Below are 144179 nucleotides of genomic sequence, written 5' to 3' on the forward strand. Positions count from 1 at the left end.
GAACACCACAGGTAACACTAAAGGGCTCAGATGTCATTTCACCATAATTAACACAGTATGTCCTATCTGAGAACCATAAGTGGACGGTTCCTGAGAGACCAATCCATTTTTCCAACCGTTCTAGTTAGATATTATGGTCCAATGGCAGCACTAAGGTCCAGCAGCAGGAAGAGTGATGAAGCGCCGGAGTCCATTGCCAGTAGAAGATCAAGTCGTCGCACAACTTGGTCGTTTCGCCTCTAGACCTCTCGGCAATGTGCGCGAGACATCGGAGAGACACGAGATCATCCTAGATCTTAAACCTTTATGTTCCTTGTTAAAATACATTTGGATTTTTTATAGAATTGGTAGCAAAATGTGCTCGTAGGTCCTCTGTCTCTTCATCATGTGTACGAGGCACCGGAGGGACCAGGTTATTAGTCGCTCGTAACCGCTCTCTAATATTCGATCGGCCGACTTGTTCGAAAGATGGGCAGCCTTTACGTTCCTCTTGAAAATATATTTTGAATTTCTATAGGAATTGCAGCACAACTTGGTCATGTCTTCTCTCTACCTTTTTGAAATGTGTGCGAGGCACCGGAGAGACGTGCTCGGATTTTCAATCGGCTCATAATAGAGCTCGGGGATATTTCTTTTTCTCTCGGCATATTAAACGCTGAAGTCAAGAAGAATCAAAGTTTGATCGGTTATTGGTATCTCTAAGGAAACAAAGCTAGAGTCGTATAGATGATATGTGAAAAGGCATTTGATTTTGTTTTAGTCACTGTACCAGAGAGAAAGGTTAGAGAATGGAGAAAACTGTCGTTCTGGAGGATATTAACGAGCGCAAAATTCTAAAAGTATATCCGATGATTTCTTTCTCTGCAGACCGCAGATACTTCCGCACCACCGAGCAAAGGAGCGTCCAGAAGAACTCGTTTGCATGCAGACAGGAAACGGCTTTTCAAATGAAAACGCCGCGTCGGCATTTCGTCTGGCCACGGGCAGGAAGTCGCACTTCAGCAAAAGGTGAGCCCATTAAAGTGATTAAGTTCATGCGACGCCTCCATATTACTTTGTCTTCCTACTTTATTGTTTACACGGAAATAAGCATTTTGAAACGCTCTTTGATGAATATATATTGAATTATTTGGACTTAACGACGCCCCCCCTTGCCCCCATTGCAGTATAACTTTAAAAATTCCTCAACTACAAATGAGCAGACTTCATTAGGCAATACTTATTCATGTGAATCAGGGGTGGACAAAGATTTGGAGTGGTGGGTCACATTGGGTTTCAAAATGTGTCCCGGGGACCGAGACTGGAGAGACGCACACATTTTTTTTCTCGTTTGCATTTATGAATAAATCGACTGTACGTGCAGACCTGTTCTATTTCTTTTTATATTCCTTTCTCCATGGATGACTTTCATCTCATTTGCTCTTGAAACACGCAAAGTCATAAGCACTTTCATTTTCTAGTTTTTCTCTAGTATTTTTCACATTATTACTGTAGTAGTATTTTTGTACTATTTCTGTAGTAGTAGTTTTGTAGTATGTATGTAGTTTTATTTTTGTAGTATTGTTGTAGCAGCATTTCTGTAGTAGTATTTTGAAGTATTTATTTTTATTTTCCCAATGAAACCAAAATAATATATTTAAAATAAAATTTTGCATTTCTATCGTATTTTTTACTATTGCTGTAGTTGTATTTTTGTCGTAGTGTTTTTGTGGTTTTACTGCAGCCTTATTTCTAAAGTCGTATTTCGTATTGTTTTTCTTTTCAGAATGAAAGCATGATAAAAAATGTCCCTGTTTCAAGCGCTCATTTTGCAATTCAGTTTTATCTTCAAATAATGATTTATGTAGTACTTCCATAGTAGTTTGTATTGTAGTAGACACATACATGAACATTGGGGACACGGCTGTCACCAAAAAAAGCTACATGATTCAAATGATTTATCTTTCAGGAACACCTTAGGTTTGTCCATGAATAAAAATAGTGTGCTCATGAGATCAAATCGGATGCCTTTTTGAATGTCATCTATATCACCGGTGGTCTGGTGCAGTGTTTTTCAACCCTTTTTGGATGCATCGGTGAAAATCCTGCGGCGACGCCGTTGCATTTCCGATGAAAGGAAATTCCAAATGACAGATAGCGTCGCCAGACCGCACGGGCACACAAATTGGATGGTTCCTGACGGCACTGTACGATGATGAATTACTGTTGTTGAAAAACACTCGACTATATCCAGCGGTTAGGATTCGCCACTCTCAACGGAGTACAGGGTTCGATTCCCGTCGCGTCCGTTGTTTTGCGATTGCGGTCAACAATATTTTCATGTAAAACCTCCTGTATAATGCGCACCCGAGTTCTTTTTTTAGGTGAGATAAATGTGAGCGTTACAAACCAAAAAATACGCTAATTAGGAAACTATGAATTTGGCGTCCTATACCTGATTCATCAATGTCTCTTTTGCTGACGTGCGGTTTCGAACGAAAGGCATTTTTGAAAGAAAAATGCAATTCCTTTGGAAATCCTGAAATGGCCTTTGGCTAAAACCTGCAGAGTCACTCATCAGCCTCCTTCTTAGCATCCCTCCCCCCTGCCTCCCCCCCGCCTCTCTCTCCTCTTGTTTCACACTTGAAATATTTGCGAGTTCCTATCGGGACTCGGGGAGTGCGGTTTGCTGCTTTGCACTATCATCGCGTTGAATTATGTATGGCTCCCTTTTTCTCATCAGATAGCGCGCGGGAGCTTAGTCATGACTGATATCAATGGAAGGAAATCCAACCCTGCCAATAACCGCAATTCTCCAGCCTATATATATGACCTTGCCTACTCAGCAAAAATTCAAGCAGCCCCGCAGCCATGTTGACCTCGGTATAAAAACAAATACACCATTTGACCTGATGATATCCCTGGGCTTTCTGCGAGAATTTGAACCCACCCCATCTCTGACAAAAAAGGACAGTCGACTGTGAGGGCCGCCGCTTCCGGGACAAGTGGAAATTGATAGATAGATAGATAGATAGATACTTTATTCATCCCCTAAGGGAAATTCACATTTCCAGCAGCATCCCTGAGCTGAGAACAGTACAATAATAAAGCCAAAAGAATACAATATACAAATACCCAGTGTGACGTGCAAATGCCCACTGTAGCGTGTTATATAGAGTAACTAAATAGTGCTACACAGAATACATATTGCAGTAAGATTCGGTAATATCCAATGTAGGTGGTGTGGTTTAATGTGGGCCTTTACTCTGCCGGGTGGAGTTAAAAAGCCTCATGGCATGAGGAAGAAAAGATCTCTTCAGTCTGTCCGTAGTACAAGACAGTGACAGCAGTCTGTCGCTGAAACTGCTCTTCTGTCTGGAGATAATGCTGTGTAGTGGATGCGATGGATTGTCCATGATTGACCTCAGCTTTTTCAGTGCTCGTCTCTCAGCTACTGTTGTTAGGCTGTCCAGCTCTTTGCCCACAACAGAGCTCGCTTTCCTAGCCAGTTTATTGAGACGAGAGGCATCCTTCTTCTTGACGCTGCCTCCCCGACACGCTGCCGCATAGAAGAGGGCGCTTGCCACTACTGTCTCATAGAATATTTTCAGGAGCTTTTTGCAGATGTTGAAGGAGGCCAGCCTTCTGAGGAAGTAAAGTCGGCTTTGCCCTTTCCTACATAGAGCTTCTGTGTTGGCAGTCCAGTCCAGTTTGTTGTCCAGCTGCACACCCAGGTATTTGTAGGTCTGGACAAATTCTACACATTCTCCCTTGATGGTTACAGGAACCGGGTGAGTTCTGGTTCTCCTGAAGTCCACCACCATCTCTCTGGTCTTGGTGGTGTTTAGGTGCAGGTGGTTTGCGTCGCTCCATCGGACAAAGTCCTGAATAAATTTCCTGTACTCCTCCTCCTGCCCGTTTCTGATACATCCCACGATCGCAGTGTCGTCAGCAAACTTTTGCACATGGCAGGACTCAGAGTTGTACTTAAAGTCCGATGTATATAGAGTGAATAGGAACGGAGAGAGAACGGTCCCCTGCGGAGATCCTGTGCTGCTAACCACAGTGTCCGATTTACAGCCCCCCTGTTTCACATACTGGGGTCTGCCTGTCAGGTAGTCAGTAATCCATTCTACAAGGTGTGAGCTAACTCCCATCTCTGTCAGTTTCCTACTCAGTAGCAGACTGGAATATTTATTATATAATATATTATAATTATATTATATTATAATTATAATATATTGGAATATTTTGTCGTCGAAATCCAAAACAACTTCGTCCGCCTCATTTGCCGAAAAGGCTGCGGCGGTTTACAAACAATATCTTATCGAGCGGCACCGCCGGATGAAACATGCAGACTACAATAAGCTCATCAGAAAGGATCGCTGTGAAAAGGTGAAGCCGTCGGAAGCTGTTTTAAGGGCACGGCGGCTCTTTTTCACCAGTCAAATGAAAACGCTACAGTGGCGAGCTTGGGTGTCGGATGGCCGAGCACTGTAAACATCTTACGGAGTGCGAACGGTCGGCCCTCACCCTTTTTCAGCAGTGGCTCAGGAGGTAGAGCGCTCGTCTCGGGATCAAGAGATGGCAGTTGGAATCCCGGCTCCTCCGTGTTACATGTCGAAGTGTCCTTGGGTAAGACACTGAACCCCTACTGCCCCCAATAAGCAGGTTAGCGCCTTACATGGCTGCACGGCCGCTATTGGGAAATGTGAAGCACACCGTAAAGCGCTTTGGGAAGTCTTGACTTGAAAAGCGCTTTAGAAATGCAAATCATTTCATTTCATTTCATACCAAATCTGGCCCTGGGCTTATGTCGTAGACGACTGCTAAAAATGTCACCTTCTACGAAATCACGCATCGTAATATAATACAAATTTCCAAATCTACAATTCCCTGTCATTCACATCTCGTGTGATACAGCCAAGATGAAGGCATTTTGCAATCAGAAATCACTCCGATGCAGACATAATTCCATTTAATTCAGCAATCTTGATTACGTATGTTTTTTTTCCTCGTCAAACCTGAAATTTGATTTTTCGGTGCCTTTTGTTTGCGCGATAATCTGAGGGACAGCGGTCGAGAAAGCCTTGAGATTCTAGGCAGCGGATCGCAACAAAAAGGCCTTTACTATTAAAGCCGGTTGTTGGTTATGAAGACTTGCCTACGAGGCTAGACTGGAAAAAGTCATTGAAGTCTTGACCCTATCAGACCTCCTACATGGAAAGGATTCCCATTTGAAAGACGAGGCACCGCTGTACATGATTTTTTTTTTTGTGTGTGTTATTTAAATGGTGTATTTTGACACCGCTAGGAGTCTCTATTTAGTACAGTAATCATTTTGGCTCTAGCGCCTCAGCACTCGTCATAACGCAATTCCCGCTTATTTGGCCGAGCCGCCTTTTTGTGCAAGGAAGCAAAGCTTGCTCGAAGGCGGCCGAGCAATTAGCTTGCTTAGCAGATGCGCTTTGGGCCAATGTGTCTCGTCATTCCTTTTTCCGCCCGACCCGCGGAGGGGGCCGGCCTGCCCGGACGCCCGCCGTCCCCGAGAGGAACGGCGCTACATTATGCATGGAAATGCTTTCCGCTCCGTCATCACTCTTAGGCTAGCCGGCTAGCTAGCTCACTCGCTTGAGAAAAACAAGCGGATACGACGCGAAGGATTGAGAAGGAGTCGAGTGATTTGACTTGGTTCTCCGTCATCCTTTTGTACTTTGTAGAAGCAGACGCCGCGGTCCCCATCTCGAGTTAGAGATTTCTACTCGTCCGTTCTTTTGGCTCGTCCTCTGGGCGGAGTCATCTTCGCGCGCTGACTTTTTGAACAAACTTTATTTTCGAGACTGCATTTTTCTTATTCGCCCGGAATAACTTGAGAAAAAATGTCGACGCTCCCCCAAAGAAGAATATGACGCGGCTACGACCGTATCGCTTTATTTTGCTTGTTATTTTTTGTTTTCGTGCTTCCAGGTAAAGCCATTCCACCTGACAAATGCCAGTATCCAGGGATTCTCTGTCTCAATCTACCTCTCTTTCTTGGTCTCTCAATCTATCATCTCTTTCTCTGTATTAGCCTATCTCTAGCCACTCTACTACTGTCTGCCTCCCTCCCTCTGTCTTCTACTCTATCCACCTGTTTCTCTCACCCTCTCTATTTTTCACTGAACGCTCTCATGTTTTCATCTATCTACCTTTCTCTGTCTACCTCTTTAGTTGTGTCTCTTTTCTCTCTTATTCTCTTTTTATTTTTACCTCTATCACTCTATCACTCTACCCCTCTCCTTCTCTCTCTCTCTCTCTTTCTCTCTCTTTCTCTCTCTTTCTCTCTCTTTCTCTCTCTTTCCCTCTCTTTCTCTCTCTTTCTCTCTCTCTCTCTCCCTCTTTCTCTCTTTCTCTTTCTCTTTCTCTTTCTCTTTCTCTATCCATCTCTCCATTTCTCACTACCTTTCTCTCTCCCTCTTTTACCCCCTCTAATACTCACTATCTACCTATCTTTCTCTCTCAACCTCTCCCCCTAGCACCCTCTCTTTTTAGATATCAACCTCTCTTACTTTTTCCTCAGCCTACCCCTTTCGTTATTTTTATTTCCTCTCTTCTATTCATCTTGACCCCCATCACTTTCCCTCTCTTTCTCTCTCACTCTCTCTACCCCGTTTTTATTTCTCACTACCTTTCTCTCTCCCTGTATTATCCTCTTATCTCTCACTATCTACCTTTCTCTTTTTTATTTATCTACCTCTCTCTCTCTGTCCGCACTTCTATAGTTAAGGTTAGGGTGACCAGTCTGTCTATTTATATCTACATCTGTCACTCTACCCCCTTTTCTCCATTTTCTCACTACTTTTCTCTCTCCTTCTGCCACCCTCTATTTCTCACGATGTACCTCACTTTCTCAATCTACCAATCTTTCTCTATCTACCTATCTCTTCTTCTCTATTTCTCATGATGTACCTCTTTTTTTAATCTACCTAACTCTCTCTCGCTGTCTTCCAGTCTCTCTATAGATCTCCAACCTCTAGCTCTCTCTCTACCCTTTTCTCCATTTCTCACTGTCTTTCATTCTGCCAAGTTCTATTTCTCACTTCCTACCTCTTTTTCTCTTCTTTGCAATCTCTCTCGGCGTACCTCTCTTTTTCTTCTCTGTATTTCTGACTGTCTACCGCTCCCTCTATTTATCTATCAATCTCCCTCTCTGTAACTCTCTCGCCCCCTCTGTCTACCAGTCCCTCTGTTCATCTCTGCCACTGTCACTTTTGCCCTCTCTCCACCCCTTCTCTAAATTTCCCACTATCCACCACTCTCTTCCTCTCTCTCTAACTCTAACTCTCTTTCTGCCGCTCTCTGTGCACCTCTCTCTATTACTCTTTACCTCTTTTTTTATCCCCGTACTTCTCTCTCTTCCTAGCACTCTCTCTCTTCTGAAAATGATCTCATGTAAGCTACCTTTAGGTGTTTTTACAACGTAAGTAATAGCGTGCAGTCAAGGAAAGATGTACTTAGTATTCGGATGGAGCCGTCCGGTCGCCGCCCGTTTATAAACGGTGCTGTAGGACGGCCGGGGCGTCCGTCTTACAGCCGAGTAAGCTGCCTCATCGATTTCGTCATCGCACAAAAACACACACGAGTACACTAAATCGCGGACGAGTATGCAAGTTTGTGCGAGCGTGAGTGGCAGACGGCAACGTTTGCTTCTGCATTTTTCATGAAGCTGCGGAAAACTGCGCTAAAGTAGTTAAGTGCGAGCGGGAAGCGCAAATGTTGATTGCGCCGTCTTCTTCCTGGTGTTAAAAAACCTATTTGGGAATTAATTAGCGGGCCGCGCACTCGTTATCTGATATCGACTTGTATCGAACCGTAGTTGAGCCGGGAAAGCCTTAAATACAGTCAAAATCTCCTTTGAAATGATGGATCCACGATAACTGTACCGTGCCAATACCAGTCTTATTTAGGTAACGCTACTTGCCCGAATTCTCGGCCTTGTCAGGCCGTTTTATAGCCAAGAACCTGAAAAATGAAGGATCGCAATTAAAGAAATGAATTGATTCAAAAAATGAAATCAATATGATATTAAGCCACACCTATTTATCTTTAATGTTACAGTGCTTAGTGAAAGTATCGAGGAACTTTTTGTCATTTCACGCAACATCCGAGGCAACGTATGAGACACAATAGTAAAGTGAAACGAAATGATTTCAACACTTATGGAAACGAATGGAAAAGTTCATACCATCAATGGTTAACGAGAAGATTTTGCAACATTTACATATCTCCCGGAGCATTTTGTGAGCAATGATATGGAAATGGAGAAAGCATAAAATCAACCAAGACCTGGCTCTCTACATTTTCGCCCCAAAGAAGGAGAAAATTAATCAGAGAAGCAACCAAGAGGTCCATGATCTCATTGGATGACCTGCACGCACACACCAGCTGAGGCGGGACAACTTATGCCTTCGACAAATATTAAATCTGCCCTTGATAGAAGAGTGGCAAAAAGCAAGCCATTTCTGAAAGTATACCATTAAAAGGTGTTTTTGGTTTTAGGCGATACAAATGACACGTGGAACAAGGTGCTCTGGTCAGATGAGACCAACGTGGAACTTTTTGCCCTGAATGCAAAGCCCACGAAAACACTATCCCCACTGTCAAACACGGTGGTGGGATTATCCTGCTTCGGGCTTGTTTTCCTACAGTAGGGACTGGGAAGATTGTTCGAGTTGATAGGAAGATAAATGGAGCTTAATTTGGGGCCATTCTGGTGGAAAACCTGTCGGAGTCTGCAAGAGACACTCAGAATATGGCACATGATCATTTTCCAACCGGACAACGACCATAAACTTAAAGTCTACCACGGAATGCTTTAAAACTGACAATAGAAAAGTGTTGGAATGGTGGAGCCGAATATCACACCTCATTCCTATAGAGAATTTTTGGAAAGATGTGAAAATGCTGTGCACAAACCATCCAACCTCGAGCTGTTTTGTAAGAAAGAATGGGAAAACGTTTCTCTTTCCAGACTTTGTCGAGACATCCCCAAAAAAGACTTGCGTCTGTGATTGCAGCAAAAGGACCTTGTACAAAGTATTCACTCAAACGGGGCCGTTATAATTTTGCAACAGGTCGTTTGACTTTTCTTGTATTCGCACGAGGTAAAGTGTCGGATCAATTGTGTCTCACGCGTTGTTGATTCCCAATGAATATTATCGGTATTTTTTTCTCTACGTTTGAAGCCAAAGTGAGAAAAAGTTCTTGGGGGCGGGGTCAATACTTTTGCTAGGCACGGTGTTAGGAGCGCCTACCGTAACTTGAAATTTCATTTGGGGGACACTTTACAGTTCGACACTATTCCCTGAATGAAAAGGACGGTGATGCTGAGACGGGAGGAAGGAGGGTGGGGGCCATTTTGACTTGCTGCAAAAGGAAGCGCCAGCGAACTGCACTGCAGCAATTGGGCGTTGGCTCGACACAGACACGGAGAGAGAGAGCGAGAGAGGGCAACCGCAAAATGCCGGATGCACAGAAATAAAAACGGGCGCGAGGAAAAAAGTTGACCTCCGCGCTCTCGTGCAAAGCGGGGCGATTTGAATCGGAAAAGGTGCGCTCTCCGACCAATGGCAGTTAAACGCAGCGGCCTACTCCAAACGAGCTTTTCTTTGCTTTTAATTCAATCGGGAGCGTCTAAGTGCAAGTCGTCTTTGCTTTTAACCTGATCCAAAACTGAAGTGACGGCGAAGCGAAAGGATCAAAAATAGCCACGCAGTGCTATCAAGTTCACTGGAAAAAGAACCGAATCATTTGAAAACATATTTTTGGGCCCGAAATAGTTTTTGGTGATATCGTTTTCATATCAAAGGCACGTGGTATTGAAATACAGTAGGCTTGCGTAAAAAAATGTGTCCATTTCAATTCAAAAAATGGAATTCATAGATGAACACGATGACACGGGCGGCAGTGGCTCAGGAGGTAGAGTGCTCTTCTCGGGATCAAGAGGTCACAGTTGGAATCCCGGCTCCTCCGTGTTACATGTGGAAGTGTCCTTGGGTAAGACACTGAACCCCTAATGCCCCCAATAAGCAGGTTAGCGCCTTACATGGCTGCAAGGCCGCTATTGGGAAATGTGGAGCACATTGTAAAGCGCTTTGGGAAGTCTTCATTGACTTGAAAAGCGCTATAGAAATGCAGACCATTTCATTTCACATCTGGTTTCATTACTGAAAATGTATTGTTAGCAACAAACATGTGAACCACAAGAGGGCACTAGGTTTTTCTCAAAGGAAGGACAGTTACTGTACGCAGTATTATTCCATTGTAACCACGCGTTTCCAATTTGATTCACTGCATTTTCTGGTATGTAAGGTACATCGAATGATAAGGCGCACTTTCAAATTTCTGGCCAATTCAGGGGCTTTAGATGCACCTTTTAGTTCAGAAAATATGGTCATTTGTTAATGATTCATTTCAGTTCTGCGTCCCCCCCCCTTTTAGCAACAAACAATTAACATGTTACCCAAAAGAGGTCGCTTTAAGAACACGACATGTTTCTCAAATGCAGAACAGTGACTAAATGAGTGAGTTCAAAAAATTATACAGATTTGCTCTCTCTCCAACTTGATTCAACATCTTCTAGGAGAGGATCATGTCCGAGGCTCTGGAGCAACATGAAGGTTCAGTCAGTATGAGGAGACACAACATCACTCATCTCCATCTTGCTGACGATATTGCAGAATTGGCGAGAGACAGACCGGAAATCTGATATCCGGTCAAAGGCCTGGACAAAGCATCAAGCCGGTATCGGAGAGAAATTGGAACAGAAAAAAAACAAAAGTCGTGATCGACGATCCCCGAGGTATCGCCACAAATATCACCATCGACCACAGAGAGCTAGAACCCGTCAGCAAATGGAAATATATCGGAGCGGTCATCCGAGAAGAGGGCTCGGAACCGTCAAACCGCAGCCGCGCTTGCCAGACTTTAAACCCTTGTGGAGGGACGAGAGCATAGAAAAGAAATCGAAGAGCAAGCGCCGATGACTTCGCTCTTCATCTCCGCTTGCGAGACATGGACTTTGACAGCAAAACTGGAAAGGAAAATCTAGGCCTCGGAGATGCCGTGCTAAAAGGAATCGGCGACTTAGCCCATGCCACAAACCAAACCACCGGAGGGCACGTTGGACGCCAGGTTACTCATCATCGTCTCCAGGTCTGAGTCCAAAGGGGCAGAAGAGGAACTGGGCCCACAACATCGAGGAATGGACTGATGCCAACTTTGCGGGTCAGAGACCGGCAACGGTGGAGAAAACTGTCCAGAGTTGCCCTAACCCTAACCCTCAACTGTCAACCGTGATACTCGATTGAAAAAAGCCTCAAATACTTGGCAAAGCCCTGTATGTTTGACAGGCCCGGTTTAGGGATATTTGAGAAGAGTGAAACGTTTGTCGTGGAAAACTCACTTGATCCCCGACCTAGCCCGGACCCTGGCTCTGGTGGCCCTCGAGTCAATCGAGTCGGAGACCCCTTTTACACGCTGCGGATTAAAGCTATTTGAGAGAACGGAAAGCCAATGAGGGACGATCGTCCTCGAGCGCACCCCTGTCCGGTTTTGCGAGCTTAGCAATTTTCTGAGTGGCACAAAAAGTAGCCATCATTTTGCAAAATGAAGTAGTACGACTGATGGATGTGAACGTTGACGCTCCCTCCACGGGTTTTTTTTTTCCTCGACGTCAAAAATTCCTCTCGGCCGAGCTCGGCTCGACGCCGAGACGACTTTGGGATTTTGGCCAATCCGCACTCTGGCCTCCATCGTCTTAATCAATCCAAACTTCCAAAACTGTTTTGTGGCTATAAAACCTTTTACTGCAGCTCCTGTAAAAAAAAGCATCCATCGTGACCTTATAAAACCGCAGTATTATTTATTAGGAATATGGCCGCAGTTTACTCCCCAGAAATCCTTTGTATATGCACACAAAATCAGTTCTCCTTTCTTTACTTATGAGTGGACAAGTCTTGATGTCAATCTGTTTTTCTCAGCAATCAGAGAAAGACGTCCCGCATGTTTCTCTTTGTCTTTTGCTTCTAGCGCTTTCATCAGGTCCCCGAAATGAAGGTTTCCGCTCGTCAGAGTTGTCCGACCTTTCAGCTTTTTTTGAAAAGTTTTTCTCAAACGGCGTGACGGTCGATCTGCGATCAAATCCTTTTCCGATCATCTTTGATCAAATATTTGCTCGCCCGCCTCATCTTCAAATAAAACCGCGGTCGCCGCGATCACTTTGGTGCGTTACCGCCCCCTAGCCTATCGGAGTCATAAACGACGCTGACGTTTCACTGACTTGGCACACAGGAAATCGGATCGGCTTCTCAAAGAGCGGGGCGGCGCCCCCTGGGGGAACGCGAGGATCTGTCAAGGGGGTACGTCTGACCTCGGAAGTTTCTTTATTTTTTGTCCTAGAAGAAAGTGCAATTACACCTCCACGACACAAGGGGGCTGTGGCATTCTCACTTGGGGGGGTCGCAAGAGGTTTTCATCTCTGTAGGGCGGGTACGACAGAAAACGGAAAAATAACCCGACGATGACGTTATGCCTCAGGGCCTGCGTCGTTCATGGTGAAGGCCTCCGGCTAGATTTCTGAGCATGGCAACGAGTCGTGGCTGAAACGATATCGATGAAATGCTTGAAGATGAAAACAAACCTCTGGAGGAGAGCAATGAAAGGAAGTTGACGGATCATTTGGAACCATTTGATAAGTATCGATGGATACGTTTTGACTAACATGGCAGGATTCGGGCGTGATTAGGCCAGCAGAGAAGGCCTTGCGGGTCGACGGGTTTTTGATACCTGAGCCCGTCGACCTTGAACTGACCTCGGAAGTTGCCAACCTCATTCGCCAGGGTGCCACGAGGACTTCTGTTGCCCCTGAAAGGGAAACCTCAAGAGGTCTCACCTTGACTCCACACACAGTCATAAAAATACTGTATATCCATCTTTTTTTTGTTTTTTTGAAGCGCCGCCTAGTGGTAGAAATCTTAATTCTTTTGGGAAAACAAACAATTTGACTAAAATGCAAAATAACACGAATTATCACAAAAAATACTCGCGTATCAAGAAATATGTATTGATTTGACATAACGCGGGGTTGACTTAGAGGGATCTGACCAAGGGTACCCGAACACACCAAAAACCTTGTGAAATGCTTGGCGAAAAAGAAACAATTCCTTGTGCTTTGTAGCACTCATTTTCAGTCACCTTACACTATACAGTGAGCAAATACTACACTGTGTTTAATGTTTTAATTAAATATAAAATGCATCCCTATGCTCATTTCTTTATATTTGCTTTTATTTTTGTTACAACATTTTTATTGATTAAAAGCAAAAAGGGTTCATTTCCCTTATTTACAATTTTCAAATTGAATATTGTAATGTTTTCAATCGTATTTATTTTGTAACCTCAAGGAATATTTGCATCTCTTTACATTTGCTTTTATTGTTTTGAATATATTTTGCAATTCTTATTTGAAGATCTCGTTTGTTGTTTCATAAAAAAAAAAAACTTTTTTTTAAATGAATTACAGTGGAACCTGGGTTCTCGACCATAATCCGTTCCAGAACCCTGTTCGAAAACCGATTTGGTCGATCACCGAAAATCGTTTTTGCCATTAAAAGTCATGTCAAATCATTTGAATCCACTCCAACACCCTGAACGCTTACCATGCACGTAAACATGAAGCTAGCCCAGGCTAATCGTACGTTCGCGTTAGCGTCATCTTCCGTGCGAAAGATGACGCTAACGTGAACGTGTACGACTAAAAAAATCAGGTCGTTTACACGTCATTTAGCACCCGGGTCTCCACAAAAAGTGGTGAGCGGTTAAAGGATAAAGAAAAGAATCATGAATAGGATTTCTTACCTTTGTGGTGGTCTGCAGAAGCCATGCTCTATTCCCTCGAAAGAAGGGAAACTCGCACACCTTCTTCATCTCATCTCATTAGCCGTACCGCTTATCCTCATTAGGGTCGCGGGGGGGGCTGGAGCCCATCCCAGCCATCTCCGGGCAGTGGGCAGGGGACACCCTGAACTGGTTGCCAGCCAATCGCAGGGCACACAGGGACAGACAACTCACTCGCTCATTCACACCTAGGGACAATTTGGACCGGCCAAATTACCTGAAATGTATGTTTTTGGAACGTGGGAGGAAACCGGAGTGCCTGGAGGAAACCCACGCAAGCACGGGGAGAACATACAAACTCCGCACAGGAAGTCTGGAGCTGGATTTGAACCCACGACAGGTTCCCATGACATGAACTGTGCCGCACAAGCGCTAACCACTGCGCCGTTGTGCTGCTCACATTCTTCATATTTTGCTATTATTTCTTTCTTAAATGCAATAGTTGTACGCACTACTCTTCTTTTTTCACCTCTAGCAACTTTGCTGCTTGCACCGACCTTCTTCCGGGGCATAATTAGGGTTTAAAACACTCCGTTCACCGATATTAAAAACGAAAGCAAAAAGAAGTGCGCGATCACGTGGGGTGGTGGCCATCTACACCCGTACGCCGCTCAGCATCGCCCCCTAGCCTATCGGCGTTCGAACTCCGATTTTTTTGAACAAAAAGCGAAGCAAGAATTTCTCAATTTTTGGTCGAGAACCGATTTGTTCGAACTGAGAGGTGTTGGAAAACCCAGGTTCCACTGTACTTTTTAAAACACTCTCACCTTTTCACGTTTGCCTTTATTCATATGTATTGCAATTTTGGAATTTTGAACAACATTCTTGATGAGTTAAACGTTTTTTTAATACGTTTGATTTCAATTTGATTGACTTCCATCTATTTAATTCATTTGTGTGTAATTTTATTTGACAATATTTCCATCTCTTGTTGTTTGCCTTCATTAAAATGCGTTACGATTTGTAATTCTAACACAATGCTTATTTGTTAGATGAACAACATTTTGCTTTTTTCATTTTTATCTATCGCTACTTGGGTTGGATTCATTTACTTCAACATATTTTCATCTCTACGTTTAGTCTTTGATTCATTTACCAGATACACGCATTGTGATTTTGATTTGTTTTGCTCGGCTAATTTCTTGTCGTTAGCTTTTATTGTCGTGCAATATGTTTTGTATTATTTTGAAAGCCTTTATTTCTGAAATGGTGTCAAAATGAATCGGCTTTGAGTGCGTCATGTATTCCTGCAGGGATGACTGGCTCCTCCCCTTTTGGGGTATTTTATTTTGCAGGGCACCGGAACTTGACTGACATCTGCTGGTGGAGACTCGCAAGTGCGGCACCGGCGGAAATCAGCAGTAAGAAGGTTTTGCGTTTTAGATGGCATTCAAAAATAAGTCATGACCCTCTTCTTGTTGTGTAATGACTATGGCACTATTTTGTTAGCCGCAGTTTAACAGATTTTGGAAGTTGACTTCGAATCGGCTCATTCAACTGATAACACGTCTGCTTCGTCCAAAAAAGGCCAAAATGGCGCGGATGAGCATTAAAAGTCTATTTTCAATTCAGTCGATCACGTACATTAAGAAACGTACCATGTCAACGGATTGTCAGGCAGTTAGAAATCCAATGTCCTAAAACAGGGACGTCAAAGGTGGGGCCAGCGGGCCAGATCAGGCCCGCCATTCATTTTGAATCCAGCCTGCCAGACAACGCAGAGAAGCACAAGAGAAAAATAAACGGCAGTTTTAGATACTTCTTTTAGATGTTGCTAAAGTTAGGCATCACTCACAAAGCAACTGGAGCTGTATTTATCCTCTCTCGCTATTTCTACTTCCTTTCTCTCGTTTCCCTTTCTCTATTCTTTTTTCTTTCTCTCCTTGTCTATTTCTATCATTGGTTTCTCTATTTTCCCTTTGTTTTTTTCCCTTTCCCTCCTCTATTTTGCCCTTTCTCTTTAATCCTCTCTTTTTCTTGGTCTCTTTATCTCTCTCTGTCCCTCTTTTGTCTGTGTCTTGCTCTCTCGCTTCCCCCCCCTTTCTTTTCCTCTCTCTCTTTCCTCCTTCTCTTTCGTTCTCTCATAGTTTGTAGTTTGCAATCATCTGTGTTATGTGCAGCCTTTTGAGACTCCTTGTGATAATGGGCTATACAAATAAGCAAGACTTGGCTCCATCTTTTTTCTCTTTTTCCTTCCCTCTTTTTTACTCTTTAATCTACCAGTCCGGCCCCCGTAAGAATGCTGTTTCTACCATGTGGCCCCCAAGCTCAAATAAGTTTGACACCCAGGCCCTAGGAAATCACAATGACCCATGCCTGGTAAGCTATTTCCAAAACGAGATACTAATAACGGGGTGTAATGCCCAGCCTTTTACACCTTTACTACACAAACTTGTGCCACAATTGTTCATTCAAAGCTCGTGTTGTCCTCATTTGAAGGACCTTTTGTACCATTTTTTTTTTAAGTTTACATGGAAATGTGAATCAAAACATTTCATTTTTTTCTACTGTCGAGAGCAATCTAGAAAGAGTCGTAACATTTCAAATTCAATAAATTTTGATTCAGGGATTTTCTTTTTGACTAGGTTTCAACAACTGCGGCAGGTCAATTTGACCCGAGGAGACGAGGTCGAAATGCAAAATTCTTCAAGTCCCGTTGGTTTGTTTGGCCCTTCGTCACCAGGAGTCCCAAAAGGCTGCACAGATTATTGCCAACCACGGACTATTATGACATCATCCCCTGATCTAAAACCTACACGAGGGAAAACTCAAAGACCTCAACTTGAGGAAAATGAAGAAACCTTGAGAAGGGAATGCACGGGAGCTCATCCCTTTTCCAGGAAGACCAGGCCAAAATTGATGTTGCCATACACAGATATTGCCAACATTATATTATAGGTCATTCATAATCTATAGATTAGAAGTGTGTTTGAAGCTTAGATTGAAACATTTCCACTGAGATTGCAGCTCCAATCTCAAGGGGAAGAGCGTTCCACAGCCCCGGGGCCCGGATGGAGAACGCTCTCCGACCTGCAGATCTCGTCTTGGCTCTTGGGATCACTTGTAGACCACCGTTTTCAGAGCGAAGGCTCCGGACCAGAACACGGGGGAAAATTCAATCTGAAAGATATGAGGGAGCAAGTCCATGCATGATTTGGTATATTAGCAATAGAACCTTCAAATCACATCTTAAGCGAACAGGGAGCCAATGCAGGTTAGCTTAAATCGGGGTCATGTGATCCAACTTTGTCTTAGTGAAAAGCCTGGCTGCGGCATTTTGTACCAGCTGAAGGCTCTTGATTTTGGACTTGGGGAGACCGGAGAGTAGTGCATAACAGTCATCGAGACGGGAGGCAACAAACGCGTGAATTATAATCTCCGCCTCCGACTGAGACAGCGTAGGGCGAATTTTAGCAATGTTGCCAAGATGGAAAAACTGTTCTAGTAATATTCTTCACGTGTGTTTGAAAGGACAGTGTATTTAAGATTTCAAGCCCAAGTGACTCTCGAATGAGTGTCTTAAAATAACATTGAACCCAAAAATAGAAGCTCAACTCTTTTTGCAGTGCATTAAGACTTGCACGGAATGGAAACGGTCGTTTTATGATGACAGGATTGGTGCACGTCGTTGAAAGAAAACGATCGTTTTTAAGGATTCAGAGAAAAGCGGGAATTTTCGTATCTGTGCATCGGCTTTTTAAAAAAATACAGTCATTCATAAATGCCTCTAGAGGGTGCCATCACAACGTTTATCGTAGGGATCAAACCCAACTTTATTTGTCAAGGACTTATTCGCTCAGGAATTGCTATAGTGCTTGATAACAAAACAATCGGTGTAGAATATTGATGGAAGCTAAATAAAAGAAAGTTCATTCTTGAGGAAAATACAAATGTTTTCTTCTTGAGTGCACTCCTCTTTTAGAATAGAATAGAATATACCTTTATTGTCATTGTTACAAAATGGGCTTAACATATTGTGACAACGAAATTGGGCGTGGCACTCCAGTGTCACATTTAACAGTGAGGATAAAAAAAAACAGAGAAAATAAAGGAACAAAAAAGATACGGTTATAATTTACACAATATAAAGGAATAAAGAAGATACTCTTCTTGAGTCAAGATTGATTTTGTGTTTCGGTTAGTAGGATAATAAGTTCAATCGGGCATTTCAGTGGGCAGCCGCCACAAAACCAGATGAAGAGCTCCGCGACATAAAAGACGACGAAACGACGAGATGTCAAGTAGAGTTTTACAATTTAAGCACGAAACTCGATTTGCAAATTTGCCGCGGTTGCAGAAAAACAAAGTCTTGTCAACGTCCTTGAGAATCCTCCAGAGACGGTTCAAGAGTCCCGGAAGCTGACGGGAAATAATCAAGGCGCCTCCGTGTTCATCTTAAACGAATTTGGAAAAAAAAAAGATAAGAGGATGCAAAAACAAGTGTCAGAAGCCCAGACGCAACCCTTGGGCCAAGTAAAGACATTTCCCGGGACTGCCATCATGCTCTAGTGTAGCTATCATACTTTGGACTTATTTTTCCCAATGACGGGCTGCTTATCACCCTTTAGTTTCATGATTTAGTGGAGTTTTGTCACTGCTACTATGAGGGTTTTGTAAAAAGTTGAATATTTTCCCTAATAAGTATGCGTTAATGACGCCAAACTGAGTTCAAAGAGCCCTTATGCTTTATTTTCCATTGGGCCTATCTGCTTTAATCGTATTCTCATTCGGCGTGTTCTGGGCGGAACGAAACCCCCCAAAATAAGAGAAAAGAAGAGTTTCTTGTCTAAGAAATGCATGTGCCAGCCAGTCGCAGGGCACACAGAACCAGACAACTCACTCACTCATTCGCACCTCGGGACGATGAGCGAGGGAGTCCATTCCAATAAAAACTATAAACGTCAATAGAAATGAATAAATCAATGCCAACAACGACTATAGCCGTCAATAACTGATCATTTATACAGTTCACAAACAGAGAAAAGACATCCTATTGGCTATGTGTCCTCTGTAGTTATCGTTAGCTTTCTTTTATTGGTCTTCCCCTCGCATGAGGGCGTGTCGGCCGGGCTCCGCAATTTTCGCATACCAGCGGCGCCCCGACGTCGGCCCTTCTACGTCCGGCCTTCTCCGTCAGCACTCACAGGAATTCTGTTATCAGAAATACGTCTGATGCCTAACCTTCTAATGTACCTCCAATAGAAACAGTCAGTGAATATCTTTATTGAACCGAATACATGTACTTTGTAGTTCATCGTATAAAATCCTTTATAGTCAAATGTATAATATCCTTTGACAGCATCGAATAAGTCATTCCCTATTTTAGTCAATGAAATAAACATGGACCAAAAACCAGTGCTGAATTCCAACCCAAAAGCCATATGCTCTCTGCTGCTTTTCCATTTCCTGCTGCACCACGTTATGCAAACCAAAAACCATCCCGCAACAGAAAGCGGACAGCGAAAAAGAAAGAAAACCGATGTATCTTAGAAGAAGCGACCGAACGGTCGAAACCCATTCGATCGAATCCCCCCCAAAAATTTGTGTTTCGATGACATGTTTAAACCGTTTCCCCGGCATCTCTGACTATTCTTATCCTCCGTCTGTTTCCAGGAGGGCGGGGAGGAGGCTCCCATCAAGCCACTGGCAGGAGGGCTGGGTGGAGGCATTCTGCAGCATACCTGCAACCAGACAAAAGGTGCCATGAAAGGGGGAAACTCCAATCGGGGACGCTCCATCCCTTCCGGACCGCGTTCGAGGCAGGATCCCCGCACTTGACGTGCAGGGAGAAACTGCTGGGCGAGGAAAAGGGGGGGAGGGGATGTGCCATCCTAGCGCATCGCCACCGCTAGCCTCGGCCTTTTCTCGAAATAAGGAGAACGGAGCGCGCGTGCGGCGCATGCGGCAGAGGTGAGCAGGGGGGGAGCTCATCGAGGAGGGGGCTTCGGGGAGGGTGGTCGAGCGGTTCGGAGGCGGGGGACCCACCGGTAGCGGCATCGGCACCCCTAATCACTCTGCGCTTGGAAGGAGGGAGCGAGCGTGCGATGGAGGAGAGCTGAAGGGAGTCGCGATCTAAGAGGGAGGTTCGGGGGTGGGGGACGCGGCCGGTAGCGGCGTCATCGTCATCGACGGCAGCGTAGCATCGGCGGCGGCAGCATGGCGCAAGCCGCCAAGCAGCTCCGCAAAACCAAGGACCTCGCCGAGGCCGCCGCCCAGGAGCAGCGGGAAAAGGAAGAAGAGAAGATCAAAAAGAGGAACCGCTCCAGGGACCGACGCCGCAAGGTAAGCTCCCCCGGGAGGAAGCGCCGGGTATCGGGAGTCGGCCGTCCGGCCTCCATCGCGTCTCCGTTTCTTGAATCCGCACCTTGGCTACGAAGGCTCGCGGTGAGACGCCACGGGACGGTATTTCTCGCCGAGCTTCGAGATGTACTCGACCTCGCTCGTTACCCCGACTGTTCGTCGTGGTTCCTGTCGAAAAAGCGGGGCTCTTACGGCTGCTTGAAATCCTTCCAAATGTCTCAACCATTTAAAAGGGCTTGCAAACGCTTCAAATTGTTGCCGTCATTCTCAAAAAGTCCCTTCTACACAAGGCCCTCTGGTGGCTCTGCTGCCATGAGTTATGAAGCGGCATCATCGCCCTCTACGGGACAGGTGCGTGCTGCGCCTGAACCGGCCACTTTCTAACGCGTATTAGTGCAGGCGTTCCATTTTAATTATCGACACGGGCCGTGCAAAAAACTCCTGTAGCGGTTCCCACTGGTAAATTGTAATGGAAAGAACGTCCAGACAGTCGGGATGGGCTCCAGCTCCCCCGCGACCCTACTGAGGATAAGTGGTTCGGATGACGGATGGAATACCCGACATCTATACGGAGAGCAATTTGTATATGAAATGGACTCAGGATCTAAAATTAATATGTCTCGGTAAACGCACCCAAGATTAAAAATGTAAATGGCCGATCTATTTGTGGCTCTGCTAAATACATGATTCACGCCGACTTTTGCTGGTACTGAAGAAATTGGAAAACTGACTTTAAAAGTGATTAAAAAGTGCTTAGATATGGCCATACAGTAGACCCCCGGGGTAAAACATGAATCTGTTCTACGCAAAGTGAAAATACCGTATAGAATGGGATAGAAGTCTATGGCCAAACACCCGGTATTACGGTAACAAAACCATCTTTTCCAGACCATAAGGCGAACCCAAAACCCCCTCATTGGCCAGGATATATCCTAAAATACAGCGGATGCACTTGGAAATGCATCGTTACAATGAAATGATACTGCATACAGTAACTGTTCTGCCATTGTGAAACAGAAAGTGGTCTCGGACCGCCCTCTTGCGGTTGACATGTTAATTCAGGGATGTCAACGTCGGTTTGGCCGTGGGGCCCCATCCAAACTGTCTGTTCTCAGCCTCGAATGACCGTTTCTCGAAGCCTCCTTGTCCCGGTCTATGGTCTCTTATCGCATACAGCCGAGTCCCAAATGCGACTGCCGGCCGCTAACTCGTGCAGCTATACCCCCCTTGCACTGTTTCCTTCTCTAGTCAATCAACTCTGCTGCGGGCTACGACTCAGTGTCATTGTTAGCTGTTTTTAATGGCTGAAGTGTTTATTGTGCTTGTTTAGCATTTCCTCAGGGCAAGAGAGCAACGGTGTCGAACGTAGCATTTCATTCTCTGTAGTAAGTAACTGGTTTCGTGTAGCTCGTAAAGATACCGGGCGATTTCCCGTCCGATTCAAAAATGTCTTAGCAACGTTTTTTCAAGTATTGGAATTTATGCCAAAGAAAATCTTGGTTACAAAACCAGTAGACACCAAAACCCAATCCTTAAAATGTCAGAATTAAACCAAAAAAAAATTGGCATCTCTTGTCCCGGGACGGCATTAGCTCAGGAGGTAGAGCGATCGTTTTAGGATTAAGGGATCCCAGTTCGAATCCCGGCTTGTCCGTGTTACATGTCGAAGTGTCCTTGGGTAAGACACTGAACCCCTAATACCCCCAATAAGCAGGTTAGCGCCTTACATGGCTGCACAGATCACAGCCGCAATTGGGAAATGTGAAGCACATTGTAAAGCGCTTTGGGAAGTCATTGACTTGAAAAGCGCTATAGAAATGCAGATCATTTCATTTCAGATCATTTTCCCTCTTATTTTGAAATATCCACCCCCGCAAAGGTCGCTCTGTGCCGTTTGAAGAGAAACGTCCTCGTCACGCCGGACGGACCGTACGCCGACTTATTTTAAGAGCTGGAAAAGTGCTGAGGCGGTTTGGTCCTTGCTGGAAAATTATATTTAGAACAGAGGTAGATGTACTTTGTCGTTTCATTCATTGATGTCCTTTTTTTTTTCCTTGATCACTTTCCGGCCGTTCAATCCGCAACCCTAAATATTCACCGTCAAGAACAAACTCGTGTTTAAGATAAAAATGATGAATCGCCCCCAAAAGCTCATTTTGCTCTAAGTTGCTTTTTTAGCCATCATCTAATACGGGCAGAAAAGCAATATCGGCGCAAACGACTGCTACGCCTCGATAAATGTACGCACGAGATTTGAAATGGCAGATATGTTTGTGGATCTGCAAGATCCATGATTCACACCGGATTTTTTTTTGAAGGCTACTGGAGAAATTGTACCAATCCTGTGAAGCTTTATCCGGGTCCAGTCCAAAAACCTAACCTGGGTAAATGGAAGGCATCGACTCCTACGTCCGGATGATAAAATCTACTCCGCTCATCGGTGGGATGTTTGGCTACTCCGCTAGCTTCTCGGGTCACGCACTTAACGCGATGCAGTTTGAGTGCGGCAAATGGATAGCGTGTGTTCTTCTCCGAAGCCGGAGGCACGCCGACCTTCTTCCGCTTTTATGCAACCTGACCGAAGTCGTGGAGCGACGTGACGCTTCTGTCTTCCGCTTCTTTAAGACCCCAAAAATGCGCCCGAAACTAGGGGTTTTTAAAAAAAAAAAAAAAGGGTTTTGACCTGAAAAAAATGGTATTGAACTGTCGCTAGTGTTTCCAACCGGGGGTTTGAAAGTAGGGTTTAGGCCCAAAACTAGGGTTTAAAAGCTCAGCTAGGGTTTGGAAGAAGGGCTTTAATGGTATTAAAGTGCAGCTAATGTTTGGAACTAGCGTTTGACGGAACGGCTTTTGGCCAGAAAGAATGGTTTTAAAACGCCGCTAAGATTTCCAGCTAGGGATGGAAAGTTGGGTTTTGGCCTGAAACTAGGGTTTAAAAGCGCTGCCATGGTTTCCTACTCGAGTTTGAAAGAAGGGGCTTTCGCCTGAAACTGATGTTTTCAAACGCTTCTATGGTTTTACAAATAGGGTTTCAAAGAAGGGTTTTGACTGGAAACGAGGAGAAGGGAAAACACAATTTGAATTTGGAATGAACACGATACCTGAAATCAATTGTGGTTATCATTATCTGCGTAACAAATTCCAATTCTGTCGTCTCAGCATTTCTTATCTAGAATACGGAAACTGTAACCAACTGATTTCATGTGAACCCTCATATGGGAGCCAACATAGGGCGGCATTAGCTCAGGAGGTGGAGCGCTCGTCTTGGGATCAAGAGGTCGCAGGTTCGATTCCTCCGTGTTATATGACGAGGTGTCCTTGGGCAAGACACTGAAGCCCTAATGCCCCCGATGGCAGGTAGTTGCCTTGCATGGCTGACGCTTCTCTCGCTTAGTTAGTGTGTAGTCAAGTCGTGTTTATTTGTTTGGCCCTTGATAAAGAGTCTCAAAGGGCTCCACAGATCAAAGACTATTATTACAGAGAATTATGACAGCATCCCCTGATCTAAAACCTACAGGAGGGCAAATAATGCACAGATATTGTCAACATAAAATCTAGGTGATTCATATGCTATAGAATAGAAGTGTGTTTTAAGCTTGGATGTAAAAGGGAAAAGTGTGAAACACATTGTAAAGTGCTGGGAGCTCTTGAAAAGCACTAAATAAATGCAGAGCATTTACATTTCAACATCTGAGGTTTGGATTTAGATACCATTTAGTTTTTAACATTTTTATTGTGACAGGTTAGCCCCATTTTCTAACACAAAGAAACGATGATCCCCGTATTCGTGCGACCTTCAGTAAGGCCGCGATAGCCTCACAAATATCGATTCCGCTTCTCGCCATTTTTTGTGAAGATAAAGTTTTGAGAGAAGGGGGGAGGGCAGGACCACGCCAAGGTCGAAGCGACGGGACCCGAGCGGCACCCGCTGTGACAAAAAACTGCAAGGCTTGGTATTTGCCTGCCGGCCTTGCATTTCGCTCGGCACGCGATGTCCGCGCAATGTCTGTTTTACTCCATCTGGTGATGAGTCCCCGGATCCGATTCCCGGAATGTAGTCCGAGCCTTACTATATTTTAAAATTCCACATTTTGGCTGCAAGTTTGGACTAAAATCTGATTCTCGGTTCTATGAAAGCAAGCGTGCCTTTGGTCATCGCGTCAACATGGTGGCAAGAAAAGGAATTCGACTTTGATTTTCTGCATTCCATCTCTTATCTTTCTGACATCGCACCGTTGATTTGCTCCAGAGTATTGCCGATTTTAAAAGTAGGGTTTTGACCTAAAACTAAGGTTTTAAAGCGCAACTCGGGTTGGAAAGTAGGGTTTTGATCCCAAAGCACTGCTATAGTGTCCGACTCGGGTTTGATCTAAAACTAGGGTTTTAGAGCACAACGACAGTTTCCAAGTCGGGTTTGAAGGCTTTTGATTTGATCTTCAAGGCACAGCTAGACTTAGAAAGTAGGGATTTGACCTGAAACGAGCGACAAAATGCTCTATTCGGTGTTTTCAAAGGGACATGTAACTATTTTATGACAATGCTATGTTTCGTCCAAAAATGTCTTCGTAATGAATGCCCCGCGCCTGTTCGTTGGGGTTCATACTGAATTTTTTTCCAGACGTGCTGTCAAATACAGATTTTTTTTTAAGCACCAGTTTGTTTTATACAATGACTCATACTGGTGTACAAATATTTCATTCTATTGAAATAAAACACTCTTGTTTCAAATAATGAGGGAAAACCCCCCTACAATTTCAGAACCATGATTTCAGGCACTTTTAGCAGCCACTTATCGCACACAGCTGAGCCCCAAATGCCCGAATGTGCCCGAGTCCCAAGATTTTTCGGAGGTTTTCCATCCACTCTTCTCTTCCCTAGCCGTTCACTTTAACCATTTGGCTCAAGGTTATGGCCGGTTATTGTTCTTGTTGGCTGCTCCTGCTTCCTCCTTCAGTGTCACTTGCCTGGTTATGTATGCGTTGCTGAGTCCCATGATTCAGGCATCTTCTGCTTATTTCTCCACTGTTTCCCTCTTTGGCCACTCATGTTGGCTGCAGGCTATGGTTTACCGCCAGCCATGATTGTTAATGTAAGCTACTCCTGCTTTGTCCTTTAGTGTCACTTGTGATTCACCATCTTTGGCTCATTTTTGACAATTTCACTTTCTAGCCACACACGTCAGCCACTCGGCCGCAGGGTATAGCTCGCCGTGATTGTGACATTTAGCCTCTCCCGTTTCCTCCTTCAGTTCACTGGCTTTCCACAAGCAGGAGAACATCGCAGGCATCCATGATTCAGGCATCTTCTACCGTTATTTTTCCACTTTTTTATTCTCTAGCCACTCATGTATACCGCTTGGCAAGGCTATTACATGCGTCCTTATATTGTACCAGGTTTAGCTCGTTGCCCGGGCTATCTACTACAAGTTTGGGGTATCATATCTGTGAAGAAAATTTGGTGAAAACACATCTCCAACTGACATCGTGGACCTACATTCAGGATATCGCTAGCGCTAACGATTCATCACATCTCATTAGCAAAGTCCGGATGAGCGAACGGCGTTCGTTACTAAGAAGCATTAAAGGAGAGGAAAAGTGATACGGGTTGGCGCACGGCCACAAAAACGGCTCAAGGCAGCGATCGGAACGATGTAACCTCATTAGCCGTGCGCTTCAAAGCCGACCTGATAACGCAATCATCGAAGATGGCATGAGTTTTTGTTTTTCAACCTCTGCTCGGCATCTACTGAAGTCGCCGCAGCAAACGAGTTTGTCCGAATGAAAATCGCGTCACAAAAATCTTAGATCTGTTCATTGGTTACAGCTTTTTGGGGGATTAAGGAGCACAGTAACCGTTTATGAAGGAAATGGTGGATTTTAGTGGTGAAACCAGTTTGTAATGTCGCATGAAATCAATGATTTTCATTGAAAAGTATTTATCCGTTATGAAAGCGTAGCCCTCACTGTCGTTTGAATTCCATGCGCCTCATAAACCAGTACCTCTTGTCAAAAGACAAAAGTGTATTTTTGATGGTGCGCCTAATATTGCCTAAATGACCTCTTTTGCAACGTTTGCTCAAATAAAAACTGTGGGCTTATAGCATGGATTATGGCTCTGAAAAGAAAATTGGAAAACATGGAAATGAAAGCACAAAACCAGCCTAGTTGACACACTTGAGCAGAATTTACGTTTCTTGCCTTGCACTTTAAATACTCGGTTATTATGCAAGAGCTCCATAATCCAGTCATTGACGTGGCCGGAGTCATTTTCGCCCCGATCGGATCAATAAATGGAGACATCGAGAGTGCTTCGGCAGCCTCATTTCAACACACATTTTCTTTATTGTTCAGGTGAGTTTGTAGTTTCGACACTAACAATTTAGGCCTTAAGTATTGGCGTGAATATGGACAGATTTCTGACTCTTCGAACGTTGAGAACGGGCGCTTTATTTTGAGTTTGGAGAGCTTTTAAAGACCCGCCATTTTATAGCGCAAACGTCGTCTGTTTCACGAGCGTGATGTAGAACAGCCTAATGCCCAATGTTTATCCCTGACAATTACACTTGATGGGGATGGATCAGGATGTCAAACTTATTTTAGCTCTGGGGGCCACGTGCTAAAATAAACACTGGCGGGCCTGAATAGTCGATGGGGAAGGCGGGGTGGAACGAGGAAAGGAAGGAAGGAAGGTATGAATGAGGAAAGGAGGGAAGGAAGGTAGGTTGGTATGAATCAGGACTGGAAACAAGGTATGAAGGAGGAGGTTAGAAAATGGAAGGAAATGATTTTCTTGAAAAAAAATCTCTGCTATGTCATCGTCACTCCACGCCATTCTCAAAAGGACGGAGATCGCCGCATCACTTATACGGTATCGGAGTTGACCGGTAGAGAGGCCCCGCCCGGGAGGTCATCTCTTTCCGGGACATTTGCTTTCACTTCAACTCAGATGTCCCTCAAGGTCTCTTCCTTTTGTCCTTCCCGTCGTTCCCTTTCTTCTTCCCTGTCCGTCACTCCTCATGCTGAACGCTCACTTCCGTCATATTAGCGCTTAACTTTAGCGCTGCGCGCACGAGCCTCGCTTAGTCCGCGTCCGTGCGTTGTCAAAATATCTGATCCATCCCGTAAGATTGAATGGATATTTGAAATAACATTCACGGTTGCCCCTGAATGTCGGCACCAGAGTGATGACGTGACTGGAAGAAGCTCTGAGCTATTTTGCTACCCGGCATGCCTCGCGGCCAGCATTTCTGCAGCGCTCATGAATATTGAAAGGTTAGGAGGAAGGCGGGAGACCCCGCTAGGAACAAAAACATCATATACTGTGTGCTGGACCCGCCACCTCCCGTATTACCGCTGGGATCCAAAAAGAAGCCCGGGAAAATAGAAAAGCCCCCGAAATAATTTAACATTCAAAACGAAATTGTGCTTAAGAAATTGAAAAGGGAGTGTCATGAATTATGCAATCGAGTGAAGCGTGTAACATCATAACTCACCACTCCCAAACTTCAGTTTTTTATCACGTGGAATCATCTCGATCACTCTCTTTCATTTTTCTGAATTCATCTCTCAAAATTGACGATTTCGGACCTGGAACGAGAAGACCGTATTTTCTGCCGTGTGCCTAAAAAACCCAAATTGGCCAGAAATTCCAAAGTGCGCCTGATAATACTCTGAGGATAGACTGTAAGTGGTAGCTCTACCTACGGCATGAACCGATTATTAAAACGCTGGTAAATCGAAGGATCTTAATTCATCGATTTCAAGGTCATCGAACGCAACCAAACCCCCGTTAAAATCAACTGTAACTTCACTGGACGTCTAATAGTATTCAACTCATGTTCATAAATATAGTATAAAAGAAACAATACGTAAGGCTAAAGAAATGCAGTACAGTACAAAGCTTTATATATGTGTGTGTAATATATATTTATACATATATATAGATAGATACGTTATTCATCCCCGCAGGGAAATTCACACTTCCAGCAGTATCCTTTTGTTGTTTATGAACAGATGAACAGGATGGCCTCGGGGTGCAGTGTTTGTAGTTAAGCAACAGCGGAGCGGATGACGTCCCAATCCATCCTCCGAACTTATCATACATTCACTGCTTTAATAGCTTTGTTGTGGAACTTTAGCCTGCTAACTGCGTGTTTGGAATTTAGTGGCTTCCTTGTATTTTCAGTGTTGTTGCTTTAACGTGCTTAAGATTAAAACAAATACGTTTTCTCGTTAAACAACTCATCGGTCGGACGTGAAGCGAACTTTGTCAAAAAAAATGCCGCAAAAAGAGTGAGAGAGTGTCAGTGCGTCATGCCTCTGCTCCCACAGGCGTTAATCGAGCTCGAGCGTCCGTCTTCTTGGTTGTGGATTTAAACGAGGCCCGAGAAGAACGCGTTTAGCAAAGTGCTATCCTTCGGTCTTCCGTAGCGCTTCTGCTCGGAATGCACAAGCGTAAGCTACATTTACGCACTGTCACTTGAAAATGTATTTGATACATGATAAAGTAGCTCCCGATTGTTCCGGCTCGCTGGCAAAGCGGCGGCCCGACACGGCCTATCAATATTTCAGACGCTCGGCTCAGGCGACAGAGAGACAACGCGAAGGTCCCGCTTTTGATCCGTCTCCCCGTCCTTTTCCTTTTGCTCATTCGGAAGCCGTTCCGGACTGGGAACGGATCCACGGTACTGTCAAAAAGTCTTTCTCCCCTTCCCGGATTCTGTGTTTTTAACCCGTAGTTATCGCTCGCCGAGGTTTCGGATCATCGACTCCATTATATCGGGCGGAGACGACCCGAGCGAATACAATTGATTGCCCCCCAAAAAATCAAAAGCTATCTGGGCCTAAATGAAAAAGTCGTCTAAAACCCAATTTTCGTTCTTTGGCTTTTGACTTAACTTGAGACTTTGTTCTTGATTTTTCTATTTTTTTGGTATACTTTTTAAGTGTTTTCATGACCTTGGGTCTTAATTAAGGTTTTTTTTTGCTAACTCCCGTGTGGAAACATAGGAGAGGGACGGGCGCCACCAGGCTGTACTTTTCCAAGACACCAAAGGAAATGCTGCCCCTACCACCCGTCCAGAACCTTCCTTTTGGGTCAATTTGACCATTCAGAGGTGGACTCGCCAGTGTTTGAGATTGTTGGCCTGTTGCATGAGCCAAGCGCGCTTGAGTTGGAGGGCACCAAGTGATGGCTGGAGGTTCTCCTTCAGGATCTTCTATGTAAAGACCAAAATTCACGATTCCGTCAACCGCGGCAAGTTGTCCTGGTCCTGAGGCAGCAAAGCACCCCCAGATCATCACAATGCCACCACTATGCTCTTCCTGTTTGCGTCGTGTTCTTTTTATCAAATGCTGTGCCATTTTAAAGCCAGATGTAACAGGCTGTACTCCTTCCAACATTTCTCCAAAAGTCTCGAGGATAATCGAGATGCGTTTTGGCAAATGTGAGACGACCGTGTTTTGAGTGACGGAAGTGATTTTCGCCTGAGAAGTCTTACGGATGCCATTTTGGTCAGTTGTTTTTTATAGTGGAGTCCTGAACACTGACCTTCTCTGAGGCCAGCGAAGCTTGCAGTTCTTTGGAGGTTGTTTCGTCTTGTCCCGGATGAGCCGTCTTAGCGGTCATCTTAGTCGGGTGACCACTCCTGGGAAGGTTTGCCACTGTTCCCAGTCTTCTCCGGTGGTTCGCTACAGTCCTACAGCCTTGGAAATGGACTCGTGATCTTTTTCCAATTTCTTCTGGAATTGATCTGGATCAAGGCATGTTAGTTTTGTTCTTTAGATTTTCTATGCCACTTTATTTTGTCTAACAGATTCATTTGAATTCATTTCTTGATTCTACTCCGGTAGTAGCAGCAATCCATTTTGGCTGTGGCCTGTGGGATTGTAGGATCAGCTTTCCCAAAACTGTGCATGGTCACAGTTACTTTTAAATCAACAAGGTGGATGGCCAAAACTTTTTCCCGTTTGGCCAGATAGGTTTGCATTTGTTTTGGTGCCTTAATAAATGGAATCAACATTTCAAAAAATGCATTTTGCATTTCCTTGGGTTTTCTAACCCTAACCTTTGGGAGGGAAAAATATGCGAAAAACACAGAATTCAGTAAGGGAGCAAATACTTTTTCACAGTATTGTATATTCCAATGGTTTTTGTATTCAAAAGAAACGGAAGATTTTAAACGATCATTCCATGCCTCTGTGACCTATTTATTTATGAGTTAAGGGAAGACAATTTATTTTAATGAAAAATATGTAACCGTGTGTTTAGCTTGATCAGTGACTTTGCTGTTACTGAACACATTTCAAGGGAAATAAAAGGCCTATGGAGCAATCGTGTTCGCTTTCAAGAGAAATTCTGTGCTTGTGCTTGGTTTCCAGTTGCTTTGTTGTTCCCGAATACTGATTTAAAGTAATAATGTCCGATTGCGGTCGCGACCCCCTTTGCTGAAGCTTTGAAATTTCAGCCCGTTGTCATAAAACATTGTCGTCAAAATGTCCGCGTGACACCCGATACAACACGCAAAGGCTTTTTTTCCTTCTGCGCGGTAGGAAGCCGTCTTGCGCGTTCAAAGTTGAGCATCTGCCGCTCCGTGGAGCCCGACTATCGATTCCTCATTCCCGGGACGCTGACTTCATCTCCACATCGATCCCTTCCACTTTCCTGGATGGATTTGTGAACGGATCTGACCAAAGTTACACTCTAACCTACGGAATTGCGAGCTCAGAGTATGCGCTCGTCGTTAGCGCAATATTCGGATCGTGTCGCGATTCACCTACTTTTCAAAGATTCGTTAGGTACGTTTCCTCATTTTTGACTGTGATCCTTCGTTTATTGCTTGAGAGCCCCTCCTCTCTGAAATAGATGTCCGGGGATAATGGATCTCAGCCTCAACCGTGCATTTTATTTTCGGTGAGCCAAAATTTTACACCTCCTGACAAAAGAATCTTCTGCCGGTCCAAGCTCGCAGTAATATGGGATTAGGGATAATGGATCGTGGTCACCCTTGAGTGAAAGTTAACATAGCCATCAAAGCGAGTGAGCAGAGATTTTCAATGGTCTTTTCCAAGCCTGTGACCCAAGGACCAAAAACGGCAGTTCTGTTTCTTTCCTTGCGGGTACGAAAACTTTGAGAGGGATCCGGCAGGCGGGCTCTCGCACCTTTTTTTCTTCGGGCTAGGTTTTAGCACACTTTAGCGCTCGGCACGAGCGTGACTCTCGGGAGTTCTGAGCCCAGGTAAGAGAGCCAGCCTCCGCTTAAAATGCCTCGTGACGTCATCGACCGCGGGAACGTGCTACGAGAGTTCCTCCTAAGGCGCCGGAGCTTTAACAAAATGAAGTTCTCCAGACGCCAAACGGGCTCGATTTCACCAAACAGGCCATGAAATCATGACTCGGCACAAAAAGGCAAATTGTCCATCTTTTGATTACAAGCTAAGACGTTGGTGATTTGAATCTTTATGATATATCTGTGAAGGCTGTTCCTCTCCTGATTTAATGTTTAATAAAGTATCTGATGAATAAATAAATGTTTTTATTTTGCGGGTTTTGACAATCGTGGCAATCGATGGATTACGGTATAGCTTTGAAACGATTTTGTTTTGCAGGCGGACACGGCGACCAGCTTTCTCCGAGCCGCTCGATCGGGCAACCTGGACAAAGCTCTCGACCACATCAAAAATGGAATCGACATCAATATAGCCAATCAAGTGAGTTGTTTCCCAAAAGTGCCGTGTCATTAGCAGATTTGCCCGATAGTCTTTTAGTTCCGGATGTAAGAGCCAATCGGCAATCGTCTCTTTGGCCTGCAAAGGTACACTTGAATTAGTCCTTAAAACCCAAAAGAAGCCGAATAAACTCGTACCAACGAACGCTACACGGGGTTCATACGGGTGCTTGAAATCCATGAAAATGCTTGAATTTTAGTCTGTTTTCAAAGATTTAAAAGCTGATGAAATTTGGATGAAATACAAGAATATAGCCGTGAAATTAAGAATCAGACTCACGCAAGCGCCGGTTACTTTCCTCTTTCTCTCTGCTTGCGAGACATGGACCCTCAGAGCAAAACTGGCAAAGAAAGTCCAGGCCTTGGAGACCCCCTGCTACAGGAATCGGCGACTTAGCCCATGTGACACACCAAACCACCGGAGGACCCTAGGAATACTGCAGCGGTCATGTCACAAGATCAACAGGACTGGCCAAGATCAGTCTCCAGGTCACAGTCCAAAGGGGCAGAAGAAGAACTGGGCCCACAACATCAAGGAATGGACTGGTGCCAAATTTGCCACGCGCCAAGAACAGGCCAGCGACGGTCAACAGTGGAGAAGACTGTCCAGAGTCGCGTCCTCGGCGGTGTCCCGTCGATCCAGCCGCTTAAAGGATCTGTGAACCGTGGACTTGTAAACGCTTGAAATTGTTGCCGCCGCAAGTCTGCTTTCAAATGCTTCACTTTGCCATTGGATTTATTCTTCCCTCGCGATAAACGGCAGTCGGCATGAGTTAAGACAGCATTGTCCTATGAAGCGGCGGCGTCGTCGCCCCCTACGTGACGGGTGCATACCACACCTTAACAGGCCACTACCAAATGTCTATTAGTTCAAGGATAACGTATCAACTTTGGACATTTATTATGGGCCAGATAGCGAAGATTAAAAATGGCAGATATATCTGTGATTCTGCAGAATCCACGATTCACACTTCTTTTAAATGGTATTTAAAGATTTGGAAAATTGGCTTTGAATGTCCTCAAAAGTGCTTGAATTGAGTTCTGAAAAAAGGTGCATGAACCTTACATAACGGTCGCTCATTTACTCCACTTGACACCTTTAGTCGTCAGTGGCAGTGAACTACTTTTATTCCAAATAAAAATGCATACGTTTAGTACATTACTTTATCTATTGTTCAATACTGTATTCATTCAATTTATGAAGTATTCATTCAATTCATTGAATGAATTGATTTGTTTTATTCATTTCTAAAATAAAATAGAAATTAGATTAATTAATGAATACCATTTAAAACAGAACATGGAAAATAATTTTGGAAAAATTAAGAATATATCATTATAAATGGAAATTAAAAATTGCAACTCGTTCTATAGATATACAAGACGAGCAGCGTGAAATTGGGACTACAAGGAGCACCTGATTATAAGCCGCACCCAGTGCATTTTTAGAAGAAAAACAGTTTTGTACATACATAAGTCGCATGTGCCCACATTGAAACATGACATATATACAAAGAAGGACGGTACACGGAAAGAGTTATCACTTCTGGTACCTTAATGTACTTTGGATAAACGATACGTGTCAGCAGTCTGGGTCACGTCACATATTATTGGAAAATGCAAACTCTTCGATGACCGTTTCAAAATGGACTCATATTAGAAACATCACCGTCGGTTTAAACAAGATACCCGAAAATGATAAAGCCGAGGTAACTCACCGAGACGTCCCCTGACCGTCTTCAAATGACTTGAATGCTGGCAAAAATGGCTGCCTTACCTCAAGGACGAGCCAGAGAATCCGAGCGTGTCAAATATCGACTCCAAAAGACGCCATAATACCTACGGATAAATGGACATTTCTGCTCGCTTGAACGTGGCTTCTTGTAATCCACCGGTCCGGCCGGACGATTCCCGTTTACGATGATTAAAATGATTCCGAGTACGGTTGTTAGCCTTCCCTTTTCCACGAGGGTCTGTTCATTGTGAGTTTCATTCACGCAAGAGCCAAGTTACATTCTTCCTCGACAGTGGTTAGCACATTGGCCTAACGTGCAATAGGTCCCCGGTTCGAAGCCGGGTGGAAACATTTCTTGGCCCGGAGAGGGATGGCGCCACCAGGCTGTACTTGTCCAAGACACAACCTACCACCTGTGTGCTTAAGGGATACAACCGACCGACCAACCTTCCTGGACACGTATATTCCATCTGTCTCACTCTTACCTTTAGCGCTCTGGCGCCCTCTGGCGGCCGTTAGAAAAAAATCCATGCATTGGCCGCATGCTCGCGTTAGCAGGGTTTAAGCTTGGGACAAAAGTTGCGGCTTACAGTCTCAATTTTACAGTATTCCTTTTTGGGGGGAATTTCTACTGTGCGAGACTCTCGACAGGACTCATGAGAAAGAAAGAAAAGGGAATGAAAAATTCAAGATGCTTCACCTTTGTGTAAAGCGGCGTCCATGAATGATTCATGATTTCACATTAACGTCTTCGGTCTCTTTCACCTCGTCGCCGTACAAATTCCTCGCGAGAGACGAACGACTTCATTAATCAGCGGATTCCGTTAATCCGGATGAATAATCGCATTATTACAGTGTGATTGCGCCCGTTTGTCAAGACTCCGGAGACGATGCTATTTTTCTTGTTGAAGAACGGTCTGAACGGCCTCCATCTGGCCTCCAAAGAAGGTCACGTCAAAATGGTGCTGGAACTTCTCCACTCGGGCATCGAACCGGAAGCCACCACCAAGGTACGCTCCCTTTTTTTTCCAACGCCGGCTTCATAATAACAGCGCGGACGTCTCGCGTCTCCAGAAAGGCAACACGGCTCTCCACATCGCAGCATTGGCGGGACAGGAGAAAGTGGTGGCCGAGCTGGTCCGTTACGGAGCCGACGTCAACGCCCAATCGCACGTGAGTCGCTCCCGAGGTCGCGTGTCACAAACCGCATCGTAACCGACCACGTCGTACTGGGATCGCCCTCGAATGTCATGTCATAAACAGCATCGTAACTGACACTATCATACTCGAATGACATTACGCGAGAGGCGCGGTGACAGAAATGACATTTGGTAAGCGGCGTAGGAATCCACAACGTCATACTCAAATGACGTGACGTAGGCTGCATTGTAACCGACTATTATCTTTATCATAATCAAATGAACTTTTACGAGCAGCTCGATAACCAGGAATACTCTCTTCAAATGATCTTTAAGCTGCATTGTAATTGACAATGTTATCTTTCTAGACGGTTCAAAGCGGCACGGTCACCTACTACATATTCCTCTGTTGACGTCTCATAAGCAGCATAGCAAGCGACCATATCATCCAAAACTGACATTTCACAATTGTCACCGGAACCGACCATATCACCCTCAAGTGTCATGGTAACCGATAGCATTGTCTTGAAGTGGCGTTTGGTAAGCTGTGCGGGGACCCCCCCCCCCGTCCTCGAACGGCAGGTCCCACGCTGCGTAGCGTAACTGACAATATCTTCTTTGTAGACGGTTGGAAGCAGCACGGTAGGCGACAACAAATTCCTCCGTTGAGGTCTGGTAAGCAGCATAGTCACTGACAATGTCACCCTAAACCGACATTTCACAATTATCGCCGGAAACCACAAAAATCCTCCTGGAGGGACGTTTTATGGTCACTAACGGTAGCAGGTTATGGCTGTGACAGGAGCGAATGTGAATGTGTGTTCCCCTCTAGAAAGGTTTCAGTCCTCTTTACATGGCCGCCCAAGAAAATCACCTGGAAGTGGTCAAGTTCCTGCTGGAAAACGGAGCCAATCAGAGTCTTCCCACTGAGGTACCGCCCACCTATTTTCTTTACTCATGGCACTTAAACCTTGTCTGAAACCTTTTCAAATTGTTTACGTCGCATAGCCATTTTTGGACGGGGAAAAAAGGTTTGGCTGTTGACACCAATTAGCTCTTTGTTGTAGCATTACTGCGTACACCTGCGACACAACCCGAGTACAGTTGTTCAAAATGTCACCGATAATCACATCTGAATGCTACAGTACATAAGTCATGCACCTGGATCGCTTACTTTCCGACGACCCGATACCAAATAGGCTGATAAAAGACAAAAACAATATCGATAGAATGACTCAATTGTGTTTAAGATAAATGAAGAATGTCATATGCAAAAGTGGGGGTGGGGTTTATTGTGGGCTTATTGTGGGTGGAGTTAAAGAGCCTCATGGCATGAGGAAGAAATGATCTCCTCAGTCTGTTTGTGGAACAAGACTGTGAAGCTGTTCTTCCGTTTGGAACAAGGTGCTAGGAATCTTTTGCAGGTATATAGCATTCATTTCTTTTTTATGATAGGATATACTGTTGTTTAGGCGCGAATCAAAACCTTCTCTTTCCGGTTGTACCAACTTGCTCTACTCGATGCGAGTCGCACTTTTTGAAAGGAGAGCAAAAACCCTCCCGACGCTCCGAGAAGAGCATTCCGTCTGGACTATTAAGGGGATTCACGGATAAGGGGGGAATCGGTCCTTCTATCGTCCGAATCGGGACGCAAAGCGTAAAGAAGGATAAAGACGGGGACGCTTTTGTTTTCCAGGACGGCTTCACGCCGCTGGCGGTGGCGCTGCAGCAGGGCCACGAGAACGTGGTGGCGCTCCTCATCAATTACGGCAGCAAAGGCAAAGTTCGCCTTCCCGCTCTGCACATCGCCGCCCGCAACGACGACACCAGGACCGCCGCCGTCCTCCTGCAGAACGACCCCAATCCCGACGTTCTCAGCAAGGTCCGGCGCTCTTTCATGTTTTTCCCCTTCCCGAAAAAGAGGACGGGATTCTTTCCGCGGCCTTCCGACGGCTGAATCCTTTCTTAGCTCCGAACCGCGACAGAAATCGTTGACGTTGATAAGAAAAAAAACGGTGGATTGGGCCGCGGTACCCGATCGGTCTGCCGGAGGGCGCTAGACTTGACGAAAGCCAACCACACATAAACAGATATTTACGGATGTTGTCCTGAAACCAAACCTAGCGAAAGCCTAAAGTACTACTGTGTAAATGGAATGAAAATCGGTTGAGTCGTTTCACGTACCCACACGCGCAAATGGGGCTCTATGAAGTCGTTGTGATGATGCATTTATTGCATTCAGTGATCTTCTATTTTGGTCGAATATAAAAGAAATATGTTTTTGTGTAAGACAAGGTGACCCCATTTACTTTGTCAATATTCCAGAAAGGCCAAACCTCGCTAAATGTCAACATTTTCTTTTTCCAGGTCGTAACGACACCTACTTCATACGCGATGTACCGTGTTATATTCCAAAGCCCTCGGACGCGACATTTTCAATCTCGAGAAATCCTTTATTTCCTATTTTCGCCTATTGTGAGCTCGATCCTCTCGCAAAATAAGAAGACAAGTTTTATAAAAGGCAAAATGATCCAATATAGCATTTTGATCGATCGGAAGAAACATTTTTGACCGAGATCGCGAAGGACAATCTCATATTTAGCCATTTTGTATCCGTCTGATTTGTTTTTCATACTGGTTGTGGAAAGAGAAAAAGAAATCATCCGGCGATGCCGCGGTGCGCTTCGCTCCTCCAGTACCTGGACGACTTGTTATAAAAGGCGCCTTCCTGACTTTTTGAGTATTTCCATGTTTTTTTTTTTTTTTTGCAGACGGGTTTCACGCCCCTCCACATCGCGGCCCACTACGAGAACATGAGCGTGGCCCAGTTGCTGCTCAACCGAGGAGCCAACGTCAACTTCACCCCCAAGGTCGAGAGGCTTTTTTCTCGCCCCGGACTTCTCGTGGGTTCGGAGGCGACGTGGAGGGCCGTTTGGATCGGTCGCTCACGACCGGCTTGTGACTCTTCTTTTGCTCAGAACGGCATCACGCCGCTTCACATCGCCGCCAGGAGGGGAAATCTCATGATGCTTCGACTCCTGCTGGACAGAGGAGCCCACATCCAGGCCAAAACGAAGGTACGCTCCATCCTTTTCCTTCCTTTCTTCCTCACCTCCTTGCTCTCTTTACTTCTTTCCCCTCTTATTTTTCATCCTTTTTTTTTCTCTCGGCCTACCTTGCTTGTTTCCGTGCTTCTTTCCTTCTTTGCTCTCAACCTTTCTTATTTCCTGCATTCTGTATTTCTTTTTTTGTTTCTCTCCTTCCAGCTTCCTTGCTTGTTTGCTCCTTCCTTTGATTTTTCAATGTATTGGTTTCTTTCTTTTATTTCTTCATTGCATCATTCTATACTCTCTACCGTTATTTCATTCCGCTTTTCCTACTTTTTTTCTTACTTTTTTTCTTACTCTTTTCCTTTCTTATTTCCTTCAAGGTTTGTGTTTTTACTTCTTCCGCCGTTTTTTTTTTGGTGTCCTGTTTCTGATTTTTTACTTCTCTCTTCCATTCTTAATTCCTTCAAACCTTCTGTTTTTTCTCTCTTCCCCTTGTCCTTTATTGTGTCTTTCTTTTTCTTGATTCTTATTTTTCATTTTCCCTCTTTCTTTCTTTCTTTCTTTCTTTCTCCTTCCCTTTTCCTTCCATCTTTATTTTTAACTTCAAGGTTTTTCTTATTTTTACTGCCTCGCTTTTTTTACCTATCCCTCTCTTTTCTTTCTTTTTGCTTCTACATTTTTCTTTTCCCCGTATTCACTTTCTTTCTTGAATTCTATTGAGTCGATAATTGATTTGGCGTCAGAGGCCAGCCTTTTTTCCCCACCGACGCCGGCGTGACACACTTTCCGAGCATTTTCTTCTTTCGGTGTGTCCCCCAGACCCCACCATCACCACCTGCGGCCTCCCCCGCTGAATTTATTTTTCTAGCGTCCGGCTTTGTTGCTCAGGTCTCGATTTTGTGCGTTTGGGTCCGCAGGACGAACTGACTCCGCTTCACTGCGCGGCTCGAAACGGCCACGTCCGCGTCATCGAGATCCTGCTGGAACACGGCGCTCCCCTCGGAGCCAAAACCAAGGTGCCCTTTCCACCGCCCTCCACGAGAAGACGCAGGCAAAATCCCAAATGGGGCAGAAATTTCAAAAGCCACCTTTGAGGACACCATAGAAACATTTGCAAACGCATACTCTCAAATGATCCAGGCATGAAGCCAAAGATGGGTGGCCTACAATTCAAATAGTCTTTATCGGCATTGAGATGGAAATTTTGAAACATTGTAGGCAAGGAGATTAGACATGGCACTCCGGGGGTAAAAAGTAGAATATAAACACTCTGAAGGGATAAAAGTCTATCGGAAAATAAAGTTCGTTTGAAAGTGGAAAACGGTGACAACAACCATTGAGTCAAGAAGGACATACCCTATAGAAATGCAGAACATTTACCATTTCAAAATGTTAGATTTCTTTCATTATTATCTACACAATGAAGTCATTATTGTTTAGGTATGCATTGTTTTTATATTTTGAGTACAAACGTCTTTTAGCATGTGGCTATTTCTAGGGAGTCACTCATAAGCAATGCAGTATTTACGGTACTAGAAGTCGTTTTGTCTGTGGGAAAAACGGTGACTGTCTTCTACCGTCTCCGTTCCCCATTCGGTCTTTGGATACCACGTCCGGCGTATCCATGGTCCGGTCATCAAAAGCCGCGGTTGTGTTTTTCCTCTTTAGAACGGTCTGTCCCCGATCCACATGGCAGCTCAGGGGGATCACATGGACTGCGTCCGGCAGTTGCTCCAGTTTAACGCGGAAATCGACGACATCACGCTGGACCATCTCACGCCTCTTCATGTAGCGGCCCACTGCGGTCACCATCGCATGGCCAAAGTTCTTCTGGACAAGGGGGCCAAGGCCAATGCTCGAGCTCTGGTACCTGCCTCGGTTTTTTTTAATGATGCTTTCTAGACATCGGATGACCCTTTTTTTACAACTACAAAAAAATAGTCTTTTGTTTTTGAGTTTTCACACGTAAGGCGCACCAGAGTTTAAGGCACATGGAATTGAGACTACCGTGTTTATTCATGAATAAGGAATCCACTTGTATACACTCAGGGCATATCATAGTTCGATGATTATGGCCGCTTCGAACGGCCAAATCGCAGTGGCGACTGCGCCGACATTCCGCCACTAGAACGCCACTTGTACAGACGACATATGAAAAGGCGTTACCGCTTACCTCACCATGGCAGTATTTTTACTCCCGATGCCAGAAAATCTGATGTGCACCTTGCATTCTGACAGCTTAAAAAGTCCCTCCACTTTTTCTTAATGGAGTTTCTCCTTTTGGGCTTTTTGTCTATGGGCAGAACGGCTTCACGCCTCTCCATATCGCCTGCAAGAAGAACCACATGCGCTCAATGGACTTGCTGCTCAAACATTCTGCTTCCTTAGAGGCTGTGACCGAGGTGAGCCGTTGCTTTTAATCCGTCCGATTCTGAATTCCTCGCATCTCACGAAAACAAAACCCACGGCACGAAGGCCGAGGCGTTAGGTAGACCGCGTTCATCTACCGGCCTCCTTGCGGGGGTTTCCTCCGGGGACTCGTCTTTCCTCCCACATTCCAGAAACATGCATGTCAGGTGAATTGGCAGGTCCAAATTGTCCCAGGATGGGAATGGGCGAGTGACTTGTCCGTCTCGATTGGCTGGAAAGCAGTTGAGGGTGTCCCCTGCCCATTGCCAGAAGCCAACCGGGATGGGCTCCGAGGACCCCGATGAGGATAAGCGTTCCGGAAAACGGACGAACGGATGAAAGACCAAATATTTTGTGTGTCTGCGCAGTCCGGCCTGACTCCTCTCCATGTAGCGGCTTTCATGGGTCACCTGAACATCGTGAAGAACCTTCTCCAGAGAGGAGCTTCACCCAATGCTTCCAATGTGGTAAGAAGCTCTCCACAGCAATAATCCTCGTGCTATATCGAGTGTCGTTTCAAGAATCGCCTGCCTTCAGAAAGTGGAGACGCCCCTCCACATGGCCTCCAGGGCGGGACACTGTGAAGTCGCCCTCTTTCTGCTGCAGAATTCGGCGCAAGTGGACGCCAAGGCCAAGGTACCCGGGTCTTCTTTGCGACTCGCTACCAGTCGTCGCAGCTTGGAAATACAAAGCCGTGGAGTTACTGTGGAAGGAAAATCAAATGCCAGAGCCCAACAAATCTCACTCCATTGGTAGAACATTTAGCTGATTTCAAGTTTTTTGTTTCCCGGGTAGCATAAGAAAAATGTCTACTTAAAAGTTGGCTGCATCATTCCGGGCAAAACACATTAGGTTCCAAAAATGGGGGCCACAGGGGGTGCTGGAGAGAGACGTTCTACCGTCTCCGCAGTTTTTTTTCTATGTCAGTCGAGCATCAAAACGGTAAAACTAAGAATAGGCCTAATTGGAGTGCAGTCCAGACGCCAAGCCCGAAAATATGAAAAAGAACAATCTTTTCGAGCGCGTCCAAGAAACGCATGGACTTGCACCAGCCGACCGAGGCTTTGTACGGGTGCTCGAGCTCTTTAAAAATGCTTGACTTTCCATTTCGTGTTTTCAAGGTCAAGAAAATGCTTGAATTCTGGGTGAAGTTCTTGAAAATGCTTGAAATTGTTACCATTGCTATGTTTCTTGTCAGTCTGACTCTATAGAGCAGGCAAAATATAAAGATAAAAACAAAAGTACGTGAAAATAACCCTGAAACGCCCGCTCTCAAAACATAAGGTGTTGTTGTGTGAAGTGTCACTTCCCCCTACACTGCTCTATTTAGAAACCGAGATCTTTTGGCTCGGCAAACCGAGAAGAGCCGACTCTTTCCGATTTTTTCACTTTTCTAATGATATATTATCAATAATGATAACACTTTCTGCATCCAACTATTCATCCCTGAAAAACCTATGAAACATTGATAAAGATTATTTACAGATCTACAAAAAAGGTTGTAAAATACAAAACAATTTTAGCTTTTCACACACTCGACACAAAATCGCTAAAAATGCAGAACAATAAAATAAAAATGAAAAATAGTAACTCTCAGTGCTTTGAAGAAATGATGAAATGCAAAAAAGACACATACACATCCTCTGAAAAACACGCTATTGACGGATTAAAAGATTAAATTGACTCTACTTTGGATTACTTTTCTTAAAAGGTGTCCGAATGAGAGGAATTGTGGGGTCACGACACATGAGGCGAGGAACACTGGTCTCGTGGTTAGGATTAGCTTTTTATACCAACAGTGGGGTCTTCCTTTTTTTTGTCTTCTTTATTGAACACCGTTATTCCCCAATAGACCTATAGAGACAAGCGAGCCAAACAAGTGTGACCTAGCATTGTCAAGCAGAATGGCAGAATTAATGTCAGTTTATAGCATCCCATTGATACAAAAAGATCATAGATAGAACAGCTCAAAATAGCAACAACGTATGTGCTAGCAGCAAATAGGCGATTTTCTTGGAATGAATGAATGAATGAATGAATGGATTGATGGATGAAAACTTGATTCGAACATTAAAATAAAAACGGAACAAAAACAATCACTCAACAACAAAATAATGTTACAAAATATGTTTAAAAAAGGGGTAGTCAGAAGCAAATGCTTCTATTCCCTACCCCTTCATCTTCCCCACCAAATATACCAATGATATAACAACAATTGTAATGATATCAATAATAACAGTTATGATATAACACAAAGTTAACCATAGTTCTAGACGCACTATTCCCTATCCCTCGTATTACCCATATTCTTCATCTCTGTATTCCGCCAGGAATGTTTTTGCGTATTTAAATCAGAACAAGTGAATCCTTGGACATCGTTTGATCTGGTCTTGTCAATTGTTCCAAAGTTTGACTCCGCGCACTCACACACACGTACTTTTCCTGGTGGTTCTCCTCTTTGGGATTAGGAATTGATGACAGCCCCTTCAGTTATAATTTTCCTCTTCAAAATAAAAATGTTCTTCTGATAAAACTGCCCTTAAAAGTGCTTGAGTTTGGCCATAAAAAATACTAATAACCTATTTGATTTTGTGCACGGTCGTTGTATTTTCTCAGTCTTTTTCTGGCATTACCAGGACGACCAGACCCCGCTCCACTGCGCCGCCAGGCTAGGCCACAAAGAACTGGTCAAGCTCCTCCTGGAACACAAAGCCAACCCGGATTGGGTCACCACGGCCGGACATTCGCCCTTGCACATCGCCGCCCGCGAAGGCCACATACACACCGTTCGCGTCCTTTTAGATGCCGGAGCGCAGCACGCCAAAATGACCAAAGTAAGAAAACTAATTCAAAGCGCATGCGATTGAAACTCGACTTAGGGTCCTGGTTACACAACTCATCAAAAAATGCCATGTTTTTGCATTGATTGAACAACCGGAATATATTACGGATCACTACCGAATACATTTGGATGCGACAGGAATCGAACCCGGATCACAGCGGGGAGCACTATAATGCGTTAGTATGGACAGGAAAGGGAAATAAAACCAGCGAAAGCACAACAAGAGGTGATGTGGTCCCACTTAAACACGCCGACTGACTGAACAGGAAGAAGTTTGCCATCTACTGGTGAGGAGTTTTATGGACTCATATTTTGAGACAAAGACCCATGACCCGCTGAAAACTGGTCTACAACCCACTTTTGGGTCCTGACTCACCACGGTAGAGACCACTAAGGATACAAATGTCGGAAAAAAAAGCGGTTTGTGTGACAGAAAAGGTACAGTACGGTACCGCCGACTGCTAAAGTGTTTACCGAGCACGCGAGATTCTGGGGGACACGCCGACTATTCCATGTGACTACGTTAGACTCTTTACTGGTTCGACCTGTATAATGTGTGCAAGAGTGCTTTGAGATAAAAAAAACGCCAAAGCAACCTAGCGGGTCGGCTCAAGTCGTCTATCTAATATCGGAGAGGCCTAATGTAACCATGTGATAACGAGATAACGCCTCTTCGCGCAATGTCTCTATCCCTAGTGGTCTAGTGGAAAGGATCCGGCACGCTTCCCGCTGCGACCCGGGTTCAGTTTTCGTTGCATCCAATGATATGCGGTTGGGGACAACCGTTGGTGCCCCTAGTGGCCTAGAGGTTAGGATTCTGTGCCACCGTTGTTATACGATCGTGCTCGGCGCTCAAATCTATCAACTCATCAATTATTGCACAAAGACGGTAACGCATCGAACTGGACTATAAGGAGCACGCTTTTTAGGTGCGGCTTATAGTCCGCCAAATACAGTACTGCTTTTGACTATTTGCGTCCATTTTGTTTTCCCCTTACCGGAGCAGAAAGGCTTCACTCCCCTCCACGTCGCCTCCAAATACGGCAAAGTGGACGTAGCAGAACTTCTTTTGGAGAGAGGAGCGAATCCCAACGCTGCCGGCAAGGTCGGTTGAACGGAATCCCGGCCTGTTTTTGTATTTAGATCGGACTTGACCGCATGCAAATCGGAACACGCATCATATATTTCTTGTGTCAATAACATTATACAGCTTTGGTAGAGGTAATTAACAAAAAGTGCCACGCACACGGGCAGAAGTTAGAAAGTGATAATCTCGTTCCGGACACCCAGGATGAATCAAAGACAAAGACGGGTCGCAAAGGGTACGCCGGTAGAGAAAATTAAAAGGCAAGCGTCGATCTTACAGCTTCTGCTGTCAGCACAGTCCTGAAATTGAAACGACAACAAAACAATGTAACTGGCTAAAGTTCATATACCTGTACAATCACAACACCGACGGATTAGGGTAAAGTACTTCGTGCACATTATAAAAAGGTAGAAAGGAGACACGACCAATAACTTCAATAGAAAATCAAATTATATTCTAATGAAATTTTAACAAGTAGTTCTATATCGTATATATTCCAGTCAAATGATCTTGATGGGGTCTTATTTCTACGGGGCCGTCCTAGTTTGCCCGATGTGCTTCTCGAACATGTATATCCTATTTGTGTGTTGTTTTTTGTCGTTGTCGTTTTTCAGAACGGTCTGACGCCGCTTCACGTGGCCGTTCACCACAACAACCTGGATGTGGTTAAACTCCTGGTGAGCAAAGGAGGATCGGCGCACGGCACCGCCCGGGTAAGAACCGCAAAGACCACAATGCAACGGTGGAACGCCAATGAACAGTATGCGAGCGAACATTAAGATTCGGAATTGACTTCGATCGAACCAAACGCTCGAGGCCAAACTACCTGAGACGAGTTGAATTATTTTAAGGAGACATTCTTTCTTATTTTCCCATTTTTCCTCATTTTTCCTAGGAAAATGTGATCACATTTCTCAGAGCAATCCTTACTGCGTATGAGATAAGCAACACCTAGTGGTGTAAAAATACTTCCATCATTGAAATCACATACTTAATTCAACTCCCGAGCAAAAACACATCAAAATGGCTCGCCTGCGCAACTTCTGGTGTTAATTCCGACGTAGCACCTCAAAGCCCCCTTTCAAGTTCAGCGTTGATAAAACAAGCGTTTGCCGGGAATCGAACTACCCTCGGCCCGGTATCGGCTTAAGATACGATCCATGCGGAAGGTGGGAATTTGATGTCTCCTGCGTGCAGAACGGTTACACGCCACTGCACATAGCCGCCAAGCAGAACCAGTTGGAGGTGGCGGCTTGCCTTCTCCAGAACGGCGCCTGGCCCAACGCCGAATCGCTGCAGGGCGTCACCCCCCTCCACTTGGCCTCGCAGGAGGGACGTCCCGACATGGTGGCGCTCCTGCTCTCCAAGCAGGCCGACGTCAATCTGGGCAACAAGGTAATCCCGAAAAGCGGCCCTCCCCTCTCTTCTTTGGCTCTCAACGCGTCTTGTCTTTGCAGAACGGATTGACCCCTCTCCATCTGGTGGCGCAAGAGGGCCACGTGGGCATCGCCGACACGCTGGTCAAGCAGGGAGCATCCGTTTATGCCGCTTCGCGGGTAACCCTAGAAGTAGCCCATTTCTTCATGTAGCGTGCTCGGGTAGGGTTACTTCAACGTGATTACTTTCAATGACTTTTGGATGACTCCAATATTAAATATGCTATTAAAAGGCAAAAGAAACGAAATAGGAATAAAATGATGACTCACAACACGTGGTAAGCTTTCTCTCCTGGCTTTGATCTCTTTGCTCTCCGGCAAAACGAACATCAAACGCCACAGAAACAAAATGAAAATAAATCCAAACCACTTGCCAACATCATTTTTGCCGTTCCATGTATTCCGTTCCTCCCCACGCCTGCACAAAATGGATTCATTTTATTCCTATTTAGTTTCTTTTGTCTTTTATGAGCATATTTAATATTGGAGTCATCCAAAAGTCATTGAAAGTAATCAGGTTAAAGTAACCCTCCCCAACCCTGCGCGCCCCTTTTCCATAACCTAAAAAAACCTCATGGTTTATGTTTGCGTTTCACGGGAGTATATTGGCGTATTTGTGGAAAAATATCACTGTCCACCATTGCAAAACATCAGATGCAATGGGAAAGGAACCCGGGTTCCTCACCACGAGACCAGTGTTCTTTGACTCGTGTGTCGGGACCCAAAAGTGGGTCCTGTTTTCAGCGGGTGGCAGGCCTTTTCCAAACAAAAATAACTGAGGGTCAATTCCACTTAACAGTAGATAGCGATAATGGCCTGCAAATGCGATTTGACATTCGCTAGGTTATTTCGCAGAGAAAAGGCAGGTAACGTTTTCTTGCACATGAATCTGTTGATGGCAGTCAATATGGTAGCCCGCCCTCATTTGAACACATGCTCTGCTGGCCCCCGCTCGCAGCGATCGTCGACCGGAGATAACGGATCATCATCTAGAACGCCTGTTGCATAGATGACATTTGAAAAGGCGTTCGTTTTAGCATTTTCATTGAAATGACCAGAGTTGGATGTCAGCGAACGGAGGAAACGGAAAGATAAAGGCAAAAAAAAAAAAAAAAAACGACGAGAGAAACTACTCTTGGTTGTATCCGACGATGAATGTATTTATTGAAAGTCCTTCGATCCGATGTCGGTATCGTGTCGAGTTTTTCAACAAACGTTTGTCTCGATGCTCGGTTTGAGTGGAGAAAAAGCGCCGGAACATTTTTGAGCAATTTTTGAATACAGTCTGTAACAAATAAGCAATTGTCTCCTCTTTTGTCCCAGATGGGCTACACTCCGCTCCATGTGGCTTGTCACTATGGCAACATCAAAGTGGTCAAGTTCCTACTGCAGCAGCAGGCGCACGTCAATAGCAAAACACGGGTACGCTCGCCAATTGCGCTAACTCAGAGGAGTGTCTTCCCGAATATTGATGTTTGTTTTTTTTTTTGTTTCTAGATGGGCTACACTCCTTTGCACCAAGCAGCTCAACAGGGTCACACCGATATCGTCACTTTACTGTTGAAGAACGGAGCCCAACCCAACGAGATTACGTCCGTAAGTCCGCAAATAGCGTCAAGCTAAGCTAAAAAGGCGTGCGGGACGATGGCATTCTTCACTCTCTCATAAATTCAGTCTCCCTCGAAGCGCCCCCACCTCGTCGCTCGCCTTTGTAGCCTTTTCGTTTGACTCTCGTGAAAAAAGCGCCCTTGTGCCCTTAAAACAGCTTCCGGTCGCCTCGCCTTTTCACAGCGTTTGTTTCCAGTTCGCTTTTTGGGGTCTGGCGGTGCCTCCTGATAGTATATTCAGGGTTCGTACATTTGCTTGTCATCCTTGAAAATGCTCAAAGTTTTATGTTGGGGTTTTCAAGGTCAGGAAAATTTTGGGTGCTGGAGATTTCAATTGCCGTGTGTCCTGGCAGTCTGACTCGATTGACCGCTTTTAAATGAAGAAAAATAGGAGCCCGATGGTGGCTCGAGTCTTTATTATCCTATTGTCCTGTGAAGCGTTACTGCCCCCTAGCGTCACATCCGAGAGCACAGCTTTATCAGACCAGTCTTGGGAAATCGGTCTCTTTTTGGAGAAGCGCCTCGTTCGGCTCGGCTCTTTCGGCTACCAAACGACTCCTCGGATTTTCTTTTTTTATTATCGATAATAATCAAACATTAGGTTCCCAATGACTTGGTCATTTCATGTTTTGCAGGGGATCCCAGTCAGGGGGTTTGGGGTTTTTAAGGGTTATTGTTCTATCTTCGTTATTCATTATCCATTATCTGTTATCGGTCAGTTCATAATACGCTACAAAGCCTAGGAGCCGGGACACATACTCTCAGCCAAAAGGCCAAGCTAAGGTCCTTGCCCTAAAGCCTTGCTGCGATCATTGCGAATGCACCGTTCCCGGAGGTACTGCAATACCGGGCCGATGCGTGGAGTGGACAGAGCAAGCTCTTATTCCATCTCCGGATTGCAAAAGTGAAAGATTGAATGCACTCTGCTTCAGAACAAATCATCTTTAAAGCGAGTCGAAATTTGGCTTATTACTCTGCTTTTTATGCTTGCGGTACTTTCTTTCTTTTTTGTCTTCTGTATGGAACTCCATCAGTACCCAACACATATAGAACCCTTTCTGTCTTTGTAAACAGGTGTGCCGTAGCATTGTGAAACAGAAGGGCAGAATTTGTGACAGTTAAGAGCAGCCCGTTGACACAAAAAGATCATTGATACTGTCAGAGCAGATTGCACTGAGTATGTACTTGCAGCAAGATAGCGACTTTATTTTCGTCATACAAATAAAAAAAATTCTTTTGATCGGTGCTGGATTATTTATCTTTAAAGGTACAGGAAAAATGAAAAAATGGCCCTAAAAGTGCTTGAACAGTGCTTGAATTTTGCCATGAAAAAGGTGTGCGAACCCTTATATTCTTTGAAAAGAGCCTCTTGGCAAATTGGGCAGACGCAGTTGTTTTAGATTTGGGTGAAAAAAAACCTGTATGAGGCGGCCCTCGCAATCAACTTTCCTTTTTAATGTACAGTGGCCATGTCGGAAATGGGGTCGGTTAAATTTCTCACAGAAAGCTAAGTGGTCAAAAACGCTACTGCCATCATCTGGTCAAATGGTGAATTTTTTATTGTATTTGATACTGCAATGAATATTCCTGGTGGGCCACATATTATTCATTTTATGGCCATTAAGAATCGGAACACGTGCCGGATTTTGGACCCGCCGGCCGTGAACAAACAAGAACATTGCAAAAACATCAATTCTTGATATTTTGAGGTATATATACATCATTTTCTTTTTTTGTCGTGCTTGGGTGTGAAAACAGAACGGGACATCCCCACTGGGCATAGCCAAGCGTCTGGGTTATATCTCGGTGATGGACGTCCTCAAACTAGTGACGGAGGAATCGGTTTCGGCGGTGAGTCTATACTTTTTCCAGAGCCAAAGCCGAATCCCGGCGTCTCCTCCGTCTCCTATCTTTTTTGGTCTCACAGATCAGCAGCGAGAAGCACCGCATGAGTTTTCCCGAGACGGTGGACGAAATTTTGGACGTCTCTGAGGATGAAGGTAGGCGGGGCCCGATCGTACCTGTCGACCTCACCGCCTTGCGAAAGATCCGGCCGACCCTCCGAGCTTTCGGCTCGAACAAAGCCAGTCAAATTTATTTCTGACACCCTTAATCACAAAAATGTCTCAAAGGACTGTACACTTACACAATGACCTGATCTTAAACCAACCTGCGGGCAAGGAACAACTCAAAACCTCAGCGTGAGGAAAAAAGAAACCTTGAGAAGGGACCTCACAAGTGGTAATCCCCTTTCCAGGATGACCAGGGTGAATTACATTTAGCATTACAGTACACAAACATAGTAAACACTAGGTAAATAATAATCAGAGAAGGAACTAAGAGGCCCACGATCACATTGGAGGAGCTACAGACTTACACAGATAAGTTGGGATAATCTGTAAATAGGACAACTATTAGCGGTGCTCTGCATAAATCTGCTGGTTATTGAAGAGTGGCAAAAAGAAAGCTCTTTCTGAAAAAAAAAAATCATAACTAGGCCCGTTTGGCATATGCAAGAAGCCTCTCGGGAGTCACAATTACATGTGGAACAAGGTGTCGACTCCAAAGCACATCAGCCTGAAAACGCCCCTGCCCCTCACTGTCTAACATGGTGGTGGCAGCATTATCCTCTGGGGATGATTTTCTTCTGCGGGGACTGAGTTCATGGAAACATGGAGGCAAATTTGGGGTGATTCTGGCAGAAGATCTGTCGGAGTGGACCTGAGAACGGGGCGCAGGTTCACCTTCCAACAGGACGACCTTAAACATAAGCAATATCTAGATTCATGGTTTGAAACTCACAAAATAAAGGTGTTATAAGGGCCAAACCAAATGATTTAACCCTATAGCGCATTTAATAAAAGATTTGCACAAACGATCACCATGATAGCTCAAGGAACTTTTTTGGAGGAAGAATGGGAATCTAGTTCTCTTTCAAGACGTGCAAAACATTGAGAGACGCACCTGAAATGACTTCAATCAATCAATTCCATTTCTTATTCACTTTTACACAATTCCAAATGCTGAAAAAAGCTCTCAAAGACGGAGAAAGTCGACGGGTATGCTAAAAAGCCGTCATGGAATGGGATTCCTCACCGTTGTCGCGCTTGTACTCGACTGTAACGATAACGATTGTCTTTCCATTTTTGTAGGCGTGGCCCAGCTCACGTTAGGTAGGAGTCATTGTTGCGGCGATAGCTGTCCAGCGCAACGCTCTGTTTTCTTTATTTTGCATCCGTCTTGCCCATCAGTTCCTCGACGCCAGCCATCTTTTTATTCCCCAATCTCAAAAGTCAACTCGTGTGGTCGTCCGGCTTCATTTTGATCAATTGTTTCTTCTCTGTGAAATGCCTTCACGCCTCAATATACGAGCGCCTCTAAACTAAGACATTTCCGCGTAGCAGACGAATCTGCCCCACGTGTTCAAGTGACGAGCGTTCCCGGAGGCTACCACCAGAGAGCGCTCGAAACCGCTCACTACAGCTCTTTGAATCGACACATGCCTACAAACTTTCATAACATTTGGAATAGGAGGCAGAGACAAATCTCCTCTGATACGTTTATCAGGTTTGAAAAGGCTGTCAAGGATTCAAATGTGCTTGACATTTAGGTAAAAAGCCTGTCAATATTTCTAATTGTCGCCATGTTTCTCTAGAAATCTGCTTCAAAACGAGGCCGACGCCGCTGGCTTCGCTTTGCAACGGCATTTCTTTCCTCGTAATTAACGGCAGCTCGCATTAGTTTGTATGTCGTTGTCCTTTGGAGCGTCATTCCCTCCTACAGGACAGGTGCATGCTACAGCTAAGCACTATAAATTGTGTATCGGCGCACGTATTGATCGTGGACATTTATGACGAGCCTTGCAAAAAAAGAAAGCTCGAGTTTCCCGGCGGTGAACGGGATGAACGTCTTGCGACCGAAAATGGAAGTTACATTTTACTGAACACAGACATTTGTCTAAAAAATACGTATGGTTCAGATCCACAAATATCTTTGCCATTTACACCACATGTAAAAAAAAATCGTATTTCTTGATAAATGCACAAACGAGATTAAAAATCGCATATATAAATTGCAGATATAGTTGCGGATCTCATATTTTTTCTTTTCTGGTACCGGAAAGATTGAAAAAGAACGGTCCTTGAAAGTCCTTAAAAAGTTCTTGAATTAGGCCATGAAAAAGATGGACGTGATCTGTTTTTTCTGAAGAAAGTGAAAGCCTTGCAAGTACAGCTAAAAGCCAAACCAAAGTGATGAATAAAAACTGAAAGTTTTATTTGAAGTTAACAGGAAGTGCTCACGTATCATCAAGTACCACGCCCATACCTCCGTTACTGCGACTCTCTCGTCACAAACTTTTATATCTTGGAGATCGTTTTTGTCGATCCTGGAACAAATTAAGCTCGTATGTTGAGGTACCGCTGTATCTGTGTTTGTCTCAACCTATGCTTTCCTCTTCTATATCTTTCATGTTTAAAGCGACAGTGTGTATTACGGAGCAAACCTTAGTGGCGTAAAATACTTCATTTCAATAGGTCTATATATTGAAATCATTGGCATGATGATTTTTATTCACAATTATTTTATACAACTTTGTAAAAAGCAAACAAGTTTGGCTACTATGGAAGCCCGAACCATCATTTAGCGACACCTGACAACTTCTCCGAGCGGTGCTTTCTTTACAACCACTTTTTTCTCCAATCGTTTCCTTCTCTAGCCACCCATGTTAGCCACTGGTCTGCAGGCTACGGGTTTCCGCTTGCTGATGTCGTTCTTATTAGGCCTTTTTCGTAGCTTCTCCCGCGAGCCGATAAAATTAGCCGCTTACGCCGACACTGACCGACTCCGGCTATTGGCTCTTTCCAGCTGCTCTTTTTTTTCGGGCGTTTTTCGCATCCTATGTCTCAATCGGCGGAATAGAGCTTCCGATTTTTGCCGATTCCGATCTCGGATACGTCGTCCTCGATCGGTGAATTTTTACACACTGTCACTTTAATCTCCTCGTGGAAACAATCGTGTTTGTCTTTGTTCATAAGCAGCTCATACAAAACTCGATCCGTGGTTTCCTTTTTTAATAACGGCTCTTTACTCTTACACAGAAACAATCGTGTGCGTTTGTGTCCGACAATCATTGAATATTCCGTATTTTCTGGATTACAAGGCGCAGCTAAAAAAAAAGGAAACAGGAATTAGAAATGATGCCTCGGATATAAATTCCATACAACCGTCCATGATCTGCAGCCCTTAACCTCAGTAGGGATGCGGAGGTGCCCATCCCAGCTATCTGGGGGCAGTGGGCAGGGGACACCCTCAACCGGTTGCCGTCCGGTCGCGGGGCACACAGGGACACACTAGCACACCTAGGGACAATTTGGACCGGCCAATTCACCTAACATGCATGTTTTTGGAATGTGGGAGGAAACCCAGGCAAGCACGGGGAGAACATGCAAACTCCACACAGGAAGGTTCGATCTCAAGACCTTAGAACTGTGCAGCACACGCGCTAACCACTGCTCCCTGTGCTGCCATTGGATATAAATTAAATAGCTCAAATAGGGATATTTTGAGGGCGCGGTTTATAGTCGGCCAAATTCTGCATTTGCCAGTTGCGGTCGATTGGACTCCATTTTCAGTTGTCCTGTGTGAAATAAAAAACATTGTGGCAATATTTTCATCAAAGTGCCGTTGTTGTCTGTCTCGACAGTGTTATTTCTTTCTTTTCTTCTCCTCGGAATCCGTTCAACAACATTCTTCTTCTGCAGGTGACGAGTTACTGGGACTGGACGGAGCTCGCTATTTGAAACTGGACGACTTCAAAGATCAAGACGAGGACTTCCTGTCCCCCAAAAAGACCCTCCGAGATTTTGAAGGCGGCGTGGGGACAACGTCAGTCCCGTTATCCCGCACGGGTTTATACGGCCGCTCGAAATCCTCCAAAATGCTCGAATGTTCATGTGTTTTCAAGGATTGAAAAGGGCTTGAATTTTGGCTGAAGTGCTTGCAAATGCTTGAAATTGTTGCCCTGTTTCTCCACGAGTCTTCTTAAAAAGGACGCCCCATATTTACTTCCCTCGTGATTAACTGCTGCCGGCATTAATCTGCACGTCCTATGAAGCGCCGTCGCCCCCTACAGGACACCCGCACGCGACACCAAAACAGGGCACTGTGAAATGTGTATTAATGCGAGGAATACGTTTCACTTCTGGGGCCGCGCAAAAAAACCAAGGTCCCGTTTCCCAGCGTGAAGAACTTCTTCCGACTAAAAACGGAAACTACATTTTTTACGTATCCATTTTGGGCACTAGGGGCCAGATAGTTTCCGAGTGGTAAATTGTAATGGGAAAAACTTCCTGCAACTGAAAAATGGAAGCTACATATTACCGTCATTGCTGTCTGTACGGGGAGAGATTTGTCTCAAAAAACAATATATTCGCGATTCACTCGAGATTTCAAAATCGATAAACGCACCCGCGAGATTAAAAATGACATATGTAAATTCCCAGATATATTTTCCACTCTGCAAAAAACAAGATTCCCTTTTTGTATTCTCGCACAGGCCCTACTCCCCGGCCATTCCCCGGATCCCTTGCGTGTCGCCGGAAACTATTCTTCTAGACCAGGTGTGTCAGACCCTGCTCCGATCGCTCTTGCACAAAAACCATTACAAGCGAATTTTGGTCTCGTCTGACCGCGCAGCACACGCCGATTCCGTTGCCGAAGGAATACGACGAAGATTCTCTCATCCCGAGCAGTCCGGCCACCGAAACCTCGGACAACGTCAGTCCGGTGGCCAGCCCCATTCACACCGGGTGAGCCATCCTATATATTACATACGCCGCTACCTCTACATACGAGCTTAATTTGTTCCAGGAGGATGCACGTATCTTGAATTGCTCGCGTCACGACAACATTTTTTCCTTTAGGAAAACTAACCAATCCGTTCCGGCTTCCTAAAAACACATTCAAATAGTAATTCAACGTAGAAATACAGTAATAATGATATTAAGAAAATGCAATTTTGTGATGAGATGGGATTTCGGGACACAAGACTGTTTATATAACATAAGATAAACAAACGCACCAAGACTTTTTCAGCATAGTGTTTTTCCTTTATTTTATTTGAATGAAGTGAAAGGCTGCAAAAACTCCTCTGTGGCTTTGTAACCTGCACTCGCTGACTCCACGGTGTCACAGAACCAGTCCTCTTTTTGAAGTTCTCAAACCAGCTATGACTGATATTGAGGTCCGTTCTGATTGGGCCAGGCGCTGCCTCAAGTTTTCGATCCTTATAGAAAGAAAGCAATTTCTTTTTGTGACTGTTTCTCCCGCACAATAACCAAAGTATCTCCATAGCCTAGATGGTAAGGCGCCCGCTTTGAGACTGGGAGGTTCGGGTTCGCGCCCCGGCCGAGTCATTCCTAAGACTTAAAAAGTGGTCGGCGGCGCCCTCTGTTGGCTGCGGCTGCATCGGCTCGCTACAACGGGTCAGGTGCAATCGACATTTCGTTCTGTGTACATTGTTACACAGAATGACAATACAAGGAAATTATTATTATTATTATTATTATTTTCTTATGAATAGTTGTTGGGCAGTTTTATAGCCTTGATGACATCCTCTGTTTCAGTAGCCTTCAAATAGAAGTTTCTGAGCTAGGTGTCTCGCACGAAGACTATTATTTCCTGCTTCACAACCTATTTTTTTCTCTCGGAAAACACACTTTTCGGAACTCGTGGCTGCGGGTTACCATAAGGAGATTAAATACGGTAAACACAAACCGGGACGGGCCGATGCTAGCGGGGAGCGCTCTCTAGTGGTAGCCTCCGGGAATACACGTAACTTGGCTTTTCTGTCAAACGTCGAGCAAGATTTTCGTTCCGAGTACATCTCGTATGTGGAAGTTCTCGTGCGTTGAGGCGCTCGTATGTAGAGGTATGACCGTATCCACCAAATGTGGCGGTGAGTGTGCCATGGTTCCTGGCAGCTTCCTGGTGAGCTTCATGGTGGACGCCCGAGGGGGCTCCATGCGAGGCAGCCGGCACCACGGCTTACGAGTGATCATCCCCCCGCGTACCTGCGCCGCACCCACCCGCATCACCTGCCGCCTGGTCAAGCCCCAGAAACTGACTACGCCTCCTCCGCTGGTGGAGGGCGAGGGGCTCGCCAGCCGGATCATCTCGCTGGGGCCCTCTAGCATGCAGTTCCTTGGGTCAGTCCACCTTGGCTTCAGAAAATTGCAGGGATGCCTGATCAATATCAGAGAAGTAATGTAAAAAAATGTAGGTTAGGGTTTAGAAGTAAGGGTTACGTCAATAGGGCCAGGCTTTCAGGGGTCGGGGTTAGGGGCAAGGATTAGGGGGATATGACGAATGGTTTAGGAGGTCAACGGGATAGGGTTTAGGGGATATGTTTAGGAGTCAGAGGGATAGGGTAAGAGGGTTAGGGATAAAGGTTGGTAGTTAAGGGGTAGGGTTAGAGGCTTAAGAGGATGGAGTAAGGGCAAATGGTTACTAGTTAGGGGGTCAGGAGATAGGGTCCAGCTGATCGCCTGCATGATCATGGAGGTGTTTCTTCTTCACTCAGCTGATACCAACTATCAGTTTGCTAGCAAGCTGGCAATAGTTTTTTCCTGTAGCGGAGCAGAGAAACCTCAAAATCATGCAGGACTTGAGGAACAAAAAGCCCAGGTCTGCGTTTGAGAGACTGCATAAATGGATTAGGGGGATAGGGTCAAAGGGAAGGGTTAGGGGGGTAAGATGAATGATTTAGGAGTTAAAGGGACGGGGTTAGAGGTTTAGGGGTAAGCGTCAAACGTAAGGATAAGTGGGCTAGACCTGATTCATTTAGGGGTTATAGGTTTAGGGGTACGTGTTTTGAGGTGATTTTAGAGTAAGGGTTCCAGGATAGGATTAGAGTTAAGGGTATAGTCTTAGATGTTTAGGAGCTAGGGGGGTATGATTAGAGGTAAGGGCAAAAAGTTAGGGGTAATGGGTAATATTATTAGAGTTTTAGTGGTAAGGGTCAGAATTAAGGGGTTATAGGGTTAGTCTTAAGAGGTAAGGGTTAAGGGGGACAGTATTAGAGGTTTAGGGGTTAAGGAGATTGGGTTAGGAGTAGCAAAAGCACGAGCTGTCTAAAATATGGCCATTCTCGTTGTCCGACGTCAGGCCGGTGATCGTGGAGATCCCCCACTTTGCCTCGCTGGCCCGAGGCGACCGCGAGCTGGTGGTCCTCCGCAGCGAGAACGGCTCGGTCTGGAAAGAACATCGCAATCGCTACGGCGACCAAGTTCTAGAAACTATCCTCAACGGAATGGATGAAGGTCAGACCCTGTTCCTTTACGATCTTCGGCGATAAAACGAGGACACGGAGGGAGATCGGCACTTTTACGAGTCCATTACTGGCTTTTTTACGGCTTCCGTTCTCCGCAGAGTTGGAAAGTCACGAAGAACTGGAAAAGAAGAGGATCCGTCGGATCATCTCCACCGACTTCCCTCTCTACTTTGCCGTGGTGTCCCGCATCCAGCAAGAGAGCGATCTGATTGGCCCGGAGGGCGGGCGGCTGAGCAGTAAGCTGGTGCCCAACGTGGAGGCCATCTTTCCTGAGACGGCCGTCACAAAAAGAGTCCGGCTGGGGCTTCAGGTAACTCCTTACCTTTGGTTATTGCGCTTGTTTCCATTTTGGCAAACAGTTGTGCTTATTTGGATGATTATGGTTCAGGGATCCCTGAAATACCCGTGTCGCACACCGCCTGGTGGCACCTAAGCCTCTCCGGACTGTTTTTTATTGGGAAGGAGTTTGCCGCCCCACACGAAACAGATAGTATTGGTTTCCATGGTTACCGGTAGCAGGAGAATCCTCCTGATCCGACATTGTCATTTGATCGCTGCTGTTTTTCGGTGTTACTTGTTATCTTGCTCTTTGGCAAAGACTGGTAACGGCGTTTGTGTGACTATACTGATACTAGATCCTAAATCAATGTTGAAAAAAACTTTTTACTAGCATTCCTGGAGAATTTTTTTTTTCTTTGAACAATGAAACAGACTAGTATATTAGGTCCCTGTTTTGAAGAACGACACTTGATATTTAATTTTTGAGTAATTTTGTTGTGGTTTTGTGGTGTCTTTGTGGTATTTTCGTAATATACACACAAAGGAACAACGGGGAAAACGATTAAAAATTACCAGTGCAATATTTAATATTATATATTATATATATATTAGATATATTTTTTATATATTATATATTTCCAGCAGCTCCGTGTTATTTCGCTTTTTTTGTGATTTATTGTTTTAATTGTCCGCTTCTATCTTTGGTGTTTTTGGTCCCGTTTGACAACGACACTTTGGATGACTTTCCATCCTGTGGGTATGGCTTTTAACGCACAAAAATGCGTTTATTTGAGGTATCAACTCCTTGCCCTGAAGAATTCTCGTGCTGGCGTGATGAGGGGGCCCTATCGTGGATGCAGAGCCGGAGCTAAGGCTACGCGGCTAGCTGCGTTACAAGCCTTCGGTACTGTCAGTAATCATGGTAAATGTGAACTCTCTACCAATTAAGACCGAGGAACTGGCTGTGCCGGTGAAAAACATTAAAGCGTACAGGGAGTGCCGTTTGCTGTGTTTTACGGAAACGTGGCTCACGTCTAGCATCCCGGACGCTAACGTGGAGCTACCCGGAGCTTCCTGGCTTCAGCGCTGTTAGACAGAGACACAACTCGCTATCTACGTGATCACGAGGTGGTCTATCTATCTAGCTATATGTTGTTACGATATTTTTATAGGAAGAATTCTAGACAGAGGGATAGAGAGAGAAAAAAGTGATTGAGCTATATGGAGAGAGTCAGAGAGAGACAGAAAGTTGTAGAGACAGAAAGGGAGAGGTAGAGAGAGAGAGAGGTAGAAAGCGGTGGTAAGTGAAACATCGAGAGAGGAGACGGTTTGGTAGAGTGACAGATGTAGGGATAGAGAAGTAGATAGTGAGAAATGGATGGTGGAAGGAGAGAGAGTCGGGTTTTGGGCGGTGTGCCCTCTATCCATATAACGCGTCAACTATGGAAATCGGATAGTGGTAAGCGCCTTGTTTCTGTTCTCCACAGGCGCAGCCCATCCCCGACGAAATGCTGACCCGACAACTGGGCGATCAGGCCACCTTCAGCCCGGTGGTGACCATTGAGCCGCGCAGGCGCAAATTTCACCGTCCCATCGGATTGCGGATCCCGCTGCCGCCCTCGTGGCGAGAGAGCCCCCGGGACGCCGGCCAGGGCGACACCACCAGTCTCAGACTCCTCTGCAGTGTCATCGGTGCGTGGCTTCCCCTTCTGCTTTTCCGACCGGGTGACGTTACCTGCGTTCGGAAACGTGCGAAAGGTTTGGCGTCCGATCTATCGAAGTTTCACGGTATATTCCAATGATTTTGAAGACGGCATGTTTTTGACATCCTGAGCTGCGATGTCATCGGAAGAACATCAGCGTTCAAGCAAGCCGGTCGCCATATCGGTTTTACGTATTAATTGGTCAAAGTGGTTAAGCCACTTGGTGACTTGGTGAGCAGCCGGGCTAACTGAGAAATTCGAAGCCGTCCGGGAATAAACATTAAACCTGGAACAAAGTATTTTTACACCACTAGGGGGCGTCGAATGATGGCGCTGTGTGTATGTTGTGCGTTAGGTGGGACCGCATCTGCTCAGTGGGAAGACATCACCGGAACCACCAAACTCATGTATGCAAACGGCTGCGCCAACTTCACCACCAACGTCTCTGCCAGGTAGGAGCGCCCTCTAGGGCTTTTAAAAAAACCTAATATTTAGTTACATTTTGGTACAGATTTTCGTGCACCGCAGAGGTTCTGCTCCCTCAAACATGAAAGAGGGATTCCAGTACAATTGCAACCATTAGTCTGTGTCAAAACGTCCCTTTTTGCCCCTGTGATGTGTGTCATATGGATCATGCTGGCAAAAACAGGGAAACACATGACATCACTTGTGGCATATTTTTCTCGAGGAAAAACTTTTGCTTTTGTGACACAATGAAGGCACAGGCACAAGAAAATGAGGTCAAATTCCAACCAACAAACTTAGAACTTCATTTTCTCATGAAAGCATCGCTACATAGTACAGTGGAACCTCGGTTCTCGACCATAATCCGTTCCAGAACCCTGTTCGAAAACCGATTTGTTCGATCACCGAAATCGTTTTTCCCGTTAAAAGTAATGTAAAATTGTTTTAATCCGTTCCAACACCCTGAATGTTTATCTTGAATATTTAACGTAAAGCTAACCCAGGCTAATCTTACGTTCGCGTTCGCGTCATCTTCCGTACGAAAGATGACGCTAACATGAACGTGTACAACTAAAAAAATCAGGTCGTTTACATGTCATTTAGCACCCGGGTCCCCACAAAAAGTGGTGAGCGGTTAAAGGATAAAGAAAATAATTCTGAATAGGATTTCTTACCTTTGTGGTGCTCAGCAGAAGCCATGCTGTATGTATAGCAAGATCGGAAACTCGCACACCTTCTTCATATTTTGCTATTATTTCTTTCTTAAATGCAATAGTTGTAGGCACTACTCTTCTTTTTTCACCTGTGGCAACTTTGCCGCTTGCACCGACCTTCTTCCGAGGCATAGTTAGGGGCTAAAACACTCCGTTCACCGATATCTAAAGCGAAAGCAAAAAGAAGTGCGCGCGCACGTCATAACAGTTCTTTACGAGGGGTGGGGGCAATCTACACCCGTACGCCGCTAAGTATCGCACCCTAGCGTACCGGCGTTCGAACTCCGATTTTTTGAAGGAAAACCGAAGCAAGAATTTCTCTAAATTTTTGGTCGAGAACCGATTTGTTCGAACTGAGAGGCGTTGGAAAACCCAGGTTCCACAGTACTTGATTGTGATCAACTTCATCATCGGGCATGTTACGTAATATGGTTTTAGTACATTGGTAATACAAAGGGCTTACGTATGGCTCGTATGAAATTAAAGAGCACGTGTTTCCAATCTGAATATGCTATCCGATACGACGCCGTCTTTCAGATTTTGGCTGTCGGACTGCCCCCGCACGGCAGAGGCGGTGACCTTCGCCAATCTCTTGTACCGGGAACTGATGGCGGTGCCTTACATGGCCAAGTTCGTGGTCTTTGCCAAAATGAACGAAGCGCGCGAAGGCCGCCTGCGCTGTTACTGCATGACCGACGACAAAACCGACAAGACCTTGGAACTGCACGAGAACTTCGCCGAGGCGGCGCGGAGTCGAGACATCGAGGTCGGCACCGCCGTCGTCGTCGGGGGGATTCTGAGGGGCTCGGCCGCCGTTTAGACTTTGCCGAGACCGACTGTACGTACGTCGGGACCGGCTCCATCATTGGCACCGAACGGCGTCGATGATTTCGACCTCGCCCCGTCGCGTGAAGGCGGCGTACGCCGCTTGCTCCTATCCCGTTTAGGTATAGGAGAATAAAGCGCAGGGCACTTGAATCACTTTGGTATCTTCTTGATTTTTAAGAAAAGGTCGGCTCGTTTTGCCAAAATCCATCTTTACCCCTCGCTCAAAAGAGATTTCTGTTCAAATGCTCTGTGCTTTACACGCCGATGACATGACCCCAAAATGTCGTCTTAAGTAACGTTTGTGTGAGCCTTTTTACCCAGAATTCATAAAAGATAGTAAACATTTTAACTTCTTATCCATAGCGATCCCCACTTTTTCCAGAATTATTAGCTTTTCCTAGACATTTTTAAGGGACATTTTAAATTCTGATTTTACATGTTTTATTGCTGTCTTTTTGTTTTTCTGTATAATTTTGTCTAGGAATTCAGAAGTTGAAATGACATTTTCATTCATCACGATATCAATATTTTACCTTTTTTCTCAACATTTACACTTAAAAGATCTTTTTATTTTTTTCACAATGCTCCCTTTGAGAAAATTGTATATTTTTTTTCAGATATATTTTTTTTAAGAATCAAAGTGAGACGTTCGAATCGTTTTGCTTACATTCGAATCATAAATCTTTGGAGTGACTTTTTTTCCGGCTCAATAGTGAAAACGTACGACCGTCGTCCGACTTTCTTGTGAGAATTCCGAGAAAGATTGCGAATCCTGCCGATTTTTCCCCTTTACCGGCTCCTTCCTTTTTTTTCCTCTCGAAATGTTAAAGCTGCCGGAGGGCATGCCGCTGCACCTGGAATTCTCGGGGAACCTGGCGCCCGTCCGGAAAGCCACGCAGCAGCCTCGAACCTTCCCCTTCCAGGCCTTCAGAGATAACCGACTGCCCGTTTCTGTCAAGGTCTGAACTTCTCAACCTCAATAACGTCCCATGAGTCTCACCGAATCAATGTATTATTCGAAAGCCCAAAATTGGCCAGAAATTGGTGCACCTCATCACAGGCAAAATACGCTGCATAGGATTAAAAATACAACCAGTAATTACCATTAGGCCACCAATGATACAGAAGACATAAGAAAAGGCATCCCGTTTTATCCCACTATTTTACCTACTGTGCCAGAATTGAATGTTGTAGAATAGAGAAACCAGAAACGTTGTCCTGAAAGATATAAAAAACGCAAAGTCGCACAATAAAAACGTGTACAAATAGTGTGATAGTAGAATGGAATTAAAAGTATTTTATGGTCGTCGATATCAACGTTGTGAAACATTGTATGCAACGAGATGAGATCCGGCACTCCAGCGAAAACATGTAATAAAGACATTAGAGAGAAAAACTATATAGGCAAAAAAGGCAACAAAGTCGTAAGAGACTGGCTTAAGTTATAATAATAATGCAATGAATAATAAGAGTAATTAAATTTAGCATTGAATCACAAGAAGTCTCAAACTCCTGAACGGACGACTTTAACTCAGTCCCTTGATCCAAAACCTACACGAGGGCACGGGCATGAGGGAAATAGAAAAACCTTAATATGACCCTAACAAATAAAATAATTCACCTGGTGTATAATTTTTTTTTTCACTTTCATTTAGCAACAACAAAAAGAGAGAAAAAGTACCTATTTGTATGTAATCTGTACTATTAGTGGTCCGGTGCAGTGGTTTGTAACCCCTGTACCGGTTATAAAAATGGCCTTAGTTTTTGCTCATACAAATATATATACCCCTTTAGGAAATGCCAAAATGAACCAAAATGTATCAATCTTGCGCTTCCCAGAAGAAAAACATCCCATCCGCTTCATTCAGAATGTCGTTCTCTCATTTTTCACCGCCTTCTCTCTCACGGAACTCCGATCGGATGTCATCCCGTTGTGTGTTTTTGTGCCGCGTGTCTTACGTGTTTGTGCCGTACTACGTGTCCGCATTTCCTTTGGGCGATGCGGTTGTGGTCTTTGCACCCGTCCTTCCTCCCCGACTCCCGGCAGCCTCGCCGTCCCGCGTCCCTTGTCCCGTCCGTCTCACTGTCTCTTTTTCTCTCCGGCGGTTTCCCTTTTTTCCGACCGTCCGTCCGCTCTCGCAGACGACGTCCAGGTAACGTCCCAAGGTAAATGGTCCGACGTCGCTTTGCCTGCGGACTGCTCCCGTTCCCTTTGCTTCTGCCCGAAAGCGTGCCTGCCGCCTTGCTGCGGATCGCGGGACTTTGCTTCCGAACGCCGTCTTTATTTCTTCCCGCTTTTTTTCCCCCCCGCAAGGTCCGAGACGCGAGCAAGGACGCCGTGGGCTTGTTGTCCTTCCTGAGGAAGGCCACCAAATATGAGGACGCCCAGCAAGTCTTATGCAACCTCAACATAGCCATGCCGCCCTGTATCAAGGTAACGCTCGGACTTCAACGCATTACCTTTCGAAAACCGTCTTCCATAAAAAGCTTTTTGGATCCGCGATTTCTCCGGTACCGTTTGAAGAAGAATTACGCTTCCGATCACGCAGAGCCACAAATATATCTGCGATTTACCCGTGCCATTTTTAATCTTGCTTACGTTTATTTTTCGATTTTGAGTCGATCGCAGAGCGTAACGGCGGACGAGTGGTAAGCGCGTCTGCGGCACAGTTCTGAGGTCATGGGACCAAATCCAGCCGCCAGCCTTCCTGTGCGGAGTTTGCGTGGGTTTCGTCCCTAAAATGTGCATGTCAGACAAATTGGCCGCTCCAAATTGTCCCTAGGTGTGCATGAGCCAGTGAATGGCTGGCAAGCAGTTACGAGTGTCCCCTGCCCACCGCCCGAAGACAACTGGTATGGGCTCCGGCACCCCCTCGACCCTACTGAGGATAAGCCGTGCAGATAATGGATGGAGTAAATCGCAGATATGTTTCTGTAATGACGGTAATATGTAACTTCCATTTCTCGTTGCGGGAAGTTCTTCCCATGACAATGGACCACTGGAATTGCGACTTTGATGCTTTTCATGGCCCCCGATAAATCACAATTGATACGTGCACTCTAACACATTTCACAGTGTACCATGCACCGACCCCTAAGGGGCAATGCCGCTTCATAGGACATTGCCGTACAAACTAAAGTAAACTGTCATTGATCGAGGGGTTTTTGGGGTTTTTAAGGGTTATTGTTCTATCTTCGTTATTCATTATCCATTATCCGTTATCGGTCAGTTCATAATACGCTACAAAGCAGGGAAGAAGAAATGCAATGGAAAGGCCACCAGAGAGCAGTGTAAAAGGCGTTCCATTTTATATCATCAGCATGCTGTTTTCACTCACGGGTGCCACGTCGCACAACAGTGTGATAAAGCATTATGGGAAAGAGTTCAGCCGAAACAACAACTTGTCCGTTGCTCTTTTTGTTTTCCTAGGCGGTCGCAAGCGAAGAGCGTCGCCGGACTTTAACGCCACTGGCCCTTAGGGAGCGTTACAGCGCGCTGAACGAACCGGGTCTGGGTGAGTTGAGTTTTTCTACCCGGTGTCCAGAAGGGGGCTACGGTCTTCCGAGTGCCCCTTTACGTGCACGCATGGCACAGAGACCCTGAGCCTTAAAGTCCCGTGCGGTTTTGCCGTGAAAATGCGCAAAAGCCCTCTCATAAGAAGCCAAATAAGGCTCCACGGCACCCGTCTACTTTTTTCCGGAGGTGCCCTGGAATCGGCCAAGGATCGGTGTTTCCCGTAGGATTTTCCGAGACCCCGGTGGGAAAACCACGACCCGCTGGCCACATGCGGCCCGTCGGGCTACGTCCGGCCCCATCAACCGAAATGCTTAAAATATAATGACATCATGGTCATCAAAGTACAACAGTACTTATAAAAAACAATACAGATATGTATTTTTGGGGGGGGCAATTCTGTCCCAATCGTCTCTGTCTACATCAAAAATACTACAAAACGAAATCAATTTTAGTGCTTAAAAACAGCGACCTATTCTTTTGCTTTCATTCTGGAAAGAAAAGAAATACTACTGTATAGAAAAATACAAAGTAACATTACAAAAATACAACTACAAGTATGGAAATACTACAAAAATGCAATTAAAAGTTAGATTACCGAAATACTACTATGTAAAGGCAACTACTTAATACCATTACAGTAATACTATATTACAAAAATACTGCTACAGAAATACGACAAAATCACCACAAAACTCAATGAAATGTAGCCCTTAAAAAGGTGAGCGAGCGCTTTCATTCGAAAGGAAAAAGACCATAGAAATACGACAAAAATGCCACTAAAGTAATATCGCAAAAAGACTTTGAAAAATTCTTCGAAAATACAGTAATACTATGATACAATAAAACGACTACAGAAGTATTAAATAGAAAATACGGAGAAATGACGAGCCAAATACTAGAAAAATTCATCAACATTAATATTACAAAAATACTAAAGCAATATTCCCGAAATACGATGTCGATACACACCGTGGCGTTTTAACGAGAGTTATATGGATCGACTTTTTCTTTCTACGTATATTTTTGGAATAATACAAGTTGACGAGACTCTGTCGGGACCAATGGAACCCCGGCGGGCCGCCGGGTACCGGATCCGGTATGGGAAACACCGACGCTGATTGAGTTTTTTGCATGGCTCCGGCGTCTCCGCTGCCGACGGTCTAATGGCGGCATGTGGCCGATAATGCTAGTGGAGCCGGAGGCGGCGGAGCTCCCGAGGGACGAGGGGAGCTTCTCTTTTCTCTTTCGAGAGATTTACCGTCTGCTTCGGATGCTATTCGGACGACGGGACGCGCTCTGAGATTCCGTCCTCTGTTTCAAGTCATTGCTTTATTTTTTCCAAAACGGAGCCGTGCTTGTCTTTGGGTGAGTAGCATCATTTTTGCCCTCCTATCGGTTTCTGGAGCAGAAGCAAACGCGCCCTTTCGGTGCCCCAGAACGGTCCTATTCATTTGTGTAGAAGGCGCACTCGCAAATGGGTTTCTCCGTGACAAACGCCGTTCAAATCCTTGGACAACCTAAACTATGAACACGATACTAACATAACATTTATCATAGATTTACTTCTAACAATAAAAGCTGATGAGACTCTGGCGGGACAAATGATTCATCCCAACATAGACCGATGAGTTCTTTTCCCCTCGTGCTTTTTTTGCGTTTATTTCTATTTTTCCAGTCAACTTTCTGGTTTTTCCACCCTCTAACATCTCTGGTACCGTGAATATAAATAGTGTGATAACGAAATACAACCGAATGCTTTATTACTTGTGGTGTAGTGGTTAGGAATCCAAGCTCTCACCGCCGTGACCCAGGTTTAATTCCCTTTGTATGTGTGTATGTATGTGTGTGTGTATGTGTGTATGTGTGTGTGTGTGTATGTGTGTATATGTATATGCGCAGTGGTTAGCGCGTGTGCGGCACAGTTCTGAGGTCATGTGATCGAACCCCCTGTGTGGAGTTTGCGTGTTCTCCCCGTGCTTGCGTGGGTTTCCTCCCACATTCCCAAAAACATGCATGTCAGGTGAATTGGCCGGTCCAAATAGTCCCTAAGTGTGAATGAGCGAGTGCGTTGTCTGTCCCTGTGTGCCTTGCGACTGGTTCGGAGTGTCCCCTGGCCACTGCCCGAAGATAGCTGGGATGGGCTCCAGCACCACTGCGACTCTACTGAGGATAAGCGGTGCAGATAATGGATGGACGGATATATATATATACTGGTATATGTGTGTATGTATGTATGTAGTGTAAAAAGCCTTTAAAAATCGCTAAAAAAGTGGTCATACATTCAGATATCAGATCATGAGAATACATTCCCTTCCCTTTGCCAAAAAATGGCAGATATTTTGCTACCAAATAAAACCTAAAATATTGTACTTTGTTCATAATGTTCAATTCATGGCAAATATTCTTCTAGTTTTTACCTACTGTTAAATGGGCACTAGGGGGGGGGGTCAGACGAGACTGGTTTGGCCACCATAGCATATACCAAAAAAACTGGTATTAATACAGACACCCAGTATCTTTAATATGGTTTTGCTTTTCCGGCTGCCTTGAAGGTAAAAGCTGTGTTTATGACTTGGCTCTCTTTGGAAAGCGCTAACATTTTCATCTCCTCAGCTACGGTCAACGCAATGGAGAGGACCGAGGTGAAGATCAACATCATATCGGAGCAACTGGGCTTGAGTTGGGCAGGTCGGTGTGATATTTTCTCAAGGTGCAGAAGCACAACTTGCTGGTGTCTCCTCTCCACCTCAATGTGCACCACCATACTTAGTAGCTTGACGCCAACCTGACCACTACTCGTTAGGAAGAGCCAAAACATTTACGCCATCTTCTTCATGAGATTATAGTTGGATCTTTTAGAGAAGTAGTATTTCTGTAGTTTTTCCCGTAGTACCATTATTTGGTAGTATTTTTCTTATAATATATATGTAGTAATATTTTGTAATTTGCTGAGTGGTATTTTTGTTCTATTTCTGTGGTATTTCTATAGTCGTATGTTTGTAGAATTTCTTGAGTATTTTTGCAATATTACTGTACTGGTATTTTTCTAGTATTTCTGTCGTAATATCCTGTAGTTGTATTTTTGTAGTATTTCATCATCCCGCTCTTTCGCAACGCTGGGCAGCGACGTTTGTGTGACGCTACTGATAAGAGATCCCGTTCGACTGGGGAAAAATTAAAATCACCGTATTGTAAATCAGTCTTTTTGTATCCCCACTTTTCCCATCACCGGACTGACCGACCTTCGTCCAGAGCTGGCCCGGGAGCTCCAATTTGGCGTGGAGGAAATCAATCGGATTCGGGTGGAGAATCCCAACTCGCTCCTGGACCAGAGCTCTGCCTTGCTCAACCTCTGGGCCAGCAGAGAGGGCAAAAGAGCCAAAAGTACGTGGCCTACAGTAGTATTCAACAACCTTTTCTGTCCGTTGACGAAATTTTCACGGCCCGGCACAAAAAAATGTATATCGCTCATAACGGTCAAGTCACGTTTTTTTGATTTGCCTTCAATCGCAAGAACTGAACAGACTACTATGACACAGTCCCCTGATCTAAAACCTACATGGGGGCAAGGGAAAACTCAAAAACCTCCGCATCAGGGAAATTGAAAAAGCTTAAGATGGTGGCTTCCAGGATGACCAGGACTAAATAGATGTTGCAATAACAGACAGTACACAGACACCATCGACGTCAAATCTAGGTCGAAACAGAATGTCGGGTGAATAGATCAAATACAATGGAACTTATTGTTTCTTTCCCTAACGACGCACGGCCCGATACCGGTCTTCATCCCGGTGGTTCGTCGACCACCGCCGGAATACACAATTTGTAAAGCGAGGATCCGAACCCCGCCCCTGCGGGTGGTCCTCACGTCTGGGTTTGATGTCCCCCACAGTGGAGAGTTTGTTCACGGCTTTGAAGAACATCGACCGGGCTGAAATCCTGAGCTCCCTGGAGAGTCAGGGCTCGTATCTGCCGGAGGAGGGGTCCTGCCGACTGACCCATCCGGACCCCGCCTCTCTTTCCCCCGGCGTCATCAACGGTACGATCGGCATACACACACATACGCACGCACACGCCTGAAAGTCGGACGAAAGACTTGCTGTTCTTTATGAAAAATGGAGGGTCGTTGCTGGACTATAAGGTGCACCCGAAATTTAAACAGGCCTTACCATTCTTATTTGACCATTTCAATGCTTGAAAATAGGGTTTTGTAGCGTAGCTTTTAAGCCTGGTGCGTTTTTTTCTAGCATGGGCTTTGTTGACTATCACGCAGTCTATTTCTGCACGCCGACCCTGCTTTGGTATCGTCACTCAAAGTTTTGTTTGCAATAACTTGGAGTTTGAGTGTTGCTGCTTTGACTCGATTGGAAAGAGGACAACATTGCTGTGAAATCGGCCGAGGGTAGGGCGTCTGACATTCCGGCATAACGCCGATGCACTCCCCGCTACGATCCGGGTTTGAGTCCCGTTGCTTCGCCATTGTGATCACTGATGTATTTGGACTCATCCATGCTCCTTATAGTCCAGTGCACCTTGGATATGAAAACATATCATAGGGGGGGGCTTTTAATCCTGTGTGCCTTAATGCGCAGATAATTCGGTATTGATGGTAAGATCTTCAATATTTTCTTTTTTTTAATTGAAATGGCAACCCCTCTTCCTGTGGTTAACAGCCTTTGAATTGAATGTCTGACTTTATCTGTGTTGCTTGGCAAGAGGTGACGGACACAGGGCCATCGCGGCTCGTGCGCAAGCCTCGCGTAATAAGAGCGCCGTTTTTCAGGAGCGGTAAGTGGAAGAGCGTTACGGTGGCGCGCATGGCGGTCTGCTAAGCGGTTCTGGCGGGATGCTGGCCGAAGGTCTGAGGAATCGTGTCATTCTCCGTAACGGCATGCGCATTATGCTCCCCTTGACGCCTCGCGTCGAAGCCAAGGCAACCGATCCGTTCCATGCCGACATTTCTTAATCATGAGAATTTTGTGTTACCCTTTGTGTCGCTGGTTCCCAACTGGTCTGACTTCCACCATTTCACCCTCATGACCAGCACTAATTATCTGGGAGCCTATTGTTATGAGCAGGAAAATCAACCAAATCACAATAAAATGAGATGTGGTCCCTGTCAAACACGCCGATTGACTGAACAGATATAAAAGATTGATATTTTTTTTTCTTAGCATTATTTTGTCAAGGAAAAGGCCTGCAACCCACTGAATTTGGGTCGGCGACCCACTTCTAGGTTCTTGCCTACCAGTTGAGAAATACTGATCCAAATCGCTGGTTCTCAACTGGTCTGACTTGAGGAGTCGCCAATTCAACCTAATGACAAGCTGCCACCTAGATCGAAAAACAGAAATCCTCTTCTCAAATGTATCATGAAAGGAGTGTGCAGTTTACAGCGGATAGGGTAGAATATATTCACCTTTTTTAAAACATAAAAAAGGCCAGCAAAATCAAAAGGAAAGAAAAGGTAAAAAACAACAACAAAATCACAATAAAATGAGAAGTGGTCCTTCTCAAACATGCCCATTGATTGAAAAGGAAGAAGAGCTGGAGCAGGGCATTACCGCCATTAAGGAGTGTAATTGACTGTTATCTTCTTAGCATTATTTTGCTAAGACAAAGGCCCGCCACCCACTTAAAACTGGTCTGCGACCCACTCTTGGGTTCCGACCCACAAGCTGAGAAACACGACTTTACTTTTTGAGTGGCGGGACGCGTATTTGCACAGGGAAAAATGGCTGATCTCTATTTTTGGTTTATGCCGATAGAGAGTCTTTTTCCCATTTTTTTCAGTACCATTAAAAGAAGAAATCCGGTTTGAATCACGTATTTTGCAGAGCCGTAAATATATCTGCTCTTCTTAATCTTGCCAGCCATTTATCAAGACATATGATTTTTAGGAGGCTATAACCCCTGGTAGGACAATACCGTACAAACTAATGCCATCTCAAGGGAAGAAATGCAATGGAAAAGCGAAGCCATGGTAGAACAGTCTATGCGTCATTATTAAAGCCAACTTGTTGAAAAACATGGCAACAATTTCAAGCATTTACAAGCACGTCACCCAAAATTCAAGCACTTTTCGATCCTGCAAAAAAGACCCCCAGGGGCATCTTTTTAAAAATGCTGTTCTTTTTAATCCATATGATTGCAATGGTTTGCCTTCAAGGTTCAGTGTGTAATATTTGCCCACAAGATGTCACTTCATCGTGAAACGAAACCAAAAACTCATGCTAAGAAATGTGATTTTCAAAGAATCGTGAAAACTTCATTTCTCTAATCATGTAAAGTTACCACTTGATATCGATATGGGAGACGGGCTTCGGCATTATTATTATTATCATTTCATAGACGATGTTGTGCGTTTTTGTCTTCGGCGGTTCATTTGAATTTGGTGTCCGAATACACGGCGTGGCTTTTCTCCCCCCCAAAAAATCAAAATCGTTTGCTTTTATGGCTCTCTGAGTCAAAAAGGTTCCCGACCCTTGATGTCGTCTAATGTAGCGGAGTAAGAGTACTGTTTGTTCTTGGCAAATCTACTTAAGTAAAAGTCAGTGTTATATTGATTTAAAAATTCTCCCAGAAGTACACGATTTCTCAAATGGTACTCAGGTAAATGTGACTGAGTTAAGGTTACTCCCCACCTCTGGTTATTTGCCATTTATTTCACATCGTCCACTTCTATTTCATAACCCTGGTTTCTGTTGTGCCGTCCTTCTGTGTCCTTGACTCATTCTCTCTTTCTCCCTTTTTGTAAATTTCCGTTACGTCATATGGGCAATCTCTTCTCGGTCACTGGCTTTTCTCCCTCACAGTTCCGACCTCTGACTCCACGCGGCCTTCCGTTCAACCTCCGGGAAATCTTCCTCTTCCTCCTCCACTCATTCAATTTCCTCCAGCTTTTTGTGTCTACCGTGGTTTGCGCATGCTACATGTTGGTGTATTGCCCGGATGCTCGTATGTTTAGGAGGGAGGACTCCCGCTTACCTGCATGGCATGCTTTGGCTTGTGCATTATTATGATTTCTTCATTTGATGGTGATGGATGGTGTCCACGAGCCAACCCCGTAACTCCTAAACTGGGCAGCGCATCATGTCGATGCCGTTACACAAAGTGTTCCAAAAGTCTCTGGCACATTTTGACATCTGGGAAACTATAAAGGATATGAAAACACGTTTGGTAAATTCAGAAAGCGTCTCTTGGAATAGACCGATCCTCTCCATGTCCCCACAAAGAGACATGGCGTGATGCGAGTTCTGGGAGGCCAGGACACGAGATTGTGATTATTCCGTCCGGACTGTCCAACCCGTCTTCCCGGAAGAGTTTTATTCAGAAACAGTCCAACCCTGAGGGCTCCATTGCGGTGGTACCTCATCCTGTTGGAAAATGAAGTCACCAGACTCTTCGTCCCTCAATTTATCCATGAACTATTTTTCCAGCACGTGGACGTTCATCTTACCATTGACTGAAAGAAGAATGGTCCATAGACAACTTTCTTGGACAAAGCACCTTTGGTGAATCCTCCTGATGCTCAAGGAGTTGATGTGGGTTCAACATTTCACTATCCCATAAACTTCGCTGTTTACGTGGAATGTCGCCTCATCTCTAAAAACGAACCGCTCCAATCCGTCATCTTCCATTTTCTCTTGCATCGCAATGCAAAAGTCACAAAGATCTGTTTTCTCAGTGTCCTTCAACTTTTGGACAACCTGTCGCTTGTAGTGCAGTCGTCTCCTTAAGACAAACAGCGCTTGTAGGACACTCAAGTTTCCTACTGGTTCTTCTGATGCATTTACGGGGGCTTTGCTGGAAAGCAATTCCAACTTGTTCAATCAAATCTTCTGAAATGAAGCATGAGCTGGGCAAACACCTATCCGTTATGAATTTAGCCTGCCATTTCACGATGGACTTCTGGCTTCTTTTTCCAACTTTCCGCAAAATGCACGTTGAACAACAGTCCGTGACTCCAAATTTGCTGAGTCAAGCACACTAAACACATCTTTTGGTCGAGTGAACACCATTAATGCGTCTGAAAGTGAAAAAAAACCCAATAGCCTTACAACAAACTTAATATAATTATCTTTAATCCGTTGCCATTCCTTGGGCCCATCCGTGGGCCCGTCCGTGGGCCAGTGGCATCGTAGCCTAGAGAAATGCAATATGTCCAGAAGATCTTCAAATCATTTTCCGGAATGTTGCATACGGTTAGAAAGCCGAGTCTCTGCGGATTGCAATGAACCATTATAAGATCAAATCGTGTTTGCAAACACAGCATGTTGGTTTAAAGATAAGGTAATGGTGTCACTGTAATCCTGTGCAGTCCTTTGAGACATTTTTGTGATTAAGGGCAAAACAAATAAATGGTACTCGACTTGACGGCGAGCATTCGGGTCAAACGATGGCTTCTATACAAATGTTTCATTTGAGTCCAAGATCATTTTTGTTTGTGGAAGCATTTTCCAAAGGCTCACCCAAATGGCACTTTGGGTCCGTCTGGACTTCTCCTCAGGAAAATTTGGGTAAAATGCTCATTTTCTTGTTGTATTGTTGTCAAATTTGAGCTGGAGCTTGGGAAGGCTTCAGGCCGTAATCTTCTTGCGTTTTCCAGTCCCGCCACCCAGCTACATTACATTTCCAGGCAGATTTATGGAGAGAAAAAAATAGGAGTACCCGAAATGTATTTTTGGATTATATCTTCACAGTTTCATGATTCAGGGCCAGTAGTCCCGAAACAGATTTTGTAGAGAAAAAACGTCAAAGTGTCGTCTTCAAAATGAGACCAAACGATGCCGATACTGGTTCAAGTGCAGCTTCGGGTTTACTTTAGGTTTATAAGCGTTCAGGTAAAAATACCAGCTACTGTTTTCTCGGCTTTAAGATGGCACAACATTTAAGACAACATAGTAAGGTTTACAACCGGTCACGGTTAAGGAGATACGGGGACTTCAAATGTGCCCGGGACTTTCGGAACACCCTTTAGTTCAAGCAATATCGGCTTGTTTGCGAGTGATGATTTTATCAATGTCTTAGAAAAATCTTTCTACGTCTAAGCTTTATGTATTATGGATATTTTTGTGGTCTCTGGTAGTCCGATACGAGAAGGGTTAGGTGTGTTTGTGGAGGTAATAAAGGATGAACTGTGCGTGCAATCTGTATTTTTCTTTCATTGTGCGGTGACACTCTTTGTGCTGTAGTTTGTAAATGTTGCAACTTCTCTTCCTGAGTGATTGTGTCCAAGAAGTAGGCAAGCGCCTCTACGTATTTGTCAATCTAACGCTCATTCCGGTTCCGATCCATTCTCAAATCATTTCTCTTCCTCCTCAAACACCTACTGAACATTCATGACGCAAAAATGGATTTGTTGGTGAGCTTATCATACGTACATCTTGTACTGCGCCTGATAAATGACTTGTTTTAGTCTTTTAGTTCTCAGTCATTCTTTACTACAGTACCTAGGGTTATTGGCCCCCCCAAAACTTTTTGTTAAATTGACACATTTTAGGCTTCAAACTAAAAGCTTCGAAACTCCATTTGTTTTCTAAGAACCAACAGCGTGCAAGACACAATCATGAAGTGGAACCGAATTATTTGAAAATTCTATATTGAATTTACCACGAAATAACTGAAAAAGAGGCGTTGCAAAAATATCATTCCCCTGTTCTCTCAAGTCATTCAACTGACTCCAGAAGTTCCGTGATGACATCGGAGTCATCCGATGTCGGCCTAATGATTCATTTCGCAACGTTTGCACAGCCTCCGGAGCACCGTGCGAGCCATATAACCGTTGCGAACCTACCGAGACCCGGCCGTCCCTCTAAACCTCGCTACCAAACAAGGACAAATTGAATCAGATGTGTAACCAAGAGGCTCATGCTCGTGTTGGATGACCTGCGGCATACGCAGTCGAGGTGGGACGATCTGTGTACGACACGACTCTAAGTCGTACTCTGCATGAATCTGCACTTTATGGAAGAGTGGCAAGAAGAAAGCCCTTTCTGAAAGAATACCATGCATCCCCACTGTCAAACATGGTGGCGGGGTTGTTTTTTTTCAGCTGCGACTGGGAACATGGTTAGAGTTGATGAAAGGACTGATTTTGGCAAACAATGTGTCGGCGTCTGCAAGAGACTGAGAATGGGGTGCGTGTTTACCTTCCAACAGGACAAGGACCCTAAGTATAATGCTAAATCCATAATTGAACGGTTTAGAAATGACTGTATCAATGTATTGGAATGGCCAGACCTCAATCGTATGGAGCATTTGTGGAAAGATATGCAAAATGCTTTGCACAAAGGAAGAATGAGCAAATATATCTCTTTTAAGATGTGCAAAGCATTTAGAGACATATCTAAAAAAGACATGGCTGTGATTGTATACTGTATTAACTCATAGGGGGGGGCAATATTTTTGAGACCCATTTTTTTTTTTTTTTTAATAACTTTTTATTTCTCACACACACTTTGACAGAGGGTTGGGTCATTCATCATACAGCAAGACAAACAAAAATGGGAGAACCATTTTAAGTGGTCAATTCATAGTGATATAGGGGACGGGCATTATTATTATTTCGTAGATTTGGTCAAATCATCAAACGTCACACAGTGAATCGAAATGCGCTGAAGAATGAGCTTTTGTCTGGAGAGCAACTTTAGGGGTTTTGTTGAATTTTTGTCTGCAAATAGGTACGGTGTGCCTCTCTCAAGAAAACAAAAAATCCAAATATTTTGGCTTTTATGGCCCCTCGGGTCACAAAAGTTCCCGCCCCCCGCTCTCGTGTTTACCCTGCCGTGTTGAGCGATCTTTTGCATCGTGGGTCAAGTAAGAAAATCCGCGTGTGCTTCTCTATTCAGAATGATTTTATTTGACGTGCCGTCGAGGATTTCAAGGCCCAAAATATCGGGCTAAGCCGAAAAGCAAAGTCTTTTCTTTTCGGCGTGGCTGTCCTCCATCGTGGCACCTTTACAGTCATAGCCTCATGTTACCACGCAGACTGATGACTCACTCAAAGCCCTTTAAGCTTCTTCTCAAACTCACCATGTCCCAACGACACCTACATCACACGTGAGATACGTACAGTACCGTCAAAAAGTATTTGGCCCCTTCCTGAATTCCGTGTTTTTTTCTTGCATATTTATCACTCGGAACGGTTTCACATCATCATTAGAGCATGGCGCGGATACAAGCCAAGGAAATACAAAATGCACTTTTCAAACGTTGATTCCATTTCGTAAGGCAACAAAATAAAAAGCTGTCTGGCAGTATGCGAAGAAATAATCATGCTGGAAAACCCCCCAACGTGGCAGATTTGAAGCAATTCAGCAAAGAAAAGTGGGCCAAAATTCCTTCACAGCGTTGTGAAAGACTCCTTAGCAATTATTCGAAAGGTTTGATTTGTGTCATCGCTGCCAAAGGGGGCAACGACTTTTTCGCATAGGACCAGATAGCTTTTTATTTTATTCTGCCTAATAAACGGAATCAGTGTGGTATTAAAACATATAACCTTTGTGAGTGAGAAATAGGCAAAGAACACAGAAATTCCTTTTTCACGGCACTGTATGCCATATTTCCAGAAAATTCTGAAGCTCGTCAGCGTGACTTTCTAATCCGATTGTCGAGCTCTTTCGAGACCATTCCGCTATACGAGGAAATCACACTTTGAGTCCAATTTTGGACCTTGTTATAAGACAAGAGGTTTTGCAGCTTTGTTGGGACACGGTGGAGACCCCAATTCATTCCAACCAAGTGCTACGGTTCGGTTCAGTAAGGCAAAAAAATGTGTCGTGCAGTTGTCCGTATTCTGACGCGCTGTCCCTTTAAGCGATGACTCGATGACATAACTACTGCTCGGTAAGCATACGGCTATTGATGTATTGCTTATTTACCGTTCTACGTCAAATATTTCACATGACTTCTTCCTTATATACATAAGAGGTCTCCGTCGTGGTTCTCGCATGTCCCAGGTAGCCCCCTAAGGACACCCGAATAGCGTTCGGACAGATTATGAATATAGCTCACCATTTGCGGGTCATCCAGGAAAATCGATTTGTAACTCGCGTGATGTTTTAGTGGTTGAGTGAGCATATTTTATAATGATAACGTGTTTTATAATCATAATAAATCGGTTTACCCGGTCTCCTTAAGACAATTCATCTTCGCCGAATGTACCGCGTGGTACAGTCAGTGCTGTCGCAGCGGAGCGTGCGCCAATTGACCTATATAACTCAACTTCTAATATTCCAACCTGGTAATTACGTGATAAGTTATCGTCTTAGAAATGCATATCAAACTAGTAGTCCTTTGTGCCAAACAATGACAAAAAGTAGCTTTCAGCTTCAAAAAGGTTCAACCATGCAGTCTTTGGTCAGAACCCGATCAATCTAAGCCAAAGGTAAGATTGGGCCTAAAAAGCCCCCGGGTATTAGAGCCCGACCCGGACGAAACGATCGACATTTCGGGTCGATTCAGGTTCCTGCGTAAGATCTCAGCTCTGATCTGAACCGCGCCGTACTGATTGGTGGAATATTTTTGGGGTAAAAACTGGTCCCGTATGGCAGGACCCTAGCAGATCCCGCTTGGCTGTAGCCCGCATGGCGTTAGTGTCTCTGTCGTCCTCGCAGGCTACGAAACGGTCCAGGCGTACCCGCAGTCTCCGGCCTCGGCCCCATACACTTTGCCTTCTCCTCTGGGTGCAGAGCCCTACTGGCCGGAAGTGGAGTGCGCCCCCACGGCCGCCAGCGAAGAGGACACCCTGCTGGAGATGTCGGAGGTTCAGGTCTGGCCTTCGGGGCTCAGCCCCTCGCTGGTCACCGTGGAGGATTCGTCCCTGGACGGCAGCAGCCGGGCCGACGACTCGGAAGGGGCCACCCTCTCCCTCCCCTGCAGCCTGGGTCGCCCCAGCAGTGGGGCCAGCGGGGCCAGCGGTTCCATCATGGAGCTGGAGGAGGAAGAGGAGGAGGAGGAGGAGGAAGAGGAGGATGCGGAGGAGGAGAACGAGGAGGCCACGCCGGGGGCCCCGACCCAAAGGGACCGGGTCAGAGCCAGCGGCGCCGTGCCCAAGGCCAACTGGAACGGCCAACTGGGAAGTCAGAGGTCGGACGGGAGGACGGGGGGGACTCCCGTTGCCGGAGGAGGAGGTGCCGGACCGGCTTCAGCCGAAGGCCTCTGTGTCGTTGCAGGCCGGCAGGCGTTCGGGAACCCTGAGATGGCGACGTCGAGTCCAGCCGCACATCGCGACCCAGACGACCGGTATGCACTTTTTCATGTTTGCCTGCTGCTCCCTTGACATACATAGGAAGTTTCTATCGGGCCACCAGGGTTAAATTGGTCCCGCCAAACTCTCTGCGTTATTTATAGATAAATTCAAAGTTAAACAAAATAACTTTTAGATTCCTCATTCCGAAAATGATCGCAAACGCCACGGTGTTCATTCGTGCTACGTACCTCTGTCAGTCAGAAGGAACCTTGGTGGATCAGCCGGCTTGCCGTAGCTCATAATAACCTCACAATAACCTCATGTGACCCATCGAAGAAGAATCGACATCCCGTCATATCGTTAGTCACCGACGCAACGGTACTTACCTTAAAATAGTAAAGCGTTGGCTTCGGAACATCTCGAGGTACTTTTAGTCTAATCGAATGACCAGAAGACTACTGCCACGTTTAGCACGACTTGTTTGCTGTGTCATTGTCTTTCCTAACTAGTGTATTTAGGATTCAATGGGGCACGCGTTCATCCTAGATAGATCTAGCTTCTTGACTTTGTTTTCCAAATGTACAATGCCTTCGGACTCCCTTAGACCGTCCAGCTGCCAGGGTCTCGCGATATTCTATGGGAAACGCTGCGTTTGGCTCATTGAAGTCACCGGTGAGCTCCGGGTGAGTATTTGACTCTTATTATTGTCCTGTTTTTAGGCCGGTCGGAGGCGGAGCTTTCCAACCGTATCGAGCCGATCAGGACTCGGTGCGGGGCCGGGCGGGCTCCGTGTCTTCGGGTGCCGCCAAAGAAGCTTTGCAGACTCCGGTATGTGATAGCGCTCCTTACCTCATGCGGGCAAAGGGGCGCAGCTTCCAGCACCGCCGCACAGAAGCGAAGTCAATTTGGTGGCGAATACGTTATTTCAACAAACGATGGAAATGTCAAAAAAGAAACAATCAAATCATGCTCGTGACACGGCAATAATCAATCCTAAAGAATCATTCCGCCACTTGAGGTGGTCCGGATATTAAACGGCAAAATGATTGTATTGGGCACAAGTGAGGTTTGAAAAACTCAAAAGTAATTCACTGTATTCGTGCAAACATTGTGACTTTCTGTGTCCACTCAAAAATACTACACAATAACTACAAAACTAAATAGCAAATATAGTACTTAAAAACAGGGACCTCATATAGTATTTTGCTTCAATTCTGAAAAAAATGGCAGAGAATTACTACAAAAATAATACTAGAGTAATACGATATTACAAAATACAACTGCAGAATGGTTTACTCCAAAAAATACTACAAAAAGACTGATACAGTAATATGACAAAAATACTACTAAAATACTGCTTTGGAAATACATCAATTATACTTCCACTGGAATACTAAAAATGATCGAGACATAATACTCTAATATAAAAAACTACTCGAGAAATACTACTACCAGTGTCTGAAATAAGGTCTGCCCGGACGCCCGGGGCGTGCATCTTTTACGTCGGGCGTACAACTTACACAACGTCTCTGCCCGGGTGGCCCACAACTTTTTCAAGAAAGAAAAAAAAATCTTTCGTTTTTATTTATTTATTTTTCCAAATCAAACGTTTGCTTTATTCCAATTTCGAAATGTTCGTTCGGTTCGGAAATTTCGGAATTTCTGTTCGTTTGGTCATTTGCATCGTCGGTAGCCGATCAGAAGCTCGCATCGAATAACTTCGTGCTTCCGCACTTTCCCGAGCCTTATAAGGGGGTGCATTTGCACATCATTTTCCAAAGTAGACGCACAGAGAACACAGGAGAAAGATTCAAAAGAAGCTAACACAATCGATGACGCTACAAAACGTAAATGTACATTAAGAGCATCGCGGAAAGAGGAGTTCACGTGGCTTGTAGGAGACGGCGCAGCGCAAACATTTCATGAATACAGATACAGACTGAGGGCAGATGGAAAACAACCAGTTCATATACATGTAATGAATGTTATAAGTAGATTTATAATCAACTTCATTTTAAAGTGTTGTTCTATATTCTGATGATCAATCCTTAATACTTTGCAACAACGTTTTTTTTCCTGCGATGAGTCGTCTTATTGTGTTTCAAGTTGTGAAAAATGGGGCAAGCGACTTCATGGCCGGGCAGGCAACTTTTCAGAGTTGTCTGCCCCGCTTCCCGATAACTTTCTGTCACGAGTTTCAGACACTGTAAATAGACGGACAAATAAACAGGACCTGACAACAGAAATACTGCAAATGACACCTATAGTGATACTACACAAATTCTCCTATGGAAACATCACAAAAATAATACAAAAATAAAACTACAGGAACACTGTACTACAAAAATACTGCAGATATACAACAAACATTTTTATATGGAAATACTACAAAATACAACAGACATAGTACAAAATACCAAACATAAAATAAAACTACCGTAATACAAAAAAAAAAAAAAACCCTACAGTAATAGTTCAAAACTAAAAAATAAACGACGTGCTTAAAACAGGGCCCACTAATACTATTTTGCTTTAATAGTGTTTTAAACTCAATTTGATGAAAGTAATATTTTTAAAAAGAAGTATCATATGTCCCATTCCCCTGGCTCCACCCTGTAGTAGAACATGAAATGAGTTCTAATAGGTATCCAAATTTAACAATCTAACTTTGCACACAAGAGCTTTTTGGTCTCTTCCTGCCACGCGAGCACAGTGCTTGAAAAAGTATCGCTATTCCATTTTCACTTGAACGCCCGCCATCCCCGATAGGACGCCTCCATTGCGCTACGAAGATCACGCGGACGCTTGCTTTCATTTACTCGATCTCGCGCCGACATTGACTTCCGCGTGCGCTGTATTTTGTCCGAAATTGACAGTGGATGCATTTCACCGTTTCCAGCCCTGATTTTAATGCGCAGGATAGGTTTTCTTGTGTGCCGGCTCGTGAGTTCTGGAAACGTTACCTGCGCTTTGTCTCGTGTCTTTTCTAGGACAGAAGAAGCGCATCCAAAGTCTCCTCTTGGAAAGCACATACGGAGCGCAGAGGAAAGTGAGCGGATCGGCAAAATAGAAACACAAAATCGCCGTTCGCACGAGGATCAAAAGAAAGAAAATGGCAGCGTGCGGAAGAGCGCCACCCCGAGTTTTCTAACATTTGTAAAGTATCGCTAAAGCATGAGCCTCGTTTTTCTACAAAAGAAGTAAAGGATGCAAACGCGGCCCCACTCAAAGGACAAAAAAAGTGCTTCCTGTCAACCCTAACTGCATGATGGCCGCCGGTGCATGAGTCCCACCTTTTTGAAGACGACGTGACCCTATCCCTAAAAAAAAGTAGGACCCCAAAGAAGGGAAGCTTTTTTTTCTCCTGTGTGCGTTTGCTGTCGATATGCACTCTGCGCTATGTTTTCTCCGCGTTGCTTTTTCCCCCGCAGCATGCCTTTTGTCACTCGGAAGCCGGCAGCCCGTCGGCTTCGAGGCTCCGTGATGCGGGCGAGGAGCTTGCTCGTGTGCTCAATTAGCCTCGCTCGCTCACTCGCTCGCTGAAAAAAAAAAAAAAGGTGAAAATCCATAATCATAATAGCCGTCCATTCCTCATTAGGGACGGCATCATTTTCAAAAACAATTTTCCTAAAGGAGAGACTGCAAAGTCAACCCCGGCAGGAAACCTTTCTGAATTTTTTCTTTTCTTTTTCGGAATCAAGGTTTTGCAAACAACGGCCGCTTGCGTTTCTCTCTGTCCAATGCATGAACTCGAAACACAGTAGAGCCCGGGAGATCTCATTTTCACGTCAGGTAATTGAAGCAAAACCCCGATAACCATGGAAACCGAGCTTGCCATTACCAGTATGTACGAAGAAGGCGCACGAAACGTTACCCTCGCTAAAACGAATGGCTGTAACTATCCTTGAAAAAAAAGCGGCCGTTTCAAACAGAAATCTTCTAAGGATATGACAATCACATTTAATCTGATGTCTCATCTCCCCCTCTCACCGGTCTAATGTCACACTAACTCTACCAGCTCATTTGACGTCACATTTTTACTTTACCCGTAGATTCATTTATAAAAGTATGTAATCATATGCACTTCTATTTCACGCAAGTCGTACGTACTGTACTATACACAGGCGGAGCGTGCAGTTTACACCTACGCCTTCGGCCGCGGTATGACACAAAGGCTCATGCGGCGCGCGACACATAAAGCCTGTCTTTTCTTATGACACTTAAGTTAAACAGAAGAACGGGTCAAAATTACTATTTCTAAAAGTCGGCGAGAGAGAGAAGCTTGAAAATTCAAATCTGGTTAGCTTGAGCTTCAATTCTTACTTCGAGGCTGAAAGTGGTGGACAAAACCTTTCTAAAAGATGGCTCGCTTTGGAGTTATTTGACCTTTTGCTTTTAAATCGTCACGACAGTATCATTACTTTGTCGAACGGCTGTCGGCGCCGTGGCTTTGGTGGATTACCGCCCTCTACCTATTTGTAGTTTGTGAAACGTGATACCTGTCTCATGATTGTGATATTTTGAGGCCTTGAAGGCTTTGCCACAACCAATGATCCTTACTATTTGGTGATTTTCATGTTTTTATCCGGGGAATATTTCCCGCAGGTCGGCATTTTGATTCTGTGATCTCCGCTCTGCGAACGGATTTGCGTATTTGAAGGTGCGGAAAGCTCTCATGTTGACAGCTATTGACTTCACGTATTCGTTCACAGGTTTTTCAGTTCTGTCTATTCCTTTTCGAATGCAAGCGTCCTTTTGCAAAATCGTCTTCAAGTGCCGAAAAGGAAAAAAAAAAAGGCCAAACGCGGCGTCGCATAAAAAGAGACCTAGATGCGAGTCGACAACACGAATAGAATTCCGTTTGCCGCCGCCGCTGCTGGCAAAATGGCCGCCTCCGCCGAAGGGCATAATAACAATTAGATTTAGCCGCTGATCATCAGAATATTGGGATTTTTCATCCGTCGGGACAATTTCCGCTTTCGTTGCTGCGATACTTTAAAGGGACAGCGTGTAATATTTAGTGCCTCCTTGTGGTACAAATAATTTCATTCAGTAAAAAAAAAACAACTTTGATTTGAATATTGGGCAAAATGACTTATGTTCATTTTTAGAAAAAAAAATCATAGGAGGAGAAATTTATATTTTCTTTTACATAGTAGAAGAATCCTTACCTTAAAGGTGCCACCATGTTTGTCTGGCAGGGGTCTGGCTGTGCTCATTTGAACAGGGGTACCCACATTTTATGGTTAGCTGAAAATGCGCTAGGGACAACTATTCACCCTTATTTTGAAGTCTTCCATCAATTCACTCGCCTTCAAAGGTTTGCAGTGCCTCGTAGCTCGCCTTTACAGCAGTTTCATTTGACTCACGAAAAGCGCCGATCTGCTCTTAAAACGGCTCCCGGTCGCTTCACCTTTCCGCAGCGTTTAGTTTCAGTTAGCTTTTTGTCGTCTCTTGTCGTTCTATTCTTTGAAAAGAGCCACAATCTCTCGGCAAATCAGGCAGACGCAGTTGTTTTGGATTTGGGTGGAAAAAATACTCCAATTTCCACTGTATGAGAAGGACCTCACAATCGACTTTCCTTTTTTTTGACAGGGGCAATGTCAGAAATGGGGTGGGCAGAAATTCTCACAGAAAGCCAAGGGCAAGGTGACCAAAAAGGCTACTGCTATCGTCTCATCAAATGGTGATTTTTTTTTTTTTTTTAATTAAATTTGATACGGCGGTCAACATTCCTGGCGGGCCACATATTATTCATTTCATGACCAGTAAGAATTGGATCATGGGGCGGGACTAGCCTCCGGGTCTGGATTTTGGAAATAGCCGTATTAGACAGTCCGGTGCCATCGAGTGCTTAAATATTATACACTGGGGCTATAATCTTGAAGGGTATGGTTATTTACCTTTTGTCCCGTTACTGTTGTCGTCTCTCCCGAAACAGTAGCAACTTTTTCCTGGTCCGTTCAAATATCGCGACGTGTAAAGATTTTCAACGCAAAAAAAGATGATTGCTATATATGATCCTGCGCTATGACGTACGATCGTCATCTTAGCCCGGCCACGAAATTTCATCACGAACTAAAGCGCGTGAAATGGCGACGTTTGCACGGATTTTTGGGCAAACTCAAAATGTCGGTGACAAATAACGGTAAGCGACATCAATCCGGAGTCCGGCAACCAAATCTTTAAGCCAACACGTCCGAAACCTGGATTACAATCGAGTTATAATTTTCTGAGTTAAGGCCGGTAAATGAGTTTTTTTTTACATATTTCACGTTTTTAAAACTACGACATTAAATCCCATGTTTTTTTTCCATGATACTAAGATTTTGCCAATCTATTGAGTCCACAACTTTATTGAGTCACACTTTTTAGCCATAGTACAACGTCGACTTCAAATGATTTGAATGTAACACCGGATCGTTCTGCAACTTCCAAGCCGAGAAGAGAATATTTTTCACGTCAAGGTGAAGAGTCCGACTCCTGTGTCGTTTGACAAAAAATGGCAAAATGTTTTCTGAGCACGTTCGAGCAGAAACAAAGAATTTTTAACACGTTGCGCAATGGCAGAAACTTCGTTTGTGCAAGATGCGTCCACCAGTTCAACAGCGGTGACTATCTCCCCCATTGCCCCCGCTTCTCCAGAATTTGTTGGAATTTGCACGACCTTGAGGAGTAAACGCTGACTCTGTATCGGAACGGCGCGATATCAGTGTGGGACCGCGCAGGCCTGAGAGGTTTTTCTTTTCGACAGCGTTTAAACACGACAAACTTTGATCTGGCACTTCCGTACCAGAATGAAAGTAAATCCCTTGTTTTCTGTCGACGTGAAAAGTTTTGCGGTAGTTGATAAAAACCTCTTTTTTCAAGACGTTGAAAAGAGGACGTTTTGGGGGCCATCTTTGGACCGCATTAAACAAAATCAACTGAACGCGGGTCGCACCCCAGCCAATTATTCTCCGTATCAATGATTGCAATTCCCATCGTTAATTACCTTTACTAACTCAACCTGGCACCTATTCACTCACAGCAAGAACAACTATGTCTGATCCAAATGAGAGTCGAAATGGGCAAGATTAGATCATTCTAGCCAAGAAATTTATATTCATTTTAAAAAATGGTTTTCGTACATCGATTGTTACAGTTTACAATATAGGCGTAAAGGTATATGTTTGCAGGTATGGGGTCGTGACCCTCCCGATGATCCTCAAAGGTCAAACTCACTCAGCAAAAACTGGTTCAAAAGACGTCATGAATTGAAAAATCTAGTTGAAACAAAGACTTTTTGGGGTCTATTTTCGGACCACGTTGGACGAGTTCATCATAACAACTTACATTGTTTAAAAGGAATCTTGTTATCCTCCACGTGTATCCGAAGCTCGAAGCCACTCGGCAAAAACTGCTTGAAAAAACGTCCAAAATGTAGTTTTATTGTTTGAAAAGTAATAGTTGAAAAAAAACACATCAAAAGAGTTTTAAATGGATAAAGTCAACACAACCATGACTACTTTTAGAGCAAATTGGACCAGGTGGCATGCTCTAAACCGGGGACGTCGATTCCAAATGTTAGCTTGCTTTTTTAGTATTGTACTTTATCATTCACCATACATTAGTAACCTACCCTGCTTAATAAACTAACCTACATATTATAAGAAAAATGACAAGGGATACTTTTTAAACGCAACACATTTATTTCGATTTAATGGTAAAAAAAAGATGTTCATGTTTGGCGTCGTATGTGTTAACCGGTTTATTTGAGCAGTTGAAGCGACCCACCGCGCGATACAAACTCAACACTGCCTCATGCGGCTGGAGAGTATTCCAAAATTCACAACTTATAATAGAAATGACTCGGAGACCCCTTTTTCTTTTTCGACGTCTTTAGAAATGGACGGCGGGACGGATCCGACCCGCGGGCCGTATGTTTGACTGTCCCGGTGCAAATACAACCCAATTCTAAACATCTATTTTAGGACTCGATCATGCCAAAAAGGGACCAGCCTGAATTTAGCCTCAAATTCAACATCCGAAAGACGTCCACGGGTGGGAACTAAGGTGACTCTCGTTCGGATCATTTTTCCAAAACAAGTTAAATTTCCCAGGCTAATTATATGAATCCAAGTAGCAGAACTGTCAACTGTTGGGCCGGTTTGGGGTCATCTTTGATGGGTCATTTTCATTTGTAGCATCCTGTCAATGTTTCTCGAATATGACCGTCGATCGAAACGACCGTGACCTCGTTCGCTGCCGTCGATGTCGACGGTGCATTTTTAACTCCGCTTTTGAGAATCGCACGACGGGCCGGGAGTCAATTCTTTACCCTTCCCCCCCGTCAGCAAATCTCTCCGTATTTACAAATGCAGAACGCCGATGCAGCTAAAGCGTGCATAAGGACTCGAAGTGCTACTGTAGCATGAACAAGTGAGACTGAGCAAACGAGCAGATGATTTTGCACACCCCTTTTTAGCTGGCCAGTGCATGCACTAGATTTGCTACATATCACACGTTTCCATTTGTGACACGGCACTCAGGTTTTAAGTTAGTTCACAAACTATGAAATGCTTCTCTTTTCTGCATCGATTGAGAATATGCGGCGTTTTTGTACGAGTGACATATATTTTGTTTGCGTGGTCGGAGTAGAGGTGAAATTGTGTCGCTACCGCGTGTACGTAAGAACAGGCGGGCGTGCCGCTCCGAAAAGGGGTACGGATTGATGACAATGTAAAGGCAATATCGTATTATTCTATCTTAAGGAATGCAACTGCACCCATGCACAAAAAGATGTTTTTATGAAGAAATATGTATAAAAATGTACTGTATGAGAGAAAAAAAAATCTATTGGATTAGAATGCTATGCACCCTCATAGAGTCGTTCCGGATGTTCTTTCAGCGTTATCTAGTTAGCCGATGCCCACGTGATGGCGAATGTAGAGGCTATGTAGCTTTCACCACTTTTTCTTTCTTTTTTATGGGTTTAAAAGAAAAAGACAACAAATGTATACGAGACTTTCAGTCAGAACTCTTCTGAATTTGAAATGTGTATAGCTCATCTTACCCTGTACATCAGCTCAAACCATTGACAAGAATTAATAAACAAAGATGTGACATACTTTTTGGAGTATTCCCGATGATTTTGAACTCATTGAAATGAAATGAAATGATCTGCATTTCTATAGCGCTTTTCAAGTCAATGACTTCCCAAAGCTTTACAATGTGCTCCACATTTCCCAATAGCAGCCATGCAGCCATGTAAGGCGCTAACCTGCTTATTGGAGGTATTAGGGGTTCAGTGTCTTACCCAAGGACACTTCGACATGTAACATGGATTCGAACTGGAATCCCTTGATCCCAAGACGAGCGCTCTACCTCCTGAGCTACTGACGGCCCTTCATACATTCCTAACAACGGCTAGAGACGTTAAACATCCATTGGAAATGCAGTGCCACCGGCTGCTTTCGACGTCAACCCTCCTCCTTTCATTCAATTAAGCTCACTATCAGTTGACTCAGCTGCCAGTTAATGAGTTAATATAGAATACGACAGAATAGTCCATCACTGATGACATTAACGGCAAGATTCGTCATTTTCCTCCAGGAAAAACGTGTAATAGAGATCTTAAAGATTTAAAAAAGCATATTAGGATCGAGAAGATGCATCTAAATTATTTCTGGTATCCCTATATAAAGGTATCTTTTTTCATGAAGAAATTCATGAAAACCCATTAACTATATTTCAACATAGGAAAACGTTGTTAAAATGATTCTTTTAATAATATTAATGGTTTAACTTCAAGCTACAATGATAAGACAAAATGCAAGCTTTAAAACACAAACTTGAATTATTTCAAAGAACAGGAGTACTTTTAAATAAATGATTATGGAGATACTTAAAGATTCAAACCCCCACCACCCAAAAATATGAAAGAATGAAAACAATTTGGACTGTTTCATTCCGATTTTTTTTTTTGGGAATGATACAGTGTTCTGAGAAAAAAAAGAAAGCATTTTTTTTAAACAGGAAGAAAATGGGGGCAAAAAAACCTACAAGTCACACACTGTATGTCACTTTCCAGCTCTTGACCAATTGCATTCGCACTTTTGTATCATTTATATAGCCAGCGCCTCAAAGTCCTGTAGAAATACAAAGATAAATAGAGATAAATCAAAAAGAATCAAACGAAAAATCATAATTATGATATGTCTAATAATTATCATTCTGTATTTTTCTAATTATATTGTATATATTTTGTACATTAGGGATGTTTATGATCTTTAAAGATTTCAAGCCAAAAAATGATGACTGTTTTGTGCCGAATTTGTTAGAAATGATGGAAATATCAATTCATAAAATAGAAAAGCAAAAAACAACATGCGGACGGAAGACTACAACTCCCAACATCCGTGACACCTCCTGGCTGTCAACCAATCACATCTCATATATGTGTATCATTTGGAACGCGAGCGCCTCCAAATCAAAAAAAAAACAAACGAAATGGGGGCAAAAAACAACTACAACAACTCCCACAATCTGTGACACCTTTCACACCTCACTAATCTGTACCGTTTGTAAAGAGAGCGCCTCCAAATCAAAAGCTTCCCAAATGGGGGCGAAAAAACCCGACAAAGTCCGCAATTGTTTGACACCCCCCGCTTTCAACCAATCACAGCTCGCCTTTTGACGTCTTCACCGAGGAGGGAATTGTGGGTTGTTTTGGACTCGCTCGCATGGAGGCAAGTCAGGAGAAGATTTTTTAGCTTTTTCGGGACTTTCCACTTGGCCCTCACCTCCCAGCCATGTCCGTCGTGGGACAGACGAGTGGGAGCCGGGATATCCCGGCCGTCAGGCGGGTAGCCGTCCTCGAGGCGGCCCATATGCCCCAGGAATACTCCACGACCCCCGGGGGAACCGTCTTCAGCACCACGCCTGGAGGTAAGAACCAGCCTTTACCCAACACTAGTAACCTGTTGACGGACGCCATGACTAACATAATCCTGATACCAAAACATTGCAGTCATGTCACTCAATTACTTTTCCTTACTTTTGGACGGTGACTTGGTGACTTGGACTTTTGGACGGTCAATGGTCTGCTTTTGTATGGCGCTTTTCAAGTCAATGAAGAGCTCCCAAAGCGCTTTAGAATGTGTTTCACACTTACCCATTCACACACACACTCACACACCAAGAGGAAGTTAGCCATGCAAAGCGCCTACCTCCTTTATTGGGGGCATTAGGGACTCAGTGTCTTGCCCAAGGACACTTCCACATATAACACGGAGGAGCAGGGAATCGAACTTGCGATCTCTTGATCTCAAGACAAGCTATTGGCAAATATTGTTTGAAACTAGCCAATTTAGTGTTCACTTTGTAAATCCCCAACAAACCCTGGGATGTCTTGTGTCCAAGTTCAGGTTTTGCTTGTTTCTTCCTGACCACGCATGTCCAAAGTCTGGTCAGGGCAAATGTTTACCGGTCCTGTAGAATTAATCAAATTAATGTGTGGCCCGCCAATACCGTTGAGCGCATTTTCAAATACATTTGTACCAAAAAAAAAATCCTCTATTTGACCAGAAGATGGCAGTCGCCCTTTGGCCACCTTGCCCTCGGCTTTCTGTGAGGATTTTAACCCGCCCCGACATGGCCACTGTAATAAAAAAAAGGAAAGTTGATTGTGAGGGACGCTTTACACAAGACAACTGGAAATTGAAATATTTTTCACCGGAATCGGAAACAACCGCATCTGCTTAATATGCAGAGAGACTGTGGCTCTTATGAAAGAATATCAGAATATCAAGAGGCACCGCTGCATAACAAACCGCTAACTGGAAAAGAATGCTTTGAAAGGGTGAAGCAACCTGGAAGCTGTTTTAACGGTACAGGGCCGCTTTTTTACAGACCCTACGAGTCAAATGAAAATTCTACAAAGGCTAATGACGAGGCGGCAACGCTGATCGTCGAGCGCTCTGACGCAGAGTGAATTTCTTAAAGAGTGTTGAAAAATGCGAGCCGAATCGTCGGCCATCGCACATTTTTAACTTTCCAAATCCGGCCCGACGCTTTATCAAAAGTTTGGACACCCCTGCCTTAAAGTGAAAACGCCATAAGGCGTTGTATCCCGGTGGTCTGTTGGCACATATGTGAAAAGAAATAGGATGCCTAGACTAATCTAACCATTTAGGGCCTTTTTTTGGGTCGACCTTACACCTGAAAATAACTTCACAGCCACTTTCTTCTCTTGGAAATAGTCAACATGTTTGACTTATTTGCAGACTTTGAAAAAAATGAAAATTTTAGAGATTTTTCCCTAGTTGGAGATTGTGCGCAACAACCAAATCCGGAAAATCCTTTCTGTTCCTATCCAGCAGTGAGAAAGTTGCCGGTGTGTCCACATGCCGCCGATACTTTGAGCGATACTGCGTTTGCCTGAATGTGGCAGGTGAGAAAAACATTTGCGCTGATAAAAAAAAAAAAAAAAAAAAAAAAAAGCAGACGCACAAAAGCAACTGGGTCACTTGATGTGCGTCAGAGCCAAAAAGCCTGTCCTTTTCCGCTTCAACTACATTTCGAGCCATTTCAATGATCGCACGCTGTCGCTTTAACTTCAACTTTATACGCACAACATACAACACTCATAAAATGACTTCCTCTTCTCATAGATAGATAGATACTTGATTCATCCCCGTAGGGAAATTCTGACTTCCGGCAGCATCCTTGTGTTGAAGAATAAAATCATAATAAAATAAAAGAATTAGAATACAGAAATACCCAATATATAGAAATAGGGTAATATGCAATGTGGGGGTGGGGTTTCATGTGAGCTTCTACTCCCCCGGGTGGAGTTAAAGAGCCTCATGGGATGAGGAAGAAATGATCTCCTCAGTCTGTCCGTGGAACATGTAGACATGCATAATATGGATAACAAATGGCAGCAAATTTTCTTTTTTTTCCCCCCAATAAAAGAAAAAAATATGCACATGAATATATATATATATATATATATACATACACATACGTTCCTGACCTCTGCTCTCATCGAAGAGTCATCAAATGCAAAATATTGGATCATGCTACTGTTTGCTGTACCAGTGTGGAATGCATAATAATAGGATGTATGTAGGGCTGGGTTAGGAACAACTCATCGATTAAATTGATTCAAATCAAAAATCTTTCATTATAGAATAGAGTAGAATAGAATACCTTTTATTATCATTGTTACAAAATGGGTTGAGCATATTGTGACACGACATTGGACGTGGCACTCCAGTTTCACATTTTTACTGAGAGAATAATAAAAAAAAAAGAAAGATAATTGACACAATATTTACACAAGAAAGCGTGGGCATGTCGAGGCAGAAGATATTTACATTGGGTGTTTACATACAGTTTTGGGATCATATTAGTGCAATAGGCGGTAATGTATAACATATATTTGTATGCATTTATTTCATTGTAAAGTTAAATGACAAACACTTTGATGTTTTTGTATTGTTTTGTACTCTATATCTCTCCAAAACCTGAATATTTGAATAAGGCAAAGGAAGTTCCAAATGCGCTTTTTCAAAATCCGATTCACGGATCCGTTTTTTTTTCCGCCCGGCTTTCAGGAACCCGAATCATCTACGACAGGAAGTTCTTGCTCCATTGTCGCACTTCTCCCTTGGCCAACACTCCTCCCAAGCTGCCCGACATTCCGGGTGTCACCACACCGCTCAAACGGGAATCCTCTACCGAGATTTGCCAAACGGGAGCCGGCCTCGGTCCTCCCGCCGAACGCGGCGCAGGTGAGAAGAAGAAGAAGAAGAAGACACCTTTGGTTTAGCATTTCAATCGCTTTGGGCTTCCTTTCTCATTTCTTCACATCTTATTTCTATGACTGTATTTTTCCAGACGAGTTGGTTTCGTATTTGTGTAGTTGGGTGAGACTCCTATTCCGCTGAGACTTGTATGTGAAATGGAAGAAAGCAAATTCATATCTTAAGTCACTGTCTTATTTCAAATTCATCTTGATATTTAGTCTTGTAATCATTTAGTATTTCTGTCAAAGTGACAATTGTGGGCAAAGTTCTCACCCTCCACCCAGAAAAACCCATTTTTTATTAGTAGTACTTTAATTACCATTCTATATATTTGGGCTGCACGATTTAGGGAAAAAAACCTAATAGCGATTTTTTTCAGACCTAAATTGAATATTGATTTGATTTTAGAAGAAAAGTTCATTTTCTGTGCTGTTTTTTTTTTCAGGGACAACATAAACATAGTGGCATGCAAACATAACTTGAGATGACTTATTTAGAGACGTATTTACGTCGCTATATCGATTCGATTTCGGGTCATCGTGCAGCCCTACTGTATATTCTCGGATAAAAAAGCCTGACGGTCTGCTTGTAGCCTGCGGGCCGCAGTTTATCCCACCTCTAATCTAGAGTTGTAGCCAGATGGCAACTCGGGCTACAAAGACGAAGCATCCTGCATATGATGCCTCTTTCGAGCTCAGAGTTGCCAATCGTGCTCAAAGAAATCCAGCAGCTAGCCAAAAATTCACTGTGCCAGAGACTAAGGTTAGAGAATGGGTAAAAAACAAAAAGTCCTCCTGAAGGATGAATAAAACCCAAAAAGCACAATGAGGGAAAATGACTCTTTAGGATGATGATTCGGACTTTGAAGAACGTTTATTGTTAATGTTATGTTGGTTCTCTTGTGTACGATAGGTGTTTTTTCTCACGGCAGGCGTTTGTCACTTCCGTGCTTAGTTTGAGCCGGGGAAAGGAAAACACGATTGGATAGCAGCAAACAATATACACGGATGATATAAACGAGACTTAATCAATGCAGTGTGTCCTTTTTATTTGATCGTCCTTTTCACTGATTTTTGCTCCCGCAGGAGACGAAGCCCAGTTCGACATGGACATTTGAAGAGGACGACCGTTTCTAGCCATAGTTGTGCCGTGAGCCGGATATTAGATCTGCTTTCTCAATTGGAAATGGGATTTGATTGCGATATTTCAGTGTGGCAGAAAATGAGTGTCAACAAAATAATACTAGGATCTTGTGATTAAGCAGCTATTTTATTCATGAAAATATCCAAATATTGTTTCGGGTGTTTATTGCCGATAAATTGGCTTATGGCAAAATCCGTACGGCGTCCCCCCCAAATTTTGTACACGGGCTTTGATTGGGGATAATGCATCACGGCCGAAACGTCGGAGTTAATTTTAGGCGGGCCGCAATGGCACGCTTCAGCGGCCCAGACTGGAAAAAAAAAAGAAAACGGCACTGTGCCTGCCGCTGCTCTTAACAAAAGCCCGGGATAACGAATCATTTTAGTCCGGCCGCAACGGCAGGCCCCGCGAAATGTGGGATTTTGAAAAATGGTTCGCGATCGCACGGGCGCATTTCATTTCAGCCTCCTAGAAAAAATGCGCTCCGCCTGTCCCCGCTTGCAATATGTGGTAAGGGATAATGGATCGCAGCCAAAACAGTGCACTTCACTTTATAGCAGACATTACGAAAAAAGAGACCCACCGGGCCCGGCAGATGTGCCCCATCAGCCTCTCTTTGCGGCAATTTGCAAATGGGGATAATGGATTGCGGAATATTTTTCAACCTGCATGCAAAGCGCGGGATTACAATATAGAGAAAAAAAAGTGATTTTTTTTTTCCCGTATTTTTTGTTTAGTGTCATGCTTTTTTTTTGGTACACTTATCTCAATAATTTTGTAATTAAGTACGGACTCACTTTGTTGGAAAAAAGACATTTATTATAGTCTGTAATGTCAACACACAAATGGGTCAATGAGAACCGAATGAAACTAACTTTAAAAAAAATGATTGTTCTTAAATACAACGCCAAATGCAACCTGTGTGTGTTATGCTGTGAACTCCAGAGACTCAAGGACTTTCCTTTGCTTTCCCGTTGGAGGCGGATCATTTAGAACAGGCGTGTTACAAGCCATCTAAATGGAATTGAATAAATCCCAAGATTTTCTCTGGAAAGTGTGAGTGTTCTTGACTCGATGGCAACCGCACCCCTCCACCACCATGTTTTTGTGGTTCCCCATAACCATCTTGCTGTTTTCAAATAGGAGCAGCTCCAGGCGGGTAGGCACGCAGGACAAGCAACCCCCACATTTTGGGGGTGCTGGCTGGTGAGCAGGCTCTGGGGACCAAGATAAGAATTCACACTCTAACAATAAGAAAAAACCCAAACCAAAATGGGCACAAAAATGGAACCATCTATTTATGCTTTAGTTGCCATCTCTCTCTGGACCGTGCCCTGGAGAATGATCTTGGTCGGTCCCGACGGTCGTGCGACGTGACCATACAGCAGTTTTTCGGAAGAGTTCTTTGTAGGGTCCAATGTGCCATCTGATGGTCACATGGGCTGCGTGGCTGATGCCTACACGTTTCCTGTAGCGTGGCATCTCCATGGCCTGGATTTTCTTTTCCAGTTTTGCTGTGAGAGTTCATGATGACCAGGCAAAAAGGGATGATTCAAGGGCATCGACAGACCGTATCGACATGAAATATTGGTCCTTCAAAAGTTATAGGATATAAGTGTGTTTAAGCCTAGACTTGAACCGTTCCACTGAGGTTGCAGATGGAATCTCAGAGGGCAGGGCACTCCAATGCAGACCAGCATTTTCTGAGCCAAGGCTTCGAGCAGGAACTTAGGGGTGAATTAAACCTGACCTATATGAGGGGGCAGCTCCATGCATCATTTTGTACAATACCAACAGAACCTTCAAGTGGCATCTTTAACATACAGGGAGCCGATGCTGTTTAGCCAAAATTGGGGTCATGTGATCAAACCTTCTTGTCTTAGTTAAAAGCCAGGATGCAGCGTTTTGCACCAGCCGCAGGATTTGATGCTCGATTTTGGGAGACCGGAGAGATGTACGTGACGGGTCATCGAGACGGGAAGTAAGAAACGCATGAATTGGCGTCAGACGGGGACAGCACGGGGCCAATTTTTGCAATGCTGTGACGATGGAAGAAAGCTGTTTTAGGAACATTCTTAACATATAACTGGAAAGAAACATTAGGGTCAAACGTGACACCGAAACTTTTGACTGAGTCACTCTGGGTGATATTACATTTTTCAATGTTCGGAGCAATGATGTGAGAACAAGTCACAGCATTTAGATGGACAAATATTAGCATTTCTCTGTTTTTGAGTGTTGAGAAGCGATAAGTTAGGTGCTTTTTATGTCAGTGAGGCAGGCCTCTAAATGTCCACAATTTAGGGTGGCAGATTCCTCCATTGAAAGATACAGTTGATTGTCATCTGCGTTGCCATGGGAACTAGGTACTTGAAAATGATATCCCCTAACAAAAGCATATAAGGACAGCGTGGCGGCACAGTTCCGAGGTCATGAGATGGAACCCCCTGTGTGGAGTTTGCATATTCTCCCCATGCTTGCGTGGGTTTCCTCCAGGCACCCTGGTTTGGTCCCACATTCCAAAAACTCTGCACGGGAGGCTGCGGTTGCTAGAATTGAACCCCAGACCTCCGCACCGTGGTGCTGCGCGCAAACCACCCGTCCGCCCTAGACTCTTCAACATTTAGATAAAGAAGAACAATTGGACAGTAACCAAAATGTGATCAATATGTGATCAATATAACTCAATGATGTAGTGAAATAAATGATTTTAATGAGCAAAAAGCAAAGTATAACCTGCGGTTTTAATAAAGCTTTGTGAAAACATAATAAAAACTGTATTCTTAGAATTGATGTGTCACTCCTGTTAGAAGGCAGTCAGAAATAGTTTCCTAAATTTATCATTTGTCATGCGAATCAAGGCCTGGGCGCCACCAATCTGTACTTGTTCTTTCAAATTTTCATTCATTCAATAGATTATTAAACTTCACCCATATTGCGGTAAATGTCATTTATAGGTAACGGGTGTAATAATAACTTTTGTTTTGTTGAAATTCCTGCTGAAATATGTTTATATAGTTTGTGGAAGTGTCCTGCAATGACGAGTCCAGCAGCGCCACCTGCTGGTACGGGGTAAGGTTTAGTTTAGCCTCTGATTTGATGACCGGAAGGCGGATATTGTTAGCGGTCTTCAACGCGCTGAATTTTAACAAAACGAAAAAACACAAAGGGGTTAGTATGTCGTAAATGGCGAAAAAACACAAAGGGGTTAGTATGTCGAAAATGTCGAAAAAACACAAAGGGGTTAGTATGTCGAAAATGTCGAAAAAACACAAAGGGGTTAGTATGTCGAAAACGGCGATAAAACACAAAGGGGTTAGTATGTCAAAAATATCGAAAAAACACAAAGGGGTTAGTATGTCGAAAATGTCGAAAAAACACAAAGGGGTTAGTATGACGTAAATGTCGAAAAAACACAAAGGGGTTAGTATGTCGAAAATGTCGAAAAAACACAAAGGGGTTAGTATGTCGAAAATGTCGAAAAAACACAAAGGGGTTAGTATGTCGAAAACGGCGATAAAACACAAAGGGGTTAGTATGTCAAAAATATCGAAAAAACACAAAGGGGTTAGTATGACGTAAATGTCGAAAAAACACAAAGGGGTTAGTATGACGTAAATGTGGAAAAAACAAAGGGGTTAGTATGTCGAAAAAATAGAAAAAACACAAAGGGGTTAGTATGTCAAAAATTAGAAAAAACACAAAGGGTTTAGTATGTCGAAAATGTCGAAAAAACACAAAGGGGTTAGTATGACGTAAATGTGGAAAAAACAAAGGGGTTAGTATGTCGAAAAATTAGAAAAAACACAAAGGGGTTAGTATGTCGAAAATGGCGAAAAAACACAAAGGGGTTAGTATGTCGAAAATGTCGAAAAAACAAAGGGGTTAGTATGTCAAAAATATCGAAAAAACACAAAGGGGTTAGTATGTCAAAAATTAGAAAAAACACAAAGGGGTTAGTATGTCGAAAATGTCGAAAAAACACAAAGGGGTTAGTATGACGTAAATGTTGAAAAAACACAAAGGGGTTAGTATGACGTAAATGTGGAAAAAACAAAGGGGTTAGTATGTCGAAAAATTAGAAAAAACACAAAGGGGTTAGTATGTCGAAAATGGCGAAAAAACACAAAGGGGTTAGTATGTCGAAAATGTCGAAAAAACACAAAGGGGTTAGTATGTCATAAATATCGAAAAAACACAAAGGGGTTAGTATGTCGAAAAAATAGAAAAAACACAAAGGGGTTAGTATGACGTAAATGTCGAAAAAACACAAAGGGGTTAGTATGTCGAAAATGTCGAAAAAACACAAAGGGGTAGTATGTCGAAAAATTAGAAAAAACACAAAGGGTTTAGTATGTCGAAAATGGCGAAAAAACACAAAGGGGTTAGTATGTCGAAAATGTCGAAAAAACAAAGGGGTTAGTATGTCAAAAATATCGAAAAAACACAAAGGGGTTAGTATGTCAAAAATTATAAAAAACACAAAGGGGTTAGTATGTCGAAAATGTCGAAAAAACACAAAGGGGTTAGTATGACGTAAATGTCGAAAAAACACAAAGGGGTTAGTATGTCGAAAAATTAGAAAAAACACAAAGGGGTTAGTATGTCGAAAATGGCGAAAAAACACAAAGGGGTTAGTATGTCGAAAATGTCGAAAAAACACAAAGGGGTTAGTATGTCGAAAAAATAGAAAAAACACAAAGGGGTTAGTATGTCAAAAATTATAAAAAACACAAAGGGGTTAGTATGTCGAAAATTAGAAAAAACACAAAGGGGTTAGTATGTCGAAAATGTCGAAAAAACACAAAGGGGTTAGTATGACGTAAATGTCGAAAAAACACAAAGGGGTTAGTATGTCGAAAATGTCGAAAAAACACAAAGGGGTTAGTATGTCGAAAATGTCGAAAAAACACAAAGGGGTTAGTATGTCGAAAATGTCGAAAAAACACAAAGGGGTTAGTATGACGTAAATGTCGAAAAAACACAAAGGGGTTAGTATGTCGAAAAATTAGAAAAAACACAAAGGGGTTAGTATGTCGAAAATGGCGAAAAAACACAAAGGGGTTAGTATGTCGAAAATGTCGAAAAAACACAAAGGGGTTAGTATGTCGAAAAAATAGAAAAAACACAAAGGGGTTAGTATGTCAAAAATTATAAAAAACACAAAGGGGTTAGTATGTCGAAAATTAGAAAAAACACAAAGGGGTTAGTATGTCGAAAAATTAGAAAAAACACAAAGGGGTTAGTATGTCGAAAATGGCGAAAAAACACAAAGGGGTTAGTATCTCAAAAAAATAGAAAAAACACAAAGGGGTTAGTATGTCAAAAATTAGAAAAAACACAAAGGGGTTAGTATGTCGAAAATGTCGAAAAAACACAAAGGGGTTAGTATGTCGAAAAAATAGAAAAAACACAAAGGGGTTAGTATGTCAAAAATTATAAAAAACACAAAGGGGTTAGTATGTCGAAAATGTCGAAAAAACACAAAGGGGTTAGTATGTCGAAAAATTAGAAAAAACACAAAGGGGTTAGTATGTCGAAAATGGCGAAAAAACACAAAGGGGTTAGTATCTCAAAAAAATAGAAAAAACACAAAGGGGTTAGTATGTCAAAAATTAGAAAAAACACAAAGGGTTTAGTATGTCGAAAATGGCGAAAAAACACAAAGGGGTTAGTATGACGTAAATGTCGAAAAAACACAAAGGGGTTAGTATGTCGAAAATGTCGAAAAAACACAAAGGGGTTAGTATGTCGAAAATGTCGAAAAAACACAAAGGGGTTAGTATGTCGAAAATGTCGAAAAAACACAAAGGGGTTAGTATGTCGAAAACGGCGATAAAACACAAAGGGGTTAGTATGTCAAAAATATCGAAAAAACACAAAGGGGTTAGTATGTCGAAAAAATAGAAAAAACACAAAGGGGTTAGTATGTCAAAAATTAGAAAAAACACAAAGGGGTTAGTATGTCGAAAATGGCGAAAAAACACAAAGGGGTTAGTATGACGTAAATGTCGAAAAAACACAAAGGGGTTAGTATGTCGAAAAATTAGAAAAAACACAAAGGGGTTAGTATGTCGAAAATGGCGAAAAAACACAAAGGGGTTAGTATGTCAAAAAAATAGAAAAAACACAAAGGGGTTAGTATGTCAAAAATTAGAAAAAACACAAAGGGGTTAGTATGTCGAAAATGGCGAAAAAACACAAAGGGGTTAGTATGTCGAAAATGTCGAAAAAACACAAAGGGGTTAGTATGTCGTAAATGGCGAAAAAACACAAAGGGGTTAGTATGTCGAAAACGGCGATAAAACACAAATGGGTTAGTATGTCAAAAATATCGAAAAAACACAAAGGGGTTAGTATGTCGAAAAAATAGAAAAAACACAAAGGGGTTAGTATGTCAAAAATGTCGAAAAAACACAAAGGGGTTAGTATGTCGAAAATGTCGAAAAAACACAAAGGGGTTAGTATGACGTAAATGTCGAAAAAACAAAGGGGTTAGTATGTCGAAAAATTAGAAAAAACACAAAGGGGTTAGTATGTCGAAAATGGCGAAAAAACACAAAGGGGTTAGTATGTCGAAAATGTCGAAAAAACAAAGGGGTTAGTATGTCAAAAATATCGAAAAAACACAAAGGGGTTAGTATGTCAAAAATTAGAAAAAACACAAAGGGGTTAGTATGTCAAAAATTAGAAAAAACACAAAGGGGTTAGTATGTCGAAAATGTCGAAAAAACACAAAGGGGTTAGTATGACGTAAATGTCGAAAAAACACAAAGGGGTTAGTATGTCGAAAATGTCGAAAAAACACAAAGGGGTTAGTATGTCGAAAATGTCGAAAAAACACAAAGGGGTTAGTATGTCGAAAATGTCGAAAAAACACAAAGGGGTTAGTATGTCGAAAACGGCGATAAAACACAAAGGGGTTAGTATGTCAAAAATATCGAAAAAACACAAAGGGGTTAGTATGTCGAAAAAATAGAAAAAACACAAAGGGGTTAGTATGTCAAAAATTAGAAAAAACACAAAGGGTTTAGTATGTCGAAAATGGCGAAAAAACACAAAGGGGTTAGTATGATGTAAATGTGGAAAAAACAAAGGGGTTAGTATGTCGAAAAATTAGAAAAAACACAAAGGGGTTAGTATGTCGAAAATGGCGAAAAAACACAAAGGGGTTAGTATGTCGAAAATGTCGAAAACACAAAGGGGTTAGTATGTCGAAAAAATAGAAAAAACACAAAGGGGTTAGTATGACGTAAATGTCGAAAAAACACAAAGGGGTTAGTATGTCGAAAATGTCGAAAAAACACAAAGGGGTTAGTATGACGTAAATGTCGAAAAAACACAAAGGGGTTAGTATGTCGAAAAATTAGAAAAAACACAAAGGGGTTAGTATGTCAAAAAATTAGAAAAAACACAAAGGGGTTTGTATGTCGAAAATGGCGAAAAAACACAAAGGGGTTAGTATGTCGAAAAAATAGAAAAAACACAAAGGGGTTCGAATGTCGAAAACGGCAATAAAACACAAAGGGGTTAGTATGTCAAAAATATCGAAAAAACACAAAGGGGTTAGTATGTCGAAAAAATAGAACAAACACAAAGGGGTTAGTATGGCGAAAATGGCGAAAAAACTCAAAGGGGTTAGTATGTCGAAAATGGCGAAAAAACACAAAGGGGTTAGTATGTCGAAAATGTTGAAAAAACACAAAGGGGTTAGTATGTCAAAAATGTCGAAAAAACACAAAGGGGTTAGTATGTCGAAAAAAATAGAAAAAACAAAAAGGGGTTAGTATGGCGAAAATGGCGAAAAAACACAAAGGGGTTAGTATGTCGAAAAAATAGAAAAAACACAAAGGGGTTAGTATGGCGAAAATGGCGAAAAAACTCAAAGGGGTTAGTATGGCGATAATGTCGAAAAAACACAAAGGGGTTAGTATGTCGTAAATGGCGAAAAAACACAAAGGGGTTAGTATGTCGAAAATGTTGAAAAAACACAAAGGGGTTAGTATGTCAAAAATGTCGAAAAAACACAAAGGGGTTAGTATGTCGAAAAAAATAGAAAAAACAAAAAGGGGTTAGTATGGCGAAAATGGCGAAAAAACACAAAGGGGTTAGTATGTCGAAAAAATAGAAAAAACACAAAGGGGTTCGTATGTCGAAAACGGCGATAAAACACAAAGGGGTTAGTATGTCAAAAATATCGAAAAAACACAAAGGGGTTAGTATGTCGAAAAAATAGAAAAAACACAAAGGGGTTAGTATGGCGAAAATGGCGAAAAAACACAAAGGGGTTAGTATGTCGATAATGTCGAAAAAACACAAAGGGGTTAGTATGTCGTAAATGGCGAAAAAAACACAAAGGGGTTAGTATGTCGAAAAATTAGAAAAAACACAAAGGGGTTAGTATGTCGAAAAATTAGAAAAAACACAAAGGGGTTAGTAAGTCGAAAATGTCGAAAAAACACAAAGGGGTTAGTATGTCGAAAATGTCGAAAAAACACAAAGGGGTTAGTATAACGAAAATGTCGAAAAAACACAAAGGGGTTAGTATGTCGTAAATGTCGAAAAAACACAAAGGGGTAAGTATGTCGAAAAATTAGAAAAAACACAAAGGGGTTAGTATGTCGAAAATGTCGAAAAAACACAAAGGGGTTAGTATGTCGTAAAAATAGAAAAAACACAAAGGGGTTAGTATGTCGAAAATGTCGAAAAAACACAAAGGGGTTAGTATGTCGAAAATGTCGAAAAAACACAAAGGGGTTAGTATGTCGAAAACGGCGATAAAACACAAAGGGGTTAGTATGTCGAAAAATTAGAAAAAACACAAAGGGGTTAGTATGTCGAAAATGTCGAAAAAAAGCAAAGGGGTTAGTATGTCGAAAATGTCGAAAAAACACAAAGGGGTTAGTATGTCGTAAATGTCGAAAAAACACAAAGGGGTTAGTATGTCGAAAAATTAGAAAAAACACAAAGGGGTTAGTATGTCGAAAATGTCGAAAAAACACAAAGGGGTTAGTATGTCGAAAATGTCGAAAAAACACAAAGGGGTTAGTATGTTGAAAAAATAGAAAAAACACAAAGGGGTTAGTATGTCGAAAATGGCGAAAAAACACAAATGGGTTGGTATGTCGAAAAAATAGAAAAAACACAAAGGGGTTCGTATGTCGAAAACGGCGATAAAACACAAAGGGGTTAGTATGTCAAAAATATCGAAAAAACACAAAGGGGTTAGATGTCGAAAAAATAGAAAAAACACAAAGGGGTTAGTATGTCAAAAATTAGAAAAAACACAAAGGGTTTAGTATGTCGAAAATGTCGAAAAAACACAAAGGGGTTAGTATGTCGATAATGTCGAAAAAACACAAAGGGGTTAGTATGTCGAAAAATTAGAAAAAACACAAAGGGTTTAGTATGTCGAAAATGTCGAAAAAACACAAGGGGTTAGTATGTCGATAATGTCGAAAAAACACAAAGGGGTTAGTATGTCGTAAATGGCGAAAAAACACAAAGGGGTTAGTATGTCGAAAAATTAGAAAAAACACAAAGGGGTTAGTATGTCGAAAATGTCGATAAAACACAAAGTTAGTATGTCAAAAATATCGAAAAAACACAAAGGGGTTAGTATGTCAAAAATTAGAAAAAACACAAAGGGGTTAGTATGTCGAAAAATTAGAAAAAACACAAAGGGTTTAGTATGTCGAAAATGTCGAAAAAACACAAAGGGGTTAGTATGTCGTAAATGGCGAAAAAACACAAAGGGGTAGTATGTCGAAAAATTAGAAAAAACACAAAGGGTTTAGTATGTCAAAAATGTCGAAAAAACACAAAGGGGTTAGTATGTCAAAAATGTCGAAAAAACACAAAGGGGTTAGTATGTCGTAAATGTCGAAAAAACACAAAGGGGTTAGTATGTCGAAAATGTCGAAAAAACACAAAGGGGTTAGTATGTCGAAAATGTCGAAAAAACACAAATGGGTTTGTATGTCGAAAATGTCGAAAAAACACAAAGGGGTTTGTATGTCGAAAATGGCGAAAAAACACAAAGGGGTTAGTATGTCGTAAAAATAGAAAAAACACAAAGGGGTTAGTATGTCAAAAATTAGAAAAAACACAAAGGGGTTTGTATGTCGAAAATGGCGAAAAAACACAAAGGGGTTAGTATGTCGTAAAAATAGAAAAAACACAAAGGGGTTAGTATGTCGAAAATGTCGAAAAAACACAAAGGGGTTAGTATGTCGAAAAATTAGAAAAAACACAAAGGGGTTAGTATGTCGAAAATGTCGAAAAAACACAAAGGGGTTAGTATGTCGAAAATGTCGAAAAAACACAAAGGGGTTAGTATGTCGAAAATGTCGAAAAAACACAAAGGGGTTAGTATGTCGAAAACGGCGATAAAACACAAAGGGGTTAGTATGTCAAAAATATCGAAAAAACACAAAGGGGTTAGTATGACGTAAATGTCGAAAAAACACAAAGGGGTTAGTATGACGTAAATGTGGAAAAAACAAAGGGGTTAGTATGTCGAAAAATTAGAAAAAACACAAAGGGGTTAGTATGTCGAAAATGGCGAAAAAACACAAAGGGGTTAGTATGTCGAAAATGTCGAAAAAACAAAGGGGTTAGTATGTCAAAAATATCGAAAAAACACAAAGGGGTTAGTATGTCAAAAATTAGAAAAAACACAAAGGGGTTAGTATGTCGAAAATGTTGAAAAAACACAAAGGGGTTAGTATGTCAAAAATTAGAAAAAAACACAAAGGGGTTAGTATGTCAAAAATATCGAAAAAACACAAAGGGGTTAGTATGTCGAAAATGGCGAAAAAACACAAAGGGGTTAGTATGTCGAAAACGGCGATAAAACACAAAGGGGTTAGTATGTCAAAAATATCGAAAAAACACAAAGAGGTTAGTATGTCGAAAATGTCGAAAAAACACAAAGGGGTTAGTATGTCGAAAAATTAGAAAAAACACAAAGGGGTTAGTATGTCGAAAATGGCGAAAAAACACAAAGGGGTTAGTATCTCAAAAAAATAGAAAAAACACAAAGGGGTTAGTATGTCAAAAATTAGAAAAAACACAAAGGGTTTAGTATGTCGAAAATGGCGAAAAAACACAAAGGGGTTAGTATGACGTAAATGTCGAAAAAACACAAAGGGGTTAGTATGTCGAAAATGTCGAAAAAACACAAAGGGGTTAGTATGTCGAAAATGTCGAAAAAACACAAAGGGGTTAGTATGTCGAAAATGTCGAAAAAACACAAAGGGGTTAGTATGTCGAAAACGGCGATAAAACACAAAGGGGTTAGTATGTCAAAAATATCGAAAAAACACAAAGGGGTTAGTATGTCGAAAAAATAGAAAAAACACAAAGGGGTTAGTATGTCAAAAATTAGAAAAAACACAAAGGGGTTAGTATGTCGAAAATGGCGAAAAAACACAAAGGGGTTAGTATGTCGAAAATGTCGAAAAAACACAAAGGGGTTAGTATGTCGAAAAATTAGAAAAAACACAAAGGGGTTAGTATGTCGAAAATGGCGAAAAAACACAAAGGGGTTAGTATGTCAAAAAAATAGAAAAAACACAAAGGGGTTAGTATGTCAAAAATTAGAAAAAACACAAAGGGGTTAGTATGTCGAAAATGGCGAAAAAACACAAAGGGGTTAGTATGTCGAAAATGTCGAAAAAACACAAAGGGGTTAGTATGTCGTAAATGGCGAAAAAACACAAAGGGGTTAGTATGTCGAAAACGGCGATAAAACACAAATGGGTTAGTATGTCAAAAATATCGAAAAAACACAAAGGGGTTAGTATGTCGAAAATGTCGAAAAAACACAAAGGGGTTAGTATGACGTAAATGTCGAAAAAACAAAGGGGTTAGTATGTCGAAAAATTAGAAAAAACACAAAGGGGTTAGTATGTCGAAAATGGCGAAAAAACACAAAGGGGTTAGTATGTCGAAAATGTCGAAAAAACAAAGGGGTTAGTATGTCAAAAATATCGAAAAAACACAAAGGGGTTAGTATGTCAAAAATTAGAAAAAACACAAAGGGGTTAGTATGTCAAAAATTAGAAAAAACACAAAGGGGTTAGTATGTCGAAAATGTCGAAAAAACACAAAGGGGTTAGTATGACGTAAATGTCGAAAAAACACAAAGGGGTTAGTATGTCGAAAATGTCGAAAAAACACAAAGGGGTTAGTATGTCGAAAACGGCGATAAAACACAAAGGGGTTAGTATGTCAAAAATATCGAAAAAACACAAAGGGGTTAGTATGTCGAAAAAATAGAAAAAACACAAAGGGGTTAGTATGTCAAAAATTAGAAAAAACACAAAGGGTTTAGTATGTCGAAAATGTCGAAAAAACACAAAGGGGTTAGTATGACGTAAATGTGGAAAAAACAAAGGGGTTAGTATGTCGAAAAATTAGAAAAAACACAAAGGGGTTAGTATGTCGAAAATGGCGAAAAAACACAAAGGGGTTAGTATGTCGAAAATGTCGAAAACACAAAGGGGTTAGTATGTCGAAAAAATAGAAAAAACACAAAGGGGTTAGTATGACGTAAATGTCGAAAAAACACAAAGGGGTTAGTATGTCGAAAATGTCGAAAAAACACAAAGGGGTTAGTATGACGTAAATGTCGAAAAAACACAAAGGGGTTAGTATGTCGAAAAATTAGAAAAAACACAAAGGGGTTAGTATGTCAAAAAATTAGAAAAAACACAAAGGGGTTTGTATGTCGAAAATGGCGAAAAAACACAAAGGGGTTAGTATGTCGAAAAAATAGAAAAAACACAAAGGGGTTCGAATGTCGAAAACGGCAATAAAACACAAAGGGGTTAGTATGTCAAAAATATCGAAAAAACACAAAGGGGTTAGTATGTCGAAAAAATAGAACAAACACAAAGGGGTTAGTATGGCGAAAATGGCGAAAAAACTCAAAGGGGTTAGTATGTCGATAATTTCGAAAAAACACAAAGGGGTTAGTATGTCGTAAATGGCGAAAAAACACAAAGGGGTTAGTATGTCGAAAATGTTGAAAAAACACAAAGGGGTTAGTATGTCAAAAATGTCGAAAAAACACAAAGGGGTTAGTATGTCGAAAAAAATAGAAAAAACAAAAAGGGGTTAGTATGGCGAAAATGGCGAAAAAACACAAAGGGGTTAGTATGTCGAAAAAATAGAAAAAACACAAAGGGGTTCGTATGTCGAAAACGGCGATAAAACACAAAGGGGTTAGTATGTCAAAAATATCGAAAAAACACAAAGGGGTTAGTATGTCGAAAACGGCGATAAAACACAAAGGGGTTAGTATGACGTAAATGTCGAAAAAACACAAAGGGGTTAGTATGTCGAAAATGTCGAAAAAACACAAAGGGGTTAGTATGTCGAAAATGTCGAAAAAACACAAAGGGGTTAGTATGTCGAAAACGGCGATAAAACACAAAGGGGTTAGTATGTCAAAAATATCGAAAAAACACAAAGGGGTTAGTATGACGTAAATGGCGAAAAAACACAAAGGGGTTAGTATGTCGAAAATGTCGAAAAAACACAAAGGGGTTAGTATGTCGAAAATGTCGAAAAAACACAAAGGGGTTAGTATGTCGAAAACGGCGATAAAACACAAAGGGGTTAGTATGTCAAAAATATCGAAAAAACACAAAGGGGTTAGTATGTCGAAAAAATAGAAAAAACACAAAGGGGTTAGTATGTCAAAAATTAGAAAAAACACAAAGGGGTTAGTATGTCGAAAATGGCGAAAAAACACAAAGGGGTTAGTATGTCGAAAATGTCGAAAAAACACAAAGGGGTTAGTATGACGTAAATGTCGAAAAAACACAAAGGGGTTAGTATGTCGAAAATGTCGAAAAAACACAAAGGGGTTAGTATGTCGAAAATGTCGAAAAAACACAAAGGGGTTAGTATGTCGAAAACGGCGATAAAACACAAAGGGGTTAGTATGTCAAAAATATCGAAAAAACACAAAGGGGTTAGTATGACGTAAATGTCGAAAAAACACAAAGGGGTTAGTATGACGTAAATGTGGAAAAAACAAAGGGGTTAGTATGTCGAAAAAATAGAAAAAACACAAAGGGGTTAGTATGTCAAAAATTAGAAAAAACACAAAGGGTTTAGTATGTCGAAAATGTCGAAAAAACACAAAGGGGTTAGTATGACGTAAATGTGGAAAAAACAAAGGGGTTAGTATGTCGAAAAATTAGAAAAAACACAAAGGGGTTAGTATGTCGAAAATGGCGAAAAAACACAAAGGGGTTAGTATGTCGAAAATGTCGAAAAAACAAAGGGGTTAGTATGTCAAAAATATCGAAAAAACACAAAGGGGTTAGTATGTCAAAAATTAGAAAAAACACAAAGGGGTTAGTATGTCGAAAATGTCGAAAAAACACAAAGGGGTTAGTATGACGTAAATGTTGAAAAAACACAAAGGGGTTAGTATGACGTAAATGTGGAAAAAACAAAGGGGTTAGTATGTCGAAAAATTAGAAAAAACACAAAGGGGTTAGTATGTCGAAAATGGCGAAAAAACACAAAGGGGTTAGTATGTCGAAAATGTCGAAAAAACACAAAGGGGTTAGTATGTCATAAATATCGAAAAAACACAAAGGGGTTAGTATGTCGAAAAAATAGAAAAAACACAAAGGGGTTAGTATGACGTAAATGTCGAAAAAACACAAAGGGGTTAGTATGTCGAAAATGTCGAAAAAACACAAAGGGGTAGTATGTCGAAAAATTAGAAAAAACACAAAGGGTTTAGTATGTCGAAAATGGCGAAAAAACACAAAGGGGTTAGTATGTCGAAAATGTCGAAAAAACAAAGGGGTTAGTATGTCAAAAATATCGAAAAAACACAAAGGGGTTAGTATGTCAAAAATTATAAAAAACACAAAGGGGTTAGTATGTCGAAAATGTCGAAAAAACACAAAGGGGTTAGTATGACGTAAATGTCGAAAAAACACAAAGGGGTTAGTATGTCGAAAAATTAGAAAAAACACAAAGGGGTTAGTATGTCGAAAATGGCGAAAAAACACAAAGGGGTTAGTATGTCGAAAATGTCGAAAAAACACAAAGGGGTTAGTATGTCGAAAAAATAGAAAAAACACAAAGGGGTTAGTATGTCAAAAATTATAAAAAACACAAAGGGGTTAGTATGTCGAAAATTAGAAAAAACACAAAGGGGTTAGTATGTCGAAAATGTCGAAAAAACACAAAGGGGTTAGTATGACGTAAATGTCGAAAAAACACAAAGGGGTTAGTATGTCGAAAATGTCGAAAAAACACAAAGGGGTTAGTATGTCGAAAATGTCGAAAAAACACAAAGGGGTTAGTATGTCGAAAATGTCGAAAAAACACAAAGGGGTTAGTATGACGTAAATGTCGAAAAAACACAAAGGGGTTAGTATGTCGAAAAATTAGAAAAAACACAAAGGGGTTAGTATGTCGAAAATGGCGAAAAAACACAAAGGGGTTAGTATGTCGAAAATGTCGAAAAAACACAAAGGGGTTAGTATGTCGAAAAAATAGAAAAAACACAAAGGGGTTAGTATGTCAAAAATTATAAAAAACACAAAGGGGTTAGTATGTCGAAAATTAGAAAAAACACAAAGGGGTTAGTATGTCGAAAATGTCGAAAAAACACAAAGGGGTTAGTATGACGTAAATGTCGAAAAAACACAAAGGGGTTAGTATGTCGAAAATGTCGAAAAAACACAAAGGGGTTAGTATGTCGAAAAATTAGAAAAAACACAAAAGGGTTAGTATGTCGAAAAATTAGAAAAAACACAAAGGGGTTAGTATGTCGAAAAATTAGAAAAAACACAAAGGGGTTAGTATGTCAAAAATGTCGAAAAAACACAAAGGGGTTAGTATGTCGAAAATGTCGAAAAAACACAAAGGGGTTAGTATGACGTAAATGTCGAAAAAACAAAGGGGTTAGTATGTCGAAAAATTAGAAAAAACACAAAGGGGTTAGTATGTCGAAAATGGCGAAAAAACACAAAGGGGTTAGTATGTCAAAAATGTCTAAAAAACACAAAGGGGTTAGTATGTCGAAAAAACACAAAGGGGTTAGTATGTCGTAAATGTCGAAAAAACACAAAGGGGTTAGTATGTCGAAAATGTCGAAAAAACACAAAGGGGTTAGTATGTCGAAAAATTAGAAAAAACACAAAAGGGTTAGTATGTCGAAAAATTAGAAAAAACACAAAGGGGTTAGTATGTCAAAAATTAGAAAAAACAAAGGGGTTAGTATGTCGAAAATGGCGAAAAAACACAAAGGGGTTAGTATGTCGAAAATGGCGAAAAAACACAAAGGGGTTAGTATGTCGAAAATGTCGAAAAAACACAAAGGGGTTAGTATGTCGAAAAATTAGAAAAAACACAAAGGGGTTAGTATGTCAAAAATTAGAAAAAAACACAAAGGGGTTAGTATGTCGAAAATGGCGAAAAAACACAAAGGGGTTAGTATGTCGAAAACGGCGATAAAACACAAAGGGGTTAGTATGTCAAAAATATCGAAAAAACACAAAGAGGTTAGTATGTCGAAAAATTAGAAAAAACACAAAGGGGTTACTATGTCGAAAATTAGAAAAAAACACAAAGGGGTTAGTATGTCGAAAATGTCGAAAAAACACAAAGGGGTTAGTATGACGTAAATGTCGAAAAAACACAAAGGGGTTAGTATGTCGAAAAATTAGAAAAAACACAAAGGGGTTAGTATGTCGAAAATGGCGAAAAAACACAAAGGGGTTAGTATCTCAAAAAAATAGAAAAAACACAAAGGGGTTAGTATGTCAAAAATTAGAAAAAACACAAAGGGTTTAGTATGTCGAAAATGGCGAAAAAACACAAAGGGGTTAGTATGTCGAAAACGGCGATAAAACACAAAGGGGTTAGTATGTCAAAAATATCGAAAAAACACAAAGGGGTTAGTATGTCGAAAAAATAGAAAAAACACAAAGGGGTTAGTATGTCAAAAATTAGAAAAAACACAAAGGGGTTAGTATGTCGAAAATGGCGAAAAAACACAAAGGGGTTAGTATGACGTAAATGTCGAAAAAACACAAAGGGGTTAGTATGTCGAAAAATTAGAAAAAACACAAAGGGGTTAGTATGTCGAAAATGGCGAAAAAACACAAAGGGGTTAGTATGTCAAAAAAATAGAAAAAACACAAAGGGGTTAGTATGTCAAAAATTAGAAAAAACACAAAGGGGTTAGTATGTCGAAAATGGCGAAAAAACACAAAGGGGTTAGTATGTCGAAAATGTCGAAAAAACACAAAGGGGTTAGTATGTCGTAAATGGCGAAAAAACACAAAGGGGTTAGTATGTCGAAAACGGCGATAAAACACAAATGGGTTAGTATGTCAAAAATATCGAAAAAACACAAAGGGGTTAGTATGTCGAAAAAATAGAAAAAACACAAAGGGGTTAGTATGTCAAAAATGTCGAAAAAACACAAAGGGGTTAGTATGTCGAAAATGTCGAAAAAACACAAAGGGGTTAGTATGACGTAAATGTCGAAAAAACAAAGGGGTTAGTATGTCGAAAAATTAGAAAAAACACAAAGGGGTTAGTATGTCGAAAATGGCGAAAAAACACAAAGGGGTTAGTATGTCGAAAATGTCGAAAAAACAAAGGGGTTAGTATGTCAAAAATATCGAAAAAACACAAAGGGGTTAGTATGTCAAAAATTAGAAAAAACACAAAGGGGTTAGTATGTCGAAAATGTCGAAAAAACACAAAGGGGTTAGTATGACGTAAATGTCGAAAAAACACAAAGGGGTTAGTATGTCGAAAATGTCGAAAAAACACAAAGGGGTTAGTATGTCGAAAATGTCGAAAAAACACAAAGGGGTTAGTATGTCGAAAATGTCGAAAAAACACAAAGGGGTTAGTATGTCGAAAACGGCGATAAAACACAAAGGGGTTAGTATGTCAAAAATATCGAAAAAACACAAAGGGGTTAGTATGTCGAAAAAATAGAAAAAACACAAAGGGGTTAGTATGTCAAAAATTAGAAAAAACACAAAGGGTTTAGTATGTCGAAAATGGCGAAAAAACACAAAGGGGTTAGTATGATGTAAATGTGGAAAAAACAAAGGGGTTAGTATGTCGAAAAATTAGAAAAAACACAAAGGGGTTAGTATGTCGAAAATGGCGAAAAAACACAAAGGGGTTAGTATGTCGAAAATGTCGAAAACACAAAGGGGTTAGTATGTCGAAAAAATAGAAAAAACACAAAGGGGTTAGTATGACGTAAATGTCGAAAAAACACAAAGGGGTTAGTATGTCGAAAATGTCGAAAAAACACAAAGGGGTTAGTATGACGTAAATGTCGAAAAAACACAAAGGGGTTAGTATGTCGAAAAATTAGAAAAAACACAAAGGGGTTAGTATGTCAAAAAATTAGAAAAAACACAAAGGGGTTTGTATGTCGAAAATGGCGAAAAAACACAAAGGGGTTAGTATGTCGAAAAAATAGAAAAAACACAAAGGGGTTCGAATGTCGAAAACGGCAATAAAACACAAAGGGGTTAGTATGTCAAAAATATCGAAAAAACACAAAGGGGTTAGTATGTCGAAAAAATAGAACAAACACAAAGGGGTTAGTATGGCGAAAATGGCGAAAAAACTCAAAGGGGTTAGTATGTCGATAATGTCGAAAAAACACAAAGGGGTTAGTATGTCGTAAATGGCGAAAAAACACAAAGGGGTTAGTATGTCGAAAATGTTGAAAAAACACAAAGGGGTTAGTATGTCAAAAATGTCGAAAAAACACAAAGGGGTTAGTATGTCGAAAAAAATAGAAAAAACAAAAAGGGGTTAGTATGGCGAAAATGGCGAAAAAACACAAAGGGGTTAGTATGTCGAAAAAATAGAAAAAACACAAAGGGGTTCGTATGTCGAAAACGGCGATAAAACACAAAGGGGTTAGTATGTCAAAAATATCGAAAAAACACAAAGGGGTTAGTATGTCGAAAAAATAGAAAAAACACAAAGGGGTTAGTATGGCGAAAATGGCGAAAAAACACAAAGGGGTTAGTATGTCGATAATGTCGAAAAAACACAAAGGGGTTAGTATGTCGTAAATGGCGAAAAAAACACAAAGGGGTTAGTATGTCGAAAAATTAGAAAAAACACAAAGGGGTTAGTATGACGTAAATGTCGAAAAAACAAAGGGGTTAGTATGTCGAAAAATTAGAAAAAACACAAAGGGGTTAGTATGTCGAAAAATTAGAAAAAACACAAAGGGGTTAGTAAGTCGAAAATGTCGAAAAAACACAAAGGGGTTAGTATGTCGAAAATGTCGAAAAAACACAAAGGGGTTAGTATAACGAAAATGTCGAAAAAACACAAAGGGGTTAGTATGTCGTAAATGTCGAAAAAACACAAAGGGGTAAGTATGTCGAAAAATTAGAAAAAACACAAAGGGGTTAGTATGTCGAAAATGTCGAAAAAACACAAAGGGGTTAGTATGTCGTAAAAATAGAAAAAACACAAAGGGGTTAGTATGTCGAAAATGTCGAAAAAACACAAAGGGGTTAGTATGTCGAAAATGTCGAAAAAACACAAAGGGGTTAGTATGTCGAAAACGGCGATAAAACACAAAGGGGTTAGTATGTCGAAAAATTAGAAAAAACACAAAGGGGTTAGTATGTCGAAAATGTCGAAAAAACACAAAGGGGTTAGTATGTCGAAAAATTAGAAAAAACACAAAAGGGTTAGTATGTCGAAAAATTAGAAAAAACACAAAGGGGTTAGTATGTCGAAAATGTCGAAAAAACACAAAGGGGTTAGTATGTCGAAAAATTAGAAAAAACACAAAAGGGTTAGTATGTCGAAAAATTAGAAAAAACACAAAGGGGTTAGTATGTCGAAAATGTCGAAAAAAAGCAAAGGGGTTAGTATGTCGAAAATGTCGAAAAAACACAAAGGGGTTAGTATGTCGTAAATGTCGAAAAAACACAAAGGGGTTAGTATGTCGAAAAATTAGAAAAAACACAAAGGGGTTAGTATGTCGAAAATGTCGAAAAAACACAAAGGGGTTAGTATGTCGAAAATGTCGAAAAAACACAAAGGGGTTAGTATGTTGAAAAAATAGAAAAAACACAAAGGGGTTAGTATGTCGAAAATGGCGAAAAAACACAAATGGGTTGGTATGTCGAAAAAATAGAAAAAACACAAAGGGGTTCGTATGTCGAAAACGGCGATAAAACACAAAGGGGTTAGTATGTCAAAAATATCGAAAAAACACAAAGGGGTTAGATGTCGAAAAAATAGAAAAAACACAAAGGGGTTAGTATGTCAAAAATTAGAAAAAACACAAAGGGTTTAGTATGTCGAAAATGTCGAAAAAACACAAAGGGGTTAGTATGTCGATAATGTCGAAAAAACACAAAGGGGTTAGTATGTCGAAAAATTAGAAAAAACACAAAGGGTTTAGTATGTCGAAAATGTCGAAAAAACACAAGGGGTTAGTATGTCGATAATGTCGAAAAAACACAAAGGGGTTAGTATGTCGTAAATGGCGAAAAAACACAAAGGGGTTAGTATGTCGAAAAATTAGAAAAAACACAAAGGGGTTAGTATGTCGAAAATGTCGATAAAACACAAAGTTAGTATGTCAAAAATATCGAAAAAACACAAAGGGGTTAGTATGTCAAAAATTAGAAAAAACACAAAGGGGTTAGTATGTCGAAAAATTAGAAAAAACACAAAGGGTTTAGTATGTCGAAAATGTCGAAAAAACACAAAGGGGTTAGTATGTCGTAAATGGCGAAAAAACACAAAGGGGTAGTATGTCGAAAAATTAGAAAAAACACAAAGGGTTTAGTATGTCAAAAATGTCGAAAAAACACAAAGGGGTTAGTATGTCAAAAATGTCGAAAAAACACAAAGGGGTTAGTATGTCGTAAATGTCGAAAAAACACAAAGGGGTTAGTATGTCGAAAATGTCGAAAAAACACAAAGGGGTTAGTATGTCGAAAATGTCGAAAAAACACAAATGGGTTTGTATGTCGAAAATGTCGAAAAAACACAAAGGGGTTTGTATGTCGAAAATGGCGAAAAAACACAAAGGGGTTAGTATGTCGTAAAAATAGAAAAAACACAAAGGGGTTAGTATGTCAAAAATTAGAAAAAACACAAAGGGGTTTGTATGTCGAAAATGGCGAAAAAACACAAAGGGGTTAGTATGTCGTAAAAATAGAAAAAACACAAAGGGGTTAGTATGTCGAAAATGTCGAAAAAACACAAAGGGGTTAGTATGTCGAAAAATTAGAAAAAACACAAAGGGGTTAGTATGTCGAAAATGTCGAAAAAACACAAAGGGGTTAGTATGTCGAAAATGTCGAAAAAACACAAAGGGGTTAGTATGTCGAAAATGTCGAAAAAACACAAAGGGGTTAGTATGTCGAAAACGGCGATAAAACACAAAGGGGTTAGTATGTCAAAAATATCGAAAAAACACAAAGGGGTTAGTATGACGTAAATGTCGAAAAAACACAAAGGGGTTAGTATGACGTAAATGTGGAAAAAACAAAGGGGTTAGTATGTCGAAAAATTAGAAAAAACACAAAGGGGTTAGTATGTCGAAAATGGCGAAAAAACACAAAGGGGTTAGTATGTCGAAAATGTCGAAAAAACAAAGGGGTTAGTATGTCAAAAATATCGAAAAAACACAAAGGGGTTAGTATGTCAAAAATTAGAAAAAACACAAAGGGGTTAGTATGTCGAAAATGTTGAAAAAACACAAAGGGGTTAGTATGTCAAAAATTAGAAAAAAACACAAAGGGGTTAGTATGTCAAAAATATCGAAAAAACACAAAGGGGTTAGTATGTCGAAAATGGCGAAAAAACACAAAGGGGTTAGTATGTCGAAAACGGCGATAAAACACAAAGGGGTTAGTATGTCAAAAATATCGAAAAAACACAAAGAGGTTAGTATGTCGAAAATGTCGAAAAAACACAAAGGGGTTAGTATGTCGAAAAATTAGAAAAAACACAAAGGGGTTAGTATGTCGAAAATGGCGAAAAAACACAAAGGGGTTAGTATCTCAAAAAAATAGAAAAAACACAAAGGGGTTAGTATGTCAAAAATTAGAAAAAACACAAAGGGTTTAGTATGTCGAAAATGGCGAAAAAACACAAAGGGGTTAGTATGACGTAAATGTCGAAAAAACACAAAGGGGTTAGTATGTCGAAAATGTCGAAAAAACACAAAGGGGTTAGTATGTCGAAAATGTCGAAAAAACACAAAGGGGTTAGTATGTCGAAAATGTCGAAAAAACACAAAGGGGTTAGTATGTCGAAAACGGCGATAAAACACAAAGGGGTTAGTATGTCAAAAATATCGAAAAAACACAAAGGGGTTAGTATGTCGAAAAAATAGAAAAAACACAAAGGGGTTAGTATGTCAAAAATTAGAAAAAACACAAAGGGGTTAGTATGTCGAAAATGGCGAAAAAACACAAAGGGGTTAGTATGACGTAAATGTCGAAAAAACACAAAGGGGTTAGTATGTCGAAAAATTAGAAAAAACACAAAGGGGTTAGTATGTCGAAAATGGCGAAAAAACACAAAGGGGTTAGTATGTCAAAAAAATAGAAAAAACACAAAGGGGTTAGTATGTCAAAAATTAGAAAAAACACAAAGGGGTTAGTATGTCGAAAATGGCGAAAAAACACAAAGGGGTTAGTATGTCGAAAATGTCGAAAAAACACAAAGGGGTTAGTATGTCGTAAATGGCGAAAAAACACAAAGGGGTTAGTATGTCGAAAACGGCGATAAAACACAAATGGGTTAGTATGTCAAAAATATCGAAAAAACACAAAGGGGTTAGTATGTCGAAAAAATAGAAAAAACACAAAGGGGTTAGTATGTCAAAAATGTCGAAAAAACACAAAGGGGTTAGTATGTCGAAAATGTCGAAAAAACACAAAGGGGTTAGTATGACGTAAATGTCGAAAAAACAAAGGGGTTAGTATGTCGAAAAATTAGAAAAAACACAAAGGGGTTAGTATGTCGAAAATGGCGAAAAAACACAAAGGGGTTAGTATGTCGAAAATGTCGAAAAAACAAAGGGGTTAGTATGTCAAAAATATCGAAAAAACACAAAGGGGTTAGTATGTCAAAAATTAGAAAAAACACAAAGGGGTTAGTATGTCAAAAATTAGAAAAAACACAAAGGGGTTAGTATGTCGAAAATGTCGAAAAAACACAAAGGGGTTAGTATGACGTAAATGTCGAAAAAACACAAAGGGGTTAGTATGTCGAAAATGTCGAAAAAACACAAAGGGGTTAGTATGTCGAAAACGGCGATAAAACACAAAGGGGTTAGTATGTCAAAAATATCGAAAAAACACAAAGGGGTTAGTATGTCGAAAAAATAGAAAAAACACAAAGGGGTTAGTATGTCAAAAATTAGAAAAAACACAAAGGGTTTAGTATGTCGAAAATGTCGAAAAAACACAAAGGGGTTAGTATGACGTAAATGTGGAAAAAACAAAGGGGTTAGTATGTCGAAAAATTAGAAAAAACACAAAGGGGTTAGTATGTCGAAAATGGCGAAAAAACACAAAGGGGTTAGTATGTCGAAAATGTCGAAAACACAAAGGGGTTAGTATGTCGAAAAAATAGAAAAAACACAAAGGGGTTAGTATGACGTAAATGTCGAAAAAACACAAAGGGGTTAGTATGTCGAAAATGTCGAAAAAACACAAAGGGGTTAGTATGACGTAAATGTCGAAAAAACACAAAGGGGTTAGTATGTCGAAAAATTAGAAAAAACACAAAGGGGTTAGTATGTCAAAAAATTAGAAAAAACACAAAGGGGTTTGTATGTCGAAAATGGCGAAAAAACACAAAGGGGTTAGTATGTCGAAAAAATAGAAAAAACACAAAGGGGTTCGAATGTCGAAAACGGCAATAAAACACAAAGGGGTTAGTATGTCAAAAATATCGAAAAAACACAAAGGGGTTAGTATGTCGAAAAAATAGAACAAACACAAAGGGGTTAGTATGGCGAAAATGGCGAAAAAACTCAAAGGGGTTAGTATGTCGATAATTTCGAAAAAACACAAAGGGGTTAGTATGTCGTAAATGGCGAAAAAACACAAAGGGGTTAGTATGTCGAAAATGTTGAAAAAACACAAAGGGGTTAGTATGTCAAAAATGTCGAAAAAACACAAAGGGGTTAGTATGTCGAAAAAAATAGAAAAAACAAAAAGGGGTTAGTATGGCGAAAATGGCGAAAAAACACAAAGGGGTTAGTATGTCGAAAAAATAGAAAAAACACAAAGGGGTTCGTATGTCGAAAACGGCGATAAAACACAAAGGGGTTAGTATGTCAAAAATATCGAAAAAACACAAAGGGGTTAGTATGTCGAAAAAATAGAAAAAACACAAAGGGGTTAGTATGGCGAAAATGGCGAAAAAACACAAAGGGGTTAGTATGTCGATAATGTCGAAAAAACACAAAGGGGTTAGTATGTCGTAAATGGCGAAAAAACACAAAGGGGTTAGTATGTCGAAAAATTAGAAAAAACACAAAGGGGTTAGTATGACGTAAATGTCGAAAAAACAAAGGGGTTAGTATGTCGAAAAATTAGAAAAAACACAAAGGGGTTAGTATGTCGAAAAATTAGAAAAAACACAAAGGGGTTAGTATGTCGAAAATGTCGAAAAAACACAAAGGGGTTAGTATGTCGAAAAATTAGAAAAAACACAAAGGGGTTAGTATGTCGAAAATGTCGAAAAAACACAAAGGGGTTAGTATGTCGAAAAATTAGAAAAAACACAAAGGGGTTAGTATGTCGAAAATGTCGAAAAAAAGCAAAGGGGTTAGTATGTCGAAAATGTCGAAAAAACACAAAGGGGTTAGTATGTCGAAAATGTCGAAAAAACACAAAGGGGTTAGTATGTCGAAAATGTCGAAAAAACACAAAGGGGTTAGTATGTCGAAAACGGCGATAAAACACAAAGGGGTTAGTATGTCGAAAAATTAGAAAAAACACAAAGGGGTTAGTATGTCGAAAATGTCGAAAAAAAGCAAAGGGGTTAGTATGTCGAAAATGTCGAAAAAACACAAAGGGGTTAGTATGTCGTAAATGTCGAAAAAACACAAAGGGGTTAGTATGTCGAAAAATTAGAAAAAACACAAAGGGGTTAGTATGTCGAAAATGTCGAAAAAACACAAAGGGGTTAGTATGTCGAAAATGTCGAAAAAACACAAAGGGGTTAGTATGTTGAAAAAATAGAAAAAACACAAAGGGGTTAGTATGTCGAAAATGGCGAAAAAACACAAATGGGTTGGTATGTCGAAAAAATAGAAAAAACACAAAGGGGTTCGTATGTCGAAAACGGCGATAAAACACAAAGGGGTTAGTATGTCAAAAATATCGAAAAAACACAAAGGGGTTAGATGTCGAAAAAATAGAAAAAACACAAAGGGGTTAGTATGTCAAAAATTAGAAAAAACACAAAGGGTTTAGTATGTCGAAAATGTCGAAAAAACACAAAGGGGTTAGTATGTCGATAATGTCGAAAAAACACAAAGGGGTTAGTATGTCGAAAAATTAGAAAAAACACAAAGGGTTTAGTATGTCGAAAATGTCGAAAAAACACAAGGGGTTAGTATGTCGATAATGTCGAAAAAACACAAAGGGGTTAGTATGTCGTAAATGGCGAAAAAACACAAAGGGGTTAGTATGTCGAAAAATTAGAAAAAACACAAAGGGGTTAGTATGTCGAAAATGTCGATAAAACACAAAGTTAGTATGTCAAAAATATCGAAAAAACACAAAGGGGTTAGTATGTCAAAAATTAGAAAAAACACAAAGGGGTTAGTATGTCGAAAAATTAGAAAAAACACAAAGGGTTTAGTATGTCGAAAATGTCGAAAAAACACAAAGGGGTTAGTATGTCGTAAATGGCGAAAAAACACAAAGGGGTAGTATGTCGAAAAATTAGAAAAAACACAAAGGGTTTAGTATGTCAAAAATGTCGAAAAAACACAAAGGGGTTAGTATGTCGAAAATGTCGAAAAAACACAAAGGGGTTAGTATGTCGAAAATGTCGAAAAAACACAAAGGGGTTAGTATGTCGAAAATGTCGAAAAAACACAAATGGGTTTGTATGTCGAAAATGTCGAAAAAACACAAAGGGGTTTGTATGTCGAAAATGGCGGAAAAACACAAAGGGGTTAGTATGTCGTAAAAATAGAAAAAACACAAAGGGGTTAGTATGTCAAAAATTAGAAAAAACACAAAGGGGTTTGTATGTCGAAAATGGCGAAAAAACACAAAGGGGTTAGTATGTCGTAAAAATAGAAAAAACACAAAGGGGTTAGTATGTCAAAAATTAGAAAAAACACAAAGGGGTTAGTATGTCGTAAAAATAGAAAAAACACAAAGGGGTTAGTATGTCAAAAATTAGAAAAAACACAAAGGGTTAGTATGTCGAAAATGTCGAAAAAACACAAAGGGGTTAGTATGTCGAAAATGTCGAAAAAACACAAAGGGGTTAGTATGTCGAAAACGGCGATAAAACACAAAGGGGTTAGTATGTCAAAAATATCAAAAAAACACAAAGGGGTTAGTATGTTGAAAAAATAGAAAAAACACAAAGGGGTTAGTATGTCGAAAATGTCGAAAAAACACAAAGGGGTTAGTATGTCGAAAAATTAGAAAAAACACAAAGGGGTTAGTATGTCGAAAATGTCGAAAAAACACAAAGGGGTTAGTATGTCGAAAATGTCGAAAAAACACAAAGGGGTTAGTATGTCGAAAATGTCGAAAAAACACAAAGGGGTTAGTATGTCGAAAACGGCGATAAAACACAAAGGGGTTAGTATGTCAAAAATATCGAAAAAACACAAAGGGGTTAGTATGACGTAAATGTCGAAAAAACACAAAGGGGTTAGTATGACGTAAATGTGGAAAAAACAAAGGGGTTAGTATGTCGAAAAATTAGAAAAAACACAAAGGGGTTAGTATGTCGAAAATGGCGAAAAAACACAAAGGGGTTAGTATGTCGAAAATGTCGAAAAAACAAAGGGGTTAGTATGTCAAAAATATCGAAAAAACACAAAGGGGTTAGTATGTCAAAAATTAGAAAAAACACAAAGGGGTTAGTATGTCGAAAATGTTGAAAAAACACAAAGGGGTTAGTATGACGTAAATGTGGAAAAAACAAAGGGGTTAGTATGTCGAAAAATTAGAAAAAACACAAAGGGGTTAGTATGTCGAAAATGGCGAAAAAACACAAAGGGGTTAGTATGTCGAAAATGTCGAAAAAACACAAAGGGGTTAGTATGTCAAAAATATCGAAAAAACACAAAGGGGTTAGTATGTCGAAAAAATAGAAAAAACACAAAGGGGTTAGTATGACGTAAATGTCGAAAAAACACAAAGGGGTTAGTATGTCGAAAATGTCGAAAAAACACAAAGGGGTTAGTATGACGTAAATGTCGAAAAAACACAAAGGGGTTAGTATGTCAAAAATATCGAAAAAACACAAAGGGGTTAGTATGTCGAAAAATTAGAAAAAACACAAAGGGGTTAGTATGTCGAAAATGGCGAAAAAACACAAAGGGGTTAGTATGTCGAAAATGTCGAAAAAACACAAAGGGATTAGTATGTCAAAAATATCGAAAAAACACAAAGGGGTTAGTATGTCAAAAATTAGAAAAAACACAAAGGGGTTAGTATGTCGAAAATTAGAAAAAACACAAAGGGGTTAGTGTGTCGAAAATGTCGAAAAAACACAAAGGGGTTAGTATGACGTAAATGTCAAAAAAACACAAAGGGGTTAGTATGTCGAAAATGTCGAAAAAACACAAAGGGGTTAGTATGTCGAAAATGTCGAAAAAACACAAAGGGGTTAGTATGTCGAAAATGTCGAAAAAACACAAAGGGGTTAGTATGTCGAAAATGTCGAAAAAACACAAAGGGGTTAGTATGTCGAAAAAATAGAAAAAACACAAAGGGGTTAGTATGTCAAAAATTAGAAAAAACACAAAGGGTTTAGTATGTCGAAAATGGCGAAAAAACACAAAGGGGTTAGTATGTCGAAAATGTCGAAAAAACACAAAGGGGTTAGTATGTCGAAAAATTAGAAAAAACACAAAGGGGTTAGTATGTCGAAAATGGGGAAAAAACACAAAGGGGTTAGTATGTCCAAAATGTCGAAAAAACACAAAGGGGTTAGTATGTCGAAAAAATAGAAAAAACACAAAGGGGTTAGTATGTCAAAAATTAGAAAAAACACAAAGGGGTTAGTATGTCGAAAATTAGAAAAAACACAAAGGGGTTAGTATGTCGAAAATGTCGAAAAAACACAAAGGGGTTAGTATGTCGAAAATGTCGAAAAAACACAAAGGGGTTAGTATGTCAAAAATGTCGAAAAAACACAAAGGGGTTAGTATGTCGTAAATGTCGAAAAAACACAAAGGGGTTAGTATGTCGAAAATGTCGAAAAAACACAAAGGGGTTAGTATGTCGAAAATGTCGAAAAAACAGAAATGGGTTTGTATGTCGAAAATGTCGAAAAAACACAAAGGGGTTTGTATGTCGAAAATGGCGAAAAAACACAAAGGGGTTAGTATGTCGTAAAAATAGAAAAAACACAAAGGGGTTAGTATGTCAAAAATTAGAAAAAACACAAAGGGGTTTGTATGTCGAAAATGGCGAAAAAACACAAAGGGGTTAGTATGTCGTAAAAATAGAAAAAACACAAAGGGGTTAGTATGTCAAAAATTAGAAAAAACACAAAGGGGTTAGTATGTCGTAAAAATAGAAAAAACACAAAGGGGTTAGTATGTCAAAAATTAGAAAAAACACAAAGGGGTTAGTATGTCGAAAATGTCGAAAAAACACAAAGGGGTTAGTATGTCGAAAATGTCGAGAAAACACAAAGGGGTTAGTATGTCAAAAATATCAAAAAAACACAAAGGGGTTAGTATGTCGAAAATGTCGAAAAAACACAAAGGGGTTAGTATGTCGAAAATGTCGAAAAAACACAAAGGGGTTAGTATGTCGAAAATGTCGAAAAAACACAAAGGGGTTAGTATGTCGAAAACGGCGATAAAACACAAAGGGGTTAGTATGTCGTAAATGTCGAAAAAACACAAAGGGGTTAGTATGTCGAAAATGTCGAAAAAACACAAAGGGGTTAGTATGTCGAAAATGTCGAAAAAACACAAATGGGTTTGTATGTCGAAAATGTCGAAAAAACACAAAGGGGTTTGTATGTCGAAAATGGCGAAAAAACACAAAGGGGTTAGTATGTCGTAAAAATAGAAAAAACACAAAGGGGTTAGTATGTCAAAAATTAGAAAAAACACAAAGGGGTTTGTATGTCGAAAATGGCGAAAAAACACAAAGGGGTTAGTATGTCGTAAAAATAGAAAAAACACAAAGGGGTTAGTATGTCAAAAATTAGAAAAAACACAAAGGGGTTAGTATGTCGTAAAAATAGAAAAAACACAAAGGGGTTAGTATGTCAAAAATTAGAAAAAACACAAAGGGGTTAGTATGTCGAAAATGTCGAAAAAACACAAAGGGGTTAGTATGTCGAAAATGTCGAAAAAACACAAAGGGGTTAGTATGTCGAAAACGGCGATAAAACACAAAGGGGTTAGTATGTCAAAAATATCAAAAAAACACAAAGGGGTTAGTATGTTGAAAAAATAGAAAAAACACAAAGGGGTTAGTATGTCGAAAATGTCGAAAAAACACAAAGGGGTTAGTATGTCGAAAAATTAGAAAAAACACAAAGGGGTTAGTATGTCGAAAATGTCGAAAAAACACAAAGGGGTTAGTATGTCGAAAATGTCGAAAAAACACAAAGGGGTTAGTATGTCGAAAATGTCGAAAAAACACAAAGGGGTTAGTATGTCGAAAACGGCGATAAAACACAAAGGGGTTAGTATGTCAAAAATATCGAAAAAACACAAAGGGGTTAGTATGACGTAAATGTCGAAAAAACACAAAGGGGTTAGTATGACGTAAATGTGGAAAAAACAAAGGGGTTAGTATGTCGAAAAATTAGAAAAAACACAAAGGGGTTAGTATGTCGAAAATGGCGAAAAAACACAAAGGGGTTAGTATGTCGAAAATGTCGAAAAAACACAAAGGGGTTAGTATGTCAAAAATATCGAAAAAACACAAAGGGGTTAGTATGTCGAAAAAATAGAAAAAACACAAAGGGGTTAGTATGACGTAAATGTCGAAAAAACACAAAGGGGTTAGTATGTCGAAAATGTCGAAAAAACACAAAGGGGTTAGTATGACGTAAATGTCGAAAAAACACAAAGGGATTAGTATGTCAAAAATATCGAAAAAACACAAAGGGGTTAGTATGTCGAAAAATTAGAAAAAACACAAAGGGGTTAGTATGTCGAAAATGGCGAAAAAACACAAAGGGATTAGTATGTCAAAAATATCGAAAAAACACAAAGGGGTTAGTATGTCAAAAATTAGAAAAAACACAAAGGGGTTAGTATGTCGAAAATTAGAAAAAACACAAAGGGGTTAGTATGTCGAAAATGTCGAAAAAACACAAAGGGGTTAGTATGACGTAAATGTCAAAAAAACACAAAGGGGTTAGTATGTCGAAAATGTCGAAAAAACACAAAGGGGTTAGTATGTCGAAAATGTCGAAAAAACACAAAGGGGTTAGTATGTCGAAAATGTCGAAAAAACACAAAGGGGTTAGTATGTCGAAAATGTCGAAAAAACACAAAGGGGTTAGTATGTCGAAAAAATAGAAAAAACACAAAGGGGTTAGTATGTCAAAAATTAGAAAAAACACAAAGGGTTTAGTATGTCGAAAATGTCGAAAAAACACAAAGGGGTTAGTATGTCGAAAATGTCGAAAAAACACAAAGGGGTTAGTATGTCGAAAAAATAGAAAAAACACAAAGGGGTTAGTATGTCAAAAATTAGAAAAAACACAAAGGGTTTAGTATGTCGAAAATGGCGAAAAAACACAAAGGGGTTAGTATGTCGAAAATGTCGAAAAAACACAAAGGGGTTAGTATGTCGAAAAATTAGAAAAAACACAAAGGGGTTAGTATGTCGAAAATGGGGAAAAAACACAAAGGGGTTAGTATGTCCAAAATGTCGAAAAAACACAAAGGGGTTAGTATGTCGAAAAAATAGAAAAAACACAAAGGGGTTAGTATGTCAAAAATTAGAAAAAACACAAAGGGGTTAGTATGTCGAAAATTAGAAAAAACACAAAGGGGTTAGTATGTCGAAAATGTCGAAAAAACACAAAGGGGTTAGTATGTCGAAAATGTCGAAAAAACACAAAGGGGTTAGTATGTCGAAAAAATAGAAAAAACACAAAGGGGTTAGTATGTCAAAAATTAGAAAAAACACAAAGGGGTTAGTATGTCGAAAATTAGAAAAAACACAAAGGGGTTAGTATGTCGAAAAAATAGAAAAAACACAAAGGGGTTAGTATGTCGAAAATGTCGAAAAAACACAAAGGGGTTAGTATGTCGAAAAAATAGAAAAAACACAAAGGGGTTAGTATGTCAAAAATTAGAAAAAACACAAAGGGGTTAGTATGTCAAAAATGTCTAAAAAACACAAAGGGGTTAGTATGTCGAAAAAACACAAAGGGGTTAGTATGTCGTAAATTAGAAAAAACACAAAGGGGTTAGTATGTCGAAAATGTCGAAAAAACACAAAGGGGTTAGTATGTCGAAAATGTCGAAAAAACACAAAGGGGTTAGTATGTCGAAAAAATAGAAAAAACACAAAGGGGTTAGTATGTCGAAAAAATAAAAAAAACACAAAGGGGTTAGTATGTCGAAAATGTCGAAAAAACACAAAGGGGTTAGTATGTCGAAAATGTCGAAAAAACACAAAGGGGTTAGTATGTCGAAAAAATAGAAAAAACACAAAGGGGTTAGTATGTCGAAAATGTCGAAAAAACACAAAGGGGTTAGTATGTCGAAAATGTCGAAAAAACACAAAGGGGTTAGTATGTCGAAAACGGCGATAAAACACAAAGGGGTTAGTATGTCAAAAATATCGAAAAAACACAAAGGGGTTAGTATGACGTAAATGTGGAAAAAACAAAGGGGTTAGTATGTCGAAAAAATAGAAAAAACACAAAGGGGTTAGTATGTCAAAAATTAGAAAAAACACAAAGGGTTTAGTATGTCGAAAATGTCGAAAAAACACAAAGGGGTTAGTATGACGTAAATGTGGAAAAAACAAAGGGGTTAGTATGTCGAAAAATTAGAAAAAACACAAAGGGGTTAGTATGTCGAAAATGGCGAAAAAACACAAAGGGGTTAGTATGTCGAAAATGTCGAAAAAACAAAGGGGTTAGTATGTCAAAAATTAGAAAAAACACAAAGGGGTTAGTATGTCGAAAATGTCGAAAAAACACAAAGGGGTTAGTATGACGTAAATGTTGAAAAAACACAAAGGGGTTAGTATGACGTAAATGTGGAAAAAACAAAGGGGTTAGTATGTCGAAAAATTAGAAAAAACACAAAGGGGTTAGTATGTCGAAAATGGCGAAAAAACACAAAGGGGTTAGTATGTCGAAAATGTCGAAAAAACACAAAGGGGTTAGTATGTCATAAATATCGAAAAAACACAAAGGGGTTAGTATGTCGAAAAAATAGAAAAAACACAAAGGGGTTAGTATGACGTAAATGTCGAAAAAACACAAAGGGGTTAGTATGTCGAAAATGTCGAAAAAACACAAAGGGGTAGTATGTCGAAAAATTAGAAAAAACACAAAGGGTTTAGTATGTCGAAAATGGCGAAAAAACACAAAGGGGTTAGTATGTCGAAAATGTCGAAAAAACAAAGGGGTTAGTATGTCAAAAATATCGAAAAAACACAAAGGGGTTAGTATGTCAAAAATTATAAAAAACACAAAGGGGTTAGTATGTCGAAAATGTCGAAAAAACACAAAGGGGTTAGTATGACGTAAATGTCGAAAAAACACAAAGGGGTTAGTATGTCGAAAAATTAGAAAAAACACAAAGGGGTTAGTATGTCGAAAATGGCGAAAAAACACAAAGGGGTTAGTATGTCGAAAATGTCGAAAAAACACAAAGGGGTTAGTATGTCGAAAAAATAGAAAAAACACAAAGGGGTTAGTATGTCAAAAATTATAAAAAACACAAAGGGGTTAGTATGTCGAAAATTAGAAAAAACACAAAGGGGTTAGTATGTCGAAAATGTCGAAAAAACACAAAGGGGTTAGTATGACGTAAATGTCGAAAAAACACAAAGGGGTTAGTATGTCGAAAATGTCGAAAAAACACAAAGGGGTTAGTATGTCGAAAATGTCGAAAAAACACAAAGGGGTTAGTATGTCGAAAATGTCGAAAAAACACAAAGGGGTTAGTATGACGTAAATGTCGAAAAAACACAAAGGGGTTAGTATGTCGAAAAATTAGAAAAAACACAAAGGGGTTAGTATGTCGAAAATGGCGAAAAAACACAAAGGGGTTAGTATGTCGAAAATGTCGAAAAAACACAAAGGGGTTAGTATGTCGAAAAAATAGAAAAAACACAAAGGGGTTAGTATGTCAAAAATTATAAAAAACACAAAGGGGTTAGTATGTCGAAAATTAGAAAAAACACAAAGGGGTTAGTATGTCGAAAATGTCGAAAAAACACAAAGGGGTTAGTATGACGTAAATGTCGAAAAAACACAAAGGGGTTAGTATGTCGAAAATGTCGAAAAAACACAAAGGGGTTAGTATGTCGAAAAATTAGAAAAAACACAAAAGGGTTAGTATGTCGAAAAATTAGAAAAAACACAAAGGGGTTAGTATGTCGAAAAATTAGAAAAAACACAAAGGGGTTAGTATGTCAAAAATGTCGAAAAAACACAAAGGGGTTAGTATGTCGAAAATGTCGAAAAAACACAAAGGGGTTAGTATGACGTAAATGTCGAAAAAACAAAGGGGTTAGTATGTCGAAAAATTAGAAAAAACACAAAGGGGTTAGTATGTCGAAAATGGCGAAAAAACACAAAGGGGTTAGTATGTCAAAAATGTCTAAAAAACACAAAGGGGTTAGTATGTCGAAAAAACACAAAGGGGTTAGTATGTCGTAAATGTCGAAAAAACACAAAGGGGTTAGTATGTCGAAAATGTCGAAAAAACACAAAGGGGTTAGTATGTCGAAAAATTAGAAAAAACACAAAAGGGTTAGTATGTCGAAAAATTAGAAAAAACACAAAGGGGTTAGTATGTCAAAAATTAGAAAAAACAAAGGGGTTAGTATGTCGAAAATGGCGAAAAAACACAAAGGGGTTAGTATGTCGAAAATGGCGAAAAAACACAAAGGGGTTAGTATGTCATAAATGTCGAAAAAACACAAAGGGGTTAGTATGTCGAAAAAATAGAAAAAACACAAAGGGGTTAGTATGTCAAAAATTAGAAAAAACACAAAGGGGTTAGTATGTCGAAAATTAGAAAAAACACAAAGGGGTTAGTATGTCGAAAATGTCGAAAAAACACAAAGGGGTTAGTATGTCGAAAATGTCGAAAAAACACAAAGGGGTTAGTATGTCGAAAAAATAGAAAAAACACAAAGGGGTTAGTATGTCAAAAATTAGAAAAAACACAAAGGGGTTAGTATGTCGAAAATTAGAAAAAACACAAAGGGGTTAGTATGTCGAAAAAATAGAAAAAACACAAAGGGGTTAGTATGTCGAAAATGTCGAAAAAACACAAAGGGGTTAGTATGTCGAAAAAATAGAAAAAACACAAAGGGGTTAGTATGTCAAAAATTAGAAAAAACACAAAGGGGTTAGTATGTCAAAAATGTCTAAAAAACACAAAGGGGTTAGTATGTCGAAAAAACACAAAGGGGTTAGTATGTCGTAAATTAGAAAAAACACAAAGGGGTTAGTATGTCGAAAATGTCGAAAAAACACAAAGGGGTTAGTATGTCGAAAATGTCGAAAAAACACAAAGGGGTTAGTATGTCGAAAAAATAGAAAAAACACAAAGGGGTTAGTATGTCGAAAAAATAAAAAAAACACAAAGGGGTTAGTATGTCGAAAATTAGAAAAAACACAAAGGGGTTAGTATGTCGAAAATGTCGAAAAAACACAAAGGGGTTAGTATGTCGAAAATGTCGAAAAAACACAAAGGGGTTAGTATGTCGAAAAAATAGAAAAAACACAAAGGGGTTAGTATGTCGAAAATGTCGAAAAAACACAAAGGGGTTAGTATGTCGAAAATGTCGAAAAAACACAAAGGGGTTAGTATGTCGAAAACGGCGATAAAACACAAAGGGGTTAGTATGTCAAAAATATCGAAAAAACACAAAGGGGTTAGTATGACGTAAATGTCGAAAAAACACAAAGGGGTTAGTATGACGTAAATGTGGAAAAAACAAAGGGGTTAGTATGTCGAAAAAATAGAAAAAACACAAAGGGGTTAGTATGTCAAAAATTAGAAAAAACACAAAGGGTTTAGTATGTCGAAAATGTCGAAAAAACACAAAGGGGTTAGTATGACGTAAATGTGGAAAAAACAAAGGGGTTAGTATGTCGAAAAATTAGAAAAAACACAAAGGGGTTAGTATGTCGAAAATGGCGAAAAAACACAAAGGGGTTAGTATGTCGAAAATGTCGAAAAAACAAAGGGGTTAGTATGTCAAAAATATCGAAAAAACACAAAGGGGTTAGTATGTCAAAAATTAGAAAAAACACAAAGGGGTTAGTATGTCGAAAATGTCGAAAAAACACAAAGGGGTTAGTATGACGTAAATGTTGAAAAAACACAAAGGGGTTAGTATGACGTAAATGTGGAAAAAACAAAGGGGTTAGTATGTCGAAAAATTAGAAAAAACACAAAGGGGTTAGTATGTCGAAAATGGCGAAAAAACACAAAGGGGTTAGTATGTCGAAAATGTCGAAAAAACACAAAGGGGTTAGTATGTCATAAATATCGAAAAAACACAAAGGGGTTAGTATGTCGAAAAAATAGAAAAAACACAAAGGGGTTAGTATGACGTAAATGTCGAAAAAACACAAAGGGGTTAGTATGTCGAAAATGTCGAAAAAACACAAAGGGGTAGTATGTCGAAAAATTAGAAAAAACACAAAGGGTTTAGTATGTCGAAAATGGCGAAAAAACACAAAGGGGTTAGTATGTCGAAAATGTCGAAAAAACAAAGGGGTTAGTATGTCAAAAATATCGAAAAAACACAAAGGGGTTAGTATGTCAAAAATTATAAAAAACACAAAGGGGTTAGTATGTCGAAAATGTCGAAAAAACACAAAGGGGTTAGTATGACGTAAATGTCGAAAAAACACAAAGGGGTTAGTATGTCGAAAAATTAGAAAAAACACAAAGGGGTTAGTATGTCGAAAATGGCGAAAAAACACAAAGGGGTTAGTATGTCGAAAATGTCGAAAAAACACAAAGGGGTTAGTATGTCGAAAAAATAGAAAAAACACAAAGGGGTTAGTATGTCAAAAATTATAAAAAACACAAAGGGGTTAGTATGTCGAAAATTAGAAAAAACACAAAGGGGTTAGTATGTCGAAAATGTCGAAAAAACACAAAGGGGTTAGTATGACGTAAATGTCGAAAAAACACAAAGGGGTTAGTATGTCGAAAATGTCGAAAAAACACAAAGGGGTTAGTATGTCGAAAATGTCGAAAAAACACAAAGGGGTTAGTATGTCGAAAATGTCGAAAAAACACAAAGGGGTTAGTATGACGTAAATGTCGAAAAAACACAAAGGGGTTAGTATGTCGAAAAATTAGAAAAAACACAAAGGGGTTAGTATGTCGAAAATGGCGAAAAAACACAAAGGGGTTAGTATGTCGAAAATGTCGAAAAAACACAAAGGGGTTAGTATGTCGAAAAAATAGAAAAAACACAAAGGGGTTAGTATGTCAAAAATTATAAAAAACACAAAGGGGTTAGTATGTCGAAAATTAGAAAAAACACAAAGGGGTTAGTATGTCGAAAATGTCGAAAAAACACAAAGGGGTTAGTATGACGTAAATGTCGAAAAAACACAAAGGGGTTAGTATGTCGAAAATGTCGAAAAAACACAAAGGGGTTAGTATGTCGAAAAATTAGAAAAAACACAAAAGGGTTAGTATGTCGAAAAATTAGAAAAAACACAAAGGGGTTAGTATGTCGAAAAATTAGAAAAAACACAAAGGGGTTAGTATGTCAAAAATGTCGAAAAAACACAAAGGGGTTAGTATGTCGAAAATGTCGAAAAAACACAAAGGGGTTAGTATGACGTAAATGTCGAAAAAACAAAGGGGTTAGTATGTCGAAAAATTAGAAAAAACACAAAGGGGTTAGTATGTCGAAAATGGCGAAAAAACACAAAGGGGTTAGTATGTCAAAAATGTCTAAAAAACACAAAGGGGTTAGTATGTCGAAAAAACACAAAGGGGTTAGTATGTCGTAAATGTCGAAAAAACACAAAGGGGTTAGTATGTCGAAAATGTCGAAAAAACACAAAGGGGTTAGTATGTCGAAAAATTAGAAAAAACACAAAAGGGTTAGTATGTCGAAAAATTAGAAAAAACACAAAGGGGTTAGTATGTCAAAAATTAGAAAAAACAAAGGGGTTAGTATGTCGAAAATGGCGAAAAAACACAAAGGGGTTAGTATGTCGAAAATGGCGAAAAAACACAAAGGGGTTAGTATGTCGAAAATGTCGAAAAAACACAAAGGGGTTAGTATGTCGAAAAATTAGAAAAAACACAAAGGGGTTAGTATGTCAAAAATTAGAAAAAAACACAAAGGGGTTAGTATGTCGAAAATGGCGAAAAAACACAAAGGGGTTAGTATGTCGAAAACGGCGATAAAACACAAAGGGGTTAGTATGTCAAAAATATCGAAAAAACACAAAGAGGTTAGTATGTCGAAAAATTAGAAAAAACACAAAGGGGTTACTATGTCGAAAATTAGAAAAAAACACAAAGGGGTTAGTATGTCGAAAATGTCGAAAAAACACAAAGGGGTTAGTATGTCGAAAAATTAGAAAAAACACAAAGGGGTTAGTATGTCGAAAATGGCGAAAAAACACAAAGGGGTTAGTATCTCAAAAAAATAGAAAAAACACAAAGGGGTTAGTATGTCAAAAATTAGAAAAAACACAAAGGGTTTAGTATGTCGAAAATGGCGAAAAAACACAAAGGGGTTAGTATGACGTAAATGTCGAAAAAACACAAAGGGGTTAGTATGTCGAAAATGTCGAAAAAACACAAAGGGGTTAGTATGTCGAAAATGTCGAAAAAACACAAAGGGGTTAGTATGTCGAAAATGTCGAAAAAACACAAAGGGGTTAGTATGTCGAAAACGGCGATAAAACACAAAGGGGTTAGTATGTCAAAAATATCGAAAAAACACAAAGGGGTTAGTATGTCGAAAAAATAGAAAAAACACAAAGGGGTTAGTATGTCAAAAATTAGAAAAAACACAAAGGGGTTAGTATGTCGAAAATGGCGAAAAAACACAAAGGGGTTAGTATGACGTAAATGTCGAAAAAACACAAAGGGGTTAGTATGTCGAAAAATTAGAAAAAACACAAAGGGGTTAGTATGTCGAAAATGGCGAAAAAACACAAAGGGGTTAGTATGTCAAAAAAATAGAAAAAACACAAAGGGGTTAGTATGTCAAAAATTAGAAAAAACACAAAGGGGTTAGTATGTCGAAAATGGCGAAAAAACACAAAGGGGTTAGTATGTCGAAAATGTCGAAAAAACACAAAGGGGTTAGTATGTCGTAAATGGCGAAAAAACACAAAGGGGTTAGTATGTCGAAAACGGCGATAAAACACAAATGGGTTAGTATGTCAAAAATATCGAAAAAACACAAAGGGGTTAGTATGTCGAAAAAATAGAAAAAACACAAAGGGGTTAGTATGTCAAAAATGTCGAAAAAACACAAAGGGGTTAGTATGTCGAAAATGTCGAAAAAACACAAAGGGGTTAGTATGGCGAAAAATTAGAAAAAACACAAAGGGGTTAGTATGTCGAAAAATTAGAAAAAACACAAAGGGGTTAGTAAGTCGAAAATGTCGAAAAAACACAAAGGGGTTAGTATGTCGAAAATGTCGAAAAAACACAAAGGGGTTAGTATAACGAAAATGTCGAAAAAACACAAAGGGGTTAGTATGTCGTAAATGTCGAAAAAACACAAAGGGGTAAGTATGTCGAAAAATTAGAAAAAACACAAAGGGGTTAGTATGTCGAAAATGTCGAAAAAACACAAAGGGGTTAGTATGTCGTAAAAATAGAAAAAACACAAAGGGGTTAGTATGTCGAAAATGTCGAAAAAACACAAAGGGGTTAGTATGTCGAAAATGTCGAAAAAACACAAAGGGGTTAGTATGTCGAAAACGGCGATAAAACACAAAGGGGTTAGTATGTCGAAAAATTAGAAAAAACACAAAGGGGTTAGTATGTCGAAAATGTCGAAAAAAAGCAAAGGGGTTAGTATGTCGAAAATGTCGAAAAAACACAAAGGGGTTAGTATGTCGTAAATGTCGAAAAAACACAAAGGGGTTAGTATGTCGAAAAATTAGAAAAAACACAAAGGGGTTAGTATGTCGAAAATGTCGAAAAAACACAAAGGGGTTAGTATGTCGAAAATGTCGAAAAAACACAAAGGGGTTAGTATGTTGAAAAAATAGAAAAAACACAAAGGGGTTAGTATGTCGAAAATGGCGAAAAAACACAAATGGGTTGGTATGTCGAAAAAATAGAAAAAACACAAAGGGGTTCGTATGTCGAAAACGGCGATAAAACACAAAGGGGTTAGTATGTCAAAAATATCGAAAAAACACAAAGGGGTTAGATGTCGAAAAAATAGAAAAAACACAAAGGGGTTAGTATGTCAAAAATTAGAAAAAACACAAAGGGTTTAGTATGTCGAAAATGTCGAAAAAACACAAAGGGGTTAGTATGTCGATAATGTCGAAAAAACACAAAGGGGTTAGTATGTCGAAAAATTAGAAAAAACACAAAGGGTTTAGTATGTCGAAAATGTCGAAAAAACACAAGGGGTTAGTATGTCGATAATGTCGAAAAAACACAAAGGGGTTAGTATGTCGTAAATGGCGAAAAAACACAAAGGGGTTAGTATGTCGAAAAATTAGAAAAAACACAAAGGGGTTAGTATGTCGAAAATGTCGATAAAACACAAAGTTAGTATGTCAAAAATATCGAAAAAACACAAAGGGGTTAGTATGTCAAAAATTAGAAAAAACACAAAGGGGTTAGTATGTCGAAAAATTAGAAAAAACACAAAGGGTTTAGTATGTCGAAAATGTCGAAAAAACACAAAGGGGTTAGTATGTCGTAAATGGCGAAAAAACACAAAGGGGTAGTATGTCGAAAAATTAGAAAAAACACAAAGGGTTTAGTATGTCAAAAATGTCGAAAAAACACAAAGGGGTTAGTATGTCAAAAATGTCGAAAAAACACAAAGGGGTTAGTATGTCGTAAATGTCGAAAAAACACAAAGGGGTTAGTATGTCGAAAATGTCGAAAAAACACAAAGGGGTTAGTATGTCGAAAATGTCGAAAAAACACAAATGGGTTTGTATGTCGAAAATGTCGAAAAAACACAAAGGGGTTTGTATGTCGAAAATGGCGAAAAAACACAAAGGGGTTAGTATGTCGTAAAAATAGAAAAAACACAAAGGGGTTAGTATGTCAAAAATTAGAAAAAACACAAAGGGGTTTGTATGTCGAAAATGGCGAAAAAACACAAAGGGGTTAGTATGTCGTAAAAATAGAAAAAACACAAAGGGGTTAGTATGTCGAAAATGTCGAAAAAACACAAAGGGGTTAGTATGTCGAAAAATTAGAAAAAACACAAAGGGGTTAGTATGTCGAAAATGTCGAAAAAACACAAAGGGGTTAGTATGTCGAAAATGTCGAAAAAACACAAAGGGGTTAGTATGTCGAAAATGTCGAAAAAACACAAAGGGGTTAGTATGTCGAAAACGGCGATAAAACACAAAGGGGTTAGTATGTCAAAAATATCGAAAAAACACAAAGGGGTTAGTATGACGTAAATGTCGAAAAAACACAAAGGGGTTAGTATGACGTAAATGTGGAAAAAACAAAGGGGTTAGTATGTCGAAAAATTAGAAAAAACACAAAGGGGTTAGTATGTCGAAAATGGCGAAAAAACACAAAGGGGTTAGTATGTCGAAAATGTCGAAAAAACAAAGGGGTTAGTATGTCAAAAATATCGAAAAAACACAAAGGGGTTAGTATGTCAAAAATTAGAAAAAACACAAAGGGGTTAGTATGTCGAAAATGTTGAAAAAACACAAAGGGGTTAGTATGTCAAAAATTAGAAAAAAACACAAAGGGGTTAGTATGTCAAAAATATCGAAAAAACACAAAGGGGTTAGTATGTCGAAAATGGCGAAAAAACACAAAGGGGTTAGTATGTCGAAAACGGCGATAAAACACAAAGGGGTTAGTATGTCAAAAATATCGAAAAAACACAAAGAGGTTAGTATGTCGAAAATGTCGAAAAAACACAAAGGGGTTAGTATGTCGAAAAATTAGAAAAAACACAAAGGGGTTAGTATGTCGAAAATGGCGAAAAAACACAAAGGGGTTAGTATCTCAAAAAAATAGAAAAAACACAAAGGGGTTAGTATGTCAAAAATTAGAAAAAACACAAAGGGTTTAGTATGTCGAAAATGGCGAAAAAACACAAAGGGGTTAGTATGACGTAAATGTCGAAAAAACACAAAGGGGTTAGTATGTCGAAAATGTCGAAAAAACACAAAGGGGTTAGTATGTCGAAAATGTCGAAAAAACACAAAGGGGTTAGTATGTCGAAAATGTCGAAAAAACACAAAGGGGTTAGTATGTCGAAAACGGCGATAAAACACAAAGGGGTTAGTATGTCAAAAATATCGAAAAAACACAAAGGGGTTAGTATGTCGAAAAAATAGAAAAAACACAAAGGGGTTAGTATGTCAAAAATTAGAAAAAACACAAAGGGGTTAGTATGTCGAAAATGGCGAAAAAACACAAAGGGGTTAGTATGACGTAAATGTCGAAAAAACACAAAGGGGTTAGTATGTCGAAAAATTAGAAAAAACACAAAGGGGTTAGTATGTCGAAAATGGCGAAAAAACACAAAGGGGTTAGTATGTCAAAAAAATAGAAAAAACACAAAGGGGTTAGTATGTCAAAAATTAGAAAAAACACAAAGGGGTTAGTATGTCGAAAATGGCGAAAAAACACAAAGGGGTTAGTATGTCGAAAATGTCGAAAAAACACAAAGGGGTTAGTATGTCGTAAATGGCGAAAAAACACAAAGGGGTTAGTATGTCGAAAACGGCGATAAAACACAAATGGGTTAGTATGTCAAAAATATCGAAAAAACACAAAGGGGTTAGTATGTCGAAAAAATAGAAAAAACACAAAGGGGTTAGTATGTCAAAAATGTCGAAAAAACACAAAGGGGTTAGTATGTCGAAAATGTCGAAAAAACACAAAGGGGTTAGTATGACGTAAATGTCGAAAAAACAAAGGGGTTAGTATGTCGAAAAATTAGAAAAAACACAAAGGGGTTAGTATGTCGAAAATGGCGAAAAAACACAAAGGGGTTAGTATGTCGAAAATGTCGAAAAAACAAAGGGGTTAGTATGTCAAAAATATCGAAAAAACACAAAGGGGTTAGTATGTCAAAAATTAGAAAAAACACAAAGGGGTTAGTATGTCAAAAATTAGAAAAAACACAAAGGGGTTAGTATGTCGAAAATGTCGAAAAAACACAAAGGGGTTAGTATGACGTAAATGTCGAAAAAACACAAAGGGGTTAGTATGTCGAAAATGTCGAAAAAACACAAAGGGGTTAGTATGTCGAAAACGGCGATAAAACACAAAGGGGTTAGTATGTCAAAAATATCGAAAAAACACAAAGGGGTTAGTATGTCGAAAAAATAGAAAAAACACAAAGGGGTTAGTATGTCAAAAATTAGAAAAAACACAAAGGGTTTAGTATGTCGAAAATGTCGAAAAAACACAAAGGGGTTAGTATGACGTAAATGTGGAAAAAACAAAGGGGTTAGTATGTCGAAAAATTAGAAAAAACACAAAGGGGTTAGTATGTCGAAAATGGCGAAAAAACACAAAGGGGTTAGTATGTCGAAAATGTCGAAAACACAAAGGGGTTAGTATGTCGAAAAAATAGAAAAAACACAAAGGGGTTAGTATGACGTAAATGTCGAAAAAACACAAAGGGGTTAGTATGTCGAAAATGTCGAAAAAACACAAAGGGGTTAGTATGACGTAAATGTCGAAAAAACACAAAGGGGTTAGTATGTCGAAAAATTAGAAAAAACACAAAGGGGTTAGTATGTCAAAAAATTAGAAAAAACACAAAGGGGTTTGTATGTCGAAAATGGCGAAAAAACACAAAGGGGTTAGTATGTCGAAAAAATAGAAAAAACACAAAGGGGTTCGAATGTCGAAAACGGCAATAAAACACAAAGGGGTTAGTATGTCAAAAATATCGAAAAAACACAAAGGGGTTAGTATGTCGAAAAAATAGAACAAACACAAAGGGGTTAGTATGGCGAAAATGGCGAAAAAACTCAAAGGGGTTAGTATGTCGATAATTTCGAAAAAACACAAAGGGGTTAGTATGTCGTAAATGGCGAAAAAACACAAAGGGGTTTGTATGTCGAAAATGGCGAAAAAACACAAAGGGGTTAGTATGTCGTAAAAATAGAAAAAACACAAAGGGGTTAGTATGTCAAAAATTAGAAAAAACACAAAGGGGTTTGTATGTCGAAAATGGCGAAAAAACACAAAGGGGTTAGTATGTCGTAAAAATAGAAAAAACACAAAGGGGTTAGTATGTCGAAAATGTCGAAAAAACACAAAGGGGTTAGTATGTCGAAAAATTAGAAAAAACACAAAGGGGTTAGTATGTCGAAAATGTCGAAAAAACACAAAGGGGTTAGTATGTCGAAAATGTCGAAAAAACACAAAGGGGTTAGTATGTCGAAAATGTCGAAAAAACACAAAGGGGTTAGTATGTCGAAAACGGCGATAAAACACAAAGGGGTTAGTATGTCAAAAATATCGAAAAAACACAAAGGGGTTAGTATGACGTAAATGTCGAAAAAACACAAAGGGGTTAGTATGACGTAAATGTGGAAAAAACAAAGGGGTTAGTATGTCGAAAAATTAGAAAAAACACAAAGGGGTTAGTATGTCGAAAATGGCGAAAAAACACAAAGGGGTTAGTATGTCGAAAATGTCGAAAAAACAAAGGGGTTAGTATGTCAAAAATATCGAAAAAACACAAAGGGGTTAGTATGTCAAAAATTAGAAAAAACACAAAGGGGTTAGTATGTCGAAAATGTTGAAAAAACACAAAGGGGTTAGTATGTCAAAAATTAGAAAAAAACACAAAGGGGTTAGTATGTCAAAAATATCGAAAAAACACAAAGGGGTTAGTATGTCGAAAATGGCGAAAAAACACAAAGGGGTTAGTATGTCGAAAACGGCGATAAAACACAAAGGGGTTAGTATGTCAAAAATATCGAAAAAACACAAAGGGGTTAGTATGTCAAAAATGTCGAAAAAACACAAAGGGGTTAGTATGTCAAAAATGTCGAAAAAACACAAAGGGGTTAGTATGTCGTAAATGTCGAAAAAACACAAAGGGGTTAGTATGTCGAAAATGTCGAAAAAACACAAAGGGGTTAGTATGTCGAAAATGTCGAAAAAACACAAATGGGTTTGTATGTCGAAAATGTCGAAAAAACACAAAGGGGTTTGTATGTCGAAAATGGCGAAAAAACACAAAGGGGTTAGTATGTCGTAAAAATAGAAAAAACACAAAGGGGTTAGTATGTCAAAAATTAGAAAAAACACAAAGGGGTTTGTATGTCGAAAATGGCGAAAAAACACAAAGGGGTTAGTATGTCGTAAAAATAGAAAAAACACAAAGGGGTTAGTATGTCGAAAATGTCGAAAAAACACAAAGGGGTTAGTATGTCGAAAAATTAGAAAAAACACAAAGGGGTTAGTATGTCGAAAATGTCGAAAAAACACAAAGGGGTTAGTATGTCGAAAATGTCGAAAAAACACAAAGGGGTTAGTATGTCGAAAATGTCGAAAAAACACAAAGGGGTTAGTATGTCGAAAACGGCGATAAAACACAAAGGGGTTAGTATGTCAAAAATATCGAAAAAACACAAAGGGGTTAGTATGACGTAAATGTCGAAAAAACACAAAGGGGTTAGTATGACGTAAATGTGGAAAAAACAAAGGGGTTAGTATGTCGAAAAATTAGAAAAAACACAAAGGGGTTAGTATGTCGAAAATGGCGAAAAAACACAAAGGGGTTAGTATGTCGAAAATGTCGAAAAAACAAAGGGGTTAGTATGTCAAAAATATCGAAAAAACACAAAGGGGTTAGTATGTCAAAAATTAGAAAAAACACAAAGGGGTTAGTATGTCGAAAATGTTGAAAAAACACAAAGGGGTTAGTATGTCAAAAATTAGAAAAAAACACAAAGGGGTTAGTATGTCAAAAATATCGAAAAAACACAAAGGGGTTAGTATGTCGAAAATGGCGAAAAAACACAAAGGGGTTAGTATGTCGAAAACGGCGATAAAACACAAAGGGGTTAGTATGTCAAAAATATCGAAAAAACACAAAGAGGTTAGTATGTCGAAAATGTCGAAAAAACACAAAGGGGTTAGTATGTCGAAAAATTAGAAAAAACACAAAGGGGTTAGTATGTCGAAAATGGCGAAAAAACACAAAGGGGTTAGTATCTCAAAAAAATAGAAAAAACACAAAGGGGTTAGTATGTCAAAAATTAGAAAAAACACAAAGGGTTTAGTATGTCGAAAATGGCGAAAAAACACAAAGGGGTTAGTATGACGTAAATGTCGAAAAAACACAAAGGGGTTAGTATGTCGAAAATGTCGAAAAAACACAAAGGGGTTAGTATGTCGAAAATGTCGAAAAAACACAAAGGGGTTAGTATGTCGAAAATGTCGAAAAAACACAAAGGGGTTAGTATGTCGAAAACGGCGATAAAACACAAAGGGGTTAGTATGTCAAAAATATCGAAAAAACACAAAGGGGTTAGTATGTCGAAAAAATAGAAAAAACACAAAGGGGTTAGTATGTCAAAAATTAGAAAAAACACAAAGGGGTTAGTATGTCGAAAATGGCGAAAAAACACAAAGGGGTTAGTATGACGTAAATGTCGAAAAAACACAAAGGGGTTAGTATGTCGAAAAATTAGAAAAAACACAAAGGGGTTAGTATGTCGAAAATGGCGAAAAAACACAAAGGGGTTAGTATGTCAAAAAAATAGAAAAAACACAAAGGGGTTAGTATGTCAAAAATTAGAAAAAACACAAAGGGGTTAGTATGTCGAAAATGGCGAAAAAACACAAAGGGGTTAGTATGTCGAAAATGTCGAAAAAACACAAAGGGGTTAGTATGTCGTAAATGGCGAAAAAACACAAAGGGGTTAGTATGTCGAAAACGGCGATAAAACACAAATGGGTTAGTATGTCAAAAATATCGAAAAAACACAAAGGGGTTAGTATGTCGAAAAAATAGAAAAAACACAAAGGGGTTAGTATGTCAAAAATGTCGAAAAAACACAAAGGGGTTAGTATGTCGAAAATGTCGAAAAAACACAAAGGGGTTAGTATGACGTAAATGTCGAAAAAACAAAGGGGTTAGTATGTCGAAAAATTAGAAAAAACACAAAGGGGTTAGTATGTCGAAAATGGCGAAAAAACACAAAGGGGTTAGTATGTCGAAAATGTCGAAAAAACAAAGGGGTTAGTATGTCAAAAATATCGAAAAAACACAAAGGGGTTAGTATGTCAAAAATTAGAAAAAACACAAAGGGGTTAGTATGTCAAAAATTAGAAAAAACACAAAGGGGTTAGTATGTCGAAAATGTCGAAAAAACACAAAGGGGTTAGTATGACGTAAATGTCGAAAAAACACAAAGGGGTTAGTATGTCGAAAATGTCGAAAAAACACAAAGGGGTTAGTATGTCGAAAACGGCGATAAAACACAAAGGGGTTAGTATGTCAAAAATATCGAAAAAACACAAAGGGGTTAGTATGTCGAAAAAATAGAAAAAACACAAAGGGGTTAGTATGTCAAAAATTAGAAAAAACACAAAGGGTTTAGTATGTCGAAAATGTCGAAAAAACACAAAGGGGTTAGTATGACGTAAATGTGGAAAAAACAAAGGGGTTAGTATGTCGAAAAATTAGAAAAAACACAAAGGGGTTAGTATGTCGAAAATGGCGAAAAAACACAAAGGGGTTAGTATGTCGAAAATGTCGAAAACACAAAGGGGTTAGTATGTCGAAAAAATAGAAAAAACACAAAGGGGTTAGTATGACGTAAATGTCGAAAAAACACAAAGGGGTTAGTATGTCGAAAATGTCGAAAAAACACAAAGGGGTTAGTATGACGTAAATGTCGAAAAAACACAAAGGGGTTAGTATGTCGAAAAATTAGAAAAAACACAAAGGGGTTAGTATGTCAAAAAATTAGAAAAAACACAAAGGGGTTTGTATGTCGAAAATGGCGAAAAAACACAAAGGGGTTAGTATGTCGAAAAAATAGAAAAAACACAAAGGGGTTCGAATGTCGAAAACGGCAATAAAACACAAAGGGGTTAGTATGTCAAAAATATCGAAAAAACACAAAGGGGTTAGTATGTCGAAAAAATAGAACAAACACAAAGGGGTTAGTATGGCGAAAATGGCGAAAAAACTCAAAGGGGTTAGTATGTCGATAATTTCGAAAAAACACAAAGGGGTTAGTATGTCGTAAATGGCGAAAAAACACAAAGGGGTTAGTATGTCGAAAATGTTGAAAAAACACAAAGGGGTTAGTATGTCAAAAATGTCGAAAAAACACAAAGGGGTTAGTATGTCGAAAAAAATAGAAAAAACAAAAAGGGGTTAGTATGGCGAAAATGGCGAAAAAACACAAAGGGGTTAGTATGTCGAAAAAATAGAAAAAACACAAAGGGGTTCGTATGTCGAAAACGGCGATAAAACACAAAGGGGTTAGTATGTCAAAAATATCGAAAAAACACAAAGGGGTTAGTATGTCGAAAAAATAGAAAAAACACAAAGGGGTTAGTATGGCGAAAATGGCGAAAAAACACAAAGGGGTTAGTATGTCGATAATGTCGAAAAAACACAAAGGGGTTAGTATGTCGTAAATGGCGAAAAAACACAAAGGGGTTAGTATGTCGAAAAATTAGAAAAAACACAAAGGGGTTAGTATGACGTAAATGTCGAAAAAACAAAGGGGTTAGTATGTCGAAAAATTAGAAAAAACACAAAGGGGTTAGTATGTCGAAAAATTAGAAAAAACACAAAGGGGTTAGTATGTCGAAAATGTCGAAAAAACACAAAGGGGTTAGTATAACGAAAATGTCGAAAAAACACAAAGGGGTAAGTATGTCGAAAAATTAGAAAAAACACAAAGGGGTTAGTATGTCGAAAATGTCGAAAAAACACAAAGGGGTTAGTATGTCGAAAATGTCGAAAAAACACAAAGGGGTTAGTATGTCGAAAACGGCGATAAAACACAAAGGGGTTAGTATGTCGAAAAATTAGAAAAAACACAAAGGGGTTAGTATGTCGAAAATGTCGAAAAAAAGCAAAGGGGTTAGTATGTCGAAAATGTCGAAAAAACACAAAGGGGTTAGTATGTCGTAAATGTCGAAAAAACACAAAGGGGTTAGTATGTCGAAAAATTAGAAAAAACACAAAGGGGTTAGTATGTCGAAAATGTCGAAAAAACACAAAGGGGTTAGTATGTCGAAAATGTCGAAAAAACACAAAGGGGTTAGTATGTTGAAAAAATAGAAAAAACACAAAGGGGTTAGTATGTCGAAAATGGCGAAAAAACACAAATGGGTTGGTATGTCGAAAAAATAGAAAAAACACAAAGGGGTTCGTATGTCGAAAACGGCGATAAAACACAAAGGGGTTAGTATGTCAAAAATATCGAAAAAACACAAAGGGGTTAGATGTCGAAAAAATAGAAAAAACACAAAGGGGTTAGTATGTCAAAAATTAGAAAAAACACAAAGGGTTTAGTATGTCGAAAATGTCGAAAAAACACAAAGGGGTTAGTATGTCGATAATGTCGAAAAAACACAAAGGGGTTAGTATGTCGAAAAATTAGAAAAAACACAAAGGGTTTAGTATGTCGAAAATGTCGAAAAAACACAAGGGGTTAGTATGTCGATAATGTCGAAAAAACACAAAGGGGTTAGTATGTCGTAAATGGCGAAAAAACACAAAGGGGTTAGTATGTCGAAAAATTAGAAAAAACACAAAGGGGTTAGTATGTCGAAAATGTCGATAAAACACAAAGTTAGTATGTCAAAAATATCGAAAAAACACAAAGGGGTTAGTATGTCAAAAATTAGAAAAAACACAAAGGGGTTAGTATGTCGAAAAATTAGAAAAAACACAAAGGGTTTAGTATGTCGAAAATGTCGAAAAAACACAAAGGGGTTAGTATGTCGTAAATGGCGAAAAAACACAAAGGGGTAGTATGTCGAAAAATTAGAAAAAACACAAAGGGTTTAGTATGTCAAAAATGTCGAAAAAACACAAAGGGGTTAGTATGTCAAAAATGTCGAAAAAACACAAAGGGGTTAGTATGTCAAAAATGTCGAAAAAACACAAAGGGGTTAGTATGTCGAAAATGTCGAAAAAACACAAAGGGGTTAGTATGTCGAAAATGTCGAAAAAACACAAAGGGGTTAGTATGTCGAAAATGTCGAAAAAACACAAATGGGTTTGTATGTCGAAAATGTCGAAAAAACACAAAGGGGTTTGTATGTCGAAAATGGCGGAAAAACACAAAGGGGTTAGTATGTCGTAAAAATAGAAAAAACACAAAGGGGTTAGTATGTCAAAAATTAGAAAAAACACAAAGGGGTTTGTATGTCGAAAATGGCGAAAAAACACAAAGGGGTTAGTATGTCGTAAAAATAGAAAAAACACAAAGGGGTTAGTATGTCAAAAATTAGAAAAAACACAAAGGGGTTAGTATGTCGTAAAAATAGAAAAAACACAAAGGGGTTAGTATGTCAAAAATTAGAAAAAACACAAAGGGTTAGTATGTCGAAAATGTCGAAAAAACACAAAGGGGTTAGTATGTCGAAAATGTCGAAAAAACACAAAGGGGTTAGTATGTCGAAAACGGCGATAAAACACAAAGGGGTTAGTATGTCAAAAATATCAAAAAAACACAAAGGGGTTAGTATGTTGAAAAAATAGAAAAAACACAAAGGGGTTAGTATGTCGAAAATGTCGAAAAAACACAAAGGGGTTAGTATGTCGAAAAATTAGAAAAAACACAAAGGGGTTAGTATGTCGAAAATGTCGAAAAAACACAAAGGGGTTAGTATGTCGAAAATGTCGAAAAAACACAAAGGGGTTAGTATGTCGAAAATGTCGAAAAAACACAAAGGGGTTAGTATGTCGAAAACGGCGATAAAACACAAAGGGGTTAGTATGTCAAAAATATCGAAAAAACACAAAGGGGTTAGTATGACGTAAATGTCGAAAAAACACAAAGGGGTTAGTATGACGTAAATGTGGAAAAAACAAAGGGGTTAGTATGTCGAAAAATTAGAAAAAACACAAAGGGGTTAGTATGTCGAAAATGGCGAAAAAACACAAAGGGGTTAGTATGTCGAAAATGTCGAAAAAACAAAGGGGTTAGTATGTCAAAAATATCGAAAAAACACAAAGGGGTTAGTATGTCAAAAATTAGAAAAAACACAAAGGGGTTAGTATGTCGAAAATGTTGAAAAAACACAAAGGGGTTAGTATGACGTAAATGTGGAAAAAACAAAGGGGTTAGTATGTCGAAAAATTAGAAAAAACACAAAGGGGTTAGTATGTCGAAAATGGCGAAAAAACACAAAGGGGTTAGTATGTCGAAAATGTCGAAAAAACACAAAGGGGTTAGTATGTCAAAAATATCGAAAAAACACAAAGGGGTTAGTATGTCGAAAAAATAGAAAAAACACAAAGGGGTTAGTATGACGTAAATGTCGAAAAAACACAAAGGGGTTAGTATGTCGAAAATGTCGAAAAAACACAAAGGGGTTAGTATGACGTAAATGTCGAAAAAACACAAAGGGGTTAGTATGTCAAAAATATCGAAAAAACACAAAGGGGTTAGTATGTCGAAAAATTAGAAAAAACACAAAGGGGTTAGTATGTCGAAAATGGCGAAAAAACACAAAGGGGTTAGTATGTCGAAAATGTCGAAAAAACACAAAGGGATTAGTATGTCAAAAATATCGAAAAAACACAAAGGGGTTAGTATGTCAAAAATTAGAAAAAACACAAAGGGGTTAGTATGTCGAAAATTAGAAAAAACACAAAGGGGTTAGTGTGTCGAAAATGTCGAAAAAACACAAAGGGGTTAGTATGACGTAAATGTCAAAAAAACACAAAGGGGTTAGTATGTCGAAAATGTCGAAAAAACACAAAGGGGTTAGTATGTCGAAAATGTCGAAAAAACACAAAGGGGTTAGTATGTCGAAAATGTCGAAAAAACACAAAGGGGTTAGTATGTCGAAAATGTCGAAAAAACACAAAGGGGTTAGTATGTCGAAAAAATAGAAAAAACACAAAGGGGTTAGTATGTCAAAAATTAGAAAAAACACAAAGGGTTTAGTATGTCGAAAATGGCGAAAAAACACAAAGGGGTTAGTATGTCGAAAATGTCGAAAAAACACAAAGGGGTTAGTATGTCGAAAAATTAGAAAAAACACAAAGGGGTTAGTATGTCGAAAATGGGGAAAAAACACAAAGGGGTTAGTATGTCCAAAATGTCGAAAAAACACAAAGGGGTTAGTATGTCGAAAAAATAGAAAAAACACAAAGGGGTTA

The 144179-nt window shown here is 40.9% G+C and overlaps 2 protein-coding genes and 1 pseudogene across 8 annotated transcripts; 2 read left to right on the top strand and 1 right to left on the bottom strand.

Annotated features, from left to right (window-relative positions):
- The first annotated feature begins 19592 nt into the window (after positions 1–19592).
- On the top strand, positions 19593–86381 carry LOC148349978 (uncharacterized). Of its 7 annotated transcripts, none has more exons than XM_088319706.1 (42): positions 19593–20196; positions 31821–31922; positions 34586–34684; positions 34749–34847; positions 35646–35744; positions 36510–36695; positions 37585–37683; positions 37792–37890; positions 38781–38879; positions 39532–39729; positions 40167–40265; positions 40641–40739; positions 40810–40908; positions 42909–43106; positions 44118–44219; positions 44816–44914; positions 45399–45596; positions 45659–45757; positions 46961–47059; positions 47135–47233; positions 49003–49095; positions 49172–49244; positions 50397–50417; positions 53007–53130; positions 53801–53864; positions 53941–54053; positions 55227–55451; positions 56410–56564; positions 56674–56885; positions 58342–58546; positions 58913–59009; positions 60273–60501; positions 61394–61522; positions 62878–62997; positions 63994–64078; positions 66694–66768; positions 67333–67464; positions 67973–68119; positions 68797–68868; positions 76773–77325; positions 77992–78100; positions 80263–86381. In XM_088319706.1, the coding sequence occupies exons 1-42, from the start codon at positions 20071–20073 to the stop codon at positions 80323–80325; spliced, it is 5493 nt and encodes a 1830-aa protein (XP_088175832.1). In that variant the 5' UTR covers positions 19593–20070; the 3' UTR covers positions 80326–86381. The 7 variants fall into 7 exon arrangements, with proteins under 7 accessions (XP_088175832.1, XP_088175833.1, XP_088175829.1 ...); XM_088319707.1 differs by having other exon boundaries at positions 44121–44219; XM_088319703.1 differs by lacking the exon at positions 68797–68868 and having other exon boundaries at positions 76698–77325.
- Positions 48058–48203, bottom strand: LOC148349979 (U2 spliceosomal RNA; annotated as a pseudogene).
- A 1527-nt stretch (positions 86382–87908) lies between the features above and the next one.
- Positions 87909–92499, top strand: LOC148349980 (eukaryotic translation initiation factor 4E-binding protein 1-like). Its single transcript, XM_088319929.1, has 3 exons — positions 87909–88201; positions 90874–91050; positions 92151–92499. The coding sequence occupies exons 1-3, from the start codon at positions 88066–88068 to the stop codon at positions 92180–92182; spliced, it is 345 nt and encodes a 114-aa protein (XP_088176055.1). The 5' UTR covers positions 87909–88065; the 3' UTR covers positions 92183–92499.
- Positions 92500–144179: the final 51680 nt, after the last annotated feature.

This window comes from Urocampus carinirostris, chromosome 16 (genome assembly GCF_059441175.1).
Source record: "Urocampus carinirostris isolate Australia breed hairy pipefish chromosome 16, RoL_Ucar_1.0, whole genome shotgun sequence".
Lineage (NCBI taxonomy): Eukaryota > Metazoa > Chordata > Actinopteri > Syngnathiformes > Syngnathidae > Urocampus > Urocampus carinirostris.

Bases quoted from the DNA above. Each gene is read 5' to 3' on its own strand.
- LOC148349978 (XM_088319703.1), top strand. From the start codon at position 20,071: ATGGCGCAAGCCGCCAAGCAGCTCCGCAAAACCAAGGACCTCGCCGAG. The intron at 53,131-53,800 runs GTCAGTCCCGTT...ATTCTCGCACAG, and splicing joins GAAGGCGGCGTGGGGACAAC to GCCCTACTCCCCGGCCATTC. The intron at 60,502-61,393 runs GTCGGCACCGCC...GAAATGTTAAAG, and splicing joins CGCGGAGTCGAGACATCGAG to CTGCCGGAGGGCATGCCGCT.
- LOC148349980 (XM_088319929.1), top strand. From the start codon at position 88,066: ATGTCCGTCGTGGGACAGACGAGTGGGAGCCGGGATATCCCGGCCGTC. The intron at 88,202-90,873 runs GTAAGAACCAGC...CCCGGCTTTCAG, and splicing joins CTTCAGCACCACGCCTGGAG to GAACCCGAATCATCTACGAC. The intron at 91,051-92,150 runs GTGAGAAGAAGA...TTGCTCCCGCAG, and splicing joins TCCCGCCGAACGCGGCGCAG to GAGACGAAGCCCAGTTCGAC.